Source organism: Leopardus geoffroyi, chromosome A1 (genome assembly GCF_018350155.1).
Source record: "Leopardus geoffroyi isolate Oge1 chromosome A1, O.geoffroyi_Oge1_pat1.0, whole genome shotgun sequence".
NCBI lineage: Eukaryota > Metazoa > Chordata > Mammalia > Carnivora > Felidae > Leopardus > Leopardus geoffroyi.
This window is the reverse complement of record NC_059326.1, coordinates 137,746,405-137,890,583: the sequence shown is the minus strand read 5'-3', so window position 1 is coordinate 137,890,583 and position 144,179 is coordinate 137,746,405. Positions and strand designations below refer to the sequence as shown.

The 144,179-nt window shown below is 45.8% G+C and overlaps 4 long non-coding RNA genes across 6 annotated transcripts in view; 3 read left to right on the top strand and 1 right to left on the bottom strand.

Annotated features, from left to right (window-relative positions):
• LOC123606694 overlaps positions 1-1,618 on the top strand; it is a 12,845-nt gene extending 11,227 nt beyond the window's left edge. Inside the window, exon 2 of the long non-coding RNA XR_006716451.1 lies at positions 1,490-1,618. This is a non-coding gene — a long non-coding RNA (uncharacterized LOC123606694). The remainder of the gene's footprint in view (positions 1-1,489) is intronic.
• A 65,369-nt stretch (positions 1,619-66,987) lies between these two features.
• On the top strand, positions 66,988-70,289 carry LOC123606692. The gene is made up of 3 exons (XR_006716450.1): positions 66,988-67,092; positions 67,594-67,695; positions 69,612-70,289. It is a non-coding gene; the product is annotated as an uncharacterized LOC123606692 (long non-coding RNA).
• Positions 70,290-80,433: 10,144 nt separating this feature from the next.
• Positions 80,434-93,403, bottom strand: LOC123606678. 2 transcript variants are annotated; one of them, XR_006716430.1, is made up of 3 exons: positions 93,257-93,403; positions 86,442-86,625; positions 80,434-80,622 (listed from the first exon to the last, which is right to left on the bottom strand). It is a non-coding gene; the product is annotated as an uncharacterized LOC123606678 (long non-coding RNA). The 2 variants fall into 2 exon arrangements; XR_006716434.1 differs by having other exon boundaries at positions 86,506-86,625; positions 93,257-93,397.
• Positions 80,715-136,383, top strand: LOC123606683. Of its 2 annotated transcripts, XR_006716447.1 has the most exons (5): positions 80,715-82,123; positions 90,336-90,441; positions 126,462-126,582; positions 133,315-133,441; positions 135,209-136,383. It is a non-coding gene; the product is annotated as an uncharacterized LOC123606683 (long non-coding RNA). The 2 variants fall into 2 exon arrangements; XR_006716449.1 differs by lacking the exons at positions 80,715-82,123; positions 90,336-90,441 and adding an exon at positions 121,976-122,982.
• The last annotated feature ends 7,796 nt before the right edge of the window (positions 136,384-144,179 follow it).

The following is a 144,179-nucleotide window of genomic DNA, read 5'->3' as shown; positions in this document are numbered from 1 at the left end:
CTTTGTGAGAGGCACTATTCGTAATGAAAAGCTAAAACATAAGAAGAGTTGCTACAGTTAGGCACCCCTGCCTCCAGAAAATTTGGCTTCAAGGGGTGGGTACACTGAATAGAGGCCAGCAGTTGGGTTCCTCTCGTATTCTCCGGCTTCTTAATATGAGCAATGTGCATTTTAATACAAGTTTATAAAGTATTCTAAAAATTATTAAAGTCTGTGTCAGTAAAACAGGATTGAAATGGAAGTGACCCAGTTATTTGTTTCATGTGCAATATAGCTTCTTCTAAAAAATAGAGAAATGTGGAAAAAGTATTCCACAGTCTTAGACAACTCAATCTTTTAATTATGGCTCTCTAAACACAGCCTAGGATAGATTCTTTGTAAAATCAAACGTTAAAAGAGCGTCGATATTATGCCTATGACCTAATATATTCCTCTAGGATAGAATCATGGGGAAATTCTTTCACACTTCTATTAATACATGATTCTTACATTTCTCAAGCTTTAACCTAAGGACATAAAACTCCGAACATCTTAGCATGGTAAAGGGATCAATGAATGACAGAGGGGCACCAGTTAGCAGACTGTTGCAATAATTTGAGCAAAGGGGAAAGTGAGTCCTTAGACTGTCACCGATTTTTGAAAGAAAATAAGATTTGCTAGTAGATTTTAGTAAGCGTAAGAGAGAGGAGTCAAAGATGACTCCAAGGTTTTTACTCTGAGTAGATAGAAGAAGGCATTTGCCATTTACTGTCATAAAGAGGGCTGTAAGAAGAGGTGGTTTTCAAAGAGAGATCAAGAATTTGGTTTTGAACTCCGAAGCCTGAGATGCCTTTGAGACTTCCAAGGGAAGATGCCAAGGAGTCAGTTGAATAAGAGTCTGCATGTAGGCAAGAGGTCTGGGTTGGAGATAGAAAACCGCGAGTTATCAGTGTGTACGTGGTATTTAAAGACTTGAAAGTGAGGAAAGATGAAAAGGGCCTGTGAACAGAGACTCCTGGGCTGTGCCAACATTCAGAGGTCAGACAGATGCACAGCGGCCAGAGAGGGAGGGGGACGGCCAAGGGAGAGTGGGGTCCCAGTAGACAAGAAAAGAGTGTTGTTCAAGAAGAAAGGAGTAATCACCTCTGTGATTGCTCCTGAAAAGTTGAGAAGGATAAAAACTGAGAAATAGGGCAACCAACTGTCCTGATTTGCCCAGGCCTCTCCCTGTCTTAGCACTGAAAGTCCTGTGTTCTAAGGAAGTGTTTAATGCGAAGCAAATGCCAAGCATTTCTCCTACCAGGGAGAAATGGCCATTGGGCTTATTGGTAGTGAATGTTAAGGTAAGAAAAGTTTGTGTGGAATAGTGGGGACAAAAAAACCTGGGCAGGGTTGGTTTTAGGAGAGAACAGGCGGAATTATTGTTACACAATATATATTACAATGGTGTTACCTCATTGTTCTTACCTACTATTAAAGTTATGTAAGAAAATTTTTCATGTCTTTACAGATGCATTTCAAAATATTGAACAGTGAAATGTCATGTTATCTGTGATCGCTTTGAAAGACTTCAGCAAGGGAAAAAAAGAATGAAGCAAGTAAGTATCGCATTCATAATTATTAAATTTGGGTGATGTGATTATGGGGTTCATTATAATATTCTTTATTTTTATGTATGATTGAAAACCTCCATGGTAAATTGTTTCTAAGTTAGATAAAGCAAATGGGAAAAAAGGAATTAGAGACAGCAGGAATACACAAATTTTTTCAAGAGTTTTCCTGTAAAGGAGAGTAAAGAAATGGGCAGTGCCTGGATTGGTCTCTGGATTTCGTTTTTGCTTTGTTTTGAGATGGGAGAAGTTACAGAATGTTTGGATGCTAATACGGGAACACAGATGAGGCAAGCAGGGCGAAGCAAATACAGGGGTGCTGACCTTGGGTAGGGAGAAGGGATGGGGCTAACGGCACCCAGGTGGAGGGCTCAGTGTTGGAGATGATAATGCTGAGCTCATTCACGGTCAATAGGAGGATGGCAGAAGGAATAGGTACAGGGGCAGGTAGAGTGGGTGTGCTGGTGGGAGGGGATGCACTTGTGTTCTGATGGCTTTGGTTATTTCCAAGAAGGAAGAAGCAAGGTCAAAGGCTGGGGGAGCTTGGAAGTTTAAGGAGCGAGAAAGAAGTGAGAAAGAGTTTTCCGGGAGCGTGTGAGAGAGGGACGGAGTTCCCTGGAGGAATGCAACAAGATTGTCAGGTAGCATTAATGGCCCATCTCAGGCGGAAACTGGTCAGTAAGTGTAGACGTTGCTTGGGGTGGGGGGTGACCTGCAGGCACTCACCTTCCCACAATGACTGCATGCATTTCCAGTGTGCTGCCTCAGGGCTTTGTTCTGGCTGTGGGAGCACGCGCTGCCTACACACTGCGTAATCAGGGTGCGCTAAAGACTTAACTGTGCCTCTGAAGCAGTTCTCAACCAATGATGGACCGGGCTTTGGTGGATAAATACGCCAGCTCCCACAGCATTCAGCTGGGGTGGTTTTGAGGCATCTTCAACACATTGGGCAGCATTCCCCACTGGGATTCCCCAGTTGTCCACAGAGATAATTTGCTTATTAGTAATCCTTTATTGGTTTTCTTTCATCCCCTGTCTTACTTCCTGACTCTTCTGATGTTTCTTAGGATCATCTCCCAAAAAACTATTTGTGCTGCAATCCTTGTCTAAGATATTTCTCATTGGAAAATAAAATCTAAGAGAGTATGGCATGTTTTATGTGCTTGAGAGCAGATGATCAGTGGGTGGAGAATTGGATTTAACAGGGTTGGGTTTTTTCCTGTTGAGCCCTAAGCAAGGTGAGGGGGAAGGGAGTTAGGATGTGCGACAGATCATGGGCTCTGTGCTGGGTAAGGAGGGAGGTGATGCTATGTGGCAGAGGAAGGGTGGTAAGAAGGGATGTAAGTTGGGGATCCTGGTGGATTCCAGGATTTATTGGTGTTGGAAGATTAGAGGAGTGAGCTAGAAATATAGGAGTGGTGACTGGTAGTGGGGGAAGGTTGGAATCGAGAATATGGGAGGTATGCATAGGACAAGATGACTGGAAGAAAAGAAATCAAATAACTAAGGGGCCAGGACATTGAATCAGGGCAGGAGTGATGTTGCAGAGAGAGATCATGAACCTGGGGCAGAATCTTCAAGGAATGACCTGGAGGCCATAGTCTGATGTTTGAAGAAGAGACAGTCCTCTGGAAAGGAAGAAGACATCTGTCCCTGTGCCAGAACCCCTGAGGGAGCTGTAGGGAAGCAGTTCCCTCAGAGGGGATCAGGCTCCCACCTGAAACAGAAGGTGAAGGAACGTTTAGAGGAGAAGTAGAGGATTTGGGGGATTCTATTGATGATTGGCTGTGCATTCCAGAGAGCATTGGGTGAAGGTGTCTGGGATTGTGCAAGGTGGGGAGTTGGGGGGATGTACTTGGCTCAAGCGGGAATATACCTGGCTCTGTGGGGATGAGTCCTAGTGAGAGGGCTGTTGGGGACGCCTGGCTTCTTGGGGTGATGGGTAAGCACCCAGGCAGTAAATGTAGATGTAGGCATCATGGGTTTCGCCTGGCCATCTCTCAGATGTGGAGGTGAGACCAAGGGCTGTGGGGAAAGGAGGCAGGCCATCAGGAAACACAAGGGACTCTGCAGGAATGCCTCTAGCCCACTGAACCCCAACTCGCCCTGTGGTTCAGCCTGTGGAGTTTGGGACCCAGTGATGTTCTTGTCAGGAAAAGGAGGGAAATCAAAGAATCAAGGCAAAAGGCAAGCATCTCATATCAGGGAAAATTAGAAAGAGGCCTGTCAGAGGCACGGGGGTGGCTCAGTCGGTTGAGCTTCTGACTTGAGCTTAGGTCATGATCTCCTGCCTCGTGAGTTTGAACTGCACGTTGGGCTCGCTGCTGTCAGTGCAAGAGCTCACTGAGGATCTTCTGTCCCTCTCTCTCTCTCTGCCCCTTCCCTTCTTGTTCTCTCTCTATCACAAATAAATAAATCTTAAGGAAGGAAGGAAGGAAGGAAGGAAGGAAGGAAGGAAGGAAGGAAGGAAGGAGCGAGCCTGTCAGGTCTCAGACCTGATAAGGTGAAGGCAGGAACATTCTAAAAACCAACAAGGGGCAGGGAGGCTTGAGGCTGTAAAAATGCCAGTACGTTTACTGGTGGATCATGAGCCCATGAAGTTCAACATCAGTTTACTCTCTCCTTTGGTCATTCTGCAAATTTTCCAGGGGCAGAAAACTTGTCATGTGAAATAGAGTTTTGTTTTTTATGAGTTTATGGGATTGCTGATCAGTGTTTACCAAGACGTGGAACTTTTCTTTTGTTAGCAATCGGAATGAAAAATAGAATTACTAATTGCTTTCCAATCATTTCTCAAAAACTTGTGAGCATATTACCAGCCCTCAGAACTAGTCTTACTGGACCCATAAAGAGACCCAGGTACCTGACTGAGCCCTCTACGATGTTCCCCGGTGCTGCCTTCTTTAGGAGGAGGCTGGAGCCCTAACTCCACACCTGCTTCTATGCAAAGCCCACCCTGACCCTCTCATCCCACCAGCCCTTGGCCTTTGAAGGTCTCTGTTGGCTCTCACACCACCCAGTGTTGCTCTTGGGCACTCCCTGAAAGCAACCTTTAGTTCTTTTGCCTGAGCCTCACATCTCTACACGAGATGGTATCTCATCGTCCCTCAAGGGACCTGTCATTTTGAGTCGCGCGCATTGTCTAGCACACATTGCCTGGCGCGTAGGTATTCAGTGAAAATTTGTTGCATGGAAACCAAATGAATGAGTGAATTTATTTAGTTCTTGAGGACCTCCCAGGTTTCGAACATTGTCGTGGGTACTGAGGAAATGGTTATAAATAAAGGAAATGAAAATCTCTGCCTTGCGGGTCTTACCTTCCAGAGGGGGGAAGACAATGTGTATAACGGTGTGAAGCCTTGGTTCCTGGGTAGGCGGCAAAGCTGAACTTCAAGGTGAAGCGAAGCTTAATGACTGATCACTGGGAGCCTGCCATGTGCCAATTGTTATAAGCACGCTATCAAACCTTACCCGCCGATGTGGGGTAGGTAGTGTTGATCCTGGTCTTGGAGATGTGCAATCTGAGGCTCAAAGTGGTGAGTTTCCCAAGATAAATGGTGGTAAATGTACAGGGCAGGGATTTGAGCACAAGTCTCTCTGATTTCGGGGCACATGTTCCTAACCACTGCACTGCGCTGCCTTTCGTTTTCTATTGAATCCCAACAGGGGCATTTATATCGAGAGAGTAGGGGCACTGGTGAATTCGGCATTTTCATTTCTCTTTCTCTTACTTGGTTATGGAACAACACAATAGCAAACTCCTCACTTAAAATCAGCCTTTTACTCTGAAGCCACTTGATAGCCTTAAGCTATCTAGCTCTGATTAATTTCCATTTAGCTACCGATGCAAATCTGAAGGCAATCAAAAGGCAGGACCCTGAGTCCAGGAGCTGTTTGACACCCTTATAAGGTAGCAGTTTCCACCATATGAATAAGGAAAAGAATGAAGAAACGCAACAACAATCTATACATATCACTGAAGCAACAACAGTAACCTTATTTTTCTGGCTCTCAATTATGCCCCAAATCCTAGACAACACTTCTCTATTATGATTTAAGAAGTATATTTCCCTATTACTAGGCACATAGGGAAAGCATTTTTGTGGGGGAGAGGTGGGAAAGAGAGGCCCTGCACAGAGGAGACCCTGCCTTACATTTCAAGAAGCAGAAAAGGAAATTATCCAGCCAAGAAATGCTGTGAGACAGCTCTCCAGACCCAAACTGTGTCCGTGAGTGGGAATTACTTCCACGCCGATATGGGGGTACCTTCTGCCTTGTGCCACCGTGGAGGGTGGGGCTGCCCGCAGGTATTCAGGACACTGCCTGCTTACCACTCCCCATGAGGTGGGTCCACAAGAATGTCTCCCTCCCAGGTGGTGTCCCAGAAGTGTACCCAGGATGAGCCCCGCGAGTCTCTGCTGCTCTCCTGGGAGTCAACCTTCTCATCCCACCTCCCTTTCATCCTCAATAATGGATTTCCCATTGTGCTTGGGGAAGACCGGGGCCTCGTGGCTTAGGGCAAGACACGTCAGCTTTGGGGGCACCTACACGCTGTAGGATTGCCCTAGGGCCTCCAGCATGGTCCACATTGGGGTGGGGATGTGGGGAGTGAGCACCAATACACCGTCTGTCTTCAAGCAGCCCCAGGGTGGCTGGGCCGTGGTCACCACACACACAGGACTTTTGGGAAAAGGAGCATTTGAAAATGCGGAATTTCCTGCTGGAAGTTACAACAAGAAATGAAACAGCAGGAGTTTGCTCTACTCGGTCGCCTGAGAGCAGCTGCTGACCAGCGCCTCCAGCCCCCAGCGAGCGGAAAGCAGCGCTTGCCCTGGGTAGGCGATGCTCTCATCCAAACCAAACTTCCCCTCGATGACTTCATTGAAAGCTGGTTTACATCATGAAGAGAAACTCCATTTATTTATTTGTAATAACTACAGGATTTGATGGACCCACAAGAGGATGTAATTTAAGAAAACATTAGCAAGCGATTCCGAATACCAAGGTTTTGAAACCTGCTATGCCAAGTACTCATCAACGGAAATATTTCAATATCGAGACTCCAGAGATACAGCAAGGCTCCTTTTGAGCAGGGCTTGGGAGGTGGAGAGGTTCTGAAATGTATGTTTTTGGTCATAACATCCTGGGGTCCTGAGAAAAGACAACTGGATTTTCAGAAACTCATTATAAACAACATATGACCTAATAGAAGTAGGTCCATCTAATGCCTCCCTCGTGGGGCTTTAGCCCTATGAATAACCGAGAAAGTACATAGCTGATCCACTCCATTGCTTTGCTTTGAACCCACTATTGGAAGGAATTACATGATGTTTTTATTAGGGTTTTTAAGACAAAATAATTGAGAGGTTACCAGGAAAGCGGGTGAGCTAAGAATGGCCCCTCGCTGCGGAAATATGATATTTTTCAAGTTCCCATTCTACTAGCAATCATATGTTAGTGATGTTTTTATTTCCTTAAATAGCTAACATCATACATTTGTAGAAATCCTTTTGAACCATGTTCAACCCTTTCTTTCTGTTGGAAGTATGCGGGATTCAACGGCCAGAGACACAGATTCCCCAATCCATCAAAGTCCTCAACTTTTATTTCCAGGAGACGTATGTTGGAAAGGTTGGATGTGCACACATGATCACCTGCTCATCTCACTACGATTACATGTACCTGCTTTATAGTTATAAATTCAGATATCTGGTCTCCTACCCCTCCACCAATTGACTGACCTTCCTGAAGGACAGTTAAGTCTTGTTTATGTTTATAACCCAGGCCTACAACTGCTGCTCAACGGGTGAATAAGTTTATGGAGTATTTACTCTACTAAACACTGTTAAGCACTGAGGGCCAGTGGCAAGAAACAGAATCTACAAAACTGACTCAGCTACTCTTAAGCAGCTCAAATCTTACAGAAAGAGAATTAACATTTCAGAGAAAAATTCAAGACCTTCATGTTACAGCTAACAATGAAATAGCAATCTGTAGGTTTACAGACAGTATCTTCTCTGACAGAAAACACTTCAAGGGGGAATCATTTTCCCTATATTTCAAATGAGGAAACCAAGCGTCAAATGGGTTAAGGGGATTTTTTACAAGGTCATAGAGCAAATAAGGGGTGAAGTTGAGTCTTTCATCCCCAAGTTTGGTTCCTCTCCCCATGCTTTTCCTCAAGTTGGGATATTGACACATAGACACTTTTTTTCTTAATAATAGCTTTATTGAGATGTATTAGCATACTGTTCTCAAGGTTCACTCATGTAGTATGTATCAGAACTTTATTCCTTTTCATGGCAGAACAATATTTTCTTGCACGAGTATACCACATTTTGTTTATCCACTCATCTGTTGAGGAACACTTGGGTTGTTTCCACTTCTTGGCTATTATGAATAGTGCTGCTATGAACTTTTGTGTACAAGTTTTTGGGTGAAGATCTGGTTTCAGTTCTCTTAGGGATATAGCTAGGAGTGGGTATTACTGAGTTATAGAGTAACTGTGTTTAACTTTTTGAGGGGCTTCCATATTGTTTTCCAAAGTGACTGCACCATTTTACATTCCCATCAGCAATGCACGAAGGTTATAATTTCTCTATTTCTTTACCAACACTTGTTAGTTTCTATGTTTTTTTTTTTTAATTTTTTATAGCCATCCTGGCTAATATGATATGATACCTCCTTGTAGTTTCAGCTTGCATCTCTGATGGTTAACAATGTTGAGCATCTTTCCAAGTGCTCATTGGTCATTTGTATACCTTCTTTGAAGAAATGTCTATTCAAATTCCATGTTCATTTTTTAATTGAGCTATTTTTTTTTCTTATTGAGTTATTTGACTATCATGGAGCTATGTAGGAGATGAGATTAAAGCAAGTTAAAATACTGGGCTACCCCTAGTTTAGAACTGTTTACGGTTCTGAGTTCAAATTCTAGCCTGGCTATTTGGTCAGCTGGATAAATCACACATTCTTGCTGGCTCACCTTCCTTTGGTAAAGAATAGGATTGTTGTATGTTTAAAAGAAAGTATAAGTAACAACACTGAGTGCTGCCGAACATATATAGTAAATGGATCTCTGACCCATTTTTGATGGGAATGCAAAATGGGAACAGTTGCTTTGGGAAGCCCTGTGGCAGTTTTGAATTCAGTTCAAATTCAATTCAATTCAATTCAATTCAATTCAATTCAATTCAAAGCCCCTCAGTTAAAGTTCAATATACTTTTACCATATGATGTAGTAACCTCACTCTCACATATTTACCCAAGTGAAGTGAAAATCTGTGTGCATGCCAAAACCTGTATATGAATTTTTATAGTGGCTTTATTTGTGATCACCAGAACCTAGGGAAAAAAAATGTCCTTCAACTGGTGAAAAAATAAACATACAAATAATACAAATAATTCTATAATTAAAATTATTTTCAAAAATTAAAAATAACACATTACTGATACTGCCAATAATGTGGGTGAATTTCTTTTTTTTTTTTTTTAAGTTTATTTATTTATTTTTGAAAGAGAGAGAGCGAATGAGGGAGGGGTAGAGAAAATAGGAGACAGAGAATGGGAGACAGAAAATGGGAGTCAGTGTGGAGCCCAACTCGGGGCTTAAAAACATGAACCATGAGATCATGACCTGAACCAAAATCGAGAGTCGACACTCAGCCTACTGAGCCACCCAGGCGTCCCCCAATACTGTGGGTGAATTTCAATGCTTATGTTAAGCGAAAGGAGCCAGACTCAAAAGACGGCATAGTGTATGATTTTATTCATATGATGTACCAGAAAAGGCAGTGGTTGCCAGGGCCTGGAGGTGGGAAAAGAGGTTGACTACTGCTATGGTCTGAATGTCTATGACTCCCCACAATTCATATGTTGAAACCTAACTCCCAAGGTGATGGTATTTGGAGGTGGGCCTCTGGGAGGTGATTTCGTCATAAGGATGGAGCCCTGATGAATGGGACTGTGACCTTATAAAAGCAGCCTGAGGGGCACCTGGCTGGCTCAGTTGGTAGATCATGTGACTCTTGATCTTGGAGTCATAAGTTTGAGCGCCATGTTGGGGGTAGAGTTTATCTATATATATAAAAAAAAAAAAAAAAAACACAGCCTGAAAAAGCTACCTTGCCCCTTTCTACCATATGAGAACACAGTGAAAGCATGGCCATCTGTGAAACAGGAAGCCCTCACCCGATGCCACATCTGCCAGTGCCATGATCTCAGACTTCTCAGACTTCAGAACTGGGGGAAACTAGTATTTGTTGTTTATAAGCCACGCAGTCTCTGGTATTTTGTTATAGCAGCCCGAACAGACTAAGACCAACTACAAAATGGTATGGGAGAATTTTAGATATGTGTGGGCGGAATGATTGAGCTGATTAATATCTTGATTGTACAGGTTACGTAATTGGTGTGCTTGTCAAAACATTCAAAACTGTACAATTAAAAGGGTGAATTTTGTTATGCGTAATTTATGACCCTGCTTAATAAAAAAAAAAATAAAGCTAGATATATAGAGAAGAAAAAAAAGTTCTGCTCTCTGCAAACAGGAAATCTTGAGCCCTGAGATCTGGTCATCCCTTGGGTGTCTCCTTCCCTGGCGGAGGCTGCTTGAGTGTGACCCCTAGCCTTCCCTCCATTTAAACTGAAGATCCATACGCCCCCAGGTATTTAGTTGAAAGGCTTCTTAGAACTGGTCCAGTTTAACCCATGTCTTGGTTGGTGCTGAGACCACTTCCCCCTGAATACTTTATGACTAAAACTCCCGTCCTCCAGGGTGCGCTGAAGGCAAGATCCCCAGGGAAGGTTGCGGCAGTTTTAAGATACCGAATGGTGCTCTAGCATTATTTTGAACAAGCTTGGAAACACTGTCACCACATCATGATTCTGATTACATCCAAAGCTCAAGCTACTTTAAGCTGTCATTACTCCTGCGGTGGCCAGGCTCTGGTTAGCCTGTAGGCAGAGACCGCAATGCAGAGAACAGCCAGAGGCATCATTAAAGGTAGCTGCATGAAGATGATATGATAGAGCATGGAAACTATTGAGTCTTGGTCTCTTTTTCCCACAATATCTTTAAGAGCCCTTACTGGTATGGTGTTAAAGCTTGTTTGGCTACAGCTTTGAAATTTATATGAAAAGACAACCAGTTAAAGAGAGAAGGGAAAAAGAAGTGGAAAGTGGACCTATATTCAACATCCTAGAGGGAGAATGTTTTTACTCTGTTTTGATTATATACTATGTGCACAGGACAAGCTTTCTCTGGGCGTGGGTTTTGGTGCAGGCTGCCTTCTGGTATGAAGCTTGGGAAAGAGGCTGAAACCAGCCTGGCTTTCTCTAGCTGTGAAGGTAGGTGGAGTGATCCTAACACTCAGGCTTCTCCCCTATCTTACCATCTTGAACTTTCCTCCAGAGCCAGATTGGATTTCTGGTAACCCGCTGCTCATGGAGCAAGATTAGGAAAAGAAAACCGTGGGAGACAGTTGCAGGAAGATTCCTGAGCCTTCTAAAGCTACTTTTACCTCCTTGCCTGGTTTATTCTGACCATAGGGCAGACCACCAGGTCACGGGAGTTGGTCCCCGGATGTGAAGTACTTGGGTGGCCTGCTCATACCTCGTCTGTCTCGGGGAAGCTGCATGTTCAGTCAGGGTGTTGCACGGCATTCTGCAGTTTTCCAATTCTCTCTGGGCTATGGGTGGGTAAGTTGGAGACCTCTGTCCATAGTGAGAGCTGCAACAGAAGCAAATAGCCGAGAGTATTTTCAGATGAATTGCTGGGGCTTCACTGGGGGGCTCATTGGCAGTATGTGTGCGTTTGGGAGGGGGGGCTGTATAGTGGAAGTGTCAGAGGGGGAGACAAGGACATGAGTAGGTCACCTTTTAACATAGATCTTTCAGTATGATCATGCTGACTGCCAACAATGGCCACACGATGGGGAAGGTCACAACCCCATGATGCTGAGAGATTTGTTCTGAACTCTGGCCACAAGGAACTCTCCCTTTAATACTGGCCGTGGGACAGAGGTTTTCAAAAGTGACGTGAAATCCTTCAGTGTCCTAGCTCCTAGCTCTTGGATGATACAACCTCTCATTTCTGACAGTTCTCAGCATACCATTCAGGTCTCTCTGCCTTTCTTTGGCTCATCCTCCTCAGCCAGGTGGATGATCCTAAAGCAGGCTAGCGGTGGGAGAACAGCAGGCTGGCGTGGCTACTGCTGAGGGTCACAGGGATGCTGTGCAGCTGGCAGCCCAGCTCCTTGGAGGCCACTTAGCTATGAAGCCAGAGAGAGGAACTTTCGCGGTGTGGCTCATCTCCCCCTACCTCCCAGGTGGGGCTTCCGGGACCTTTACCTTCCTTGTTCAACCTCAGTCAAGTTCATAGGTTGCTAATGTTGCATTAGCAATATACTTGTTGCATTTGTAGTCTGTTTTCTTCCCCCCATTGTTGTGCAACCATCATCACCATCCATCGCCAGCACTTTTTTCCTTTTGCAAAACTGAAACTCTCTACATACCCATTAAACAATAATTCCCCATTCCTCTCTCCCCCAGCCCCTAGCAGCTACCATTCTACTTTCTATCCCTGTGGATTTGACTGTTCTCCGTACCTCATGTAAATGGAATCATATAGTGTGTATCTCTTTGTGACGGGCTTATTTCAGCATAATGTCCTCAAGGGTCATCCATGCTGTAGCAAATGTCAGAATTCCTTCCTTTTTAAGGCTGAATAATATTCCACTGTATGTAGATACCACATTTTGCTTGTCCATTACCCACTGATGGGCACTTGGGTTCCTTCCATGGCTTGGTCATTGTTCATAATGCTGCTACGAACATGAATTTACAAATATTGATTTGAGACCCTGCTTTAAATTCTTTTGGGTATATACCCAGACATGGGATTGCTGGATCCTGTGGTAGTTCCATTTTTAATTATTTGAGGAAACACCAGACTGTTTTCCACAGCGGCCTCACCACGTGCAAGCGTTCCAGTTTCTCCACATCCTTGTCAACACTTGTTATTTTCTGTTGTTTTGATAGTGGCTATCCCAGTGGGTATGAGGTAGTATCTTGTAGTTATGTTTAGCATTTCCCTAATGATTAATGGCGTTGAGCATCTTTTCATGTGCTTCTCGGCCGTCTGTATATATCTTCTTTGGAGAAAAGTCTATTCATGTCCTTGGCCTGTTTTTGAATTAGGTTGTTTATTTGTATTGTTGAATTTTAGGAGTTCTCTATATATCCTGGATACTACTCCCTTGTCAGATATGTGATTTGCAGATATTTTCTCCCTCTTATAATTTTTAATGATAAAATATTTAACCCCTGCCAGAACAAAAATACTATTGATAACTAACATTAAGCCTTTACCACGTGCCTGATCCTGCCAAGTGCTTTATACAAATTCTATTATTCAATCCTTCATACAAGGCTATACAATTATCCCCAGTTTACAGACTTGAAGACAGTAGTAAACTAAGTAAATGCTGGGGTTTCAAACTCAGGTCTGTTGCTTTAAATTCTGAACATAAGTTCTACACTAGGCTGCTTCAAAGGGTTGTGTGTGGCCCAGAGGCTTGATGTAGTAGTAAACATGTTCCAGACCCAGGTTCTGGTCTTGACTCTGCCATTGACCGAGGGGCTGTAGTGGGCTGAATGGCGGCCCCCTGCAAAAGGTATGTCATGTCCTAATCCTCATAACCTGCGAAAATTACCTTATATAGTAGAAGAATGGATATTACCTTATATAGGAAAAGATGTGATTAGTGATTTTGAGAGGAGGAACTTACCTTGGTGTATCCGGATGGGACCTACATGCCATCACGAATGTCCTTATAAGAAAGACACAAAAGGAGGAAAGACAGATGGCAGAGGAGAACACAGAGAGCCTCACAGGGGAGGAGACCATGGGAAGACAGGGCAGAGAGAGAGGCAGCCACCGTCAAGAAATGCTAACAGCCACCAGAAGCTGGAAGGCGCAGGGAAGGAGCCTTCCTGCAGCTTGCCGAGGGAGCATAGCCTTGCCATCACCTTGATTTTGAACTTCTTGCCAAAATCTGGGAGAATAAATTTGTGTTGTTTAAGTCACCAGCTCGCGGCGTTAGTTACAGCAGCCACAGGAAACTAATACAGGGACCGCAGACACACGAGTTACTCTTCCATGAAGTAAGCGTGTGGGTGAGACCACTGTGTGGCTTCGTTGTTGCCCTGGAATCTCCTCCATCAGACTCGCCAAACCTTAGAAACGTTTCGAGGTTTGAGCCTTACCCCAAAGTAACTCCAGTAGAACGGCTTGGGGGTGGGCTCGGAAAACCGCAACGGTGAAAGCTCTTCATTCCGGGGATCCAGCCCCCCTCGTGTCTGTGTCTGCACCCTTAGGGCTCTGAGTCTGTGATTCTCACAGAACAGATCTCTGCATCGTCTGCCCTCGTCTTCCTCCAAAGTCTCAAGAATCGGCGTGAACTTCCAAGCAGGAGAGAATCAGGACTTTCCAGAATAGAAATGCGCTTCAAGGGAGTCCTCCCTGCACGGCTGAGGGAGATGGAGAACTTAGGGAGAAAGAGAAGAGGCCAGCAGGGCAGCGGGTGGAAATGAAAACGCCTGGGAGGTCTGGGGAGCCTTCAATAACATTGCATTGGACAACGGAGGGGGCTGTGGGGCCAGGGGGAGGCACCTGTGAAAATAGCAAATACTTGAGCCAGAGACGGTACATCCTGCCCGGCCTCCTTCAGGTTCCCCACAGAGGCAGGGATCACAGGGCGAGGGTGATGTGTCTCCCACGATGTCAGCATCCCTGAGGGCCTGTCAGGAATTTGACAGGGGAACTAGTTCAGGGGCTGCAGTGACATCTGAGAAAGGCATAGGAGAGAGATAGAGGGAGCGATAGTCAGATCATCATCCCCAAAGATATGGCTTTAACCTCCGCCCCCTCCTGCCCGCCAGCTCTGGGAGATCCTGACAAGCCAAGAAACTTCTCTACGAGGGGTGGGGGTGGGTGTGGGTTGGGGGAGGGCCTCTGCCAGGCGCCATCATCTCCCCTCCACCACACAGCTGACAGACACTTGAGAACTTTCCTTCCCAAGCCTGTATCCTGCTGGTTCAGGGCAAAGTGTGCAGCTTTCCCACCAGGATCAGTGAGGAAATGGCCCGGTTTGGACTCAAACAGGCTGATTTGTTTTCCCAACATGGCCTCAGCCCAGTTCAGGGAGCCCCAGTAATGCCCATTTTTTTCCAGGGTGCCTCTCCCTCCCTGCCTTCCTCTCCCTGCTCTGAGAACACATCACCTAATGTCTGTAAGGCTTCTGCTTCTTGTTTGACATCCCTTATTTACAAAGCAAACAGAATATTCCTTTTAACACACATCATGCTAAGTTTATTAATGCAGAAAACAATCCCAGGGGGCCGACCCAGGGGACCCTTGAAACCTGCCAGCGCAAACTCTTCAAACGCTCAGTGCGTCAGATCCCCAGGACAATATTTCACACAATGGAGTAAAAATAATATTTTTCTTTGGGCCTTTCCAGCCGCTTTTGTGGCGAGCAGACAGAAATTATTTTCCTACTCTGCCCCCAGAGCAGAAATCTGGACGAAGCTACGTTTATTTGTTTAACACAATGATTTCATCCTAAATGTCTCGACAGCAAATAGTTGGTGGTTTAATAAAGGGCCTTTGAAAGGAGGCCAGAGCTGGGAGATGTGAGGCATGAGGCTGTCGAGGCCGAGTGGCCACAGGCCATGACGATGGAGGCAGAGGAGGACTGGGTGCCCCCCTCAGGCTGCTGGGGGGAGGGGCGGGGGGCTCTGGGGTCATGCCATGTTATTGCTCCTTGGTCAGAACAATTTGTGCTGCTTCTAGCCTGGAGCAGGAAGGAGACTGACCTTTTGGTCACAAGTGCCAGGCCTTCCCCAAGACCAGCTCTGCCAACTACAGACAGCAGACAGACACAGACCCAAAAGGAGACACTCAAACATGCTTGGAGGAAAGAGAGGCCTCTTGGAGGAGAGGCCTTGTTGTTTTGTTTTGTCTTTTAAATATAATTTATGGTCTAATTGGTTTCCATATAACACCCAGTGCTCATCCCAACAAGTGCCCTCTTCCCTGCCCATCACCCACTTTGCCCATTCCCCCAGCCCCCATCTACCCTTAGTTTGTTCTCAGTCCTTAAGTCTCTTATGATTTGCCTCCCTCCCTCTCTGTAACTTTTTTTCTTTCTCCCCCTTCCCCTCCCCCATGGTCTTCTGTTCAGTTTCTCAGGATCCACATATGAGTGAAAACATATGGTATCTGTCTCTCTCTTCTGACTTATTTCACTTAGCATAACACCCTCCAGTTCCATCCACGTTGCTGCAAATGGCCAGGCTTCATTCTTTCTCATTGCCAAGTAGTATTCCATTGTATATATAAACCACATCTTCTTTATCCATTCGTCAGTTGATGGACATTTGGGCTCGTTCCATAATTTGGCTGTTGTTGAAAGTGCCGCTATAAACATTGGGGTGCAAGTGCCCCTATGCATCAGCACTCCTGTATCCTTTGGGTAGATTCCTAGCAGTGCTATTGCTGGCTCATAGAAGAGAGGCCTTTTGTATTCATGCTTGCCTTTCCCTGACTAACAGTGTGTCCCACGTGAACCAAATGTGGGTTGCCATTCTGATGCCAGGGCTCTGACTGTGGGGCGAGAGTGGGAGCAGGGCCGGCTCCTGCTTATTGACCTGCCCAACAAGCAGAGCCCTCGGCTCTAGCCAACCAGGTCTTCCAACCTGCAATGGCAGGTGTCAAGAAACACTCAACAAGCCTCTTCTGCGCTTTGCTTCTTTTCCTGGGGAAGAACTGTTAGGGGGAGTGAAACGGAACACATATGCATAGAGGAAAAGCTAGGAAAAGGTGGTAAATGGTATGAAAACTGTCCAGGTGGTCCCAGATCACCAGATCCCCAGAGTCCAGCTTCTTCATTTGACGGAGGAGGAGGGGAGCCCAGAGATGGGCAGTGATGTACCTAAGGATGCACAGCTGTTTGGAGAGACCTGTGACTAGAACCCAGGCATCCGACTTCCAGGGGAAAGGGGAGCAAGTCCAATCTAGCCTGCAGCTGACAAAATCAAGAAGCTGAGTTATGGGTTTCATTTTTGCCAACTGGGACTTGGATGGAACGTCTGATTCAGTTCCTGATGATTTGGTTCCTGGAACAACTGATTTGGATCTAAATCAGTTCCTGAAATGGATGCAAGAACCAACAAAGAAGAGAATATCCATGTATACACGCACAGATGTATTTCCAATTATAAAAGTCATACGAGTTTATTGAAGGTTATGTGGAGCATATACAAGTATAAATAAGACAAGAAGATTCTTTATAATTATTATGACTATTTGTAATAATGTATTACTGTTAACTTATTGGTATACGTCCTTCCAGTGTTTTTTCCTTGCTTCCATATGCTTTTATCTATTCATTTGTTTTTGTTAAAATTAAGATTCTAATTGCCTTATTTTTTAAAAGATTTAATTTGTTCTTAATCATCTCCTTATGTCATTCACAGTCTCCCTGAAGCATGACCTTTGAAATGTGGTATTCCATCATGTTATATGACTGTCGTAATTCCTTTTCCCAATACCCCGAAACTGGTCATAGGATAGAGTATCTTTGAGCAGGTCTTCAGCCATAGCCACCGAAAGACAGTCAGGCTGTGTGGGAATCAGCCCTTATTCTTGAAGCAATTGAAACCTCCAGCTCAGAGCGGCTTCGGATCGCTTTCAAATCCAAGCGCCCCACCCCCAGCTCCCTTTCATCCTTCCCATTTCATCTCCCTTTTTGCTACTTCCTTCTCAGACCCGAAACAGGCAGATATTAATTCCTTACATCTGCATGGTATTTTACAACCTCAAAGAGTTTTTAGAGGAATGGCCTTATTTGATCTTCATAAAAACCCTACAACATGGCCAAGGCAAAATGATCCCAATTTACGTTCAGCAAATGTGGTTCAAGTGCCAGCTATTTGTACTTTGGTAGTCACTGAAGGAGGGACACAAATAAGTAAGTCCTTATCCCAAGGAGTTTGTAGTCTAGTGGGAGCGCTTTTGAGGCATTCGGTAGGTGATGGCTGCTGTTACTTTTGGCTTAAATGACTTACTTTCCATCACATGGCTACTTAATAGCTCAGGGAAGTGACCCAACACCTCCTCCACTTTCTGTACTCTATCCCCGCTGCCAGGCCACAGTTAGATTCAGAGTTGGGAGTGGTCAGGGCAGGTGGATGATGGGAAGCCTTTAGAGTTCCCTCCATCCCTTCATTTCAAGCCCTGGTGACAGGTCCTGACATTTGGGATGCCCAGTTTCCCCAAGAGAAGTCCATGGATTGAAGCTCTTTGTGTATTAGAGGTAGATATCTCTGTAATTTATCTTTTAATGAACAAGTGATTATTTGGGAATAAACTACTTCTACATCCCTTAAAGGATTAAGAAAGAGAAAGGAAATAAGAGTGCCTAAGCATTTCTGTATATTATTTCATTTAAATCAGAACACACAAGAAGTATTATTCATTTCTGTATTACACGGGATCTAGTGCAATCCTCGACACGCAATAAGCATTGAATAAATGCTACATGGATGCATGTATACCTATATTATAGATAAGAACATGGAGGTTCTGAAATTAGGCAACCAGCACTATTTCCCATAGCTAGGAAGTAATGAATTGGGATTCAAAAGCAGTCTGCCTGCCTCTAGAGCTGTGCTTTACCCACCACTCCACCTTCTCTCCCTTGGCAAGTGGTGAATGCTGTAGGCCATGGAGGGAATATTCAGTTATCATGTGTGTGAGGGCGTGGAGATCCGGTTCACTGTGCATAGATTGCCGTCTGGCTCATTTTTGCCTCCTTCTACACACTTACCGGCACCTTGCTATAAAAATGGCACACGCAGGGGGTGCCTGGGTGGCTCAGTCCGGTGAGCATCTGACTTCGGCTCAGGTCACCATCTTGCCGTTCCCGAGTTCCAGCCCCGTGTCGGGCTCTGTGCTGACAGCTTGGAGCCCGGAGCCTGCTTCAGATTCTGTGTCTCCTTTGCTCTCTCTGCCTCTCCCCGCTCGTGCTCTCTCTCTCTCTCAAAAATAAACAAACATTAAAAAAAAATTAAAATACAAAAACGGCCCATCGACTGTTCTCTTCCTCTAAGTCTTATTGGATGCTCCTTCCTTGTATCATCGCTCACATTGGGAGTCCGCTCTTTGAGAGTAGAAAGCGTGTTATTTTACATACTGTAGTGTTTTTATGCTCTCATCAGAAACTTGAAGAACACTGGCCTCCCTTTGAAGAAGGTATAGCAAAACATAAAGTCAAGTGTTGCACATATCCTCTGGATGTGGTCCTGTCCCGTTACCAGAGACCTGTTTGGCAAGGATAGAAAGACTGCTGAAGGGGCTGTCCTTTGAATCTCGGAATGTCAGTGTTTGCATTTGCTTGGACTGCTTGATCCTGGCCAGGGAGCTACTTGTTAGGAAAGGATCTTGCTACCAAGACTACCCACTTGGCCCACTTGGTGTGCATATCTTTAAACCCATTGTTTGTGCCATTGGGGAGGTGTATGGGAACTGACAATCCACACACCGATGTTTTCCTGCACTGCCAAGATGCAGCATTTCATAAGATTTGGAAACTAGTGCCTTATGAAATAAAATCGGAGCCAGCTGCTCGGAGGGTGAACAGCACTTCATTTTTTTCTGAGCAAGCGAGGTCTTTGCCGGTAATATGCGTATTGACATAAGAAAACAATGATCTCTAAAGGGTTATAAGCACTCTCTGGGAATATCTAGTTGATGCTAAAACGCTCTGTCAGGACTGTTTGGGGAGGAAAATCGATGTGTGTCAAGGAGAGTTGCTGTCAACTCTGGCGGAACGCACTTTGGGTTGCTTTTTCATTTTCCTTCCCCTTCCCCTGTCCCAGGACTCACACCCGTTGCTCAAGTACACAGGGCCCTTGGACCAGAACAGCACCAGCAAAATATTGACTGGAGCAGTGAGATTTCTTCGTCGTCATCATCCGAGTCTGAGTTTCACCCGGGCAGTCCTGGAGGGCTTTTTTTTTTTTTTTTTTTTAAAGGTGGGGAGGGGGCCTTTCCAACAGAGACGGTTTAATTTTTGCAACCTTCAGAAAGCAATTGGATCTTTTCTGAAATATTTGTGGGAATCCCAGAATGGAAACTGAACCTCCTGATCATCACTTTCTCTTTATGGAACTATCTTGAGGGTTCATTAAGCTATCTAGTCAGCTGTTTGTCTCTAACCCAAGCCAGATGGAAGCCGTTCCATGTCAGGGTGACCTAGGGAACTTTATCCCCCCACTCTTTGAGACTGGCAGTGTTTATTCCTGACACGCACACATGTCAATGACCTAATTGATTGGGGATATGAAGCAGACCACTCAGATGGAGTGTGCCTGGCCTAGAATAACCTACCTTCCGACTCGAAGCATCCAGGCAATAGAATCCTAAAACCTCAAAGTGCTCCAAAATATAATAAAACCTCCTTTACTTATATCATCAGATCGTCTAAAGCACAGTGACGACCCGGCCCTTTTAATATTTTTTTTTATGACATGTCATATCTATCACAGGTCAAAAGTGGTCCCCCAAACAAAACAATAACATTGCGTGAAAACTTACATAGAGTCTCTCTCTGTTAGAAAAGTTAGTTTTGGCCCCCAAACACCAGTTTTATGGGTTCTCATAAAGTCATGACTATTTCTTAGCAGTTGGATTTTCCAAGCCTTGAAATGAAATTCTTTTTTTTTTATTTAAAAATTTTTAATGTTTATTTATTTTTGAGAAAGAGAGAGAGAGCCAGAGCGCAAGCATGGGAGGGGCAGAGAGAAGACAGAGAGAGACACAGAATCCAAAGCAGGCTCCAGGCTCTGAGCTGTCAGCCTGGAGCCCGACCCAGGGTTCGAATTCATGAACCGCGAGATCATGACCTAAGCCAAAGTCAGACGCGTAGCCGACTAAGCCCTTGAAATGAAACTCTTAATTATACTAGTTACTTTAAAATGAAAACTGAATGACTTGGATATCAGGAAAGATAGAACAGATGCATTTTTTCCTGTTCCTGATACTAAATGCAACGAAAACCCTGGCATTCTATATGAAACGGGCACAAAGAGACTATGAAAGGTGGAGGAGAAAAGGCAGACCAGCTAAGAACACGAGGACCCAGGAGTGACACAGAAGTGAGTTAGCTCAGTTTTCTTATTCCCTTATACATCCTAGACTTGGGGCACCAAAGAAATGCCAATGGGTGCGGACATAAAAGACCCCAACAAACTCCTGCTCTGTCTAGCCAAAGGACCAGGAAAGGTGCAGCCTAGCAAAAGAGAAAACTTGGAGAGTAACCACCCGACTCTAGCCAAACAACACAGAAAAAACCGGGGCCCTACCCTACCCAAAGGCCTACACTCCCACTCTTACAAGGCTGTATTGAGGCGTCCCGCGAACCCTCTTGGATAGAGTCAGAGGAGGCAAAATAGGGAGCTAGGACTTTAATCTCCACCCCTGCGGTGTCAGTGGAGACCACATGGGGAGCTTAGACTTTTACCCCACCTGGCAGTAATGAGACATCCCCCCCTCCTTCCCACTGGGGTGGGGTCAGAGGAGGCCTAGTAGAGAGTAGAGAGTCAGGACTTTCACAATTGCTACAGGCAACGTGGTCACCCCCACTTCAGTGTTTGTAGAGACCACATGGGGACCCAGAATCCCCATTCCCACACAGCAGTGAAGAAGAGGCCCTTCCCCATGTCGCTAGAGTCCACATGAGGAACCTGGACTCCTACCTCCATCTGTAAGTAACAGGGCGATGTACCCTCACCTCCTTTACCTGCTAGAATAGTGTTTAAAAAGGCGGGGGTGGGGGGCAGGGGTAGATAGAGCAGAAGGTATAAATGAGACCCAGTCTCATAATATAATACAAAAACATTCAAGTTTCCATTGAAAATTATTTGGCATACAAGAGCCAGGAAGATCTCAGACTGAATGAAGAAAGACAAGCAAAAGACGCCAACACTGAGATGATAGAGATGTTAGAATTATCTGGCAACAGCTTCAACTCAGCCATGACAAAAATGCATCTGTGGTAGATATTTGAGATGCATTTGCCAAAATCTCACAGCTCTAGACACACCAAGTTTCCTTCTCAGGTCTAAATTCTTTCTACAATAGCATAGTGATAGTGATGCCCGAGACTCCTTAAATTTATGCTTCATAGAGCACTCTGCATTTTAGCCTGCAAGTCCTGCATATGCTTTGCTAGATTTGCATCTAAGTATCTTTTAATATCCAAGCACTCTTGTTACTGTTCATTATTTTCCTTCCTTTTTTATAGCAACTTGTTCTTGTTTTGTGCTTACAATGACTTCTCAAGTTTCTCTGAACATATGAATATGCAGTTGTAGACGTCCTGTTATTTCCTGCATTTTGTCTGTTCCCTCTGTGTAGATTATTCTATTTGCTCCTTTTGTTCCTCTTTTGTGCCATTGACTTTTTTTCTCCCAAAGATCGGTTGGTTCTTGATGGTCTGTTCATATTTAACGATGAAGGACTAGGTTAATAATATGGGAGAAGAGTGTGAATCTTTCCTGCTGATGAGTAGGCTTGCTCAGAGCTCTTTGTGACCATTTTTTCTTTGACATCTTTATTCATCGAATTGAAAAGTGGGATTTGCCTGTCTCCATGATTTTGGCAATTCATATACTCCATGGTGGTTCAAAGATTACCAACAACCCCGCATGCAAACTGCAAAATGAAGTCAGGAAGAGGTCAGAAATAAAGAAAACATTTTTAAAAGGATAACAAGCAAAAGGATATGCTTAGGAAGAGGTGATAGGAGTAAAGCCTTGCCTCAGATGTCTAAAGTCTTTATTTCTATTGATTATTACGGTAACACGGGCACGGTGGATGGTGCATAAATATTTTTGAACTTAATTATCTCTTCCTAATTATTCCCTTCCATTAAATACGAAACAATGAAGAATATTCACAAGTACTTTGAAATGTATTTAAGTGAAAGATTATTTGAACCTGTTTAGTGTGCATGTCATCTGGGAGAGTCATTACTCCATGCCAGGCATTGTCCTAAGAACTTTACATGTTTATTTTATTAAATCATGATAACAGCCCTATGAGGTAGGATAGCAGATGCTACTGGTGCCCTGACCATATCTGCTGTCATTCTCCCCTATCCTGCAGACTATTGCTGCAAGCACCTGAAATTCTTTGCTTAAATAGACTTTGTTTCCCCTGGTTTGGGGAGCACACTTAACTCACACGCAAGACTCTGGGGATGCTGAGAGTGAAGATATTCAGAAACAGCCTTCAACCAATGACCGATGGACATTTGGTGGATAAACACTCTAGCTTCCTTGCCTATTTATTTGTTTATTTATTTTTATCTTGAGAGAGGGAGAGAAAGAGTGCAAATGGGGGGAGGGCAGAGAGAGGGAGAGAGAGAATCCCAAGCAGGCTCCGTGCCGTCAGCGGGGAGCTCGAGCTCACGAATTGTGAGATCATGACCTGAGCTGAAATCAAGAGTCGGACGCTTAACTGACTGACCCACCCAGGCGCCCCAAGCTTCCTTGACTTTTGGTTGGGAATATCTGGGGTGACGTTCTACACTCTCCCATCTCCCCAGTGCTAAGAAGCTCCAGCTGACCACAGAGGTAACCCTTTGCTAGTTTCCTTTCCTTTTGTGTTTCCCTTCTCTATTTCCCTACCAGTGTTCCCTAGAAGCACCTCCCAAATAAACTCCTTGCTCTCCAATCATGGTCTCAGAGCTTCTGGAGACACCCAAACTAAGAGTATTAGGTAGTATTACTGTCCCTGTCTTGCGAAGAAAGAAACTGAGGCAGTGGGAGGGTGGTTACTTGACCATGGTTAGTAAGTCAGTGAGGGGAAGAGCCAGGCTACCAAGTCCAAGCTCTTAACCACCAAAATGCCTCTGAGTGCCGACTAGATGCCAGACACTGTGCTAGTGTTTCAAACTATTTATTTTACAGGGTATAACATAAGCTCAGATAGGTTACGTGACATATCCAAGGTCATAAGGTGGTAAGCGGCAGAGTGAGGATTTAAACTCAGGTCTATGATCTCAACCAGCCTGCCATGCTGCCTCATGCAGGCCTGAACTGTTGAGCTGCCTTTCACCTAGATGGCTCTCCGGTGGAGGTAAGCAGAGTCTGGGGCTCTCAGACGCAATTCCCAGTCCCCAAATGGGCTGCGTTCCTCGTCCCAAATCTTTGTGCCCTTTCTTCGGTGTGAGGTCCAGAGTCTCCAGGCAGTTATCTTTCCTCTACGAATGCTTTCCAGTGCTTACTTTCTTCTCAGGAGTGTTTCTGGATGCTGGTCTTATCCCTGAGGAATGGATGGGGCGGGGGGGGGGGGGCAGCAGGATGAGGTAGGGCAGCCAATGATGACTGGGCTTTGCATAAGTGACATCATTTAATCCTCTTAGAAATGCCTTAAAGGAATTGCTCTTTTCCCCATTTAAAAAACCAGGAAACAGGGTTAAGAGAGGCTAAGTAATTTGCTCAAGGAATTCATCCAAGGTTAAATAACTCAAAATCCAACTCTTTTGGTTTCTAAAGCAGTCCTTTCTCCACTGAGCCAGGTGAGAGTCTGGCAAGTCAGGGATAAGTAGAAAGCTGCCAGCAACTTCCACGGTACTTCTTGTCTAGCACCTGCTGAGAGATGCCAGATAATTTCTGATTATGATGCTTCTGGCCTAAAATCCCTGGTTAGATCACAGTTGGCTGGGATTAGTGCCCATTGTAGGGGCAGATCCGTCATTACCCAGAAAATAAGCCTGTGCACAAAGATCATTCAAATCTTAAACACATTTGTCTTTCCACATAGAAGCTTTCTCCAGGCATTGGGCTCTGGGCTGACTGTTACAAGATGGGGTGAGAGAGCAAAGGGAAAGCCCTGGTTTCCATTTAGGAGAAGCCTAATGCCTGGTTTGGGAAATGACCACATTTTGATGAGACCGCTAAATACACAGGTGACACTCATATATTAGCTACTTCTGTGATCGGACCAGGAAACAGTTGGGTTGGTCAGTGTGAATTCTAACCCCCTTTCTTCACACTCCTGACTAATCTATCATACCCTGTTTGGGATCCCACAGCTTGAACAAGATGGGAACAATTGGAAAGGAGCCAGAACAAATGTGAAATGCGTCATGGCACTCGAATGATAAGAAATGTCACATTTATTTCTCTAAATCAAAATAAACCTGCTATACACGTACCCACTTGACCGATGTGGAGAATCCCAGGACCAGTTGTCAGGGTTCTGTGTCTCCTCCCCCGCACCCCCTCCCCCTTCTTAGGTCAGAACCCTTGGGCTTGCGAGACAGGAGGATGTATCTTCATCTGTCAGTCAGCATTCAAAGGAGGGTGGCTCTTCTTGAAGATGCTTCCCTTTATGCCAGGCTTGGCCTCAGGGACTGTCGTGTAGGGTTCCAGAGTCACAGGAATCAGTGTCTATTTCCATAGGCACTGGGCATCCTGATTCTTCCACCTTGGGGTCTGAGTATGTGAGTGGGTTCAGCCTCTACCCACCCTGGATGCTGTTTGTACCGACCCCTTCCAGATCTTGGGAGACAGTCCTGGGCAGAGGGCCCTTTTCTCTTAACCTCAAGCTTACAGTCCCTATTACCTCCCTACTGTTAGGCCATCATGCCAAATTGCCTCTCTGGCCTCCATCTTTGAAACCAAAGGCCTGACTATGGGTGATCTCTCGGGCAAGTCTCTGAACCACTCTACACAGAACAAAACCAAACAAAACAAAACACAAAACAAGAAGTTGTTTATCACCTCTCTCCATTACACACACACACACACACACACACACACACACACACACAGCATGAGCAAACCAAATCCTTTGCAAATGAAAGACTATTCCTTGCCCATAAAGGGCTTTTACAAACCCACATATTGTAGAGGCTAAGAGCATGGCCTGCTTCATTTCATGTCCTAGCCCTGCCATTTTTTAGCTGACTAATCTTGGGCAGATTGCTTAACCTCTCTGTTTTCTGATGTGCAAAGTGGGGATAATAACCACAGCCCTGGATGTTGAGTTAAGGCATTTATTTAGCCCAGAGCTTAACAAGCACACACAGGGCAGAAGCGCTAGAACTCACTCCTCTGATGTGAGTGGGGCAGAGCCTTCTCCTGAGGTCTAGGCGAAGGTAGAGGGAATGCCTCTGAGCACCATCAGGGCATTTTAAGCCAAACCCCATCTGTCATAGGCTGAACTGTGCCTCACACCCAAGTTCATATGTTACCATCCTAACTTTCAGTACTTCAGAAAGTGACCATATTTGGAAATAAGGTCTTCAAAGAAATGATCGAAATGAAGCCATTAGAGCGACCCTAATCCAATCTGGTGTCCTTCTTGTAAGAAGAGGAGATTAGGACAAGCAGACAGAAACTGGGGATGTGCAAGAACAATGGGATAACTTGGTAAAGGGCAGCAAGAGGGCAGCCGTCTGCAAGCTGAGGAGGACACCTGGAGCAGGTCTTGCCCTCATGGCCCTTCGAGAAAGCCACTTGATCTCTGACCTGCAGCCTCCAGAACTGTGGACAAGTACATTTCTGTGCTGTAAGCTGCCCAGTCTGTGGTGGTTTGCTATAGCCAGCGAATACACCATCCCAGAGATAAAGTAGTGTCAATGTCTCCAAAATGCATCCTTGCCAGTCTCTGACCCTCCCTCAGGGAGGAGGGCGCCCCATGGCTGCAGTCACGGAGGACTTGGGATGCACCACCCAAACCATGGTTGTTTCCAGTTACTCCCCTCCCACAGCACCAAAAGGCTAAAAGAACTCCAAAACAGTAGACGGGCAGAAATTCCCAGAAGGCACTCATGGAAAGGATTTAGTGCCGTCAGCTCAGGAGGCAAAAATAATGCTTCTGGAAATTGACTCAAAAGTTCACGCATTGGTGAGGGCATGGAACCCTATGGAGGTACTCTCTCCACAACCCAAGAATTTTTAAAAAGTCACTTCAGGGGCACCCGGGTGTCTCAGTCGGTTAAGCGTCCAACTTTGGCTCAGGTCACGACCTCACGGTTTGTGGGTTCGAGCCCCATGTCGTGCTCTGGCTGATAGCTCAGAGCCTGGAGCCCGTTTTGGATTCTGTGTCTCACTCTCTCTACCCCTCCCCTGCTCTCTCTCTCTCTCAAAAATGATCAACGTTAAAAAAAAAAAAAGTCATTTAAGTACTCTATAAGCCCAGTGCCTAGGGCTTTTCAAGCAAAATGTTTCAGAATGAATGATTAAATTGATTTCAAAATAAGAAAATAAAATGGCCAAGTAAAAATTAAAAAAGGGCGCCTGGGTGGCTCAGTTGTTTAAGCTTCCCACTTCGGCTCAGGTCATGATCTCGCAGTCCGTGGGTTTGAGCCCTGCATCAGGCTCTGTGCTGACAGCTCAGAGCCCGGAGCCTGCTTCGGCTTCTGTGTCTCCTTCTCTCTCTGCCCCTCCCCCACTCTGTCTCTCTCTGCTTCTCAAAAATAAATAAACATTAAAATTAAAAAAATTTAAAAAATGATTTCAAAAGAAAACTTATAAAATTACCTTCAGAATGTTTTTAATGGCATTTATATTTAAGATGAGTTGTGGAAACATTTTAATGTAGTTGCTGTCATTGAAGTAGTACCTTTAGAAGTTACATGTCTTAGGACCTACAAAGGACTTAAAGGTTCTGTTCTCTCTCCACACCCCAGAGCCTCATACCAGGCTGGTCTGGGTTTAGAAGAAGGCAGTGACATGGAACTGTGGTCCGTGGTATAGGGTGGAGGTAGGGGAGAGGCTGAGGGTCCCCGAGAAAGGCTGTTATGCCATATAGGAAAGTGGTCAAGGATCCAGCTTAAACCTAGGTTCAAATCTTAACTCTGCCCCTGTGTGATCCTGGGCGACTTACTAAACTTCTCTGAGTCTCAGTTTCGTCACTGGCACAAAGGAGACAAGAATGCCTCCCTCATTGGGTTTTCATGAGAATCAGGTGAGAGGAAGAGTATCACGTGCTTAGCTCTGTGCCTGGGAAATAGTAAGTGCTCAATAAATGGAATTGTGACCCTCAGCAGTTTCTCACAGGCGAGGGAGAGGGGGGAGTGTTGATCACTAAGGCTTTTACTCAGCTTGAGCACCAGAGAAAATATGTAGTGAGTGGATGTTGACTGGCTGCATTTTTGTTCTCACAGTTGAGGAAAAACAGCAGTGCAGAGAGGTTATGTGACTGGCTGGCTCACAGGTCCCAGGCGAGGATTATGAGGGGGTAGTGCTGGCCAGGGTGCGGTGGGGCTCCAGGAGGAGCTTTGCATAAGAGCCTCTGTGCAAAGCCCGAGGGACTGACGCCATTCCCAGGGTGCTGTGGCCTCAGGCGCCTCTTCTGCAGCTCGAGGACAGGGGGAAGCAGAAATTGCCAGCTGGCATCCCAGGAATGTGGACTGTTTTGGAAAACTTGCTGGTGGTGGGGGACCAATTTTATCTACTCTGCCAGGAATAGACAGATACGGGACAAAATCCCTCAGGTCTCCAGTCCGGTCACACACCGCTGTCAGAGGCAAAGCCACGGCCAGGACAAAATGAACTCAGGGTTTTGATTCATAAACTTACAGCAAGGGAACCCTTCTGCAGGTCGCTTTTGTTTCAGCAGGGGTTGAAAGGTAGTAGGAAAGGACAGTTGCTTTACAGAGTAGAAAGAGGAGATACTGAGACAGTCTCTGATTGGCAAGTGTTCTGTTAAGGTGGGAATTTTGGAAGCAAGGGGACTTTCTTCATTTTTTTTAATCTTTATTTATTTTTGAGACAGAGAAAGAGACAGAGCGTGGGCAGGGGAGGGGCAGGGAGAGAGGGAGACACGGAATCCAAAGCAGGCTTCCGGCTCCGAGCTGTCAGCACAGAGCCCGATGTGGGGCTCAAACTCACAGACCGTGAGATCATGACCTGAGCCAAAGTCAGACACTTAAGCAACAGAGCCACCCAGGCGACCCTCAAGGAGACTTCCTAATTGGTCTTCAGGTATATGTGGTGGACCTTCATTGGCTCACTTGCTGCAGGGTAGCAAGTGAGCTGTGGGATATTTAAAAAAAAAAAAAAGATTGTTAAGTGTTAGAGGCAGAGGGTTTTTTGAGGCTGGCCATTTGCAGAAAGAGGTTGGTAGGGTGCATTTTTGCTATCAAATTGCCATCCTGACCCTTATGGGGGAGTGGAGGAGGCGGGCCTGCCATCAGGGCAGTTTTCTCTGCAGAGATTCGAACCAGAAGGGCACCGGCCAGGGAGCCAGGAAACCTGAGTTCTGAGGCCAGCTCATTACTGACTGAATGAGTTGTCTCCCCAGACCTGTTTATTATCTGTGCATCAAAGGGGTGTGACCACCCAAGAATATCAAGTTGCTGACCCTTGGGACAAACCCAACCTGCAACTGTGTTTATTTTGACCTGTAATTTGTTTATTAAGATTGTTTTGTATGCTATTAGAAAGGGTATGCATTCTCCAATCCATAGCCCCACCTCTGCTCCAGGCTGTATCAGACCTGCCAAGTTTCTGCTTTTAGGTGACCTACTCTGTCACTGTGGGCATCTGTATCTGTGGCTCCTGAACTAGGTGACTTCTGCTGCCTTCCTGGTCCTGGCCTTCAGTGGGTCTATCATTCTTAATGGGGCCTTCTCACTTTTGCTGCCTCCCACAGTCACCTCACGTTGCCCTCCACAAATATTTGACACTCCAGCTTCTTGAGTCAATTATTCCCTTCAGAAAACTGCCGACAGAAATGATATAATTAACTACCCGAGAGAAAATGAACAGAGCAACAAGCTGTAACTACGGAGACCCACAATGGAGGCTGAACCCCAGGGCTCCACTCGACCTTGTCCTGCTAAGATGTCTCCCTGGTTGGAAGGGACCAGTCTGGCCAAGCCTGGTTCATGCTTAGAGCCGCAGCCTTCCCACAGCAGGGCAAGAAGCTGTCTCAGCTGCCTCTAGGCTCCAGGACCAGCAGACAAGGAAGCAATACCTTCCACCCCTCTCCTACAGCTAGCAGGATCAGGATCAGCACCCCGAAAGGGAAAATCCTTTTCTCACACACTATGCCCAGGAAATGGTTGCTCTGTCCCTAATTTGAGGCCCGGACACTGTTGTGTTGTTGGAGCCTTCCACCCATCCTCAAACCACGGACCAGATAAATCGAGTTGAACCGACTTCAAAGCAAACACTGAGCAGAGCCATCTGCGATTCATTCCTGTGCAGGCCCTTTTCTAGTTATGTAACTAGAGAGATCCAGACAGAAAGACATAGATTGCAAGAACTCTTTCTTTTTTTAAAAAAAACCCCAAACCTTTACAGTATTGGGATAATTATGGCTTTCCTAGCGTTGATTGCTTTAAGCTGTCAGTAATTTGAGTCGTTTTCAGAGTCGGTGACCAACTTTTTATAATTACATTATATCTTCCTACTTCCATCCTTACATAAAGAGAACAGAATCCTGAGTTAACAGGGCTTCCTTCAGAGCACCTCACCCTGGGTACTTTGTCGTTGGAATGCCACAAGGACTCTTCTGGTCTCATGACTCACTTGTTTCCCATTCCACTGTCTCACTGGAGAATGTCCCTTAGTCCCCTACCTGAAAGAAGAGGAAATGTGAACATGCATGGGCCAGGAGTTTTCAATGAGTCGTTCATACATCACCCAAAGTATTGTAGCTTATGGATAAAAGACAATGAAAAATGCTAGAGGCTTTAAGATTATATTTCCTTCCTTCCTTCCTCCCTCCCTCCCTTCCTTCCTTCCTCCCTCCCTCCCTCCCTCCCTCCCTCCCTCCCTTCCTTCCTTCCTTCCTTCTTTTCTTTCTTTCTTTCTTTCTTTCTTTTGCAATTTTTACTACATTTGCAATTTTTAAACATTTTGTTTTCTTGGCATAAAAACTAATACCTATTAAAGTGAGAATTCTAAAAGTATAAAGATGAAAATAATTATCCCAAATCCTTGCCTGGATGGAGTATTCAAACAGTAGGTGATGATAATATTTTAGCACATTTCTTTCCAGTCTTTTATCTATATTTATATTTATTTATATTTATACTTATTTATATTTTTGAGAGAGAGAGAGAGCACATGAGCATGCATGAGTGGTGGAGGGGCAGAGAGAGAGAGATTGGGAGAGAGAGAATCTTAAGCAGTCTCCATGCCCAGCTCGGAACCTGATGCCAGGGCGCGATCTTATGACTGTGAGATCATGACCTGAAATCAAGACTCAGACACTTAACCAATGGAGCGACCCAGACGCCCCTATGTTTACATTTTTAGACTTGAAAGTATATTGCATTTGTAATTTTGTATCCTGCCTTTCTACTTAAACATTGGCCCACATACTAAAAAACTATATAAGCTTACTTTTTTTTTTTTAATGTTTTATTCATTTTTGAGACAGAGCGAGACAGAGCATGAACGGGGGAGGGGCAGAGAGAGAGGGAGACACAGAATCGGAAACAGGCTGCAGGCTCTGAGCCATCAGCCCAGAGCCCGACGCGGGGCTCGAACTCACGGACTGCGAGATCGTGACCTGGCTGAAGTCGGACGCTTAACCGATTGCGCCACCCAGGCGCCCCTATAAGCTTACTTTTTAATAGTAACACAATTTCAAATGAAGTGGACATACCATAGTTAAAAAAAAAAAAAAAAAAAAAGCGCAGAACGGAGTCTCCGGAGCCAAGCGCAGACGAGAGGCCCACGGAAGAGGGTAGGAAGGGCGGCGAGGCGGTGCGTGCTCCACGGACTGGCGGGAGGGAGCCGGGGCGGAGGGGCGGCTCGCCGGCCAAGCAGAGCCCCGGAGTCTGGCCTGCAAAAGCGGAGGGGCCTGACGGACTGTGTTCCCACAGCAAGCGCGACTTAGCGTCTGGGAGGTCATAAGTTAACAGCTCTGCTCAGAAAGCGGGAAGGCTGGAGGACAAAGGGAGGGAGAGCTGCTGAGCCCCCGGACGACAGAGCTCAGTTTGGTGGGGAACAAAGGCGCTCGCCAGCGCCATCTCCCCCGCCCATCCCCCAGCCAAAATCCCAAAGAGAACCAGTTCCTGCCAGGGAACTTCCTCGCTCGGCGCAAACACCCAACTCTGTGCTTCTGCGGAGCCAAACCGCCGGCAGCGGATCTGACTCCCTCCCGCTGCCACAGGGCCCCTCCTGAAGTGGATCACCTAAGGAGAAGCGAGCTAAGCCTGCCCCTCCTGCCCCTGTGCACCTTGCCTACCCACCCCAGCTAATACGCCAGATCCCCAGCATCACAAGCCTGGCAGTGTGCAAGTAGCCCAAACGGGCCACGCCACCCCACAGTGAATCCCGCCCCTAGGAGAGGGGAAGAGAAGGCACACACCAGTCGGACTGTGGCCCCAGCGGTGGGCCGGGGGCAGACATCAGGTCGGAGTGCGGCCCCGCCCACCAACTCCAGTTATACACCACAGCACAGGGGAAGTGCCCTGCAGGTCCTCACCACGCCAGGGACTATCCAAAATGACCAAGCGGAAGAATTCACCTCAGAAGAATCTCCAGGAAATAACAACAGCCAATGAACTGATCAAAAAGGATTTAAATAATATAACAGAAAGTGAATTTAGAATAATAGTCATAAAATTAATCGCCGGGCTTGAAAACAGTATACAGGACAGCAGAGAATCCCTTGCTACAGAGATCAAGGGACTAAGGAACAGTCATGAGGAGCTGAAAAACGCTTTAAATGAAATGCAAAACAAAATGGAGACCACCACAGCTCGGATTGAAGAGGCAGAGGAGAGAATAGGTGAACTAGAAGATAAAGTTATGGAAAAAGAGGAAGCTGAGAAAAAGAGAGATAAAAAAATCCAGGAGTATGAGGGGAAAATTAGAGAACTAAGTGATGCACTAAAAAGAAATAATATACGCATAATTGGTATCCCAGAGGAGGAAGAGAGAGAGAAAGGTGCTGAAGGGGTACTTGAAGAAATAATAGCTGAGAACTTCCCTGAACTGGGGAAGGAAAAAGGCATTGAAATCCAAGAGGCACAGAGAACTCCCTTCAGACGGAACCTGAATCGATCTTCTGCACGACATATCATAGTGAAACTGGCAAAATACAAGGATAAAGAGAAAATTCTGAAAGCAGCAAGGGGTAAACGTGCCCTCACATATAAAGGGAGACCTATAAGACTCGTGACTGATCTCTCTTTTGAAACTTGGCAGGCCAGAAAGAATTGGCACGAGATTTTCAGTGTGCTAGACAGAAAAAATATGCAGCCGAGAATCCTTTATCCAGCAAGTCTGTCATTTAGAATAGAAGGAGAGATAAAGGTCTTCCCAAACAAACAAAAACTGAAGGAATTTGTCACCACTAAACCAGCCCTACAAGAGATCCTAAGGGGGACCCTGTGAGACAAAATACCAGAGACATCACTACAAGCATAAAACATACAGACATCACAATGACTCTAAACCCATATCTTTCTATAATAACACTGAATGTAAATGGATTAAATGCGCCAACCAAAAGACATAGGGTATCAGAATGGATACAAAAACAAGACCCATCTATTTGCTGTCTACAAGAGACTCATTTTAGACCTGAGGACACCTTTAGATTGAGAGTGAGGGGATGGAGAACTATTTATCATGCTACTGGAAGCCAAAAGAAAGCTGGAGTAGCCATACTTATATCAGACAAACTAGACTTTAAATTAAAGGCTGTAACAAGAGATGAAGAAGGACATTATATAATAGTTACAGGGTCTATCCATCAGGAAGAGCTAACAATTATAAATGTCTATGCGCCGAATACCGGAGCCCCCAAATATATAAAACAACTACTCATAAACATAAGCAACCTTATTGATAAGAATGTGGTAATTGCAGGGGACTTTAACACCCCACTTACAGAAATGGATAGATCATCTAGACACACGGTCAATAAAGAAACAAGGGCCCTGAATGAGACATTGGATCAGATGGACTTGACAGATATATTTAGAACTCTGCATCCCAAAGCAACAGAATATACTTTCTTCTCGAGTGCACATGGAACATTCTCCAAGATAGATCATATACTGGGTCACAAAACAGCCCTCCATAAGTTTACCAGAATTGAAATTATACCATGCATACTTTCAGACCACAATGCTATGAAGCTTGAAATCAACCACAGAAAAAAGTCTGGAAAACCTCCAAAAGCATGGAGGTTAAAGAGCACCCTACTAACGAATGAGTGGGTCAACCAGGCAATTAGAGAAGAAATAAAAAAATATATGGAAACAAACGAAAATGAAAATACAACAATCCAAACGCTTTGGGACGCGGCGAAGGCAGTCCTGAGAGGAAAATACATTGCAATCCAGGCCTATCTCAAGAAACAAGAAAAATCCCAAATACAAAATCTAACAGCACACCTAAAGGAAATGGAAGCAGAACAGCAAAGGCAGCCTAAACCCAGCAGAAGAAGAGAAATAATAAAGATCAGAGCAGAAATAAACAATATAGAGTCTAAAAAAACTGTAGAGCAGATCAACGAAACCAAGAGTTGGTTTTTTGAAAAAATAAACAAAATTGACAAACCTCTAGCCAGGCTTCTCAAAAAGAAAAGGGAGATGACCCAAATAGATAAAATCATGAATGAAAATGGAATTATTACAACCAATCCCTCAGAGATACAAACAATTATCAGGGAATACTATGAAAAATTATATGCCAACAAATTGGACAACCTGGAAGAAATGGACAAATTCCTGAACACCCAGACTCTTCCAAAACTCAACCAGGAGGAAATAGAAAGCTTGAACAGACCCATAACCAGCGAAGAAATTGAATCGGTTATTAAAAATCTCCCAACAAATAAGAGTCCAGGACCAGATGGCTTCCCAGGAGAGTTCTACCAGACGTTTAAAGCAGAGATAATACCTATCCTTCTCAAGCTATTCCAAGAAATAGAAAGGGAAGGAAAACTTCCAGACTCATTCTATGAAGCCAGTATTACTTTGATTCCTAAACCAGATAGAGACCCAGTAAAAAAAGAGAACTACCGGCCAATATCCCTGATGAATACGGATGCAAAAATTCTCAATAAGATACTAGCAAATCGAATTCAACGGCATATAAAAAGAATTATTCACCATGATCAAGTGGGATTCATTCCTGGGATGCAGGGCTGGTTCAACATTCGCAAATCAATCAACGTGATACATCACATTAACAAAAAAAAAGAGAAGAACCATATGATCCTGTCAATCGATGCAGAAAAGGCCTTTGACAAAATCCAGCACCCTTTCTTAATAAAAACCCTTGAGAAAGTCGGGATAGAAGGAACATACTTAAAGATCATAAAAGCCATTTATGAAAAGCCCACAGCTAACATCATCCTCAACGGGGAAAAACTGAGAGCTTTTTCCCTGAGATCAGGAACACGACAGGGATGCCCACTCTCACCACTGTTGTTTAACATAGTGCTGGAAGTTTTAGCATCAGCAATCAGACAACAAAAGGAAATCAAAGGCATCAAAATTGGCAAAGATGAAGTCAAGCTTTCGCTCTTTGCAGATGACATGATATTATACATGGAAAATCCGATAGACTCCACCAAAAGTCTGCTAGAATTGATACATGAATTCAGCAAAGTTGCAGGATACAAAATCAATGTACAGAAATCAGTTGCATTCTTATACACTAACAATGAAGCAACAGAAAGACAAATAAAGAAACTGATCCCATTCACAATTGCACCAAGAAGCATAAAATACCTAGGAATAAATCTAACCAAAGATGTAAAGGATCTGTATGCTGAAAACTATAGAAAGCTTACGAAGGAAATTGAAGAAGATTTAAAGAAATGGAAAGACATTCCCTGCTCATGGATTGGAAAAATAAATATTGTCAAAATGTCAATACTACCCAAAGCTATCTACACATTCAATGCAATCCCAATCAAAATTGCACCAGCATTCTTCTCGAAACTAGAACAAGCAATCCTAAAATTCATATGGAACCACAAAAGGCCCCGAATAGCCAAAGGAATTTTGAAGAAGAAGACCAAAGCAGGAGGCATCACAATCCCAGACTTTAGCCTCTACTACAAAGCTGTCATCATCAAGACAGCATGGTATTGGCACAAAAACAGACACATAGACCAATGGAATAGAATAGAAACCCCAGAACTAGACCCACAAACGTATGGTCAACTCATCTTTGACAAAGCAGGAAAGAACATCCAATGGAAAAAAGACAGCCTCTTTAACAAATGGTGCTGGGAGAACTGGACAGCAACATGCAGAAGGTTGAAACTAGACCACTTTCTCACACCATTCACAAAAATAAACTCAAAATGGATAAAGGACCTGAATGTGAGACAGGAAACCATCAAAACCTTAGAGGAGAAAGCAGGAAAAGACCTCTCTGACCTCAGCCGTAGCAATCTCTTACTCGACACATCCCCAAAGGCAAGGGAATTAAAAGCAAAAGTGAATTACTGGGACCTTATGAAGATAAAAAGCTTCTGCACAGCAAAGGAAACAACCAACAAAACTAAAAGGCAACCAACGGAATGGGAAAAGATATTTGCAAATGACATATCGGACAAAGGGCTAGTATCCAGAATCTATAAAGAGCTCACCAAACTCCACACCCGAAAAACAAATAACCCAGTGAAGAAATGGGCAGAAAACATGAATAGACACTTCTCTAAAGAAGACATCCGGATGGCCAACAGGCACATGAAAAGATGTTCAGCGTCACTCCTTATCAGGGAAATACAAATTAAAACCACACTCAGGTATCACCTCACGCCAGTCAGAGTGGCCAAAATGAACAAATCAGGAGACTATAGATGCTGGCGAGGATGTGGAGAAACGGGAACCCTCTTGCACTGTTGGTGGGAATGCAAATTGGTGCAGCCGCTCTGGAAAACAGTGTGGAGGTTCCTCAGAAAATTAAAAATAGACCTACCCTATGACCCAGCAATAGCACTGCTGGGAATTTATCCAAGGGATACAGGAGTACTGATGCATAGGGGCACTTGTACCCCAATGTTCATAGCAGCACTCTCAACAATAGCCAAATTATGGAAAGAGCCTAAATGTCCATCAACTGATGAATGGATAAAGAAATTGTGGTTTATATACACAATGGAATACTACGTGGCAATGAGGAAAAATGAAATATGGCCTTTTGTAGCAACGTGGATGGAACTGGAGAGTGTAATGCTAAGTGAAATAAGCCATACAGAGAAAGACAGATACCATATGGTTTCACTCTTATGTGGACCCTGAGAAACGTAACAGGAACCCATGGGGGAGGGGGAGGAAAAAAGGAAAAAAAAAAAAAAAAAAAAAAAGAGGTTAGAGTGGGAGAGAGCCAAAGCATAAGAGACTGTTAAAAACTGAGAACAAACTGAGGGTTGATGGGGGGTGGGAGGGAGGAGAGGGTGGGTGATGGGTATTGAGGAGGGCACCTTTTGGGATGAGCACTGGGTGTTTTATGGAAACCAGTTTGGACAATAAATTTCATATATTATAAAAAATAAAAAAAAAAATAAAAAAAATAAAATAAAATAAAATAAAATAATAAAAAAAAAAAAAAAAAAAAAAAAAGCAAATCCTCTAATACAGGACAAAGGTTGTGTCTACTGTTCTGCTACTATAAATGCTTCAGGAAACATCTGTAGCTATACGTTTCAGATTGCTTTCATAAGATCTAGTTCTAGAAGTATAACCAACTCTGCATCAAAGAGCATGAAAAGTTTTGAATATCCTTAGTACATTTCAGAAAAGTTGAACCACCTTTTCACCATGAAGTATGAATATTTTTTTAAGCCTTACTTTCCTGATAAGTAAAAAAGTAGAGTCTCGTGTTAGCATGAATCTACTTTGGTTTCCAGTTAAAAGAGCTGTTTTTGTTTTTGTTTTTTTTCAAATCTTTTAAGCAATTTGCATTTGATTCCGTCTGAAACATTCAAGCCCAGGGACTGAGGCTCAAAAATTTTGAGCTTTTTGGTGCAAAGATGCTCCCATCTCAGTATAGACCATTCTATGGCAAGAGCAGCGAGGCAGAGAGGAGAGTTAGTTAACTAGGACCTCCAGAGGAGGAGTAAGTCAGGAGTTGTCTCCATTCCTGGTTACATTAATTATCTATTGCTGCTCAACAAATTGCCCTCAGAACTTGATGGCTTGGGGTGTCTGGTTGGCTCAGTCGGTTGAGTATCTGACTCTTGGTTTCGGCTCAGGTCATGGTCTCCCAGTCATGGGACTCAGCCCCGATCTGCGCTCTGAGCTGGGCATGGGGCCCCACTGGGAATTTCTCTCTCTCTCTCTCTGTCCCACTCCCCAACTCTCAAAATAAATAAGCTTGTAAAAAACTTAATGGCTTAACAACGAACGGTTATTATCTCACAGTTTCTGTAGGTCAGAAATGCAATAGCAGTTTAGCTGGTGTTTCTGGCTTGCAGTCAGGTCATTGACTGGGGCTGGAGGAGCGGCTTGCAAGGTGGCTCACTCCCATGGCTATTCGCTGGTGGCCTCAGTTCCTCGTCACATGGGTTTCTCTATGGAGCATCCTCACAACATGGCAATGGCTTTCCCCAGAGTGAATGATTCAAGAGAGAGATTAAAATGGAAGCCTCTGTACCTTTTATAACCTCGTAGTGAAAATGATATGTCACCTCCTCTGCCATGTTCCGTTGGTCATACAGACTCACACTGTTACAGTGTGGAAGGAAACAATAGACGAGTGTGAAGAGCAGGAGGTAAGGATCATTGGAGGCCATCTTGAAAGCTGGCTACCAGACTGGCTATGGGCTTTTGCCAGCTCCCTTTGTGAGGAGAGGAATCAGTGGCAGGACCCTTCTCTATGATTTTTCGCAGTGTGTTCACGTTCACTGCACATAGTTTCGTTTTCATCATGAGGCTAGTATTCGCCAATTCATTTTGTCTCAATGAAATCTGTGATTAAAAAACTCTTTGCTTATAGTTACAGATAGAAATCTGGACTGAGTGACCCGTGCAGTTCATAGCCTGGTGTCTGGTTGGGGTTGGGGTGGTGGTAGTTGTAAATCCAAGCAAATGCTGCCATGCAGAAGCTGTCTGAGTCTGGCAATCTGGTGTTTGGTCACTCAAAGCCCAGTGGTGTGACTGGTGGCAGAGGCAGAGGGTGCAAGAAGAGAAGGGAACAGGTGGACAACTGCTCAAGTCAGTCACAAGGTGGGATGAGAATCACAGGCAAGATTAAAAAAAATTTTTTTTAATGTTTATTTACTTTTGAGAGAGACAGAGACAGAGCTTGAGTGAGGGAGGGGCAGAGAGAGGGAGACACAGAATCTGAAGAGGCTCCAGGCTCTGAGCTGTCAACACAGAGCCCAACGCGGGGCTTGAACCCACGAACCGTGAGATCATGACCTGAGCTGAAGTCAGACGCTCAACCGACTGAGCCACCCAGGCACCCCACAGGCAAGATTGTTAAAGTGGGAGTGGGTAAGCGAAACACAGGGAACCTCTGTCCTGGCAGACGGATGGGAGCTAGAAGGAGATGGGAAATAAGGTGTCATGGCTAAGGAATATGACCTGAACCTGAAAACATGTGTCAGTGGCTCTGATCATTAAAGTGTATGAATATTACCCCAAAATGTTCTTGACCATCAATCTAGAATTAAGATGCTGAAGAATTAACCAAATCAGGTCTCTTCTCTCCCTACAGCCTTTCCTCTGGCAGCTTCATCAATCTTATACCTTCGTCTACTTCTGTTCCATGGTTGGCTCCTATACATATTTCTAACCTTGCCATGTTTCTCTGCCACATTTCCAACTTCCCATTTGACATTTCAACCTGGTTGACTTAACAGCACTTCAAACTCAGTAAGTGCAAAACACAACCTAGTTTCCTTCAAAACCCGCTCCTTCTTCCCTGTTGTCTATTCTGATCAAGGCACCACCAGGCACCGCATGTTGAGACCTAAGGCTGGGGAAGCAGAGAGGTCACATAGATAAGGGGTTTTCTGTGGTGAGTCATTTTAAAACTTTATGTATGAGTAGACATCGACAATTGGCAACGAGCAAGTTGAACAAATGCGTTAATTCAACAATTATTTATTACACACTTACGTGTTCCAGAAGATACAGTTCGAGGCATGGGGGCTGATTGGTAAACAAATCAAGCAAGGTTCTCTGCCCTCGTGGATCTTCATTTGATATGTACCAGGCCTCTGAGTTTGGCTCAGCCGACGCTTTTACCAGATCATTGACTAAAGCCCGGCAGGAAAGATTCCCCTGCTTAGTCTTGAGTGTGTGCTGCCTGTCAGCACTGGGTTCTGGAGTATTAGGCAGGAAGTAAGATTCTAGAGAATGGCAAGAAGTAGCAAGATCCCACGGGAGACGACAAGGCAATTGTAATGGGCTGAATAATGGCCCTCAAAAGATGTCCTTGTCATAATCCTCGGAATTTGTGAATATGTTCCCTTACATGGCAAAAGGAACTTTGCAGATGTGATTAAGGATCTTGAGATGGCAATATTATCCTGTATTATCTGGGTGGGCTCGATATAATCACAAGGGTGCCTATGAAATGGAGGCAAGATCAAGGAGGCAGAAAAAGGGATGTTAGAAGCAGAAGTCAGAGTAATGTACTTTGAAGATGGAGGAAGGGGCCCTGAGCCGAGGAAGACAGGTAGCTTCTGGAAACTGGAAGGAGCAAGAGAACAGATTCTCTCCTGGAGACTTCAGAAAGAAGGTAGGCTTGCTGACATCTTGATTTTAGCCCCGTAGGACTCATTTCAGATTTCTGATCTCCAGCGCTGTAAGGTAATAAATTTGTGTTACCACTGTATTTGTGGTAATTTGTTACAGCAGCAACAGAAGACTAATACAGCAAGCAAGTAGGTTGGCTTGCTACAACTCCATAGGTACTGCAAGTAGATAGGGAGACTCAAGTCAATTTATCACTGACAGCACACAAACAGCAAGATCTGCAGGGAGCGACTCTCATGGAGCAGATTCCCTATCCCTAGGTCCCCTGGGGAGATGTGATGGTCCCAGAAGGTAGCTACGCATATAGCCACAGTGAAGGAACCCAGGGCCAGGAGCTCAGCACATTTTACATCAAGCAGTAAGCAAGCGACTCCCCGCTCCACCAGGGAGCAAGTGGACAATACACTAGCCACCCTACGGTCACCTTGACCTACATAATTGTCTACATGACTAGCTACAGCTACAGAAGTGGCACAAGGTCGGACGACTGTTAGCCTAGCAGTTTGGCACGTTCGGCAAGGACATGCAGGGAAGCACCAGGCCCATGCTGGACTGCCTCTCTCCAATACAGAGCACCCTCCCTCTCCCCACAGACTGCTCGCCCAAACCTCAGCCCAGCCTTACCAGGGCTGAGAAAATTGCCGTGATTTACCGAGGAAACGTTCATTTTCAGTCTCCAGAAAATGCCCCTTTGTCCTCCAGTCAGTCCATTTCGGCTGCCAGGACTCAAAAAGTTCTTGCTCAAGACTGAGAGTTGGGCAGAGGTGTTCCCACTTGGGACTGCACGAATGCCCGCACGGTTCACAGTGGGCCAAACAAGGCCAGCGGGCAGTTAGAAATGCTGCCCTCACAAGGCCAGCAACCTGACCAGAGCTGAGCTTCAATAGGACCTCTGTGCAGGGGAGCCAGTTGACTCTGGGCCCCCATGAGGGACCTGGGAGACGGATTAACAGAGCCGGCAGCCTCCGGGGAGGGACTGAGTCTCGGCCTCGTCTCACAGCCAATCACGTGTAGGAGGGACAAGTAGCGTTAAGAGATGCCCTCTAAAATATTTTCCTTACTACAGGGTTTGCATTTCCTCCTTAGAGAACGCTACTGGGGCCTGGACAGTGATTAGCTCATGCTGACTCAAGGATTCCAAGAGTTTACACTGTAGCCTATCGCGGGTTTAAGCGTGTGCCCAGGCATGTGCATGCGTGCACACAGTTTTTTCCCTTTGTCATGGAAACATGTGCAACAAGGAAATCCGGAAGGCATTTGTTCTTTTTCTCTAAAACATCATACTCGAACATTCCCATTTCAGCATGTTATCTAAGCCAGCACCGCGGGGCTCTTCGGTGGATGAGAACAGACTTGCTTCCTGCTGTGGATTGTTTTTTCTTGTGGTTGGTGATATGATTTAGGCATAACTTGGCGGTAGGAGGGGATCCCAACCCCCCTTACAGAACTGCAGCTACACCGTACTGCATGTCAACATCCAATCCCCAAACAAAATATATTCATTAAAAAAAAATTTTTTTTAACGCTTACTTATTTTTGAGGGAGAGAGAAAGAGAGTGCGCAAATGGGGGAGGGGCAGAGAGAGAGGGAGACACAGAATCCGAAGCAGGCTCCAGACTCCAAGCCGTCAGCACAGAGCCTGTTGCGGGGCTCAAACTCATGAACCGTGAGATCATGACCCTAGCCAAAGTCGGATGCTTAACTGACTGAGCCACCCAGGAGCCCCAAATAACAAAATATATTCTAAACTCCAAGATAAAGATACTGCTTGATTTCAGTGAAATTCTAAAAAATGTATGTGATAAAATCCTATTAGCTAATATAAGTGGTTTAATTAAATTTTAGAACTTAACCTACAGTACCCCCAAAGAAGGTTTGTAATCACATGCTTCAGCTAGTAACTAAAATGTGTGTTCCCAAAGGTTCAAGAAGTAGTTAACAACTATTCACATTGAGACACCTGAGTACTGACCCAGGGAGGGCAGCCACAGGGCAGGGACCCTTGCTGTGTGCCTCAAGCCCAGAATAGTACCAGGCACACAGTGAAGCCTCAGTTAGTGTTTGTTGAATTGATTAATGAATGAAAGAGATTTTTTTTTCTTTGAAGGCTGGCCTGGACTCTGTTTTATCACATGAATTTAGAAAAAATCTCACTAAGATAAAAGCAACCTGAAAAATAATATGTGTGGCCTGATCCATTTTTTTTAACTTCTAATTAAAGAAAAACACTGCATTTAGAAGAGCATAGAAGAGGGGCGCATGGGTGGCTTTGTTGGTTGGGTGACCAACTTCAGCTCAGGTCATGATCTCATGGTCTGTGGGTTCGAGCCCTGCTTCGGGCTCTGTGCTAACATCTCAGAGTCTGGAGCCTGCTTCAGATTCTGTGTCTCCCTCTCTCTCTTCTTCTCCTCCCACCCGCCCCCCCCCCCCCCGCCCTCCGCCCTTGTGCTCTATCAAAAATAAATAAACATTAAAAAAAAAAAAGAGCAGACAGAGAAGAGCCAGCCTGGCTGGCTCAGTCAGTGGAGCACGTGACTCTTGATCATAAGTTCGTGATTTCATACCCCACCTTGGATGTAGAGCTCACTTAGAACTAAAATCTTGTGGGGGCTTGGGTGGCTCAGTTGGTTAAGTGTCTGACTTCAGCTCAGGTCATGATCTCACAGTTCATGAGTTCAAGCCCTTCATCAGGCTCGCTGCTGTCAGCTCAGAGCCCACTTAGGATCCTCTGTACCCTTTTCTGCCTTTCCCCTGGTTGTGCTATCTCTCTCTCTCTCTCTCTCTCTCTCTCTCAAAAATGAATAAACATTTAAAAACTAAATAAATACAATCTTTTAAAAAAGGATCTTCTTAGAAAGAAACTACTGAGAGATTAAACTTTGCACTGCTTGCGATGGCTACCTCTGAGGACCAAGGCTACCAGATTTTGCATAATTTTGGTATTTCCGTACTCTTCTGCCTAGTGAGGATTGCTGTGCTACATTTTTGGGTTAGAAAATAAGAATTTGTAAAAGACCTCTTTTAAAAAACCGTAAAATGTTTAAAACACGTGACCCAATAGAAAAATGTTAACTTGAGAAACCAAAATTTGAGAAGGGTCATCACCTCCAAAGGTCATGATAATTTCCTAGCTTCTCATCAAATGATCTCTAACCCCCAGGAGAGTGGTAAGTTTTGTTTTGTTTCGTTTGGTTTTGTTTAAAGAATGCTATAGGGGCGCCTGGGTGGCGCAGTCGGTTAAGTGTCCGACTTCAGCCAGGTCACGATCTCGCGGTCCGTGAGTTCGAGCCCCGCGTCGGGCTCTGGGCTGATGGCTCAGAGCCTGGAGCCTGCTTCCGATTCTGTGTCTCCCTCTCTCTCTGCCCCTCCCCCATTCATGCTCTGTCTCTCTCTGTCCCAAAAATAAACGTTGAAAAAAAAAATAAAAAAAAAATAAAGAATGCTATAAAAAAAGTTAGTAGAATGTTATGAACTACATCAGGTTCAACATTTATTTATTCAACAAGTTTTTGTTGAGTGCTGTGCTTACTCTATGAGCCAGTAAGTACAACGGGAACTGTGGTACAAAGAATAATCTGGTGGAAAGAAGTCAGGGTTCTAGATGGATTTTTTTTTTTTAAATCACCTAAAGTCCCTGCAGAATCAGGACCTGAGACTGTGGCGTTTCCTCTGTCGAGGTTGGCTATTGCCTATTCTCCATCTTAATACTTTATTCCTACTTATCATCATGTGTAGAATGCCTGGTTAACACAATGTGGTCATATGTTGTTTGTCCTGTAAATTTATCATAATTGCAATAGAAGATACATAACAATCTATACATTCGAAGAAAATAAACCTTCTAATGAGGACTCAAGTTAACCACTTTAGGGAATTGCTCTTTGTGATTGTACTTTAAGGCCATTAAAATATTTATTTAGTGATTTATTCATCCTGTAGACAGATGTAGAGATCGGTCTATTTTTCACACTACAGTGGCGTTTTCTTTTTCAATATTCTCTTTAGCCTTGTGGTCAAATGTGCATATGATACTTCCTCATAGTGACACATGCAAAAGCATCATTCATCAAATGGTATTCTCAGGCATACTTTTCATTATTCTTGCAAATATTTAAACATAAGGAAGCCCTATACTCTTTGTGCAATATAGAAAAAAATCAAAGATGTGATACAATCCGTCACCAGTGTGGACTTGGGTTTTAAGGACAGGGTCACCGTATTTCACATAAAGTTCCCTCTTGTTCTTTTTCCTTCTCCTCCCTCCCCCATACCAAATCCATAACTGTACATGGTCTGATGCTAAATCAAGGTAAATGAGACGTGACCTATTAAAAAGGAAATGAATAATTCAAAAGAGAGGAAAATTGCATTCCTGGCTAGAAGCATGGACGTCATTGCTTGAATGTATGGGTTTATTCTCCCACTTCACTAGATGATTTTGCCTTTTGGGTGGCATGTCTTCCATCATCCAAATTACCTCATGAAGTCAGCAAAGTAAGTCAAACCATGCTTTGCTGCTATCTACTTTGTACTTTTTTCAAGGTTCTTTTTAATGAGTTCTCTTTAATTAATGGATGTATATATAGCAGACCTGGCCCTGACGGGTCTCTGAAAATAGTTCTTATTAAATTCCCTAAAACTTGAACTAAATCAGGAATTAAATAATCTGTGTAAGCAGGCACACAGGTCAGTGTTCCATGGGCAAAATTATTAGTAGAATCTTCCATGTTTTCTCCCTCCTCCTCCTCCTCCTCCTCCTCCTCTTCTTCTTCTTCTTCATTTACTTTAATATAATTTATTATCAAATTGGCTTCTATACAACACCCAGTGCTCATCCCATGTTGTTTTTTTTTTTTTTTAATTTTTTTTTTTAACGTTTATTTATTTTTGGGACAGAGAGAGACAGAGCATGAACGGGGGAGGGGCAGAGAGAGAGGGAGACACAGAATCGGAAACAGGCTCCAGGCTCTGAGCCATCAGCCCAGAGCCCGACGCAGGGCTCGAACTCAAGGACCGCGAGATCGTGACCTGGCTGAAGTCGGACGCTTAACCGACTGTGCCACCCAGGCGCCCCTCATCCCATGTTTTTTAAGTACCAGTGGAGCCAGCCTTGTGTCCCATGGTGGACTGCAGGTGAAGAGGTGGGGTGGACTCAGGAAGTGGTCCCGGGCAGTTCCTTCACGTCATTCGGGTTAGCCTGAGTGGGACAGGACTCATCCAAGAAGGCTGGGTCTGTACCAGTAGAGCAGAGTCAGAGGGCAGACATGCTTTGGCTGCAGGGCCAACAAAATATTGTCTATGATGCTCTCTATTACGTGTCAGTGACCAACCATAAAACAGACTCCTAACTAGAGGGAACAAACTTGAGGGTTGCTGGAGGGGAGGTGGGGGGGGATGGGCTGGATGGGTGATGGGTATTAAGGAAGGCACTTGGTTTGAGCACTGGGTGCTGTATGTAAGTGATGAACCACTAAATTCTACGCCTGAAATTAATATTACACCATATGTTAAGTAACTGGAATGTAAGTGAAAACTTGAATGAATGAATGAATGAATGAATGAATAAATGTCAGTGACCAATGTGATTTTGATCAGATAACTCGCATAGGAACCAAAGAGAATTTGATAACTTACTGAGGTGGCCAGTTCCTTTAGGCTCTGTGTCCCTTGTCACTGTCTTGCAAATTGCTGCATCTGGTTGTTGCATAGCTTTTCGCTTGCTTGCTTTCTTTCTTTCTTTCTTTCTTTCTTTCTTCTTTCTTTCTTTCTTTCTCTTTTTACTTACAACAAGGGGGAGCAGTGGAGAAAAAGTGTTTTCACACGTTATAATCATCGATATTTTCTCCTTATGAGATGAACAGCTTCTGGTATTTCTAGCCAATCAAGATCGGTGTTGAGAGTAAGAATAAGTAAATCTTACTATGATTGAAGCAATTATTAGAAAACAGACTTGGATTGTGGAATTTTTTTGTATTCATTTCTTTAAAGTGGTGGGGGGTGCAGGCTGGGGGGATGCTGTAGCGGGCATCAGAACACAGCTTGGAAAGCTGCTATTCAGTAAGTGCTCTTCTTGATAAGGAATCCGTAGGGCTCTTCCTTCTAAATTACGTAAAGAATGAAATCAAGACAGGAGATGTGTTTGCAGATGTCTTACAAAACCTGCGGTGGAAACACGGGCAGTGAGCTGCCTGGGATGGCCAAAGGCGCGGTTCAGGTGAACTTTTGAGTTTGTGGTTTCGCAACTGCAGACCGTAGTGTAAAGTTTCGGGCAAAGCCAGCTCTCTTCGCAAAAGGACTCAATGCTACCGAAGGACTCAGTTGTCCTCGATTTACTGAGTGTGAACTGATCGCAGTGAAGTTGGTTCTAAAATAAGAGCTGAAAACATCGACAGCAACAGCTTGGTCCTAGAGTATTTATTTGGATCCTTGGAAGTGTCTGTGATCTGGAAGGATAAACACCAAACTGTTAGTCACAGCTACTCCTGGGGGTATGATGTGGGGAAGCCGAATGAGAGGAAGGCATTTTGTTTTGTTTTGTTTTGTTTACTTTGCGCCCTTCTTGTCAGTAGGTATTGCACCAAGAAGAAGAAGCAAGAAAAGAAAGGAAAAGATTACAGTGCACTGAGAAGCCTCTGCTTGTTCTTACTAAGCTTCCCCTTACCGTATGGGTGCAGCTCTGGGTGGGGCTGTCGTGTGGCTGAATTAACATCAGACTGCAGCCTTGCAAGGGGGCAAGCTTCTGTAAGACTGCCCAGTGTGGAGGCTGCAGGCTCATTCTCAGGGTCTCGAGGTGTGCTTATTGGGGGCACAGTTCCCCCCGGGGCAGAAAATAATAGGGGGCCAGCCACATAGCTGCAGGAACAGCTGGGGGGGAGGGGGTGCCAGCCCCACAGGGACAGGTGTGTAAAAATGGTAGGTTCGAGGCCTTGGTGCTTCCGAAAGAGTCTCACCGCTTTTACAGAGATTCTGTGTTCCCACCCTTCACACCTACCTCCTGGCTTTTAGAATTTCTTTTAATAATGATGGCCTGTCTCAGCTGGGTTCAGAGGAACAAAACAACTATTTTTGGTGTTTCATTTGTTTTTTCACTGAGTTTCAGAGAAAAGGAGATCCGACTTTCCTTGAGAGCCAGACTTTGAGGTGGCCGAAGGCATAAAAAGGAGGAGCAAAAAGCCAATGCTGCTTTAAACAGAAACCCCTCCATCCCCCAGAAGGTCGTCTTCGAGGATTTTCTATGAAAATCCTGGGAAGTGGGGTGGGGAGAGGGTGCTTGCTTATAATAACATATATAATCATTTAAAGATTAGCTTGCACTGTAATGCGCCTTTCCATGTGACAACAAACAAGGTTGGCGGGGCCTCCGTTTGCCAGGCTGATTTCGAGAAGCCTTTGAACACCGACCCTTGTGGTCCGGTAGAGGCCTCTGACTCACTGACCTGTCTGTGTACGGTCCACTTGGGAAACAGAAACTTCCCCGGTGGCATGGGAAAGAAAACACCAACCTAATCCTGAAAAGGGAACTTTAAACCAAAGCCCAACCAAGAAAGAGAGTGGGAGAGAGACTGCCAGCTGAGCCAGGCCAGGAAGAAAAGTCCCATTGTCCTAGCACAGACTGGCCAGGAGGCACACGCTCCCGCCTCGCTTGGCTGGCTCTACACGCCGACACTTCCAGGACCCCAGAGCACGCATTCCAGAGGCAGGCAGCCTTCATCCAGAACTCCGCAGCTGGAGGGAAATCACGCCGGAGGCCTGCGGGTGTCAGGAATGGGGAGGTTATGACATGAAGAGTCATTAAACACTGATGGGGCTAACCTCAAACCTACCAGAAAACAGGAATGCTGTGTCTGGGAGTATTGGGTCCATGGGAGGAGAGGAGGGGGTGCGTCAAGAATAGGGCAGGTGGGAAAGGGGAACAGTCCCAGCTCGGCTAGAGGTGAGCCTGGAGAGCCCGCTGCAGGAGTCAGTCCAGGTTCTACAAGATTTTAGCTGTCTTCAGGGCCCTAGCAGCTGCTGCTGAGAAGGAGATCCACTTGCCAGAGCAAGGCAGGCACTCGCCCTGGAGGACAGGGGCTGGTGGGGATCTGCTTAAAAACGACAAGCTGGAAGGATAAAAAGCCCCAAGATAAAGATTTTAAAGTAAGCGTGGAGAGATCATTGACAGAACGACAAAGTGGGATGAGGCTGGGGTAAAAGTCAGGAGGCATGGATTTCAGCCTGTGACCCTGGTTAAGTCACCTGCCAGCTCTGGGCCCGAGGTCAGTTAGAGTGAAAGCGTTGGGCCCCGGCATCAGCCATCCCTTCTCTGCCTGGCGCCCTGAGATCCTCTGAGCATGTACCTCCCGAGTTCAAAGAAAGAGGCTTCCTTACCTGCCTCCTCCTTCTCTCTTGTCATCCCGTCCTTGGGACTGCTCTCAGGAGATCTCCAAGGCCTCCCCCAGTGGGAAGTCTCCCCACTCTGTGACTAAAACGATTCACACCAGAAGTCTCAGCCCCTCAAACCAGACCAAGATGGAGGAGTGCGGCTTGGAGAACTTAAGGGGTCTGAAACCTGGGGAGGGAAGATGCTGTCACCACTGGTGACAAGGGCCTGAGAAGGGGAGCCTGGGCACGCAGAAGACAGCCTACAGGACTCTGAGCTTCCTCCCCTGGTCCTCTTTCCTCCTCTTCACCTGGAAGAGGAAAAATGGAAACTATTCCCAGAATTTAAGAACATTTTAAAATATGTCCTTTGTTATAAATGGGTTGCGTTTCCAGATTCTTGTTGATCTAGGTGTGACTGTGAGAAGTGCCTGGGCTTAGATGCAAGCCTGGGGTTGGCCTCAGCTCCGACTCTATTTCTGTAGCCTTGGTGAAATCAGAGTACCTCTCCAGGCCTCAGCTTCCTCACATGGAAAGCAAGGGACTGTCCACAGCCCAGGGTGAGCCCTGAGGACACCCAGAAGGACTACAACCCTTAGTTAAGGTGAATGACAAATCCATGGGTGGCTCCTTTCACCTGTAGTCAAATGTGGTCTGAGCGAAGGAGTGCCTTGATGAGGAACTCAGAATCCAGGCCCAGGAGGACAGAGGGAAGGGGCAGATACCCAAAATGTGAGCATTTATCTCTTCCAACCTCACCCCACCCGGCCACCTTTAGTTATTAAACAACAACAACAAAAGTGAAGGGCTGGCTAAGTGACATGATCCCTGATGTCCTTGCAGACGTTTGCTCGTGTTGTGAGCACGAACCATCTTTGGCACGCTCTCCTCTGCCATCGTCTCCGGCTTTTCCCTCCTTGTCCACTTGTAGTGGCAGGACCGGCAGGACCCTGAGCGCACACGAGTGACAGTGGTGCAGCGTCCCTGGGGGAGCTGCCTAAAAGCACAGCAGTCTCTGCCCAAACGTATGCCCTTCCCCAACAGCACAGACAGGCGAAGTGGAGGCCAGGTCTGGTTTTATGGAAGGGCCCCATGCTTGGCTTAATCCTCTGGTGTCAGCATCTTGAAAATTTTAATGATTTTTTTTTTTTTTTTTAACATGGGGCCTTGCATTTCTGTTTTGCGTGGATGCCACAAATTGTGGAGCCAGTCCTAACAGGACACCTTGCCACTGGGCAGCTTCTGGAACAGAAGCTAGTGGGGACAGAACTGGTAGAACATCCTGGCCGCAGACTAACGGGCAAGAGTTGACGGGGTATGTGGATGGACATGGCTAAATATACAGGTGTGCAAGCACAGAACAGTGAAAATACACTTGTAACTCTCAGCTAGAAGGATTTTTTTTTTTTTCACCAAAAGCACAAACAAATGCATGTGTCCAATGTGGGTAGATATACACATGGGTGTGTATATATATATATGTACATACACACCTAACAAGTGTATATACAGAAATCCTTAAAATGGCCAGGGAGACCTTGAGCAATTTAAGGTCGAGAGCAAATCAAATGTCAACTTGCATGTGGTTTTGCAACAAGCAAATTTTTCTAAATCAGCTCGTTCAAAAACGCTTGTAAAACATCTAGAGTTGGAGACTTTACGGGAGTGACTTTTAAACACAATATGGTGGAGGAGTCAGGGCATAAATCTGGTTCCGGACGGTCACTTGGCCAGAAGTTTATGTCTTGTTCACGCTCAGATCAGAGGGCATTTACGTGGTCACTAATAAGGAGGGAGATGCCACGTACACTGTTTGGCTACGCACAGACCCTTGAGAATGAGACCTTCATTGGATTCATCTTTGTGTCATTCACAGAGCCTAGCAGTGTGGCCGCACAGAATCTGTTAAATCCACACTCGCCTCTCGAACGAACCCTCACCTCCACGTGGATGGGATTGTTTTCTTACTACCCACCACACATTTGATGAGGGTGGAGGAATGTGTATTTAGCTGGGTAAAAATATCACGGATCAGTAGAACATTTAACAACACAAGACCCGTGACTCTTATCTAGTCCGACTCTCCCACTTTAGAGATTGGAAACCGAGGCTCAACCAGTCTCAATAAGTTATCTGAGGTCATACAGCTAATCTGTACCGGAACCTAGCTCTTCTGACATCTAACCTAGTGAATTTTCCCACTAACTCACTCCGCCTTAAGAATCAGGAAGCATAAATAGTCTTAGGTGTTTACTCACCACTTATATATAGTCTTTGTAACCCTTCATTATGGAGGATAAAGGGCTCAACTGTTTTCATTGCTGCCTGCAAAAAAACTTCACAGCCCGCTGCCGTTGCTTTTTGGCCAGCCCCTGTGGAAGATAATTTGAGATCTAAGGCAAAATGAGAAGGAAGGAAGGTCTAATAAAAGCTTTTTATTTGTAGATTGGAATTAAGTACTCTGTGCCCAGACTGTTGGCTTCCTCTTGACTTCATGGTTGCCGCTTTAACGCTTCAACGAGCAGAAAATTGAAGAGTAAGAGCGTCAATCACTCGGTCCTGCCAAGCGACACCCCCTCAAACCTAAGCGAAATGTGATATTTTGCTTGCTCAGAACAACTCCAAAACCACCTCAGCTCCATTCATACCACGGGTTTGGAGGAAGCTGCAATATTTTATGTCACCAGGGAGCATCCACCCCTTGATGGGAGTCCTTAAAGCTGAATTTCTAAAAAGGATCATCCCAGTCCCGAGGGCCCAATCAGATGCTGCCCTGAAGCCCCAGAGAGCAAAGTGTGGGGGCAGGACAGACATCAGGTCGCTGCTTTTGGGGAGGGTGGAGCAGTGACCAGACAGCATTAAGCTTTAGCCAGGAAATTAGCGAGGTGCAAATTGCATGGTGGTGGCTGCAGGGCAAGAGGAAAATTGTAGGCCATCGCCTGGAGGGAGAGAGAAATAGCAGGGTGGTATTTTGGGGCCTGGCAACAGTGGGCCACTGGGCATGCTCCTCGCTGCCTTCAAACACACACCTACAACAACAACAACGTTTCACTGAAGTGCAATATGCAAACAGAAAAGTGCACAAATCATGAAACGCGGTGAACTTTTGAAACCCTAACAGGTAACCTACGCTGGGGTCAAGAAAGAGAACAGCCCCTTCTATCCCTTTCCCGTCGCCACCCCCCTCCCAAAGGGGAGCTGCTGTTCCAATTGGGCCTCGTCTTTTAAATGTAAGCCAAGTGGCAACTGAGGAGGAGACAGTGTGGTGGAGTTGGTCCAGACTCTTCCCACAACTCCACTGCTGCAGGCCCGGCCCGGCAGCCTGCTGGGTCCTAGCTAGCTCAAAAGCCTCTCTGGATCTTGACAGGGTCAGACTGGGAGAGGAAGAGCGGGCAGGGCCTTGAGAGGAGGAGGCCTGAAGACACAAGTTGCAGCAAAGGAGGGGACCAGAAGGCAGGCTGCCCACACCCCTTGCCGCCTGGCTTCAGACCTGGGCTCTGCCCTGCCTGAGACCGATAAGGGTAATTCTCCAGTCTCCTCGTGGCGTCCAGGTTCTTGGTCTTACTTGACAGCGTTGGGCCATTCATACAAGGCTTCTCTGTCTTTTTTGGTGTTTTGGGGGGTTTTCTCTCATTGTAGGCTCTCTGGGTTGCCTTATCGGGGTCAGCCATGCTGGGGAGGATATCGGCTGTTTTGCTCTCCTGGCTTCCTGTCAGGCAGCAGAGTCAGGCCTCCATGGTGGGCAGCTTCCACACTGATTCTTGCGGCCCGGAGCCGTGGCTGGTTTTGCTTGTTTTGCCCCCTGGCTGCAGCGGACTATGGTTAGACACTGGCTCTGAAGAGAACCAAGCATGTTTTAAACAGGTTCTATGTTCTGGCTCTGAGTTTTGGCTCAGCCTTCGTCTGGCGTGTGGTAAGTACTCTTGGTGCTTGAGGAGGAGTTTATACCTGTGGGAGAGAAACCCATTTCAATTCGGGCTTCAACAATAACAGCTAGATTCTTCTTATATTTTCAGTGGAGTGGTGAAGATACCCTTACACTCTCAAGGAGGAGATCTGTGGCAATCCTCACTGAATCCTTGGCTTGGGGAAAGGAGTTTCCTTGTCTCTTGGCGCATCTCCAGATACTTCTCAGTGAACCGCAGTTCAGCTTGCCTGGCCTCACTTCATTTCTCTTCTTGCTCAGGCCACCTGGGACTTCTCAGGGGTCAAGTCCAATGAAGCCTTTCCAGTCCTAATCTTAAATTAGCCTGGTGTACTGTTGACCTCCCTGTCCACCACGACATTCTCTTCTCCCTTCATGCCTCCAGGTGTTTCTCCTGCATCGCACGTTCCTCCAAGCAATCTCTTGGATAATATCCTCTTCCACTGTTGGTGCTGAGCTTTCCTAAGGTGTTGTCTTCAGCTCTTTCAGACTCTGCACTCTTTTCCTGAGCAATCGCATACACCCACCTGGCTTCAGCCTTAGATGTAGATCTCCAAACAGACTTGTTTCCTTAAAGTTCTGTGGTGACCATTGGCCTCTTCATGGATGTTCCATAAACATCTATCACAATTGCTTTCAACTCTGGCTGCATATTAGAGTCATAGTTGCTTTAAAGAAAAAAAAAAAAAAAACATGTGTGAACTTGACCACCTTAGCTATTGATTTAGTTGATCTGATTGAGACCTGGACATGATTATTTTTAAATCCTCCCAGGTGAGTCTGATGAGCCATCAGAAATTAGGAGACTAAGGGACACCTGAGTAGCTCAGTTGGTTGAGCATCTGACTCTTGATTTCTGTTCGGGTCATGATCCCAGGGTCGTGGGATCAAGCCCAGCATTGGGCTTCATGCTGAGTGTGGAGCCTGCTTGGGATTCTCTCTCTTTCTCTCTCTGTCTCTCTCACATACTCTCTCTCTAAAATGAAATAAAATAAAATAAAATAAAAATAAAGACTTTAGGACCCTGAGATACAAGGCACATATGTAGAGAGCTGGAGTGCTATGGACTTTTGCCTCTCCACACTAGGCCTTCCTCAAGGAAAATAAGTCACATCTCTGGCTCTTAGACTTTTCAAACATTTTCACAGCTGTTAACGGATGAATCTGTGGCTCCAGTGAGAGTTACAAGTGATCCTTGGGCCATAGATGAAAAAAATTGAGGCTGAGAGAAAGGACTGGTTCAGAAGACCAGTTTCTCCACCCCTCCACCCCTTTCCCAACATAAAACCTTCTGTGACCCTGCTTGAATTCTGGGGCAGTGTTGGTGTTTTGAAGGCCTCAAGCTCAATTTGCCATTCTGCCAATGCCCCAAGGTCATTCTGTAATGACCAAGTAGACATGAGCAGAGGGGCCAACAGGAGATGTGTTTCTAGGCATAGTATCAGAAACCACTAGAGAAAGCAGTATAACCCTGAGCCTCATTCAGTTTCCCCGACAAAATGGGGGTAGCAGTTTTTGCTGTCAGAGAAGGTGTGAGAAAGCAAATGAGAGACCGGTGAAGATGCTAAAATCCTGTCATTTGTATTCTAATGAAATCCAGAATTGAGTTTATTCATGGGGGAGGGGGTCTTAAATAACCATAAAGTGTATGTGCAGTAAGCAACTTTAGAGATAATTCTGTCCAACCACTGTGTTTTACAGGAGAGGAAACAGATCCAGTGGTTAAGGGATTCCGCCCGAGGTAACACTGCCAGCCAGGTGTCAGGTTTCCTAGTTGAGCGCTCACTTCCCTCAGACTTCCCCAGGAGTCTATACTGCGCCCTTGTGGTTGGGTTTGAACCTTCACCCATCATCTTTCTGAACAGAGCACTGTCTGTGGCGCATTTGGTGACCTACCTTTTCCAAAGAACACCAATGCCATTTTTACCCCGTTCTGCCCATTGGGCTTCCCTCTCTACTCAAGATTCTGAATATAGGCGGTCTGAGGTTCTCTGCCTAAGGCTTTGCAATATCCATGGCCTTCCAGCCTCTGCCTGCTGTGACTTGAGGATATCTCCCCAGTGAGGTAAAATTTGGGGGCCAGGGAGGTGTTAAAGTTAGAAGGGACTCTAAGAGGCTGGATACCTGCTGTCTGGCAGCAGAGAAATCTATGTTTGACTCTGGGCTGACCTTGGACCATATATAGATTCTCTTTAAGCCTCAGCTTTCTCACCAATGAAATGGGCATCATCATGGTATCTACCTTGTGGGGGTTGTTGTGAGAATCGAAGGGGAGAATTTCCCTAAAGCAGCAGTACTCAGTTATGACTGCGCTTCGGAACTACCTGGGGAGCTTAAAACACACATATGCGCTGATGGCCGGCTCCCACCCCTAGTAATTGTGAATTAATTGCTCCAGGCATCTGGATTTTTAAAATTCCCCCAAGCGATTCCAACTGTGCAGCCAAGATGGAAAACATGGCTGGCTGTAAAGGGCTCAGCGTAGCACTGAGCAAGTGATTAGCGCTCAAGTAATTCGCTTCTCATATGAGTACAACACTGATGATCATTCAAATCTCCCTTCCCTACTAGACCCTCATAGCCCTCTGGAAGGAAGACATTCTTCCTTTTGGATTTTCTGGAAAGGCTCTTTCTCCCCCCCACCCCCACCCCCACCCCCACCCCTCCGTCCACAGTTTTGCCCAGAAATCCCATCCTGAGTTTTCCTGAAACACTGCCGCTGGGGAAGTGAAAGGCGTTCTGATGTCAGGTGACCGTTCACAGATACATTCCCATCCCTGGCGCCTCCTGGCTGTATCTACCGGGAAAGATTGTTTAACCTCTCAGTGCCTTCCTCCTATAAAATAGCGGGAAACTGTCATGTATTAAGTCCCCAGAGGGGCTGGGCACTCTGCTAAGCAGTTAGGACAGTATCTTGTCTAACTTCTGTGTTGAAAATTATTAGCTGTGAGGAGGAAATGAGACAAAGCCCATACACAAAAAGCCTCCAGACACACCTGACCCTCAGGCTGCGCCGGTAGAATGGGACTAGTGGTCTCAGAAGGTAATCTCCGTGGCGCAGAGTCTGTAGTCACTGCCTGGAGCACCTGGCAGAGATGGGGAAGGCTTCGGAAGGCGGAGGCGACTCTCCCCCGCCCTCTGGCTTTACCAAGGCACAAACACCATCTCCAATCCGCCCCCTCCTGGCCCATTTCCGGCACCTCTTTCCACCCCAGCCTTTGTGGGCCGCGCTCGGACTTGAGTTCGAGTCCCCGGCGCTGGAAGCGAAGGCCGCTGCGAAGTTCCCCGGCGCTGACCCTGTGGGACGTGGTGCGCCTCCCCGGGGTGCGCGCCGCGCGTCAGGGAGGGGCGCACGCCGCAGCCCCCGGGCCACGTCGTGTGGCTGGAGCGCGGTCGGGTCCCCCAGGGAAGTGCCTGCTGAGCCCCTCGCGCGCGCAAAGGCAGCTGCGCGCCCACCCCTGGGCGGCGGGCAGGGCGCCCCCGGCCAGCTGTGGGCAGGCCCCTCCGCTCTTCTCTCAATCTAGCAGGCCAGAGCCCCGTGCCCCCCGCACCTCGCGCTCGGGGGCGGTCGCGCCGGGGTCCAGGCGGACGGCCCTTCCTTGAGGTTCCCCAGCTGTGTCTCTGAGAAAACAAACTGCTGCCCAGGCCGCGGAGGATCGGGCGGCGCAGGAAATAGCTCAGTGCCCGGCGGGCCACATCACCCTTGGCCCTGGCTCCCGGGCGGAGCACTCGGGCCACGGGCAGGCGCTGTGGGTTCAAGTGCGATTCACTCTCCTCGGCTCACTGCTTGGGGTTCCGTGCCCCCTTTGGCGGTGGGGGACGAACCGAAATCCCTGTTCGCCGTGACTTGGCTTCCCATCTCGGCTCCTCAGGAGTCTTCGCTGGAACTTCAGATAAAACCTCAGTTTCTCCCCGCCCGGTCCCTCTTTACGTGGTGTCGATTTCAAAGTCTGGGTTCCATCCTTACCTTGCCATTTATGGCCCTGTGAGCTGGGACGGTGTACATGATCTCTGTTTGCCCCAATTCCTCAACTGTAAAATGGCGATAACATTCCTATCCAAATGGGGTTGTTGGGAGGAATAAATGAATGAATGTAAAACACCACAGTGCTAGGCACTATAACCACTGTATAAGTATTAGATAGTATTAATAAAGTAGGAATTATAACCAACGTTGCTATATTATATATAATATGGAGTGTTGCTTTATTAAATGAGATAATGTGCGTAACTTGCCAGTATTAAGCAAGAGGCGGATAAATAATGCATATTAGTGTTACTGTTACTCCCTGGGAATCAGATTTCTCCTCCTCCTCCTTCTTCTTCTCCTTCTTCCTCTTCCTCCTCCTCCTCCTCTTCTTCTTCTTTTTCCTCTTCTTCTTCCTTTTCAAATAGAAATATCTTGGCGTCGTCACGTGTTCATCTGGGGTTAAGAACTGCACGCATTGGCGCTACAGGCTCTATATAAAATGGACCCTGAATTCGTGCCCAGTTTTAATTTCCTTGGGTGTTTTGAAAAGGGCTCATCAACCTTGCCAGGCCAGTGCCGCGCTTTTGTTTGCAAGAGGGCACTGAGTAAATTATATCCTGGGCTGAGTAAAGCACGAAATAAACACATTCACAGTAGGACTCTTCGGATGAACTATTTTATTTCTCTTTTGTGTTTGTTCTTGGTCGTTGATGGTCTGCTGCAGACTAATGCGAGGCTGGTGTGTCTTAATATTAATGGTTTGGAGCTGAAGACAGCCATTCTCCTCACGCCTTCGCGGCCCCGGCAGGGCTGGGAGCCACCAGGAGGCCCAACCTCGGGCAAGGCAATGTTCTTTTTGCCACTTTCTCCCTCTTGCCCAACACGTCATGTCTAAGTTCCTGGGGAAGCCTCTTCTGGGTTGCGAGTGAATTTAAACATTTCTGATTCTGTGATCATCATTTTCTGCCTGACCGAAAAGCGGGCGTGCCCTCGCGTGCTGGGGTGCCTCTCTCCGCCTCTGTTGGGAGTATTTAACCCTTTTTTATCCGGGAAGGTTGCCTGGGCCAGCACCCGCATTCCAAACCACCATTCCATTTCCCCACTCAGGGCACCTGCTGTGAAGTATGAAAGGCGAGCACCGGCAGTCCTTGGCTGGAACGTTGGTGAAGGCAGTCTCCTAAAATCCAGCCAGGGCGGGTGATGAGGTCCACATCAGGGGCTGCCCTCTTCCTTACTCCCTGGGGCACTGCTGGCCTGACAAAACACCGACGGTAAAAGTAGGTGCCACTGAAAAAAAAAGATAGTCACCAGCCTCTACCTGTGCAATTCAGTCAGAGATTTCTGTCCCTAGCATGGTTCCAAATTCATTAGGGACTTCGTGTCCAGGCCCAAACCTTCCTCCACGGGTCTTCAGTGAAGGGCACCCCATCAGGATCTGAACAGGAGAAGGACTAGCATCCAGGGCCGGGTTCCAGCATCTTGGGCTGTGTCGAAGTTCTGGGGACTGAGGGAAGCTGAGGAGAGAGAGAGAGAGAGGGAGAGAGAGAGAGAGAGAGAGAGATGCCCAGGGTGAGCTCTAGGTGGAACCAAGTTGCTGCCTTCTAAAGGAAGACCTGCCTCCACCTCGGCCTCACCGGAAAGACAAACCCCAAATTAAGCTTCATCCGGGCAGCTTTCGGGAAGGGGGGGCCTCGGACGAAAAAGCGGATGCTAGGCAGAGTGTGCGTCCCGGGAACCAGGCGCACCCGGAGCTGTTCGCGGGCGCGCTGGGTTGCCCGCGCCACCGACGCGCAGTTGTTTATAAACTCGTTGCGCCCGCGAGGACGCGGTCGGTGCTGGATGCCTTTCCTCGTGGAATGGAAGGGGGGAAAAAACCAACAACAACAACAAAAACAAAACAAAAAACCAATCTTTCGCAACGCTCAACCTCCCCCTGGCATTCCGATACCTGACGGTTTTCAACGTACACGAATTTCTTAAATGCCACAGCAACGACTCTGTTTATTTGTTTTGGTGTAGGAAGGTTAGCAAAAGCACCAGAGCCGTCTTTCCGGCTTCTCTTTGATTCTGTCTCAGATTTACGGGTTTCTCCTCGGCGACACGGTCCGGGCCACCCGCCTGCCCACCCACCCTCCCTCAGACAGGGCAGCGCGAGCACCAGGCCCCGGTCACAACCGAAGCCCAGAGGAAGGCGATTGCAAGATTTATCAACCCCCTCCCCAGGACCTCAGATTTCATCTCTTTCTTTTCCCCCTGCATGTTCAGTTTGTTTTCTCAAGACCTAAGCAATTTTTAATGTACTCTATACTTCCCGCTTAATCCTCATCGTTTATTGTATAATTATAGTTTCAAAGTGATTATGTAATTAAAATCATGTTTCGTTGCAGCAGGACTTCAAAAGGGCGGCAGACCCCCGCTCTGGCATTATTTTCTGGTGATGTAATAATTTCCCTGTGATATTTAAAATAAACACATTAGTTCAAGAATTCTAAACATGTCTCAAAGTATATAGTAGGCTTGATTGGCACGAGGCTGGGTTGTAAAGAAATGGTAAAACCTATCACTAGTTTAATATATTTCTATGCTCCCATGCAGGGTAAATTATAGGATAATGGGGCGCAGGCGATGGTAAGCTCTGTTTATATAATCCATTTCTTCACACGAGTTCCCATTGCTTTCCCTTCCCTTTGCTGTATGTGGTGGTTCTCTGATCCCCTGACCTCAGCCATGTGTTTTCACTTTTTCTTCTGATCTCAATTCCATGACCAGCGGGGAATAAAATACAAATTGAATAGTAACCATTCACAGGCCGCTCTTTTCAAACTGTTGTTAAAACCTCTTTGTCTTGTCTAGCGGTTGATAGATAAATGTGTTTTATTTCGCCTTTTTCCCCCCCTTCTTCCTCTTTTTTCCCCCTTGGTCAGCGAAAAAAATAACCCTCCTCAGCCCAATTATGCTCTTTAAAAATTAAAACCCACACCTCCTTTCAGGCCCTCTCCTGCGCGCCCTGCTCTCCCCGGGTCGGCCCATTGGTTCCTCGGCGGCAGGAGACGCGCGGGATTCACCACGTGGAATAAAGAAGCCGCGGGAGCTGAGCGCGGCTGGGGGAAGGCGCGGTGCCCCCGTGTGAGGTCCGGGCCATTGTGCCGCCGCCTGAAGGTTCATTTAGCATCGAACCTGTATTGCCTCTGATCTCTGAGCGGCGCTCCCAGAATCGGCTCCAGGGACTGGGGGACGCCCCTCCTAGAAACCGGAGGGGGGCTGGGGTGAAGGAGCCCCGGAGAGGGAAGTTACAGTGGTCTGAAAAATAAACCTCCTCCTTCGCCCGCCTTTTTCTTTTCACGGTCGAACCTGCTTTGAGGGCGAGGTGGACAAGTGACCGAGCTGTTAGACAGTTTTTCTCCCAAACGAGAAACAGTGGCTCCTGATTTCTGGGCCCGGCTTTTTCTACTTCTCTGTCCCTCCTACCTCCTCGGCCTCTTTTCGGGAACGTAAAGGCAACATTTAAAAAAAAAAAAAAAAAGTAGACACGTCTATCCTACGCCTACCCTCCTCTTGCATCAGAGATTCTTCGGCGTCAGCGGCGCGGCAGCGTCTTTGTTACTCCCCTGCTACCCGCCGGGGGCGAGAGGGGAGGCAGAGAGACCGTCTGTGCGCGCGGAACCCACTGTTTTATGTCTGCATCTCCAAACTGCAAAGTGCTCCTCACTCAGGGTTATTTTAAAGCGAGCTAACGCCGCCCTTCCCGGGAGGGAAGAGCGCCACCGCAGGGTGGCTCGGCGCGCACCGCGCCCTAGGCGCACGGCTCTGCTGCCGGGCTTTGCTGGCCGAGCGCCCTGGGCCCGGCTGGGCGCCTAGTGGCCGAGTGGGAAGCTCGCAGCCGCCCGCGCCGCCAGGCTGCTCGCGGCGCCCGGGTAGGGTTTCCCGGGAGGCGCAAAGCAACCCGAAATCCACGAGGCCGCTTGACAGCGCTCCTCGGCGTCGGCCCGCGTACCTGTAAGCTGAGCCCCGCTCACATGCTTCATATTAAACCTTCGTGCCCGGTGCCTTTTCTCTTTTTTTTCTCCGAGAGGGTTCTTATAAACTTCCCTTCGTTTATTTAGCCTGGTTTTCATTGCTCCAGTTTTGCATGGGTTGCCTTTGTTTAGTTTATTAACCCACGGGGTTACTTTAACTAAACATTTGGACTGAATACTTCGGGGTTGAATTTCAACGTTTTCTAACGAAATTACCGAGTTTTTTGAAGCCGCACAGAGAACGCTGTGTTGAGTTTATTAGTCAATTTAACAGACTATAAGGGAGGGGAAAAAAATGAATTTAGGACAGCCCGGGTTCGTACCCACTGGGCGGAAGCAGCTCGCGAACCCTCGGGGTTGGGGCTTCAATAGCGCGAACGGTGCGCGGGGACGGTCAGGGCGCGCTTCCCGCTACAGCACAGCTTGCGTCCTGGGCCCCGGGATCTTCTCCGCCCGCGGGCCAGGCTCCAGAGAAGAGGGTCCCAGCTGGCCGCACAGCTTCCTATTCTGTCTGGCTCCGGGCCGCGCCAGAACCACTCGCACAAGAGGAACTGGGGACAAGGGAGGGGGCGGGGCCCTGATACTGGGCTGCGCGTCCCCAGAGGGGCCTCTCGGGCGCTTTCTTCAGGTTCTTGCCCGCCAGATGAGTTTTATTTGTTGGCAGCGGAGGGTGAGCTCTGTGGCCCCCCTGGTGAAGGTCAAGGGGGAAAAGGCTGTAGTGGAATCTGCCAGAAATACTAGAGGTGAGTGGGCGACCGTGCAGAGCGGGCGCGGAGCAGAATGGCAGCTCCATCCTCGGGTCGGGTGCACCCCACAGGCCACTTGGAGACTTTGAGGGTTTGGTTCCAAGCTCAGGAAAGCCTGGGGGAGCCACGGGAGCTGGACACACGGGGAGGTGCGACCTATTCTCTGCAAGGCGGCAGTCTGGGTACAGAACCTTTCTCCATCCACCTCCCGCTTGGCCTAAGTGAGCAGGCATGCTGAAGAGGGAGGTACTGACGCTGCTTTCCGGGTCGCCCAAACTGGGGCAAGGGCAGGGACCTCTCCCCCGCCAGATTTTTTCCTAACCACCCACCTCCCCCACTTCTCACACACTCATCTTCTGCCAGATTTTGGTACAGTGATGATCTAGCTAAAGCGCCCTTGACCCCCTAGGCTTCTGAGACGAAACTGAGATCTTTTCATATCTTCGGTGAAGATAATGAAGTGGAAGCCCAAACACAGGAAGAAGGGAAAAAACAAAAAAAACAAAAAACCTTCCACTAGCTTAGGGGAGATAGGATGAAGGGTAGGGAGGGATGAAACACTGAGATTCCCTAATTGGTACACCGGGCTGGTGGAAAACAAACAAAACAAAACAAAACAAAACAAAACACGATGAAAGGCAGGGTTTCTTTACTGTAGCAAACAGCCGCCAGGCCCTGGATCCCCACATTTTAAACTGAATTATGATGGGTAGGACGTACCAGAAGTTCAAAATTCGAAAGATACCAAAGGGTGTAACAGGCAAAGGCTCCCATCTCGCTGGGCCTCCCAGTTCGCCTCCTGAGAGGCAACCACTTGTTAGTAGATGCTTGTGAACTGTCCTGGAGAAACTCCCAAGCTTTTGAAAAGCCCCACTCACTTCTTTCCTTGCTCTGCTTCCCCGCCCTGGCACTCCCTGTGCACCTCTGATGCTCAAAGGCTTTGAGAAGGCCAGCCCGCCTCAGCAGGTGTTACCTGTCACCCGCCCTTTCCCTGGCATGGCTCAACTCATCTGCCTCGAGTTCTACTAGTCTGTCATACTTGGAATTTACTTCTGTCTCCTGCACACAAAGGAGAAGCCCAGTCATCTCTCTCGCTCCTCTCCAAGTCCTGGCTTTTCTGCTTCTGCAGCATGATTTTGGCCTTTTCTTTCCATTTCTTCTGTTCTGTTCCAGAACAGGCCCTTATTTCTCCTAGTTTGGACCATTGGGACTGCCTGCCAGCCAGCTTCCTGTTCTTTCACACCTTCCCTCCAACCCATTGTACACTCATCACCACATCAGTCGTCTATGTCCCTTATCTGATGAAAAGTCTCCATGGCTTTCCACTGCCAGGCTGCAGACTGCTGCTAGAACAGGAACCCATCAGATCCATTCCAGAGAGTCACATCCTTGGCTTGTCTGACTCAGACCCCTGCTCTCCCCACTGCTCTCCCGCCACCCCTCCCCTGACAGCTTTTGCCCCACCCTTTCCCAGCAGCCAGATCCCTCCAGCTCTCCTGTCCCTGGACCTTTTCTCAAACCTTCTAATACTTGGCAGACCCTTGTCCCATCTCCACTGATCAAAATCCTTCAGTCTTGCTCAAAACCTGCTCACTCTCCAGCCATTCACAAGCATTCCTTCCCCTGACGCTCAAGGTAATTTGTTTTGGTACCGCTTATAGAGATGTGCTTAATAGTCACTTGGATGGGGCACCCGAGTGGCTCAGTCTTAAGCCTCCAGCTTCAGCTCAGGTCATGATCTCACAGTATGTGAGTATGAGCCCAGCGTCAGGCGCTGGCTGGTGGTGCAGAGCCTACTTAGGATTCTCTCTCTCTCTGCCCCTCCCCTGTGCACATTCTCTCTCTCTCCCTCTCAAAAGTAAATAAACTTAAAAAAAATTCTTTTAAAAAGTCATCTGGGGGGCGCCTGGGTGGATCAGTCGGTTAAGTGGCCGACTTCGGCTCAGGTCATGATCTCACAGTTCATGAGTTTGAGCCCCGCGTCAGGCTCTGTGCCGACAGCTCAGAGCCTGGAGCCTGCTTCGGATTCTGTGTCTCCCTCTCTCTTTGCCCCTCCTCTACTTGCAGTCTGTCTGTCTCTCTCGCTCTCAAAAATAAATAAACAATGAACAAATTTTTTAAAAAGCCACTTGGATGTTTGTCCTAGTTCCTCGTCTAGATTATACACTGTTAATTCCTAGTACATACAAAGCAATGATTTTCTTTAAGTTAATAACAGCTCCTTCACTATTCCTCCTTTCTCTCCCCTGCTAAAAAAGAAGAAAGGACACTGCAAGTAAACATTCAAATACCTTTCTCTTTCTTACATACCCGTTATTGTTAGCTGTTAGATTATCTTGTTGAAGTAAATCTCACTGAGGTATGACTAATTTACAAAATTAACCCTTCTAGAATACGTATGCATTTTAAGAGAACCGGTTATTCCCGTGGATCTCCACATTAGTCAGGGAGGCCGAGTGGCCACGTTGGGCCACTGTTTGTCACAGAAGAACAGTGAATGATAACTTAGGGGTCCACTTCTGGAGGGCCACAGAATACTTGGTGAAGGTGCTCTCACGGAAGAATGTGTAAACATTATAACTTCTGCATCAAGGTGTCTAGCTAGATTAAATTTCACAGATGTTTCTCCTCATGCTCTCTGCTCTTCAGGGGTAGGAAAGCTGACTCCTGGAAGCGGGAGGGAAATCTTTCCCAAGTTCCCCGCGTCTTTTTGGTCACTTGACCTCAGACTCCCATCAGCACAACCCTAGTTTGTTTCTGAGCCAGTAGGGTGCCAGGCAGACGGAGAAGAAGGGAAGTTCGAGCCTCCCCTCCTCCCTTCCCCATAGACTCCATCAGGAACCCTGAAAGAGAATGTGATAGAAATACAACTGTGTTGGCTATGCCTTCCATCCTTAAGCCCCAGCACCTTGCCCTTCAGCTAGATTGCTGTCCTTAAGCTCCTTTGAGAGCTGAGCTGCCTCTTGTGCGACTAGTTTTAATGCTTGACGGCTCTGCTTTGCACAGAGAGTCTATGAAGTGTGCCCTTCCTCTACCCCCACCCCCACCACAGTAGGAGGCATGGCAAAGGGGAATTCATTACTCAGGACGTATTTGCTGCCCACCCGCTATTATGCCTGCCAAGCAGGTGCTGGGGCTACCTTGGCGAGCAAGATAGACACAGGCCCTGCTCTTTGTCTTACCTTTCTATTGGAGAGACTACAGCAAAGGGATTTGGGGCTTAACCCCATGGAACCCAGCCTTAGTTGATGGAAAGAACACAGAGCTGGGAGTCAGCCTTGGGTTCCATCAGTGCTGTTTATGTCCCGAGAATGATTAGCTCATGGATCAGTTTCTCACTTCTAGACTTGGAAGGCTTTGTTAAATTGACCAAATCAATAGACATTCAAATCCTCTAGACACAAAGTATTCATATGATCGGATCTGGAAGTTTAATTGTGATTATAAAAGGAAATCTGATCGGTTCTGTGTAATAGCAAAAACAGACATACACTCCTCTCCCACTCCCCACCCCTAAGGAAAAAAAAAAAAAAAAAAAAACAAACACCCTGGAAAGAGTCTGAAGTTAAAATAAAAAGCAGCTGGCAATAGGCCCATCGTGTGTGATGATAATTAGACAAACGTTTTCCAAGTATGGGATGATCTCGTGAAGACAATGGCTGTGGGGGTGGGAGGGCAGAAAACTTAGGAAAGGGAATTTAGTAAAGAAGTGATTTCTGCCTGCCTACAAAGAGTTTAAGTGGCCCAGGATGTCACACACTCTCCAATTTGGTACCTTTTATTTTGTTTTCATGCATCCTGGAAAACATGTCTTCAGCTAAGAGAGTGAAGAAAAACTTGAGGCTTTGATTTACAAAAATTAAAGCCATGACTAGGCTTTGGATCAAGGTTGTGTCCTGGGCCTGGAAAGCCTCATCCTTCATTGTCTCAAACCTTTCCTGCCCTGAGGAAAAAGAGCTGAGTCTTAAGCTGAAGCAGCTCTTTTGCCATCTGGGGCTCTGACTTGGTTGACCCTCTCCCAAATTATTGTAATCCTGGGTCTGGAATGGATATAGATCTGGTCTGGGTGACGGCAGCTGCCTTCTGCTTCTGGGTGGCTTGGGATCTTCTGCGTAGGCCCGGGAGGAGGCTGGGGCTGCAGGGGAGGGAACACAGGTACCGTCAGCAACTTGGCCAGCTCGGTGCAAGATCTGGGCCTCTTTTTCCCGATCCCCATCTCCCAACGAAATCTGTCTCTTCAGAAATTACATTAGACACTTACACCTTCTTGTGAATATTGAGGTAACGTGTTAAGTCACCGAGGGTTATTCCCATTGGAAGCTTGGGCTTTCATCGTAGTAAAAGGTCATTTCTGCCCATTAACAGAATTTCACGTATGTGAATGTGTGGAGGAGGCTCTTGGTGGGAAAGGAAGTTGAGGAAGAAATAAGAAACTCTACTAAGCTAGCTTGTCCAGCATTGGGGGAGAGCGTAGTGGAAACCCCTCGCCCCGAGTAAAAGAGCGATAGCACTGTGGGAGGCATGCTAGATTAGGGGCAGAAGAAAGACAAATGGTAGAAAGATTGCTTTCCTTTAATAAACGGACTCGCCTGCTCTCTGCTTCAAAGGGAAGAGGAACAGATCGCCTAAAATTTCTACAGCATTTACCCAGAACTCTCAGAGACTCTGACCTCCCCCCCTTTGTCCACTCTGATTTTACCGTGGGCTTGTGTTGTGTGTTGCATGAAGGATGGTGGCTCCTGTGTTCAGAACCAGCCCTGGAAAAGCTCACAAACTGAGGCAATTGCAAAGTGTATTAGAGGCACGTGGCGTACGTTATGTCCCTGGTTGATAGCCTTTGGCACCTGGTTGTTTGCTTCTAGGGAAAATTAAAAGCAGGTTATAATTTTACTTTTAATGAAGGAGGGGTTTTTAAAAAATGAAAATCATTTTCTTATATCAAATCCTACAGATGCTGTGTAAAAATCCAAATAAATTCAGAAAAGTATAAAGAAGTGGAAAAAAATAAAAGCAACCTTAAAATCTGACCTAAAGGTAAGCGTTGTTAACATTTATGAGGAAGTAACTCTCTATGCATATAGGTCCTTATAGCTTGATATCCACACAAGTCAAATATACCACATGAGCTTTTCCTCCCTATAACAGGGTCTGCACATCTTTCCACATTCCATGTTAGTACATGTAGGTCAGTCTCACTCTTCTTTTTCCTTCTTTTTTCTTCTTGGTGTTTAACGTGAGCACAGAAAAGTGCACAAATCCTACGTCTGCAGTGCCACAAATTCTCACAAAGTGAACATACCTATGTAGCCAATAGCCAAAGCAAGAAACAGAACATCTCCGGCATTCCAGAAGCCTCTCTTGCCCCTCTCCTAGTCACCACTCCTTCCCAAGATAACCACTGTCCCGACTGCCCGGGATTAGCTATGCCTCCTTTGAACATCACGTAAATAGTATCATACAGTGTGATTCTTCCTTTCAGCTTTCACTCCACATTATGTTTGTGAGATGCATCCATATCATTGTGTTTATTGTTCACCCACCCTCCTGGCTATATGGCATTCTACTGAATGCCTATAACCACATTTTACTTACCCAGCCTCCTTCTGACAGACATTTGGGTAGGTTCCCGTCTGGGACCGTTATGAATAGCGCTGCTGTGAACATTCTTCTGCACGTTTGTGGTGAATATATATACACGTTCCTGTTGGGTATGTACACAGAAGTGGGATTGCTGGGTTGTAGGGTAAATGTATGTTCAACTTTCGTAGATATTGCCAGATGTATTATCATTTTTAATGGGGAGGCCACATGGGATTCCATTGTATTCATGCATCACATTTACTTATTTATGTAACCAGACTCCTACTGGTGGGCATTTACTCCGTTTACAAGTTTTTCTTTTTCTTTTTTTTAAATTTTTTTTCAATATATGAAATTTATTGTCAAATTGGTTTCCATACAACACCCAGTACTCATCCCAAAAGGTGCCCTCCTCAATACCCGTCACCCACCCTCCCCTCCCTCCCACTACAAGTTTTTCTATCACAAACAATAAAGGGACCAAAGCAGCAGAAGGCTGAGAAATAAACTGCTCTCTCCCTGCTTAACCGAGGGCTCAGACCTACCCAAGTTTGTGTAGCTTAGATGATTTTTCACCTGTCATGACATTGTTCATGCGAGAAAGAATAATTAACCTTTGTCATTCTCAGTGCAGTCATTTTAATGATTATGAAGAACAAAACCAAGTCAGGAGTCTGCCTCCAGAATTGGAAACATCACCTCGGTTCCCAGTTCTGTTCATCTGTAAATACGTGAGTATAATGTCCTCTCCCATTTGTACTCTTTACTCTAAGATGCCTCCCCCAACTTGAATCTTTACTATCACCTGTGCCAAACTTTGGTGAGGTGATCATTGAGCTTCATGACCCAAATGACCATCAATGAAATGCAACTCAAGTGATTTTATTTTTTCTAAGAGTTAGTTCATTCACATAGTTCAAGAATTAAAACAGTATGGAAAAGTATGCCATGAGAAGGCTTGCTCCCATCCTGTGCCTAGCTATCCTGTTCCCCACCTCACCCACCTCAATATGTAGCCACATTTATTACCTTGGTCTGTATCTCTCCAGCGTTCACGCAAATCTAAGTAAATTTTTCTTTATTTCATCCTTTTTATGCAAAAGGTAGCATATGATTTACATTGCTCTGCACCTGCCTTTAAAAAATTTTTCTTAAGGTTTATTTATTTTTGAGACAGAGAGGGAGAGAGAGCAGGGGAGGGGCAGAGAGCAAGGGAGACATAGCATCCGCAGCAGGCTTCAGGCTTTGAGCCATCAGCACAGAGCCTGATGCAGGGCTCAAAATCACGAGCTGTCAGATGATGGCCTAAGCCCAAGTTGGGCATTTAACCAACCAAGCCACCCAGGTGCCCCTGCACCTGCCTTTCTGATTTAACTCTATATTCTGGAGCCCCGTCCATAGTAGTACACAAGTTGCAATAGGGATTGACTGTTGTGTTAGTGAACACACAGGACAGCTGCCACATGGCAGAGAACTTGAAGATACTGGAGCACATGCTCACTACTTTTTAGTTCTTCCCTTCATTAATGTTTTCCAGTTTTACACCTGTACACAATCTTACTGGAAGCAACAGAAGCTGTGCCAACCTTCCTCAAAGAAAGGACAAAGGATCACTTTAGCTGTTTCTTCTTACTTTGATCTAGAAAAATGCTTTTTGGGGAGCATTTTCTTACACTGGCTTGAGCTAATTACCCCAAATTGGACTTAAAGAGTTTGTGCCTGCTTTTGGCTCTTTGGATTACAGTCTGGACTCACATCTTCAAACTGCCCCACTTCCCTGAGCTCAAGACCCACATTTTCCACTGTGAGCTGAATGTTGCCACCCGATGTTTCCACCTGAACGCCTTGTCTGTGCCTGACACTCATCCAGGCTCTGCGAATGCAGTGTGGTTGAGTCGAGGAAGATGTTTCTGCTCTCCTGGAATTCACACTAGAGTTGAGGAGACATAGACCACAAACAAATACGCAAACAAGAAAACTTCAGCTAGTGCTGAGAGCCTTGATGAAAAGAAGACACAGAGAAGGGACAAGACTAGATGGCCACTTCAGGTGTGAGGTCAGTTCAAGAGGGCCTTCCTGAAGAGGTGATGTCGAAACTAAGCAAGCCACGGTGGCATTTGGGAGAAGAACATTCCAGAAATAATATTCTTTCATTCATTCAAATAGATGAAGGTGATGTGGTTTGAAAAAAAACTGAAAGTGGTTAGTAAGGCCGGAGCATAACGAGCTTGTAGGAGAGTAAAATTCGCCATCTTTCCTTCCAGCTGAACTTGACCCCTCCATTTCTCTGACCTTTCAGTGATGCTATGGGTGTCCTGGAAGTCCTGTCAGGAACCCTTATAGGCCCTCATCCAGCAAATCACAAAGCCTCGACACCAGTCCTTTCTCATTTCCCCTGTCACCACCATATGCCAGCTGTTACTCCCTCATACTCCTGTAAGGCTATGCTGAATTTTAAAAAGAAATAAACCATCAAAGTGACTGGAGAGAATGACTTTTTGACAGTAATTAGGCCTAAAAGTCTTGGTTTTGTTTTCATTGCTTTTACATGGTTATGACATAGGGCAAAAAAAAAAAAAAAAAAAAAAAAAATCCAAATAATTTCAAATAATCATTTTGGGACTTTGTGTGTTTTGTTTGGTGGCAGACTGTTTTCACGGAGGAAGGATTGAAGGAAAGGAACAGACGGAGTGGGAAGCCCCCCGGCCCTCCCAAGCTGAAAAGGACAAATTTGGCATCACGCTGGGAACCTAGGTTTGCGACACATTTCTCTTTCTAGTATTCTGCAGCAAGTGGATTTAAGTCAAGCAAATTAGAGTGGGTTTTTTTTTTTTTTACATTGTTTTTCTCATGCTGTTAGCAATTCTTTACACTTGATGGGCACTTGGTGGAGGTTTGCAGGTGAGATTTCACTTGTTCGTTCAGTAAATATTTTATTGAGCACCCTACTGTGGGTGAGCCAGGCACTGCTCCAACAGTTGCTGATACACCAGTCAACAGAACTGGCAAAAGTCCCTGTTCCCAGGAGCTCCCTTTATAGTGGAGCCTACATGTTTTAGAATCGTTGGGTGTGGTTCCAGCTCACCGCCTTCATAAGGGGATGATCCCAGGAAAGTATTTTCTTGACCTCAGTTTTCTTATATCTGTCAAAGTCTGGATTAAGGCCTTTGGAGACCACTGATCTGACCCCAGACTCAGCCCTTATCAGCCACATGTCCTTGCTACTCTGTTTGTGTGTTGGTTTTCTCACCTGAAAAATCGACATGAAATTACTATGCCTCATTAGAGGTATTACGAGTATTAAATAAATTGCATACATATAGTACTGTCTGGTATACACTGAGTGCTTTATAAATGGCCACTATTATTATTACGTGCTCTCTGGACCTAATAGATATATACAAAGTATGGTTTCTGCCCCACTGGGGTTCAATATCTACTCAGGAGGCCAGAGTAAAATGCAAGATGTAATCACTACCAGTACCCAAGAGGATATAATTAAGTGATTCAGTAAATTGTAGGGTGTTAACTATAAATGCCATAGGAATTCAGAGGAGGAAAAGATAGATTTGGGCTGGTGGAGGCTTGGATTGGTGCCTGGTTTTGCAAGAGAGGCATAAGGGAGGATTCACAGGGTCCCAAGCCCCCAGGCCCAAGGATGAGGCAAGAGAGACTGAGGAGTTGGCTGGATGGAAAGGTAGAGTCCAGTCATAATGGGTGTGGAAAGGCAGGCAATGGAATTTAGACTTGGTATGTCAAGAAAGAATGAGGAACAGCCTTAGAAATCCCACTCAGGTCAATCTAGCTAGGTCAAGGGAGGAGAGGAGAATGACTACTCCTCTCCATCTGAGTTCTCCCCCTGAGGCGGGAAGGTTGGTGGGGGTGGGGGGGGGGCGCGTGGTGATGGGAGGTAAGACCCTCTTGACAACTCCCCACCACACCAGTCAGGGATTAAGTTGTGAAAAGCACTTCAAAATAAGTAGTTTGGTTTTTAATGTTAATTTCAGGGTATAATGTAACCTACAAGTTTTAGCCTAGGAGGATGGTGTGCACTATTTGGTTTGCCAGTTAGAGGCAGGGTGTTATAACAGTATTTGGCAGGAACATCCAGAGAACAAACACAGCCTTTTGTGCATCTGTCCCGCCTCTCTGCCACCTTTCTCAGGGAGCTGATGATGCTGCTGAGGCTCAGGGTACTGACACTGCTTCTGCGCTTGAGGGCCGACTTCACGGTTCGGCCAGAGGATTCTTTGCTCTCTGCTTTCGTCCCTCCTTTGTGTAGGAGTAACCATCACAGTGTTCACAAGATATACAATCAGGCATGCCCACTAGTCAAAAGGATCCTTTATCCTTAGCCTTATTTAAATCAAGGGCTCAAAGCATTTTAGACACGCTAACTTGGTAGCCTTCTTCTAAGCCTGGGGAGAGGGGAGGTCGTAAAATGAGGTTAGACAATCCGAGAGGATTGGTTTTATCATAATGGTTGGGAACCTGAGTGGAAAAGCACCGATATATAATAATCCAATTAAGGTATCAGGGTTGGGAAATCGAGTTCCTGCTTTTCAGATTAAAAAAACGAAAGCAGAGAGCAATCAGATAATCTGGATTTGCAATCAGGTATTTGGGAAATCTGGGCAAGGGAGAGGCCGGGCAGAGAAGCAGACACCTGAAATCCTCCAACACATTACACTAGCAGCTGCATTCAGAGCCAGCAGAGGTGGGGTGACGAAATCAATCTAATCCAGTAGTGGTAGGATATAGACAACATAAAATTTACCATCTTAACCACATTTAGTTGCACAGTTGTATAAGATTGTATAAGCAATCTCCAAAATTCTCTTGATCTGGCAGAATGAAAACTCTGTACCCATTAGACCACAGCTCCCGATTGCCCCCTCCCTGCAGCCCCTGGCAACCAGCATTCTACTTTTTGTTCCTGGGAATTTGATTACTCTTGGTATCTCGGGTAAGTGTCCTCATGCAGTATTAATCTTTTTGTGGCCGGCTGATTGCAGTTTGCGTAATGTCCTCAAGTCTCATCCATAGTGTAGCATGTGCCAGATGTCCTTATTTTTTAGGGCTGAATAATATTCCTTTGTATGTATGTGCCACATTTCGTTTATCCATGCATCCATCAAGGGACAACCAGCGTTCGTTACCTTTTTAAGGCAACTGTTTTTTATTTAATGTTTTGTGTAGGTTACACATTCACATGGTTCAAAATTCTAACTGTACAAAAAAGTAAATAGAAAGAGTTTCCCTTCTGCTTTTGTCTCCCAGCCACCTAACTCCTCTCCTCAAAAGGCACCAATGCAAATCCTTTCTTCAAGGTCTTCAGCATTGTTTATACATGGTAGCATGCTAAACCCGCTGTTCGGCAACTTACTTTTTTGACTTGACAACATTTGTTGAAGATACTGACATACATATAAAGAATGCACACACACACACACACACACACACACACACGTGCATACAACAGCAGACTCACCTGGTATTGTCATAAACACAGACAGCTGAATGAGAGAGGGCGGTTGGGACCTTGACTCTCCCTTCTGGCCGTGCACATAGGAAGGGCTTATGATTAGATATTCCTCAGGTGTCTCACTCAGTCCTCATAACCACTCTGCGGCATATTCTTCTGCCTGTTCTGTTATCAGAATTCAAGAGAGGCAAAGCAACTTGTTCCAGATGATAGAGCTGATTGATAGGAGGGGTCTGGTTTAAAAGTTGGTGCCATGCCTTCTTGTTGTGGCCTTTGCTAATGCTGTGTCTCCTGCCTGGAGGGTCCCCATCCCCCACCCCACCTGCTGCGCAGCCCATCCGGTGGTGTCTTCTTCAGGCCCAGGTGCATCTTCGTCCTTGGGAGCCTCTGAGGCAGCTGAAGGAAGAGACGGACACAAGGACAGTCCCACATAGTGTTCACAGAGAGTGTTGGGGGTCCAGACTACACTTCGAGGACTTCCTTCTGTCTGGAACGCCATCCCTCCTCCACCCCCCACTGCACCCCCCCTGGCCCTGGCTCCTCCTCGTCAGCTGTGAAGAGTTCTGACCTCTCTCTGCCCCTGGACCAAGCCCTCCTCCTGTGTTCTCATGGCAGTCACTCTCCACATGTTGACTTGGGGAGCTGTTCCCTTGCCTGTCAACAGACCGGGAGCGTCTCGAGGGTAATATTTGATATTGTTTGACGCTCACCTTTGTCGCCCCAGCTCGTCACTCAGAACAGACCTGAACTGAAATCTCTCACATGATCCAATAGCATGTAGACAGACGCAGGAATCAAAGATGAAGCCACAAAGACCAGGTTGGGAGGTGAGGTGCAGGATGGGCGGGACGGTAATACATGTGTCATAGAGGGCTTGGGAAGAGAGGCCTGAGGTCTTCCTGATGGGTGGTGGCCCCGTATTCATGGGTGATCAGAGTAGGTTAGAGGAAAAGGGACAGTGTAGACCATGCCTCAAGGTCATGAGTCAGGCCCCACCTTTCCCTAGAAGTTCATCCTGCCTACCTCAACCCCATAGACCCTTGGTTTTTCTCCAACCAACATATTCTCCCCGAATGTCCTCACAAATGACCTTGCCCTTATGGGAGATGACTTTTGACTTGGGTCTTGTCTTGCAAGTAATAATAGCCCACCCTCATAGAGCACAGCCTATGTGTCCAACCCTGTTCTAAGCCTGGGTATATATTCAATGATTTAATCCTCACAGCAACCCTATATGGAAGGTGCTATTTCTCTACCCTTTCTACCAAGAGGAATTGAGACACAAAATGATTAAACAAGTTGCCCAAAGTTCACACTGTGGTAGGGCCCAGATTCAAACCCAGGCACTTTGGTGTCAGAATCTATGCTTGTAACCATCCTAAGTGGACTGGAAGCCCCTTAGAGGCCCCATTTCCGTCTTCCGCCCGCACCCCCCCCCCCCCAACTAACCCATGGAAAATCTCAGAATCTTAGTGTCATCCCTACAGAACAGTGGGCGGTAGGACTGCTGACCAGAACTGCCCTGTCCCTGGCTATGTTACAGTTCAGGTTAGGGGCACTTGGGCTTCATAAAGGTGTTATGTCCCCTTACAGGTTTCATGGCCAAGGCCACTTTTGTGGTCCTTCTGTGCATGGCCTTTCTGTGCAACTTATCCTCCTGCGGTGAGGGAAGAAAAGCAGCTCTTTCCGCCAAGGTGTGTTGGTGTATCTTCTCGCTCTCCAGGAAAGATGTGGCCGGAGCTGTGCAAGCCCATGTCACCTGCAGTCTAGACGTGGACCCCAAACAGAGGGTGGCAGGGCAGGCAGGTTTTCCCAGGGCCGGGGTGTCCCGGGGGTGCTGGGGAACTGGGAGATGCTGTTCCCAACTCCTTAGGGGGGAGCAGGAAGGCAAGAATTTAGCTTCGCAAACAGATGGAGATTTACACGGTAAATTACTGCCCTTTCACTCACTGCTGGTTTCTTAGGAAAGAGAGGAAGGGAGAGGGGGAAAAACAAGAGCTCGACCTCCTGGGGCAGCATGAATTAAGCGTGGGGTGACAAGAAGTTCTGCCCAGCTCAGTCTCCCGAAGTGCACTACCCGGAGCCTTTCCTCACACACCCGGCATTTGGGGTTTGATTTGTGTTAAGCACAGACTTAGTGCTGGGAGTGTTTTGACTCTCATCTGGAAGTGAGTCGTGGCATTCTACTGTCACGAGGGCAAAAACCAGCCCTAAACTCTACACGGAGAGCAGCAAGGTTATCACTTAGCTGCTTGATGCTGGGGCCAGCCCAGTCACTCCTGCACATTCTAACCCCCTCAAAATCGAGTCAGGGTGATTTACGCCAGGTTAGAAGTAAAAAGGCTGCTTTTAGTTATTTCACGCCATGTGTCTCCTACAGGGTGGCCAGCTGGGGAAACACCTGTGTGGGCTGCTCAGGTTTTTGTACTGATTTGCAAAGGCTCCCACTGATCCAAATGTCATAGCCGGTCTGGTATTCAAAGTTGAAATTCCTTGATGCGGGTCAACTATCTTGTGCAAACGGAACCTGATGACAGTCTCCGCAGAGGAGCAAGTATGAAGTCTGATTCTAAAGTGACATGACAGATCTCCAAACAAAGAAATTAGAACTTGCATGTTTGCAGTGGTTACCTGTGAGGTTGACGCTGACATTTTTCTTGCTCACAACAGCTTTGGAATCTTTCTCTGCAAATCCAGAGCTTACAGTACCTTCTTTTTTTTTTTTTTTTTTTTTTTGCATGCCTGCGAAGCAGCAAAGGCTTGTTTTTCTGAAGGTGGGTTTAAATTTTGGAAAACGTCAAAAATAGTTCAAAGCCACGTCTGGCGAATCAGGCCAATAATCAGGGTGAGTGATCTCATTTGCTACTTGAAGCCAAAAAGCGTAACTATGAAGTCATGTATCTGATGTCCCTCCTGGACTAGCCCTGAAGACCTCCAAAAAGAACAGGGCTGTTTTTAGGCAGTCATAGCATTCTGCATTATTGATGTCAACTCTGAAGGGCCAGTATTTACTTGGCTAAATAGGTTGCGAATTACTTTTTTATTTAAAAAAAAAATCAGCCTTATTACTTAAAATCATACATATTTATGTAAAAACTCTTCCTCTCAAATAACCATGTGATTCTTGTTGGTGTATAAGCGTATTACCTAGCACTGTTTTTCCTGTATTTATCATAGGCCATTAATTTATTTCAATAGTCCCTACCATTGCTCCTGAGTTTTCCTTGGCAGAAGTCCAGTTCCTGAATGTACTGCCGAGCAAGGAGCAAGTAGTTTATCATAACAAGGGGCTGGGATTATTGTTGAGAAAAGCAGAGGGAGGTCACGTCTACACTGCACACTGCCCCCGCCCCCCCCCCCCCCCCCCCCAGCCCAGGCCAGCTGAGCTGCAGACGAGAGGCTGGAATTTGCTTTGGGCTTCTCTTCTGTCCAGTGCAGTCTTTCAGGGAGGTCATCCCATGCTGTTCAGTTCTTTTGTGGTTTACCGAGTCCTCACCTGTGCCTGGTATCCGGCTGGGCACCTCTGAGAAGGGGAACGTGGTTGTCCCCCTCGAGTCAAGGTGTGGGAAAGGCAAGTACCGTGAAGGAGGTACAGAGGATGCCGTAAGGTTATGTGAAGGGAGAGATCCGACCCTGGAGGCAGAAGGAGGGGCCCAGAAGGGGGGTGACATCTGAGACACAGCCCTCAGAGGGTGGCGATGGCAGGTTGGCTGGAGCGGGCTTGCTGCAGGACCCGAGGCCACCAGCCCTTCCTCGGAGAGCGGAGTCCCCAGCCAAGCCCTGACAGCTGGGCCGGCTCTGCGTCTGGGATTACAGCATTCGGTGAGAAGTTAATCACAAACATGAATCAGCCTTGTTTTTTCCTTCTCAGCTCGGCTCCCGAGCTCTGCAGGGGAGTGGGCAGGGCCCCTCGCGGATGTACAGGAAGTCATACTGGGGGGAAACATGAAGCCAGCCATTTCTCACAGGAGCCAAGCCGTTACCTGTGTCTGGGGATTGCCCGGGGGACTGACTACGCTACCTAGGGGCAGAATCCCCTCAGCATGGCTGGCAGGAAGGAGAACTGTTTCACGGGCCAACTGACTTGTTCGTTTCCACCCAGGCTGGTGCCCACTGGGCAGTTTGACGAGTCAGGGAGCCCCACCCCAGCTCTGCAGATCCCCCTGGGCTGAACTGCACCTAGGTCAGAAACCCTCCCTGGCTAAGGTTTCTGTTCTCTCTTCTCCCAGCCCCAGGGGTCAGTTTACATACAAAACCCACTTCTCTTCCAAACCAGCAGGACTGGGTTGAGACCCTCGGTTCTGCCAAAAACCCCTCCCTCCCCAACCCTCTGTAGGAATGTCCCACGATCTCCCTACCCTCATGTTCCCTCACATTCGCACTGCTTCAGCGCTGCAGTCATCCCATGGGCTGATATTTGCAGGGTGGTTGTCACTTACAAACACCGGTGACGGGGTCAGCGTCCTCTGTGCTGGCACCCCCTTGCCCTCTGTTTACAGATTTGGTAAATGCCGCCCGTGGTTGTGTCCATGCTGACCCTACAGGGCAGCCATTTAGCGAATGCTGTGCTTGGCTCAGAGTGATGCCATCACGAAATATTTTCCTTCCTTCTGAATTCCGTTTGCGAAACCCTCAGCTGCCTGCAGTTCTTGACAAAGCAAAGGCCTCAATGTCATCAGAGGGAAGTAATCCTCCCCAGAATCTTAGTAAATCTCAGTAGGTTGCCGGGACTGCAAAGTATTTCATTTCTTTGTTTCTTTTCGTTTTTTGTTTTTTTTTTTTTTTTTAAGGCATTAAAGTTACTGCATACAAGTAGTTAATCAGAAAGCTTTAGTGACTTTGGACTTCAGAGGTGATTACACGAGCCCACAAATGTTCAAGAAATTCTCTGAGTTTGAGTGTCGCATCTATTTATGTAGCAAAAGGAATCCGATTCTTTTTTCCCTCTGCCCCAGGAAAGTTCCATCTGGGAAATAGGCACTAGGGAGTGCTAGAACCAACAGGGTTTCTTACTGTCAAAACCTAAAGCAAGTCAGTCCCACCACTGGCATCAAAAAAAAAGTGGATTTGAGTGGCTTGATCCAGAAAGGAGAACTTGCAAAGGGGGTGGCATGGTCTAGAATCCAGTGACACGGGTAGATGGAGATCAAGATGTACGGGGAGAGGCCTGAGTAGGCGTGGGAGGAGCACACAGGAAAAGGCATGAAAAACATTCAAGGAGCCGTTCTCCCTTCCAAGCGCACTGAGTGGCTGCAGGAAAGGGTCAAGATAATGTGTGCGAACAGACATCAGTGTGTCCTTTCAGCCTAGACAAACATACACCAGAGGTTGTGCACACACTGTGACCTCAACGTCAAAGTCACTCGTTATCAACAAAGCCCGCACTCACATCTGGACAAAGGCCGAAAGATCGCCCACAGATGCGCTCGCCCACCCCCACCTGAGACATGAATAAACAAGCATGCTGTCCAAAGCTGTCCCCTCTATCTGTAACAGACTGCAGGGATCTTCTCTCGGGCTTCTCCCGGTGTCTTTCAAAGTGAATTGTTTGCTCAGACCTCCGTTTTGACTTTCAACACAATCGAACACATTAGCAGACCCGCTTAGGTGGGGTTTGCCAGGCTGTGGGTTGGCATCCTTTGGTGGGAGAAGGGGCGTGGTGGAGCACTCGGTGATGATGTTGGATGGGGAGGTCCTACAGGCAGTTTCCCGTTTCAGATGAGACTTGAGACCACGCCCCTGGGAAATGGAGGTCGTCTAGGTTCTTCAAAAACCCTGTAGCTTGGCCAACTTCTAACCCAAATTTTTATTCCTGTCTGCCTGAAAGCCCCCAGAAGCTTTCACCTGAATGAAGCCCACCTCAGGCGCTGTCGTTTTGCATGTTCCACAGCTAAGGAGTCCCAGCAAGATGCAGCTGGCTTTCCAGGTAAAGGAACAAGGTTGGTTTTTGTTTTTTTGTTTTAATGTATCAGATTTCCTTCATATGGATTCAAGTGAAGAAATTAGTCTTTTAATTCTGAAGGATGATTTCAAAAAATACTAACGGACATCTCTATAAGGAAAATAGAAGTAACTTTTATGAATTTTTCAGCCACTTTTCCTAACACTGCCCTTTTATTCATCTGGTCTTTAGACATAAAGCACACACTTAAGTGCCCTCGTTTACAGTGGACTAGATACACAGACATCCCCTCAGCCCCTGCTGAGGGATTGTTGGTGTATGGAACCAACATGTCTTGAAGACTCGTGTTCAAGGAAATGTCAGAGCGGAGGAATTGGTGTGTGGTACACAGCCTTCCAGCAGCTTCTATCACCATCCATTCTGCCCATCACGCTCAGTAATGGGAGAGGAGCGACATTCCACACATGGGGAATCAGAGGCCTTTCCAGAGAAGCTAGAGTGCTTATCCACCGAGGGAGTGATCTGGTGCCAGTAACTGAAAAAATGTTGCAGAATGTTCAGTACAAAAGTGATCTGCTAATGGGCCTACAACCCCCAGAAGACCCAGCACTTTTTCAGATGTACAAGAAGCAACTGAACAGCTCAGAGGTCCATCCTCATCCAAAATTTATAACACAATCAATCCATTCCATATGTTCCTGCAACTGGAAGAGATTTTGAGTGTGTTTAAATGCTGATGAAAAAGAGCTAGTCACAAAGAAGAGAGGTCGAAGATACAGGAAAGAGGAAGACCAATGGGAGGAAGACCCAGGAAGAGGCAGGGCGTAGAATCAAGACCAGGCACCAGGACTGGTCATAAAGAGGAGGAAGGCAGCCTCTTTTACTGTCCCAGGAGGGAAGCTACCGGTGAGTTTGTAGCTTTGCAAGGAGTAAAGGATTCTGAGACTGGACACCATCACACCCATTTCTGTGTATAGGGAAGAGTTCTCCCAGATCACCCCAGTATTTTTGCAAGTGCAACACTGTACTGTGCCTGTCCAAGGGGGAGAGAACAAGGGTGAGAGGTCCAGGCTCTGAAAGGAGCAAGGTTATATGAGCAATTCCTTACATTTGTAGGTTGGGTTGGTTTTGGTTTTGGTTTTGTTTTCCCTAAACATTTCACTTTGGAGTGCTTGGGTTTAATCAGAGAAGCCGGGAAACGTTCTGGGGATGTCATCTCACAGACTGCCCAGAGAAGACAGATTCAGCAGATTCGGGAGCAGAACCCCCAGAACCCCCTCTAGGGGCTGTGAGGAGCTATCAGTCTGGGCCTGGGTGTAATGCCCTCCCTCTCAGGAGGAAGGATGCCAGGGGGAGCTGCTGCCTAACACATATTGTGTTCGACCCGGAAATAATCCTTTCAGTGTGAGTATGCAAATGATGGCCTTCCTCTATCAGTTTGAAAATGAAAATCAGGTTTACCCAGTTTGTTTCAGATGAGAACTCCTTACCCTTAGGGTTTGTTTTTACACTACTTTTCACAGACCTGGCACACAGCAGTCACATAATAAAAACTCACTGACCTACTATCTAAAGGACAGTTAAGTACCCATAGACTAAACATGGGAAAATAATTTGGAAATGACTGAAACTCCATTGATTCAACCCTTAGGGATTAAAGGGTTAGTTTTACATTCGACCCAAGGATTTTAAACCCTTAGCTCCACCACCTGTGCCCTGTTAAAATCTTATATAGCCTTTCAGATACCCTAGAAAGTGGGCCAACAAAGCATGGAGACATAGTATCACAGAAGTAAAGATGGAGAAAATTTCAAGGGAGAGGAAGTAGCCAGAGGCTCAAACACTGCTGAGAGGTTTCAGAAGCTAAGGGCTGAGGGGCAGAATTTGATTCGGTAAAAGGGAAGTTGCTCACTTTATGATTTCCCACCTGCCTCAATTCCCTCATGTTGTGAAATGAGGAAAGAGAATCTTGTTCTACGAGCCGGACAGGAGCATTCCTTGTGATGGTGCAAAGATTGTGCTTTGAAAGAGTATTGGTTAAAAGTGCGTTTCGCTGCATGTAAGAGAAATCAAAACACAAAGTCTTAACCAAGTGGATTTTATTTTGCTTAGTTAAGGAGAAGTTTTGAGACAAGCCATGAAGAGCTGTTATAAATGTTGAAGGTAGGCATCAAGGACCTCCGGACCTTTGGCTGTTTATTCCACCATTCATCGTGTGTGGGTTTCATCCTCATGGTTGCAGAGTGGCTGCCCAGCCTCCAGCCATCATTCCTACCAAGAAGAAGAGAAAAAGACATGCAAAATTCCCATATTATCCGAGTCTATTTTCATCAGAAGCCCCCATCCTGTAGACTTTGCTTACAGGTCATTAGGCCAAATTGGGTGACACGGCTGCTCCAATGTGTGGAGGAGTCTGGGGATGTGAGTATTTTCACCTGAGCACATTGCCAGTCATTTCTTCTGGCAAGGGAGCAGAGAACCTATACTGGGGAAGCAACCAGCAGTATCTTCTGTGGGGTGATTATGTGAGAAAGGTTAGGCTTGAACATAGAATGCAGCCTTCTTAGACTTATTACTTTTCTTTGTGAGAGACAAAAATATTAAAGCAATCCATTTGATTCTAATTCTAACAGGAAGTAAAGAATAAATCACCATCAGCCCCGGGCTAGTTTTCCTCATAAGATGGGGGGCACTTAGAGGGATCCACGTCCTCTAAACCTCTGTGTTCCAGCCCTTTTGGTCTTACCGACAGGGCCTCCTATTTTTTAAAATTAAATTCCACCTTGCAAAAGTAGTTGGAAAAATCCAAGCACCGCAAGTTGCTAGGAGACCCGAGGGGCTTTATTGGGTGAGCGGTCTGGGGCCTGCGTGGCTGAATTTCTCTCTCCTGATGACAGACATGCCTGAAACGTGTTTAATCTCCAAAGCTGTGTGGAGGTGGGCAGAGTTTCAGCTCTGAGCAGAGGGCGATCCCCCCATCACAGGCTGTGGCAAGTTCTCCTGAAGAGAAGCCACAGGCTGCCAAAGTACAGAAAAGGGTTTGGGACCTTCCTTCCATCAGGCGGCGACCCTGCTAGAGCAGTCCCATCTTAAAGAACCCTCTGCCTTCACCCTGTTAAGGCTTGCTCCCCCGGGTTGCTGTTCTCAGACCAGCGAACTCCTGGGGGAAAGGGTCTGTGCGATGCAGCCTGTGGTCTCCGAGACGAGCCGTGGATGCCAGGATGGATCTGCTTTTCCTCCCAGCCCCCGCCCCCCCCCCCCCCCCCGCCATCTTTCTGCCCTGTCTCCCTGCCCTTCCCCCCTCATTGCTGGAATGATATCTTTGTTAGCTAAATTGAGCACGTGCCAGATGCCCTTCATCTAAATGAGCAAGTGCTTTCTGGGACGCGGCCTGATGAAAGCATAGCCGAGCAGAGCTCCGTGAGCGCGCCAAACCCGGGCTGCCGGAAAGGAAAACCGTGTTATTTTAAGAGGACTGCGTGTGCCGGCTCATGGTCAGACACCAGGAAGAGGCAGAGTCGCGTAGCAGGATCTTCATTCCTGTGCAGCCCTCCCGGCCCGGCACCCTCCGGCTGCAGATGAGAGATGGCTCTGGGGAAATTCCATTCTGTAATTCATTTAAGCAGGATAAACAGAGCTCCCGCTCTGGAAGATTCGGCCCAGAGCACAAGGCGCTTGGCGTCTGCATGGGGTCTCGGATGTCCACGGGCACACAGGAGTCAGGCGACCTGAGATGCAGCCGGCCCTGACACCAAAAAGCCATCGGACCTGAGTAAGTGACTTCATCTTGGTCTGTCATCTGTGAAGTGATTCGAGCTGTGTAGAGCCCTGAGGGCTGCAAAGGCTTTTAGAGTTTCCAGACATTTGATTTAAATTTCATTAAAGTGTTTTTCCAACTGTATATAAAAAAACAGACAATCAAATATGACATGTGCCAAATTTTAACCCGCTAAAGACTGCCGACGTGTTCATTATGAGGCCATATAAACACCTCTTTGCGGGGAAACCTTGTAATAAAGCTGTCTTGCCATCTGTCTAATCGAACAGTACCCCGAGGTTGCAAAGAAAGTTATCTTTAAAAAAAAAAAAAAACCACACCCAATTGTTACCATGTGCAACTACTTATCTGAGTGCACATTTTTTCTTCTCAATATTGTGCAATCAACTAGTCCAGAGAGAGACTAGGTGCAGAGGCAGACCTGACTGATCCTATCCACCTAAGTTCAGTTTGGGGGGGGGGGTTTAAAATAGCCTTATTATACTCACGGGATAGCCTATAATTTAAGTTCTTTTTAACTTCAAAATGCATTCACAGGAATAAAACACTGCTCTTATTTTCTGTGGAGGTGTCCTAAACAGTTTGAAAATTGTTAGAGCAGAGACTCCGGAAGGCGCCTATTGCTTTCTGAGTTTTGGTGGCTGTGTGCGCAGCTGCGGGTCAGGCAGTCACCAAGACAGGATTCCTCAGGCCATGGGCAGCAGTGGGCAGAAGAGGTTGGGGGGCTGGTGGTTAATGAAACTTTGCACGTATCCAGTGTTCACTGGCAGAGCCCAGCCTTGGAAGAGGGTGCTGGTCATTTCTAGATTGCTGGAGATTCAGGAACCTACAAATGGGTACAGGCAAAGGTGAAGCTGTGGCCTAGACAGGCAGTGAGTGCATCAGACTGGTTGCTGCAAAGTGGTTATGGGGCTGGAGGTGCCGTGGGGGGAAAGAACAGAAACTTGGGGACTTTTAAGAGAAAGCTCCCAGTGGGTAAAGCTTGGTCCTTAGTCCTCGCTGCTGATTTTGAGTAATTATCTGTGTAGGACTTCAGGCAGACTTGCTGTCTCTTTGGCCAGGAGAACCTTGTTACCTGGGTGTTTGATTCCCTCTCCGTCGGGAACTACAAAGAGCACAAATAATCCCCCGCCACTGCCCCTTCTTTCATTCAGCTAGCAGTTGAGACAGTGGTTCTCACAGTGTAGGAATCCCCTGGAGAGTTGGTCAACCTCCAGATTTCTGGCCCCTCCCCCACTCAGGGATTCTGATTTAGTAGGTTTAGTAAGAGACCTGAGAATGTTCATTTCTTGCAAGCTCTCAAGTAAGCCTAATGCAGCTGATCCCTGAACCGCACCAAGTAGCACTGATTTCAATAGTGATGGGACACTCACTACATTCAGCATGATGCAGGGGGCCACAGAAGACAAAACAGGAAATCCTCAGTTGAATAAAGGGAACTGGAAGCCCTCTTTCATCATCGTGATCAATCGGAGATTTAAAGAGAAATCTTCAGTTGGGATCCACAGAGGATAGAGGGGAGAAATCGCAGGGACCTGGAGAAATAAGACAGGGTCCTGGCCTTTGACCTATAGTCCATATAGTTGTCTACCCCAGGGAACAAAATGAAGATGAAAAGCAAATTCAGGTCAAGAGCACACTCTTGCAAAATGAACACGAAAAGTGAGGGAGAAAGCAAAAGTGCTTCGAGAGCATTCTCCAAGTTGGGGCTAACAGGCCATGGTTATCTGAGCAGCGTGATGAGGCACTTTCTTGAAAGCTCTGTTGGGAGGAGGGGCGTTCATGTGATGCCAAGAACAAATCTTACCCCATGGCTGCAAAGAGAGCCAGAATCTGTCTATTCGCAGACCACTGACTCCCTCCATTTTCTTTACACTTCTCGTATTATTCCCACAAGGAATACCTTTCTTTGGCCAAAGAGTTGCCATGATATCTGCCTGTCCCCCTCATTGGTTTAAATGGTATGCTTAACAGGATCTCACATGCAGCTGCTGTTCTTTGATATAGCAGCTGAGAAAGAAAGGGCTCAGGACAGATCTTTTGCCAACATGGTGGTGAGTGTGGCTCTGTTATTTTCAAATTTGCTGCTAAAATGCCATACCCAACCTTTTGAAAGAGACAAACAGATGGCCTGTAGTTCAGGATGCTGTGTGTTGTGGCTACAGTTGGGGAAATCATATGACTCATTTGTATAAACTTAATAAACTATTTTTTTCAATCATAATGTAGCCATAAGCATTAATTACAGCGTAGAAGTATATGTATTTGGACCTATAAAATCCTCCTAACCAGCCAAAGCAAAAGGAAAAACTATGGAGCATTTGGAACTTTAAAAATGAATTTTTGAAATGACCCTATTGGAATTGAACATTTTTGCTTCAGCAGAGTTGGACTCCAAAAAGGAAAACAAAGACTAAGACATAAACCAAATTGCTTTTAAGAATTATCCTGTGGCAAGGTTATTTATTTTACTTGGAAAAACCAACATAGAATGTGTTTGCGCTGAGTGATCCATATTTACATGTGGTGGAGATAGTACTCAACTTAGTACAAAAGCTCATTTGAAGCCAGCGTTAGGAACTAAGAATACATTTTCTCATAGAAAAAAAAAAATTGTTATACATGGTGGAAAAAATGTGGGATGGGCACACATAAGGCTATACAGCCCATGATTAAGCTAACGAGCAGGTCAAAGGATGCTCACCTGGGTAATGGAGCCCCAACCTTCTGAACAGGAATTATGGGGACAGGAGACTAGGCAGAGAAAAGTGACACTTCCACCTTTGCTGGGTGCCTGAGTGTTGGAAATGGATGTTTCGTTTCCTCAAGAAAATGTGTTTTTAAAAAATGTTTATTTATTTATTTTTGAGAGAGTACAAGCAGGGAAGGGGCAGAGAGAGAGAGAGGGAGATAGAGAGACACAGAATCTGAAGCAGACTCCAGGTTCTGAGCTGTCAGTGCAGAGCCCGACGCAGGGCTCAAACCCACGAAGTGTGAGATCATGACCTGAGCTAAAGTTTGACGCTTAACTGACTAAGCCACCCAGGCACCCCTCAAATAAATGCATTTTTTATTGAGTATCCTATGTGCCAGACATCATGCTGGGGTGAAGGGTTGTCATGGGCAAGACTGAAAGATCCCTGCCCTTGGGGAGCAAATATTTTAATGGGGAAGATGGATGATTTAATAAAGAATTATAAGTGGGAGCTTCTGAAACCATAGGAGCCCCTGACTCAGACTTGAGGTATGAAGGAAGGCTTCCCAGAAGAGGTGACATCTAACGTGAGACCTAAAGGGTGAATAATGGTTAGCTAAGTGAGGGGGATCAGAAGGTCAAGGGGGAAAGAAGCCCTCTCCAATCAGAGGCATCTGTGTAGACAGAGTCCACAGTATGTGAGACAGCAGGCTGATGGGGGTAGGGGGAGAATGTGATGGCTTCCATTTTGGAAATGTTGACTGACAGATCTGTGAGATGTAGGTTGTTGTGTAGAGAGTTGGGTAGGGATATGCAGCTCAGGAGGGCGGTCTGGGCTTAGAGTACAGACATAGGAGGCATCTGCATGAGGCTAGTGAGAAGGGAGCCAGTCACCCAAGGAGAGTAGGACCAAAGAAGCCAAGAAAAAAGATCCAAGAAAGCAGAAAGAGCCTCACTAGGGTCAAGGGCTTTAGAAAGGTCAAATAAGCCAATAACCAATGTTTCCATTGCATTTTGTCACAATGTCACTCGAGCTAGACTGAGGTTGCTCGGAAGGCAGTGGAGGTGGGATCCAGCAGGCAGAAGACTTGGCACCAGATGGAAGGGCAGTGGGAGACGAGGGTAGACTGGGTGGGCAGGGTTCAGGCGGCTGCAGGGGCAGGGGCAGCGTGTAGTGCGGGAATAGTAGTGAACAGCTGAAAGAAAGCTAAGTGGAAGGAGGAAGGTGGTCTCGAGGTTTGAGGCGAGGGGGGAGTTGCTCCTTAGTTCCCTAAGCCTGCCTCTTTCTTCACCCCCAGAATGCCCACCTGCTTCCTTAATCTTCAAGCTGCGTCCTTCTAGCCCTCCCTGCCACTTTGCTCCCTTTACAGATCATCACAATTCTCACTCCTCAATCTAGCTGTTTAGGTATTAGACACCTGATTGAACAAATTTGTGCTCAGGTCAGAATGGCAGATGGCTCGTAACCCTATTTGAGGCATTTGCATTTCTGTGGAAAGGATCTTGGTCACCTAACTAAACCTCTGCTTCAAGGGTCTTCAAATAGAGGAACAAATGCAGCACACAGTTTTAGGCAGCGGGCCAGGATAACTATCTGGAGGCTGCCTCCAAGGGTACCTTTTACCCATAAAGCGATCCAAAGGACACATGCCAAGGAAACAGAAACGTCTGCAGAGAAGACCTTGTGCAGCCAGCTTCCTGATGTGGATGGAACAAGATGCCTGGAGCAAATTTCTGGATGCTCTCCCAGCTCTCCCTCTTCCAGGCGTGAGAATGTCCCAGAATCTGGAGATCACGGCTCCTGAAACAACCGATACAATGAAAGCCAGCAACCTAGCACATCAGCTTCCACTGAGTTAGGCTCACATTGGGTAGCACACAAAAGGTATAAAGCAATGTACCGTGACAGTTGGAATTGACCTTGTAGACAGTGTCCACTGATGACAAAGTAATAATTTGCCATAAGTCAGCACTAAAGAGCCCTTTATTTTGTCATCCGTTACTGCAGCCTGGGGCATTGGAACTGTGCAAATATGTTTAGGACGGAGAAGTCTTTATTCCTCCCTGTGAGCTGTATACAAAATGTGTGGGAGTGTGTGTGTGCTCCCTGATCCTTTGGGCCCCAGGGATATACTAGCACAAAGAGAAACTCCACTTTTAATAACCCTGAAGTCTGTCAGCTTATGTCTTCAGATATGGAGTTCAAGATCTTTGTATCTTGAATCAGAAGCAATTTTTTAAACATATTTTATTTATTATTATTATTATTTTTTTTTTTACATTAAAGAGAAACATGCTCGTTGGAAGGAGCTTGGAAATCACAAAAGGCCCCCAAACAAAATGAAAGTTATCTCTGATTCCAGTTCCCAGGGCTAGTCACTGGAGTGTATTTTGATCCATTTCATTTAAGTCTTTTGCATTTCTCTTTCTGGGTCTCTGGCTCTCTCTGGTGTGCCCTCTCTCTCTCTCTCTCTCTCTCTCTCTTTCTCTCCCTTTCATTAGGGATAGTATCTCTATATAATTGTGTATCCTGCCATTTTAACTTAACTAAATCAGGAAATGTAAAAGCAGTAACAGACCTTTATATTTCCACATTTTCTCCTTTATTTCTGTCTATATCTTTCCCTCTCCCTTTGCCAGTATGTCTTTATTTTGGAGTATTTCCATTTTTTTCAAAGTTCAATTCAAAATGTAAAACAGTTTATGCTTTCTGAGTTTTATTTCCTCCTTACACTTGTTAAAATAGACCAGTAAAAAGAAAAGTTTTCCAGATTATGATAGATCCCCCTCCAACTATATAACTGGTTCAATTTAGAGTCTTAGGATAATGATCTGCCACCATATGTGGGTTATAACTTGAGGTTTGCATAAAAATATGTCTTGGATTAAGTGACTATGCCACAGTGCCGGGGAACTGGCTTGTTTCTAGGAAGTTCAATATGCCTGACTTTTGCTTGATGCAGTCGCTAGAGCTTTCTGATGAAGGCAAATAAAACAATCAATTAGGGCTGTGACTTCAGGTGTGGTCTCTTCCCAATCGAGGTGTGCTCTGTGTTCAAAAAGCTTTTCTACAAAGGAGGCATAATGCCTCGGAAAGCAATTATCTTATTAAAGCCTACACTTGTCTGGGGAGCTGAGGTCAGCCACAAAGCCATTGGAAAAAAGAAGTTGTCTGCCATAGAAAGCAGTTTCTTTGCGGGGGGGGGGGGGGGGGGGGGGGAGGGAGGGTCGGTATGAACAACTGTGCTTTTGAATTGAGTGACCATCCGAGACCACGAGCCCATGTAGATTAAACACAGAGCAAACCTTGGACGTGACCGCCCCCTTTCCCTTCAAATCACTCCCATTTCAAAACAAAAACAAAAACAGAAATACTTTAAACTTAGCTTTCCTGAGCCAGTGCCCTCCCCCCAAACTGTCTGTTACTGCTTCTGCTTGGATTATTTTCATTTGGGTTGTGTTTTTCTGACCGAAGGCCAGGCCCTTGTCTTTGTGTATTTGTAAAGTGCCATGTCTACTTACTAGTCTTTAGAAATTACAGACAAAACCAAAACCAGGAATGCAAGAGACACTGGCAGCTTTTCTGAACTGATACTCTGCCCGAGAACCAGAATGGAGTACTTTCATAAGGCAATATTGAAACATTCTCATTTCAAGAAACTAAATTAAATCTACATTTGCTGAAAATGAAACCATTGGCAAAGTGTCTGCCCCCGCCCCACCACCACACACACATGGTTCATTGTGATGCCATGTTAACGAGCTGTTGTTTTTCGATCAGTATAAAAGGGAGCACATCCTTTCTGGCGAGTGAGGCTCATGACAATTTCATGACAATGTTGGTTGAGTTTAGACTTCACGCCACCCTCTGTCCTTTTTGGTGCCAACTTCCTGGAGATCCAGAAGTTTGTTGGGCATGATGGTTTTCATCTTATGAGATGTATCTGGCTGTGTTCAAGTTGCAGAATTTAGGAGCCATAGGAAAGAGAACCCATCATTGGAGAGACACAGAAATGTGAATATTTGGGTTCAGTTGATAGGTGCCGTGAGGCCAGGTCAGCAGAGCGGAAACAACATGGAGGCAAAGTGGACAAAGCAGGATTCCTTCCTTCGTTCCTTCGTTCCTTCGTTCCTTCCTTCCCCCCTTCCTCCTTCCTTCCTTCCTTCCTTCCCTCCTTCCTTCCTTTTATCCTTCCTTCCTTCCTTTTCCCCCTTCCTTTGTTCTTTTCTTTCTTCTTCTTTCCGTCCCTCCCTTCCCCTTCCCTTGATGGAATTGGGTATAAAACATGGGGTCTATAAAATCTTTCTTTCTTAGAAATTTACTTCCTAGTTCTGTAGAAACAGTTGCATTAGATATTGTCTATGATTTAATAATATGCTTGTGAACTCAAAGATCTAAGCGCTGTATAAAATCAGCCAATTATGCTAAACTAGTATGTCTGCTGCCTGTATTGTGCTTGTCATTAGCCTGCAAAGAAAGGCCTTTAAAATTGATACTTTAGAAAGCATTTGAGTGCATTTGTTTGGTATTGTTTTCTTTTTCAATAAAGTTTAATTAGTACAAAAAATATCTTTCCTTCCCTTCCTTCTTTTTCTCTCTCTCTCACTTCTTTCAACTGAATTTTGTAACAAATCGACTTCCTCACTTTGACAATAGACGTGGCTTCAAAAAGGCAGAAATAACTTGAAAATAACGTTTGAGATCTCCATGTCATGAACTTTCTTGCTCGACCAAGTTTGTAAAGCAATTCATATATCCGACGTGGGTTGAACGACGGAATAGACCTTGAAGGGATTTGTGCCCAAACGTCCCCTCTTCCAGAGCACAGTGATGACCCCAAAGTCCACAGGGAAGCAGACCAGCCTAGCAAAACTCCTTGCAAGCTGGACTGTCCTAAAATGAGCTGGCAGCTTTGGGGCAGCCTATGTTACTAGAGTGCTCGACCAGGCCCAGTTAAGGCACAAGGAGGCCAGGAAACTTAGTTGGAAGAAGTGTATTGAATTTAATGACCCAGGCAGGAACAGAGGTCACTGCAACAGAACTCTGAAACAAAATCATCCCACATGGAACACTGCTGTCTCTTTCTCTTTGAAAAAGCCCAGGAAAGTCACAGGCAGAGCCAGAATATAAACTTGGAAATTTTACTTTTCATCTTAGGGATCGATAACTGAAATATTTAACAACATGCCCACCTCACAAAAATCAGGTTGGAAACTTAACGGTTAAGCTTTCATCACAGATTATGTTCCAAATGTGCACTGTTGAGGAAAAGCAGTTAAAATATACGTTTTCAAACAATTGTGACTACTACAAGAGGGTTTTTTATGAGAACATTGTTTAATATAGTCACATTTCATTTCTAAAAATAGACAAATAACAAAATGACTCACAGATGTTGATTTATGAGAAAAATAGTGAACTGTATAAACTGTAATGTATATGAAGGAAGGGTAGGGGCCCTCATTAAAAGCCCCTCCATAAAAAGTGCCTCCTGCTCTCTGACTTCCCAGGAAATTCCTAGTCCTGGCTGGACCCCCGCACGTGACGGACACCGGGACAGCAATTGATGATGACACCCGCGTCCAGCCTAATGCTCTCTGACAGGAGGGAGCACAGGTAAGGGCAGATTTTCTGAGCTGGCAATTCTCACTAGGTGGTCTACATCAGAATCACCTGGAATGCGGCTTAAATGCAGATTCCCAGGCCTCGCCCCTAGAAACTCAGATTCCCTTTGGAGCCCAAAAGTCTGCCTGTTGAACTTGCACTCCAAGGCCTTCTGCTGCAGGAGGAACATGAACCACACTTTGAGAAACGCTCCCAGGGAAGCCATTTGCCCACTATCAGAATTGTGCCCGCAGTTTGGGGTTCATCCGGCCTTTCCAGTGGTTTCTTCTGTTAACAGCTGAGGGAGTCTTTAATACACACGCTTTGGGGAGCCTCAGAGTCATTAGAGATGACCAAGCCCACATTATGCGTTGAGTCTGTAAACTGTTTACAATTAACTTAGGCGTTATTATCTAGATCAGACTGCCATTAATAGAGTGTGTGGTTCTGGAAACACACCTAATCCCTGCTGAGCTATATTGTAATTACTGTCAACATCTTCAAGTCCCCTCCTGACTCAGCCCCACCCTAGTGTTTGTCCCTGGGAGATTGAACTTCCTGCCCCATTGCAGGAGGCTTTGCCCCTGTGTGGGTGGAAGTGGTGGGTGCTATTGTGAGCAGAAGCTTTACAAGCCACCGTGTGGTTCTGCCCTCTCTCTTCCCTCCGCCAGTCCCACCCAGGAAGTGCTCCTTTAGTCTGCACCCTCGGGGAAAGACAGACGGCGGAACCTGCAGGTTCCAGGAGTGAGAAATAAACCCAACCTGCTTTACCTCCTGGAGCTCGAGGAGGTGTTTCGTACCACAGTGTAACTGGGTGAAACCGGCCACTAATATGTCATATGGCTGCTCATTAGCGCTGGTGAAATACTAAGCCGGGTGTGGCTAAGGGAAAGGTCTTGGTCCTCAGTGGGTCTGGGATTTTCTTTTGTCATCCGAATTCTTTGTGTTCCGCACCAGCATGTGTGTTTCCTTTTAATGGCACATTTCGTATTAACTGCGGAAAATTAGGAGTCATCTTGTAACGCTCAAAGTTCAGGGTTGAAATACCAGAACTTCATCAGCTATATCTCTGTAAGTTAATCCCTAATTGCCAAGAACCTAGGAAGTTTCCTCTACTTCCGATATACTTTGTGGAGGGGCCTGGCACCAAATACCAATGAGCAGGGCCACTTGCTATATGTGGGGTTTTGCAGCTTCTTGTCTCACCTTCCGCGCCGAACGTGCTGTGTCTGTCTTAGTGTCTCCATGGAGCTGTGGCCATGAGAAATGGTGTTTACTTGCCTCCGCTTTGTGGTGAGAGGGAAAAAATAATTCCACTTGAGACTATGCTTTGAGAGCTTCAGTATGGGCTTCACAGTATGTTCTGTATAACGTTATCAAATATCTCTGTGAAAACTGGTGTTTTATTGCTTAACCATTTCACGTCTCACCGTGTTAAGCCAGTGTCCTTGTGTTATTGTCAGAACACGCCTATGAGTTCCGAAGGGTGGGAGAGAAAGGAGTGCGCTGTGCTAGCTCACTGAGAAATTTCCAGAGGCCACAACCCATCTTAACTCTAGGGCTTCTGGTACTGAGGGACCAACTTTTTCCGCTAATCACACCTATATTTTGCCAGGTCCGCTTCCAGATTTCCTACATTGTGTTGGGCTCACGCCCTGGGGCTAGTTTAAGCATAGACAAAGGAATTTATTCAAAGCTAGTGGCTTGTATCTTGGCCTTAGAATGGCCTCGTAGCAGGAATTAGGGAATTGTTGGGAGCCAGCCCAAAGCCTCACCCTCCAGACGTCTCTCCAAGTGTCCGTCATCTCCACCTTCCCCTGCCCTTCAGCCCCTACGATGCCTACAGCTCCAGAATCCACAGGTTACATACAGTTCCAGCCTCAAGCACAGGAGGGACCGTTCCATTTAGTCTCAATTCTCATGCTCATCAATTAGGCAAATATTTATTGAACACTAACTATGTTCTAGTCACTGTTGTAGGTGCTTGGGATATGTGAGGGAATGAAGAGGATCCCTGTCGGGTGGGAGATGGAAGCCAGAATCATGTTCCATAAATATGGTTGTCAAAGGCCCAACTCCATAGATCTCAGTAAGAAGAGGTCATTGTCAGCTGGGCAGACACCCCAGAAGGTGACACTGGCACAACCAAAAAGACAACGCCAAATGGGAAGGTTGTACCTTTTTAGTTCACCCACGAGGACGTGATCTCATACAACGTTTTTCGTTCGCGCTCTAGCAGTGCGTTATAAGCCTTATGCTATCACTCCTTGTTGGTTCTCTTTACTCAAAGCCGGGTTGGTGATTCATGCTATTAACTTCATTTCGGAGAAAAGCAAAAAACAAACAAAACGAACGGGGTCAATACAAGAAAGGAGTTAGATGAAGTCCGTGTTGGTTGGGCACCACTCCTAAGAATTCTCTGGAAGCCGATGGATTCCTGAAACATGGTCCAGTGACCACCAGAGTTCACTTCTGGAATGAATGAATAGTTTTCTTGCAGTGTCTCTCAAAGCTGTCCCAAAGCTACGCTATTTTTCTAACACATTCTATGCAGCTTTGTTTGCATTTTTGTGAACTAGATGGTGCCGTGGGCCACGGTTCTCACCCTTACTTCTTCTGCTCCTTGTGGCCGTGCAGCAGACCTCCAGTTGGAGGTGTACAAAGCTATGGCATGAAGAGTTATTTTGTAACTGAAAATGTGTATTTGGTTTTGAGGGAAAACAACCAGACCCAGAACCTGAAGGGAGCTGTTTCAGCCGGACTGTGGGGACAGTGCAGCCAAGAGGCCAAGGAGAAGCAGGAGTGAGACTAGAAATGAGGGATTTACCTGACACTGCCACCGAAGTTGCCGAGAAAATCCTGGAGACTCGTTTCACTGGAACATGCGGTGACTTCATCCCCTAACGGGTAGTTCCATTTAGAGAAAGAAGAAAACGGTTGCGAGCGGCAAATTAGTCCAGTAAAAAGTGAGGATTTGCTGACCCCTGTCCCCATAGACAAACATTAACCCAGCAACACCCAAAGTGCATGTGAGTCTCAGAGGTTCCTTCACAGAACGTCACATGAATGATTTCTGGGGAAGGGAGGAGGAAATTCCGGCAACGAAGATGACCCAGGCAAAGACCTAGAGGCGAGAAGTCACACACACAAACACAGTTGGAGGGGCTGTGCGTTATTTCCGGCTCATGTTGTAAGGTAGGGAATCCGAGGAACGAGGCTGGTAGAGGTGGACAGTGTTGTTTTTGTAGAGATTTGATTGTATTCTGTAGCTATAGGAAACCCTCGAATGGCCTGATTTGGATTTTGGCCGTTGTTGGGAGACAGTGTGAGTTTCTCACTTTTGTTGCGTGTATTGCAAATGAAGTACTAACTGCCCTTTTGTTCTTTCAAGGATGTTTGTTCCAAGAATCCTAGCTTCCAAAGCAAACTTGGAAGATAGACATAGTGACTCTCTGGAGCAAAGAGCAGGCAGCTTTGCTTACAGCAGGCTATAAAAGATTCACCTTCCCTTGGGGAGACTATGTGGCTCAGTCTTTTAAGCGTCCAACCCTTAATTTTGGCTCAGGTCAGGATCTCACAGTCATGAAATCAAGCCCCATGTTAGGCTGTGCGCTGGGTGTAGAGCCTACTTAGGATTCTCTCTCTTCCTCTCCCTCTGCCCCTCCCCTGCTCGCATGCTCTCTCTCTCTCACTCTCTCAAAAAAATAAAAAATCATTCAGCTTCCCTAAGCTTAGGGTTTCTCAACTGGGACAGAATCCCCCTGCATATGTAGCATCTGCCTGGGTCACTCCATGTTGCCCCTCTGGTTCTTGGTGAGGCAAGGGGAACTGAGATGAATGTGGAGTTCAAGCTGCTTGCTATGCTGGGAGTTATTAAGTCCTGTGCATCTGACCCAGGAATCTTGTGTATTCTGTCAGCATCCACGAAACTGCTAAAATCCAAGCTAACTTGTTAGCTCACAAGTAGGGTAAATCCTAGAACCTTCATGGCTCTCAACAGCTGTATGTTGGTCCAATAGTGTGGAGGCTGTTGCAGTGACCCAGGTGAGAGATAAATTCCTTAGCTAGGACTATGAAAGTAAGTATGGAGAGGAGGCAATAGACCCCAGAAATACTCAGAAAGTAAAATTGATGGGACTTGTGATGGTTTGGGATTGGAAGAGTTGGCGAAGGAGAGAGGTCATAGATGATTCCAACTTCTAGCTGGAATGTTTGAGTCACTGCTGGAGCTTCTGACTATGAGAGTGTTAGAGAAGGAATCTGGCTTTGGGAATGGAATGAAGAGTTCAGTTTTATACAGGTTGCCAACCTTTGAGGTGCTTGTGGGACCTTTGGGTGCTTTGAGGTGCTGATGGCCAGAAGACACCTTACCGGTGCATGTCCGAAACTCAAGGAGAGATGCCAGAACTGTCCGAGACTTGGGAGGCCCCAGCATAAGACTGGGGTGGTAGCCAGCCTCCAAGATGGCTCCTAATGATCTCTGCCTCCTAGTATTTGTTCTCTTGTGTCATTTGTCCTTCATTGTATCAGAACTGCTCTGTATAAGCAGTAGAACACAGCAGAAGTGATGGGGTGTGACTGCCAAGCTTAGGTCGTAAACGACACTATGGTTTATGCTCTGGTCTCTTTCCCGATCACTTGCCAGAGGGGAAACAGGCTGCCACATAGAGAGGTCCCTGTGAATGAGCGACTATGGAAGCAGATCCTCCAGCCCCAGTTGAAACTTCAGAAAACCACAGCCCTGGCTGACACCTTGACTGCAACCTCCATGAGAGATCTTGAGCCAGAACCACCCAGTTGGGCCAGTCCCAGATTCCTGACTCTGACAAAGCAATTATGTGAGACAATGAACGTTTGCTGTTTGAATTGCTAAATGTGGGGGTAATTTGTCACGCAGCAATAGAGAACTGATACAAGTGGTAACTAAGTTGTGATCTCCTTCATCCCCTTTCACTCTCAGCAGATGATCCCCATCCCTGGATTCATAGAACCAATGATGCCAACAGGCTGTAACTTTCTCCGCACCCCCTCTTCATTACTCTCACCTCTAAACATATCAGCTCTGCCCTACATTTCCCTTCCCTCTAGTCTTGAAGAAGACTCACCTGTCTGCCCTTGCAGCAAAATGAAGGCTTTTCCACTCTACTCTGTATATTAACTTCCCGGGGCTGCCATCACAAAGTACCACAAACTGGGGTGGCTTGCAACAATAGAAACTTATCCTCTATAGTTCTGGAGGCCAGAAGTCTGGAATCAAGATGTTAGTAGGGTCATCCTCTCTCTGAAGCATCCAGGGAAGGATGCGTCCCTGGCCTTCTTCTTGGCTGGAGAGTTGGCCAGAAATCCTTGGCCTGCAGCTCTGCTATCTGCACATGACTGCCTTCTCTCTACACCTGCCTCCTCTCTTCTTCCAGGGACACCAGTCATACTGGACGAAGGGCTCACCTTACCCCAGTATGACTTCATCTTAATTTGTGCCTTATTTATATCTGCAACAGCCGTGCTTCCAAAGAAGGTCACATTCTGAGTGTCCAGGAGGTAAGACTCCGACATCTCTTCTTGGGAGCACAGTTCAACCTATAACACTGTACAAAGGGGACCACAGACCATTCCTAGCTCTCGTCTAACTGGCTCCCCTGTAGCCGCATCTGACACCGCCGACCACACTCCACTCAGAAGCTTCCCCCTCCCCCCCGCCCCGGTCCTTGGCTTTCAGGGCACCGCGCTCTCCATCCCACTGACATGGCCACTCCTCAGTCATCTCTTCTGGTTCCTCCTCTTCCACCTGTCTCTGCCATTGAGTTCTCTGGAGTTCAGTATTTGGCCTTCTTGTCTTCTAAAGCTGTACTCTATGGCTGGATGAACTTATAGCCTCAAAAATGCAGCAGAACCTCTCTATTTAGTCCGGGCAATGATTCTGAGTCCCAGACCCATGTGTCCAAATGCCAGTGAGTTAGAGGAACCTCAGAAGCCACCTGTCCCAAACTGACCACGCTCTTGATTTCCCCCTCTATACTTTTTCCCCTCTTGTAATTCCCTTTCTCTGTGAATTGTTCCCCTGCCACTGGGCCCCCAAGTGAAATGTCTGGGGCTTTTTATTGTTTTCCTGTCCTGTGCCCGAGTCACATGACTCTTACCTCCTATAGAACTCCTGGATCTGGTCCACCTGGGTCTCCTTCGGCCTGGATTGGGCCCCCATCACCTGTCATCAGACCAAGGCCATGCTCTCCTTACTTGTCTCCCACGCCCCGCCCTGCCCTCACTCAGTCTTCCACACTGCTGCCAGAATCTCCTCATAACTGATCTCATCTGACCTTCTTCTCAAACTCCTCAGTAGGGCTTCTTTGCCTTCAGGAAAGGATCCAGAAATTTCCCCATGGCCACAGGGCCTGTCACTAGATTCTGACCCTGTCTGTCCTCTGAGGCCCACCTCACACTAATCTAATCTCTTGTCCCTCCTACCACTTAGCCCAGTCTCTAGCCACACCGGATGACTTCATTCAGACATGCTGAGTTCCTTCATGCCACGGTGGAGGCGGGGGGGGGGGGGGGGGGGGGGGGGGAGGCTCTGCCTTCTCTCTTTGCTTCAAATCTTGGAGAGGCGACCTTGCAAATGCACCTCTCAGACCTCCCACTACAAAATAAAATTGTCTTTGTTTGCAGATGACATAACTGTCTATGTAGGAAATCTCAAAGAATCAATAAAAACAAAAACGAAAACCAAACAAACAAAACCCCTTGAAACTAATAAGCAGCCATAGCTGAGGGGCAGAGCATAATGTGACTGTATAAAAGGTTTATCCCTGGGGCGCCTCGGTGGCTCAGTCAGTTGAGCATCCAACTTCGACTCAGGCCGTGATCTCACGGTTCGTGAGTTCAAGCCCCGCGTCAGGCTCTGTGCTGACAGCATGGAGCCTGGAGCCCACCTCAGATTCTGTGTCTCCCTCTGTCTGTCCCTCTGCTGCTCATGTTCTGTCTCTCGCATTGTCTCAAAAATAAATAAACGTTAAAAAAAATTTTTTTTTTTAAAGTTTATGTCTGAGGCTTCCTTGTTCACTATCAGGCAGTCCTAGTAACTCCTCCTCTGGCCCTTTAACATGCTTGTACAGACCTGTGTTCCAGCACTTTCCACACTGTGAGGTCATGCCTTGCTGACTTGTTAGCACCCTGCCTGGTCTGCCAGGTCCTTGTCTGAAGAGATGTGGCTCAGACCCTTCTTTGTTCCGATCCTCCACGCCTTTCCCAGTGCCTACAAACCCTGAATTGTTGGTTGAGTGTTGGGCTCCTGAAGAAAGAGAGGGCTCCCAAAAGCCACTTGGTAAAAATCTCATTTCACCTACTATTTTCTTTTTCTTCTTCTTCTTCTTCTTTTTTAATGTGTATTTTCTTTTTGAGAGAGACAGTGAAAGACGGAGGCACGAACAGGGGAGCAGCAGAGAGAGAAGAAGACACAGAATCCAAAGCAGGCTCCAGGCTCCGAGCTGTCAGCACAGAGCCCCATGCAAGGCTCGAACCCATGTACTGTGAGATCATGACCTGAGCTGAAGTCAGACACCCAACCGACTGACCCACCCAGGTGCCCCTCACCTACCATTTTCCAACAAAAGCTCTTTTTGCTAAAGGAAAGGGGCAGTGCATATGATAGTCTCAGTGGGGTCCCTTCTCTCTTGAGAAACGTTCTTTTACTTCATTCTTCCGAAACCTCAAAATCTGTGCTAGAACCAACTGTGCTAGGCCAGTACGTTTCCATTTGCTATGTCGAATCATCTTAGAGACGGCCGGCAAACGATTAGAATTCAGCCCCCAATGTCTATATGACAAATAGATGACATCACATCACATCTGGATTCAAACAGCCTCAGTCCTAAGGTCAACAAAGTGGCTTTTGATATGATTTCATGCTGTATGGAAAATTGTTGCCAAGTGCCATAACAGACGAACCGCCAAATGGCCTCAAGAAGAGGAATGTGCCAGCAATAATGAGTCTGTGTTGATGTGGAAGGAGCGTCATGAGGGGAGCTGGAGAGGGGCAGCCATAGGGCCCGTGGGAGCAGGTGGTACGAGGAGAGTGAAAGTGGAAGTGTGCTGTGTGCAAATTCATTCACTGGCCCTGTCCTGCCTGGGGCTCTGAGTCGGCAAGCAGCAAGCATATCTGCTATACTCACCACCAGGGGATTTACCTTTTGCAATTCAAGGTGGTAGAGGGGGAAGAGAAGGCCTGTGTGGGGATCACCCTTGTGAGGGGGAAGCTACTTTTTGGCTATCTCCCAATTTCCTCTCCGTGGTATTTCAGGCCAAAAGTAAGACAAGTCTGTCTCCTCCTTCCTCCTAAATCACTCACTTTTGTCCTTTTTACTTAGAATCGCTTTTTTTTTCCCTTAAACTACCTCTTTGCAGTACTTATTAAGCATAGAGGAAAATGAGCTTCTCACCAAATGAATGGATACTTTTTTAGAGCAATAACCTGAAACACAGTATTGTATGACAAACACATTGCCCCACATCGTGTCTACCTGAGGTGAACTCTGAGTGCTGGGTAGTGTGTGCCGGGGCAGGGGAGGGAGGGTGGTCTTATTCTCTCTGGGAACCGCATCACCAATGGCACATAAGCAAGTGTTTCATGAATTTTTGGATGAATAAATTGTATTCCCTTTACTTTACCTGCAACAAACTTAAAAATTAAGACTCGTTTTTAGAGTGCCTGGCTGGCTCAGTCAGTGGAGCATGTGACTCTTGATCAGGGTCGTGATCAAGGGTCGTGAATTTGAGCCCCATGTTGGACCTAGAGCTTATTTAAAAAAAATAAAGACTCACTTTTCATTGGCCGACTGGATTATATCGGAGACACTTTCCCACCCCAGAAGTTTATGAACACCCAGCAATGAAAATTAAGTTTATTTCAAAACACAAAGACTGCAAACCTGCTGAGCAAAATAAGACTCTTCTCCCCACCCAAATGTAAATTTTCATCTTACTCAATCCTTATTGTCTGACAGGGATGGTTTTTCCATTCCCGTTGGTTGTCTGTAGCACACTGCTTGCCCCTTGGTGTATCTTTGTGTATCTTTGAGAGTTAACTAAACCCTTTATTGGTAGGTTTAGACACATATCTTGTTCTAGACCTTGCGAGAAGATTTGGCCCAACTTAAAAACTGATTGTCATGAAATAAATGAGTTTTTGGACAGCTTCTTCTCTCTTAAAATCCTAATCCACCACTTTAAAATGTGAAAGGACCTCACATCAAGAAGTCATGGGAGCTCCTTAGAGCCCAATTTAAACTTTCTGTTAGCGTCAATTAGGAGGGGTTGTTAATGCGTCTCTACAACACTGATTTATTTAGAGAATATCATATGTTTGAGAGCTGCCTTGGCAAGGAACTCTGCTAAACACAGAGATACACGCTCCATGCCCACTGGGCTCACATAAAAGGGAAAAAATACGCAATAGGGGTTTACCTCAGTGGGGTGAGGCTTGATGTTTTCCAGATGGTGACACCACAAGTGAGTTCAATAGAAATATCTTTAGAAAAAGATGCTCGAATATTAAATAAGCAATGAATATACATCAAGCCCTGATCTGCTGCGTCTCTTGACATCTGGGCTGGGAGTGCCTCTTGTCCCCAGCTGCAGATGGGGTGGTCTCCTCTGGCAGTGGGAGGCCCCATTAGATTTCCCATTAGGAAGATTATTCTGGCAGGGTAAATTCTAGAACTGGAACACTGTCCACAAATAGATTCAGGACTTTTCTTGGGGTGAGGAAGGGGGAAAGAGAAGAAAGCTGCAAAGGAGAGACGTTTCTTGGTTGCACGAGTGAAACCGTATGCCTCGTGTGTGAAAGATCAGGCACTTCCTTCTAAATTTAGAGTAAGGTCAGTAAATCCAACAGTCAGGAAACATTAAATGGAGTTGGTCAAAATGGTGCTTATGAAATAGCTCGGAAACACGCTGACCAAGACTCTAGAGAGTCCTTGATAGGATAGGAGGTAACTGATGAGGAACACAAGTGACCTCTTTGGAGGCAGGGACAGGCAAGACGTCTGCCTTACCTTAGGCAGTTTATAAGTCTACGTCCAGGGAAATCGAGGCGATGACCAGAGCCTCACCGTATTACCTGCTCTGCCACTCCGTGTGTGTGTGTGTGTGTGTGTGTGTGTGCGCGCGCGCGTGCGCGTGTACTGTGCCCTGGCAGATGGCGGTCAGGAGGCCCCGGAAGAGGAGGTGGAGGTGGGGAGGTCCTTGGCCTCCAGCACTGCTGCCCTGGGGCCTGCATGATCCCCTTCCACCCTTACTAAGAAGGCATGAGGCCTCTTCCAGTTTGGGCCAAAGTGTATAGAACGTTCCAGATAAATGAGTACTGCCAAAATATTGGGTTTTGGTATCAGGCACTATCAGTGGACGGTTTTAGAGATGTGTGCTAGTGAGTGCAACCAACTACTCCAGCCCTGTTCCCCTCAGAAGCAGTGCCAATAAAGTTTTAAGCCTCATCCACGTGAGACAGAGCCAGAAATCTTTCAGTCTTCATACCGTCACTGATGAAGTGACATTTTAAATTTGTTTTTAATTCTTTTTCTATTTTTAAGTTTGTTTGTTTATTTATTTATTTAGAGAGAGCTGGTGGGGGTAGAGAGAGAGGGAGAGAGAGAGAGAATCCCAGAGCCTAAGGTGGGTCTCGAACTCACCAACCGCGAGTTCATGACCTGAGCCAAAATCAAGAGGTAGAGGCTTAACTGACTGAGCCACCCAGGCACTCGGATATTTTTTTTTTTTTTCTTGAGAGACAGAGAGAGCATGCGAGTGAGCAGGGGGAGGGGCAGAAAGAGAGAGAGAGAATCCCAAGCAGTCTCCCTGCTGACAGTGTGGAGAGCCCCATGTGGGACTCGATCTCACAAACCATGAGGTCCTGACCTGAGCCGAGATCAAGAGTCTGACCTTAACCGACAGGAAGTACTCACTCTGATGAATTGACATTTAAAGACCTATTGAAATGTCTTTGATATCCTGATGTCTGCCAGTATTTCCCAAACTTGCCTTAAAACGAAAATTACCTGGGGGCACGTGGGTGGCTCAGTTGGTTGAGCATCTGACTCTTGATTTTGGCCCAGGTCCTGACTTCAGGGTGGTGGAATGGAGCCCTTCATCTAGCTGCATGCTGAGCATGGAGACTCTCTCCCTCTCTCTCTTTCTCTCTCTCTCTCTCTCCCACTGCCTCTCCCCCCCTGCTCGCTCGCTCTCTCTTTCTTAAAAAGAAAAAGATGAAATTTACCTGGACTGCTCCTTAAACCACAAATTGCTGGGCTCCAACCCTAATGTAGTGAGATGGAATTTTCTGGAAAAGAGACATGATCATCTACATATTTTACAAATGCTCCAGGTGACACTTAGCATCAGGGTTCTCATCCCTGAGGGGTTTTGAATAATGCCTGTGCCCAAATTCTGTGCTTCAGTGGTCCAGCGGTCCACATGTGGGACAGGGCCCAGCAATCGGTGTGTTTTCCTTGGGTGATTCTGATAAGCAGTCAAGGATTACTCTGAGGCACAGTGTTTGACTTAGCTCCAATTTACAAGCCGTGGAGTCAGATTACCTGTGTTTGACTCTGGTCCATGTGGTAGCTTGCTCCCGTGCAGCTCCAGACGATTCATGCAACTTCCCCAGGCTTCGGTCTCCTCAACTCTAACGTAGGAGCCACAATATGACTTATTTCCTGTGGTTTATTTTGAAGATTAAAGAGATAATTGTGTACAATACCGGGCACATTGCAAGCACTCAGTAGATTTTAGCTTGATGAGTTTTACACGTGCCTCTGTGTTAAGAACTGGCGACCCAGGGATGGATAAGAGGTGACCCCTCTGCCCTCAGGGAGTTTGCCATCTCTGGGAAGAGGCAGGCATATGCCATAGGAGCAATATGAACAAAGTATGTTGAGCTCAGAGGGGCTGGTCAGTTTCACTGGCTGAAGAAAGCAGCATCAGGAACATGCACGGGAGGTGACATTTGAAGAATGAGGACTATCTAGCTTGACTGAGAAGGTGACAGGCAGGCAATCCCAGTGAGAGAGCAAAATATGAGAGCAGAGAGGGTGCATGGTGTCTCTGGAGATGGGGCTTCAGAGTGGCTGGGCTTAGTGTTCAGGAGATGAGCCTAAGAGGCAGATTAGAATCCAGTTACGATGTCCCATAAAGGCTGTGTGGAGAGCTTTGTTCTTTGTCAACAGGACCAATCACCAGAGGATTTTGGTTTCATCAGTGATATAACTGATCTCTCTTTTAGAACCATAATCCTCACAGAAGCATGCAAGATGGGAATGCAGAATAGGGGATATGGGAGGCAGGTGAAGTCTGAAGTGGAAATGTCATTAATTCATTCAACAATTCATTGGAGTGCCTGCTTCTGCCAGATACTAGATGCTGATCTACAGCAGTGAATAGGCCAGGGTCACTGCCCTCACCATTAGCGCGTGGTTACAATAGTCCAGATGTGTCATGGGGAGGTCTGCTGGGGACAATATTTTTTCCTTGGGGGAAAAGTAATCCAGATGAGACTAACACATCAGAAGAAGAGGGAGACTGTTTAGCATCACATGGCACCAAGGGGACATGCATGGGAGACCACAGATCAGTGGTTCCCATTCTAAGGCTCCCAATGATAAGGAAGGTCTGTGAACTATTTTCAGTTGTTTGAAAAGCTGAATATAAATACTCACTAGGTTGATTCGTATTAAGAATGCAGATGCTAACTATGCTGGCTACATGTGGCTGTGTAACAGACTAGCCCCAAACTTGAGCAATAACTGCCGACCTAAACAAACAACCATGTTATTGTATCTCACATCATGTGGAATTTAAGCTGGGCTTGGCAGGGCAATTCTTCTACCGCAGGTGGCATTAACTGAGGTCATGAGGCGGTGTTGAGCTGGGCGTCAGTCTAGTCTAGAGGCTCCAAGATGGCTTCATTCACATACCTGGCACCTTGATAAGGACAGTAGAGGGTGGGCCCTGCTGGGCCCCTAATTAGACTTCTTCCGTGGCAGCTGATAGTTCCAAAAGGCCTCCAGGAGAAAACGGCTGGTTTTCTTCAAGGTTCAGCTGAGAACTTGCATTGCATCACTGTGCTACATTCTGTTGGTCCACGTGTCATAGAACGGTCCAGATACAAAAGGAGGGGAAATGAGAAGATTATCAAAGAACGTGCAGCCATTTTTAATCCAACCCATCGGTTAAAACTGGTTGTCTCTTTGCCTTTAAAAGCTGGGATTGGGGCGCCTGGGTGGTTCAGTCTGTTAAGCGTCTGTCTGACTTCGGCTCAGGTCATGATCTCGTGGTTCGTGGGTTCGAGCTCCGCATCAGGCTCTGTGCTGACAGCGTGGAGCCTGAGCCTGCTTGGGATTCTGTGTCTGCCTCTCTCTCTCTGCCCCTCCCCTGCTCATGCTCTCTCTCTCTCTCTCTCTCTCAAAAGTAAACTTAAAAAAGTCATAAAAGCTGGGAATATACTGTCCTAAATTTTAATTGAAGCTAGATACCCTAAGTTATATAAGCATAAGACAGTATCAGCAGTAATGTCTGATTGATTCAGATGGACAAAAATTTATCAAAACGTGAGGTCCTTGGAAATATAATTCCCCACCATGGCATACCAGCCCCTGCCTATCTCCCCACGACTTGTGCTACTTGTCTCTCACTGTGGCCCAACAAACATACCTTCTTTTAGTTCCTTGATCTCTCCAAGCTTTGTCCCACATTGGGGCCTTTGTGCATGCCTTCTTTTCTTGACCAGCCCATCTAGGTAGTCTCCTCATACAATCCTATGATCTCAGGTCATTCTCTAAGACTGCCCTGTGTATGCGCCTCTTAGTGTTTATCACACCTGCTCCTTCCCACCCGCTCCCCCGCCCAGGAAATAATTCCACACAGGTAAGAGATTTGCCATTCAGCTCCTGGCTGTATCCCCAGAACCTGGCACAGGGCCTCGCCAGAGCAGGCAGTCAATAAATATTTCTTGAATAAATGATCCTCTGTCTCAAGCATCCCTATAAGGTTCTGCCATCACCTGTCAGGAGCAGAGGAGGAGACTGCCGTGTTGGAATCATGTCACTCATGGTTTAGCAGTGACCATGCTGAGGGTGCTGAGCCCTGATCATTGGCCCCCAGAGGTTGGAAGTGAAAAAGACTAATGGGAAACGCTATCGGAAATGTCAGACTGGAAGTTGGGCACTTATAAGCCATAACACATGGCAAAGCTCCTCATATATCCATTTCCTATGTCCTGCCTACCTCCCGTCATGATCCCTGTGTTGTCCCCTGGACTTTTGAAGCCTGGGTGATTTGGTGTGATGCTGAAGGGGTGGGAACTGTTTTGTAGCCTGGACTTGACGTTTGGAATATGGAGTTACCTTCACCTGAATCAGTTGGGCTGTGAGAGGAACCTACCTAAAGAGCTTAAAAAAATGAACAAGCAATCTCACAGGCATTCAGAACTAGCAAAACCAATGTCATCTGGCATTGGGGTCTGAACCAGGAAATAAAATACTGGGGCTCCTCCTTCCTCTCATCCCTTGTCTGCTGTCCCACTTCTCTGCACAGGGCAACTTCTGTTTCCTGTGGTTGACCACCTCATGACTTCAACTGGCATATGGACTGACTCCAACTCTGACTCCATATGACCTTTGGTCCATCACCATCCATCAACAGGCTGACTCAGTCTCTGCCTCCCAATGCAAATGCTCTTGGGAGGAGATTGGCTCAGCTGGTTTATAAATTGACTCCCCATTGGGTCAGGTGTCTGTCCTGGGTCCAATCATCTGAGGCCAGACCTCTGAGAAAAAGAGGCAGCTGGGGCTAGGAGTGCAGGCAAGGGGTGCGGGGGTGGGGAGAGGCAATGGACCAAATAAAACAAAGTTTTCTTGAATGTAACTCTTGTACTGCCTCACCTCCAGTTGTACAGTTAAAAACAGCCTCAATGATGTGAGAAGAAAGTAAAAATAGCATTACCATCATTTGAGAACAGTTCCCAAATATCACCCAGATTTAATAAATCCAATGAGGTCTTAGCTTAAAATAGTAACTGAAATTTATGATTCAACTGCCTCTAATGCAAGCAAGTCCCATTTGAACCTTCTAAAACGTCTTTAAGACTATTTATCCTAAAATATCTTTAAACTCCCTGAATCACTCAAATGGAAACAGGCCAAGTAACATTTCATTTGCCTTAAATATTACATTAACTCTAAGTGATTTTTATGTTTGAATTTTAAAATGAAATATATTGCATTTTTACATGTATTTGTTCAGTATGCGTAGATAGATCATGCGGTTTTGTAGAGTTAACTAAAACCCTAACGATTGAGTCTGGCGATGAGTTTGTATGAATCTGTTTCTTTTTTTTTTTTTTTTTTTAATTTTTTTTCAACGTTTATTTATTTTTGGGACAGAGAGAGACAGAGCATGAACGGGGGAGGGGCAGAGAGAGAGGGAGACACAGAATCAGAAACAGGCTCCAGGCTCTGAGCCGTCAGCCCAGAGCCCGACGCGGGGCTCGAACTCACGGACCGCGAGATCGTGACCTGGCCGAAGTCGGACGCTTAACCGACTGCACCACCCAGGCGCCCCTGAATCTGTTTCTTAAAAACCACCTTCAAAAAGAATGAAGTTATACATTGAGTTAAACCAGAAAGATGCCACAGTCACAGAATCCAGCGGAGATACAAAGCTGAAGGGTGTCCTAGTTTCTGCCTCCTTAATGATACATCCACAGGAAAAATAAAGAAAGTTATTAAGAAGGAGGACTTTGGTCTGGAAGACGACATAGGAAAATGTCAGCGTACTTTACCTGACTCGAAATGAAACCTCCAGAGTCTATAGTGGGGTGCCTGTCTCAGCTCTCGCACACTTCCTGGGGCATGAACTGTGACAGAATGCCCTGAACGGCAAATGGCAGCACACTCTCACCACTAATCTACTCCTGGGAAACTCACCATCAATCACCATTCCACAGCCTTGACATGGGTCTGATGAGTAAACCAATACTCAGGAGAGGAGGCAGTAACCAAAACAGGATAGCGTGGCTGGTGGAAACACACTTTGGAGTTACACAGGAAGTGTAAATCTCAGTTTTGCCGCTTGCTGGTTGTATTTCTGGAAAACACCTTGTACATAGGAGGTACTCACCAAGTGGTAGTCATTACTACTATGAAAAGGCAAACACAGAGGTAGTTCCAGCAGGGTCCCAGTGTTGTTTATATTAAAACCCTTCGGATAATGGTTTCTGTCAGGTTGTCAGGTGGCTGAATGCCTGTGCCAAACTTCTTTCATCCCAACCCATGTCTTACAAGCACAGAACCACCACCCCCGCCCCCGCCGCCTCTGAGTCGTCTTCACTGCCACCCTTGATCCCCTTTATCCAAATACTTTCCCACCCGCCCATCCACCATCTTGTGAAACTCAGCCCAAGCCACATAACCAATGGTCTGCTGGTACCTAGCTCTCCAAAAAGAACCCCAATTAAAGAGTTCTGCTGATTTCCATGGTGTACTCTCATCTGGGCTGATTTCAAGCTACTGAAGATTTAACAACTGGCTAATACAATTCTTGAATATTCTCTTTAACTGTGAACTGTGCATAATGACTTCCTTTCAAAGAGGAAAGGATGGAAAGAGAGGAGAAAGAGTAACTCTACAGTGGGGAAATCTGACAAACGCTGTCTCAGCGAGGTGGTCAAGGTGAACACCAACAATGGTAACCCATTTTGATTGTATATACCTTTGATGTGATGTGGTGAAAATGGCACTTTAACTCCGTGGCCTTCTTCCAAAAAATGTAAAACCCCACATTAATCATGAGAAGAATATCATATGAATCTCAGCTGAGGGACATTCTACACAATAGCTGATCAGAACTCTTCAAAATTGTCAAGGTCATCAAAACCAAGTAAACTGTCACAATCGAGAGATGCCTAAAGAGAAATGACAAAAGGTAATGTGGTATCACCTGGAATAGAAAAAGGACGTTAAGTAAAGACTAAGGAAATCTGAATATAGACTTTAGTTGTTAATAATGTATCAATATTGGTTCATTCATTTTAACAAACGTATCCTGTTATGTGAGGCCTCGGGGCGGGGACAACTGGGTGCAAAGTAGATGGGAACTCTGCGTTATCTTTGCCTTTTTTTTTTTTTTTTTCCAACGTTTATTTATTTTTGGGACAGAGAGAGACAAAGCATGAACGGGGGAGGGGCAGAGAGAGAGGGAGACACAGAATCGGAAACAGGCTCCAGGCTCTGAGCCATCAGCCCAGAGCCTGACGCGGGGCTCGAACTCACGGACCGCGAGATCGTGACCTGGCTGAAGTCAGACGCTTAACCGACTGCGCCACCCAGGCGCCCCTATCTTTGCCTTTTTTTAAAAATCTAAAAGTTTTCTAAAATAAAAAGTTGATTTTAAAAATATTCCTAAATATCTTAACAGTTGGGTCTCAGAGCTTAGAACTCCACTAGATCCCCTGACTTCAACTGAGCCTTGCATCTAGCCAGGGCGTGAGACCCTGGAGAGCAGAGCACAAACTTTACTCAGCTGTGTGGCCCTAGGGCTCCTTACAGTCGAGGGCACAGAGTAAGTGCCCTAACTGTTGAGTCCCTTCTCTAAACTGAAAGGCACCTGGGAGTATCTAACCAAGAACGTTCAACTTCACTCTCCTTTTTCCTCTTCCATCTGGTTTCTTCTGACCAAGTATTTGGTGTGTAGTAACATAGGAGCTAATAACATGGTTTCTAACTACCATGTCCTGTGAAAGCCCAGCTCTCTGGCTTCCTAGCTGTGTGGTCTTGAGCCAGTTATGTAATCTGTGAGCCTCAGTCTCTTTGTGCCTACAACCGGAGCGGTAATATCTTCATCGTAGGTTTTTACGATGACTGACCGAATGAATCCATGTAAAGTGCTTAGAATAGTATTGGCTGCTCTTATTCCATTGCCGCCCTCCACTCCCTTACCTGAGCTGAAAAGGTTTTGCCCAAGTGAATAACCTGCTTTGGGCTCTTGCCTCAGCTTCGTTCGACTTTGCTCAAGCTAACTCTTGTGTTGCTAACACTGGTATCCTGACTTGTCCCCCCGTTCAATCAATATATAGGCTCTGGGCATTCTCTTTTAGACATCTTTGAACCTGCAGACTGCCAACTTCCCTTCTATTTTAATATTTTTAATTTTTTTAAACATTTATTTATTTTTGAGAGACAGAGAGAGGCAGAGCATGAGCGGGGAGGGGGAGGGAGAGAGAGATACAGAATCCAAACAAGCTTCAGGCTCTGAGCTGTTTGTTAGCACAGAGCCCGACACGGGGCTCGAACTCACAAACTGCAAGACCATGACCTGAGCTGAAGTTGGAAGCTCAATCGACTGAGCCACCCAGGCACCCCAACTTCCCTTCTGTTTTAGTTTGAAATCACTATGAGGGATTAATTGATGAGAACTGTCACACAAACCTGTCTCTGTTTACTCACGAACTCTAGTATTTAGATTCTAAAGGAAGTGTGACTTTTTCTTGCTGTCTCTCTTTTTAACCACCTTGGAGGACTGGCGGAATGAAGAACCTCACAGAAGACAGTAATCCCAAAGAAACAACTTTAAGAACTGCGATGAACCAGAAATTCAATATATTTAGGGCTCCCTTGTGAAAACACAAAAACAAAAATAAAAATGCCTCCCACTGCTTCAACATCTCTATTCCTCTGATGCCCCCCACCATTCTCTTTAAAAACAAATGGAAAAAGCCAAGTGTTGATGACAGTCGCTGGGGGGTTCGAATATGTCCCAGTAAAGGAGAGGAATGCTCTTTCACAAAAGATGAGCTCCGTCTTGACTGACAAGTCCTTGAAAACAAAAACCACAAGTCAACTCTGGTGTGTGTGTGTGTGTGTATGTGTGTGTACACACAGATAGGTGGGAGGAGGGCTCCCCAAGAGTCTGGATTTGATTTGCAGGACTATAAATTATCTTAAATGTTTTAAGAAAAATTTGAGGATTTGGTGGATATTTGAGAATTAAAAGTTTTATTTGAGAGACATTTAAGTATTAAGAGTTGTTTTTTTGTGAAACATTTAGGGCAGACTCTGTCCCTACCTACTTTCATGAGTCTTCTTTGCTTCTAGGAAAGTTTGAAGTTCTTTAAAGGAGAAATTTGCTCCTGAGATTCAGGAGTGGTGACGAGTATGGTCTTAACTGTAAAGAAAAGAAAAAGACAAATGAAAAATCTCAAATGCTGCTTGAAATTCTTGCTCTAGATGACCACTGTCTTCCACTCTGAAGTTTGAAGATTCTGTATGTTGTATACATATTTTAAAACATCATACTAACTCTTGGACTATGTGGGACAGTGTTTCTTTTCAAAATTGTTTTAATTTAATAAATGTGATTGGTATCTCATTTTAGTCTTAACTTCTTTGCTTACAAAGGGGCTATACATCTTTGTGTGTGTGTGTTTCCTGTCCTACAAATTGTTTGTTCCCGTTGTTTTTCATATATGTATTTTGGAGTTTTATGGAGTTTTTTCTTAGCAACTCATAATTCCCCCTTTTTTATTATGGAATATTTCAGACATAAGAAAAAATTACATATATTTAGAGCTCCTTTATAAACTTCCCAGATCCTACTTCCCACCCCCTCTGCCAGAGATAACCACTTACACTTGCTGTATATCTTTCCTTTCCACACTTTAATATTTTTAGTCTTTGGTTATCACACACACAGAGACACACACACACACACAGACACACACACACACACAAAGTGTTGATATTGTAAGTTTTTATATTTTATCTGAGTGATAATATACTAAACTTAGCATTCTGAAAATGGCTCCTTTTAAGCTCGATGTTGTATTGCTAGGTTTATCCATTTTGATTAACTATGAGATCCAGTTCGTTCATTTAAATGGCCAAATTTAATTTCAAATTTTGGTATGAATGTAGCAAACTGTGTTTTCCATCTGAGGAACTCTTTATATGATTATATATATTAACCCTATTGCTGGTTGGGGTGGGTAGGTGTGTGTGCCCCCCACAAATGTGTTTCTCCGTGTTTGCTTATTTAAATATTTTTATTTACACAGAGGTATAAAGTGTTTATGGAGTTAAATCTGCTGATTTGTTTTGTCTCTAATTTCTTCTGTTGCTTCAAAGCATACAATGTGTTCACTCTTTCAAAGACCTAAGAAGTATTCGTATTTTCTTGTACTTTTTCTGTGATTTTTTTTCTTTTTTCAGTTAATTTTTTGGTTACACTTCAAACTAGGGGGAGAGGTTTGGTACATAAAATACATGTACATAAATTCCCCTCTAATATAGTCATCTATTGTCCCCACAAGGCTTATTAAATGTTACAGATCTTTGGTTATAACTTTTTTATATCACATATTACATTTTTATGTATGATAAGATATATTTGGAGGCATTCTATTCGGCTTAACTGATACCTGTGTTTAGTGTTACTTCAGTATCTGGGTCTTATTTTATTATCGTTTTAAAATATATTTTCAGAGCTGACAGCCCCATTGCTTCTGTTCCTCAAAATATTTTTGATATTCCTACCCAGTTATATTTCTTATCAATTTTATTAAAATTTCATAGAGTTTCCAGGAAAATTGTGTTGGATTTTTTTCCTCTCCATAATTGGGTTAAAACTAACCATTAATTTGGGGGGATTGACATTTCCTCTGTTTTACTCTTCACTCCAAGGCAGTTTCCAGTTAATTCCTTTGTCTTTTCTTTTTAGACGGTCTACCAAAACTGACACTTTGACTGATGAAATATTTATTCGTCCTATTTTTAATCATCTTGTATTATCCAAAATTTCCAAAATGATATTAATGTTATTGAGGACAACTTTGTTCTGAATTTTCGTGTAAACATGTCAGATGCATTTTTGCATAAGTTGGAATACTGGCCTAAGAATGTATCCTTCTCTTCTGTTGTCCTCCAATACTTTTATGTGAACCTGTCTTAAAAATCATCATGTTTTCTCTTAGTGACTCTTATTAACATACATTTATATAACTATATCCAATATATTTCTCTAACTTGTAACGTCCTTGAATTTTTGAATAAACACATTTTATGCATTATTTTTGTATTCAACATATAATGCTCAATTCTTTTCCCCAGATTTTTGCATTTTCAAAATATCTATAGTTTTTGGTTTGTGTATATGTATTGGGTTTGGTATCAGAATTGTGTTTGCTTCATCAAATAATCTGGGTAGCGTTGCATGCATGTGGTGGGACATCAGTCAGTGTGATGGTGTGGCTTCTGCCAGAGTGACCTATCTTATTGGTGAGTTTGGGGTAGAGCAGGACCCTGCCTCCTGCCCTCCTCTTGGGAGCCAGCCTGCCCACAGAGAACATGCTTTCTGATCTATAAGTCTTGAATACACATTTTATGGGGCAAGTTCCATGTGGGGAGCACTTGGTAATCCAGTGCTGCCTGTGGCAAAGGATGTGGATCATTCTAACTCCAAGGTTTAGTTCTGAAAGATCTAAGCCATCTCCTTCAATACAGCATTTATTAGCAATAGTGCTGTCATTTTTATTTCCATGTGTTTAGTTTCCTTGCCTATCTCTCAGTTTTGACTTTTGGTGTGAAAGGAGTATTATAGATTGGGCCTGTTCAAACCCCAATAGCCCATCATACATTTAAAAGAAATTCTTCTCTTTTTTTATTTAGACAGAGAGAGAGAGAGAGTGCACAAGTGTGCATGCAGGCAGGGGAGGGGCAAAGAGAGAGAGGGAATCTCAGGCAGGCCCTATACCAGTGTAGAACTCGAAGAAAGGATTGATCTCATGACCATGAGATCATGACCTGAGCCAAAGTTAAGAGTTGGAAACTTACCCAACTGAGCCACCCAGGCACCCCTAAAAGAAATTCTAAAATGAGAATAAAATGGTTGGAGGAAAAATAATATCAAAAGATAATGGATAGTGATGGTTGCACACTTCTGTGAATATACTAAAACCATTGAAATATATATTTTAAATGTGTGAATTTTACAGTATGCAAATTATATCTCAATGAAGATGGTTTTAAAAATGGTTTTTAAAAATATAATGGCTGAAAATATTTCACAAGTAATAGAAGTCACTAATTATTTCAGAAATTACAGTATAAATCAACATGAAGGCATCCCCAGGCAAATCATAATGAAAGAGAGAAACCGTTAAGACATAGAAAAGATCTTAAAAGCTACCAGAAAAAGAACAATGGATAATCTAAAAAAAAAAAAAAAAAAAGTATGGCAATTAATGTACTTCTCAACACAAGCCAGAAGACAGTAGAATAATACTGGCAAAGTGCCGACAACTAGAATTCTATACCCAGCTAAACTGTTGGGTCAAAAATCAAGGTGAAAAAACAACTTCTTATCCCCTCTTATCTTTCTCATTCACTGCAGCACTCTGAATTCAGTAAACCCTTTGACCTAGCAGGACCTCCGTTGTATTCATTCTGGCACCTTTTCCCCTACCTCTCATACTCTCATATTCTCCTCTCTTTCCACCTTACCCACCTGAAATTCCTCCATGTCATCATCTCTTTCTCCTTAGTCCTACTCAGGTGGCAAAACCATGATCCTAGTTAAATCCAACTTTCCACCTACTCTGAGCCTACAGAAGGGAGACACAACCAATCTGACTGGCCCGTTTTAAATTTAGGACCACCAACCCCAAATGAACCCTTGATGCTCCCTTGAAGATACTATATTTCTCAACTCATGTATCTCATATTATCATATTTGACTATTGTATATCTTTTCCTTTGTTCTCAAATTCCCAACACCTCTTCCCACACCCTCACTCACTGAAAACTTTGCTTTCCACTTCGCTGAGAAAATTGAAGCAATCAGAGGAGAATTTCCAAACTCCCAACCCTACTTTTGCCCTTCTCACAACCTATGAGTCCATGTATTCTTTCTTATCTGTTACTATTCATGACCCAGCCCTGCTTCCATCCATAGTCAATATCTCAACTTCAGAACTAGGTATTATTTCTTCTTGCTTACCTAAGGCTAGTAAAAGACATCTCTCCAGCAACTCTCTCTCTCTCTCCCTCTCTCTCACTACTGGATCATTTCCATTATCACATAAACATGTGGTTATTTCTTCCATCTTGAAAGAAACTTTCTTTTGACCTCACTTCCCCCACCAGCTCCCGTTAGTTACTCTGCTTGTCTTTATGGCAAAATTCTTTGAAAGCATTGTCTACATTCACTTCAGTTCCTTTCCATCCATTCTCTTCGTTTCCCACCCCCCATGATTATTTCCATTCAACTCTCTCTCTCTCTTTCTCTCTTTTTAAATATAATTTATTGTCAAATTGGCTAACATACAGTGTGTAAAATGTGCTCTTGGTTTTTTGGGGTAGATTCCCATGGTTCATCGCAACACCCGGTGCTCATCCCAACAAATGCCCTCCTCAATGCCCATCACCCATTTTCTCCTCTCCCCTACCTCCCCCCAGCCACCCTCAGTCTGTTCTCTGTATTTAAGAGTCGCTTATGGTTTGTAACTATTTTTTTCCCTTTCTTTTTATAACTATTTTTTTCCCTTTCCCTTCCCCCATGGCCTTCTGTTAAGTTTCTCAAGATCCACATATGAGTGAAAACATGTGATATCTGTCTTTCTCTGACTGACTTATTTCACTCAGCATAATACCTTCCAGGTCCATCCACATTGCTGCAAATGGCATGATTTCATTCTTTCTCACTGCCAGGTAGTATTGCATTGTATATATAAACCACATCTTCTTTATCCATTCATCAGTTGATGGACATTTAGGCTCTTTCCATAATTTGGCTATTGTTGAAAGTGTTGCTATGAACATTAGGGTACACATGCCTCTATGAGTCAGCACTCCTGTATCCCTTGGATAAATTCCTAGTAGTGCTATTGCTGGTTTGTAGGGTAGTTCTATTTTTAATTTTTTGAGGAACCTCCACACTGTTTTCCAGAGTGGCTGCACCAGTTTGCATTCCCACCAACAGTGCAAGAGGATTCCCTTTTCTCCACATCCTCGCCAGCATCCGTAGTCTCCTGATTTGTTCACTTTAGCACTCTGACCAGTGTGAGGTGGTATCTCAGTGTGGTTTTAATTTCGATTTCTCTGATGATGAGTGACATTGAGCATCTTTTCATGTGTCTGTTTGCCATCTGGATGCCTTCTTTGGAAATGTGTCTATTCATGTCTTCTGCTCATTTCTTCATTGGATTATTTGTTTTATGGGTGTTGAGTTTGGTAAGTTCTCTATCGATTTTGTATACTAACCCTTTATCTGGTATGTCATTTGCAAATATCTTTTCCCACTCCATCGGTTGCCTTTTAGTTTTGTTGATTGTTTCCTTTGCAGTGCAGAAGCTTTTTATTTTGATGAGGTCTCAATAGTTCATTTTTGCTTTTAACTCCCTTGCCTTTGGAGATGTGTCGAGCAAGAAATTGCTGCAGCTGAGGTCAAAGAGATTGTTGCCTGCTTTCTCCTATAGGGCTTTGATGGTTTTCTGTCTCACATTTAGGTCTTTCATCCATTTTGAGTTTATTTCTGTGTAAGGTGTAAGAACATGGTCTAGTTTAATTCTTCTGCATGTTGCTGTCCAGTTCTCCCAACACCATTTGCTAAAGAGACTGTCTTTTTTCCATTGGATACTCTTTCCTCTGTCCATTCTCTCTGAAATGCAGATTTTCATCAGGTTTTCATCCACACCACTCCACTGAAACTGTCCTCTTCAAATCCTCTCAATTACTAATTTCAGCATACTTGTCCTCGATCTCTCCACAGTATTTTTTTTTTAATTTTTTTTTCAACGTTTATTTTTGGGACAGAGAGAGAGACAGAGCATGAACGGGGGAGGGGCAGAGAGAGAGGGAGACACAGAATCGGAAACAGGCTCCAGGCTCTGAGCCATCAGCCCAGAGCCTGACGCGGGGCTCGAACTCACGGACCGCGAGATCGTGACCTGGCTGAAGTCAGACGCTTAACCGACTGCGCCACCCAGGCGCCCCACTCCACAGTATTTAAACACAGCTGGTCACTCCCTCCTGTTTGATACCCTTTCTTTATTTGGCTTCCGGGATGCCTCACTCTCTTGGTTACCTCCTACATCACTATTCATTCCTCAGTCTCCTTAGCTGGTTCTTCCTATTTTCCCTAACTTCTCCATATTGGAGCGCCGCCATTGCTCAGCTTTGCATCCCCTTCTCTTTCTCTATCTATACGTATTCCTTCATTGTTCTCACTTAGTCACATGGCTTTACATGCTGTCAATATTCAACAATTGACAAACTTCTATTATCAGACTATACGTATCCCGTGTGTCCCAGACTCCCAAATCGAACTGCCTAATAGACCTCTCCACTTGGCTATTCAATAGAATCCTCAAATTTAACATGACCCAAACTGAAATTCTCACCTTCTCCCACTGACCTATTCCGTCCTGGTCTTCTTCATCTCAATTGTAGGCAATATCATCTTTTGGTAGCTCAACCCTAAAATTTTACAGTCTGAAACTCTTTTCTCCCATGTTCCACATCTGACCCATCAGGAAGTTCCTGTGACTGTATCTCAAAATATATCTAAAATCTGACCACTTATCACTACCTGCGCTGCCACTACCCTGCTCTGAGTTTCTGTCTCCCACTTGGATGCCTATAATAGCCTCCTGCCTGTTCTCCCTGCATTATCCTTATCCTTTTGCAGCCCAGACATTCTTTAAAAAGTAAGTCAGGCCATGTATTTCCACCACTGAAACCTCCCCAGGCCCACAAGCAGAAGGCTTACACCATTCACACACTCTCCCCCACACCTCGCCTCCCCTTCGTCTCTGACCTCATCTTTGAGCCCCTTCCTCCTCCATCACTCTACTCCAGCCATGGCGGCCCACCTACTGGTCTTCAAATAGCCAGCCTCCCACCTTGGAGCTTTTGCTGTCTCTGTTTCCTCTACCTATAATGCTCTTCTCCAGATATATGCATGGGTAATGCCCTCATTTCACAGTTGTGCCCAAATGTCACTTCTTAAACATGTCTTCTCTATTAAAAATTGCGAGCAACCCCCCCCCACTACTATACCCCAAATCTGCTTTTTAAATGAGCCTTTTGAGCTAAAATTCACATGCCATACGATTCACCCATTTAAAGTACATCATTCAGTGGTTTTCCTCAGACTTGTACAACCATCATCAGAATCAGTTTTAGAACATTTTCATCACCCCAGAAGAAACACTGTACTCATTACCTGCATAGCCTGTATCCCCCAATTTCCCTCCTCCTCCAGCCCTTGGCTATTTTTTGTGTCTAGGGATTTGCCTATTCTGGACATTTCATAGAAACGGAGTCATATAATATGTGGTCCTTTGTGACTGGCTTTTTTTTCACTTAACATTAAATTTTCAAGATTCATCCATGCTGTAGCATGTATTAATACTGCATTTCTTTTTATGGCTGAATAATATACCATTGTGTGGATACACTCCATTTCGTTTACCCACTCTTAAGCTGATGGAAGTTTGGGTTGTTTCTGATTTGGGGCTATTATGAATAATGTTGCTATGAACATTTGTGTATAAGTTTTTGTGTGAACATGTTTTCATTTGGAGGGGTATATACCTAAGAGTTGAGTTGCTGGGTCATACGGTAGGTCCATGTTTCACCTTTTGAGTAACTGCCAGACTATTTTCCAAAGTGGCTATACCACTTTATGTTCCTCCCTACAATGTAGGAAAGCTCCAATTCTTCCGTATCTCCTCCAACACTTGTTTTTGTCTTTTTGGTACTGGCTTTATTTTGACAACAACAGCACTTACACTTTCCAACATACTATCTCATTTATTTCTTTCTTACATTTTTTAAATTGTCTCTCCATTACAATGTGACCGCCATGAAGGCAGGGATTTTTGCCATTTCTCATCCGTTTTGTTTACCGTTGAGAGTGTCTGAGTGCCTATGTAGGAAGCACTCAATAAATCTATAAGATTTTATTTTTTGAAAAATTTTTTTTTCAGCGTTTATTTATTTTGGGGACAGAGAGAGACAGAGCATGAACGGGGGAGGGGCAGAGAGAGAGGGAGACACAGAATCGGAAACAGGCTCCAGGCTCTGAGCCATCAGCCCAGAGCCCGACGCGGGGCTCGAACTCACGGACCGCGAGATCGTGACCTGGCTGAAGTCGGACGCTTAACCGACTGCGCCACCCAGGCGCCCCAAGATTTTATTTTTTGTAAGTAACCTCTACACTCAACATGGGACTCAAAGTCATAACCCCAAGATCAAGAGTCACATGCTCTACCAATTGAGCCAGCCAGGCACTCCTACTCAATAAATATTTGTGGATTGGAATGGAATGCATTTAGTATAACAGAGTGAAAGGGGGAAGTATAAGTGAGTCTCGGCAGAATCAAAAATTTAAATAAAATTTTAACAATGAAGTAGATTGATATTATAAAAACCATGCATGGGGCGCCTGGGTGGCTCAGTCGGTTGAGCGTCCGACTTCGGCTCAGGTCATGATCTCGCGGTCTGTGAGTTCGAGCCCGGCGTCGGGCTCTGTACTGACAGCTCAGAGCCTGGAGCCTGTTTCAGATTCTGTGTCTCCTTCTCTCTCTGCCCCTCCCCCACTCATGCGCGCGCTCTCTCTCTCTCTCTCTCTCTCTCTCTCTCTGTCAAAAATAAGTAAACATAAAAAAAACTTAAAAGAAAAACCATGCATACCTTAGACAATATAAGCTAAAAAAAAAAAAAAAAAAAAAGAAGAAGACAAAGCTAGCTACAGATTAAGCAGCCACTGGACACACAGGGCCAAAGGTTTCATGGCAGTGTAATCAAAAAGTCCTAACTGAATTTTGCATCCTACAGGGCCCATAGCTCATTAACTATGAAAGAAGCAGAAAAACAAATCAGGGGTCATTTTATCCTTCAGGAAGCCAGCAGACCAAATAGGTGCCAACTTGGCACCAAGTTTTGTTATAACTTGGGCAGACTCGTGTGCAGGCTTCTGCACAGGCGCAGTGGGTCTTAGCAAAGCTAGAGTGGGAAGGAAAAGTAAACAGGAAGGAGAGGCAAGGGTGGGGAACTATTTGCCTGGAGGCTCAGTGCAATGCCGAATTCTTGTGAACTTTAGGTAGCAGCTTACGTATGCCGTGGGGTCCAATCCATTGTGGAGCGTGGATATTGAGTCAGGCAGTCAGCTCTCCCAGTAACCAGTTCATTCCAGGGCCCCAGCCACTGGATAGGGTACAAAGAACATGATCCTGTTCCTAGGGTTCCTGGCAGGAACCAGCAAGGGGTCCAGAGCAACCAAATGGATGGAAGGCAGGGTTCCAGTCCAGGGGTTGGGGGAGGGGGGTGTAGATGAGGGGGGGGGGAGGGGGCGGGTAAAGGTCAGGATGGCCAAGAAGTATAGCTGTGGAAATTGACCAATATAGTGTGGTATATGGAATATATTGGAGGTGGGAAGGAGATGACAGGGACCACAGCTTTACATATCTGGCACTTGTTTTGTTTTTTAGTATCTTAGTCCCCCCCCTCCCCCCCCCCCCCCCCCCCGCGCCGCTTAAGGGGAAAAGTCTATCTAGTTCCGATAGGACTTTTACAGTCCCCATCTAAGTTTTGCATTCCCCACTGCTTCCTAGCAGGGCCCCTCAGAATACCCAATAAGCCTTTGTAATTTATAATTGAGTCCTGAATAAAGAGACTTTCCACAGTGCAGAATTTACATCCACACAGCCCTCCCAACACTCGCTTTCTTCCTTTGGGCAGCCCCAGATCGCCCCCAGGGCAGGATCGTGAGATTCACGGGACATCTGAACTCTGCCCACAACACTGTTTAACCCCACGGCTACCCCTCTGACTGCGCTGACCTTTGGGATGGGGGGAGGCTAGAAAACCACCCTTCCTTTACTCCTCGTTATCCCACCCTGTCACCTCCGTTTTCTACAAAACACATGTACGTTTAGGAGGGGGGAAAAAAAGTCTTTCATCTGGGATGTGTTTTCTTTACCAGAACAAGTGTATGGGGGAGGGGAGAAGGGGGTACCAATGTGCCCAGCAGCCGGAGCACCTACAAAAACAATCCTCACATGGTGAGGCACGGAGGGAAAATCTTACTAAGGAAAGTGCCTTGCAAACTCCGGGATGGCTGGGCCGCTCACCGTGGGCAGTCCCGGGCGGCGAAGGAGGGCGGAGGGATGAAGGGAAAAGAGATGGAGAGGGGGAAGGGCAGGGGGAGGGGGCGGGGGCGGTCCCGAGCAATTCAATGGCGCTTTGATTTAACAACTCCAAGCCCTTTGAAAACATTTTGCCAAGAAAAGCTTGCCATCAACACGTATAATCTCTTATCAGAGGCCCCTGAAAGCCCGGGCCCCGGGGTTAATTCCCCCATCGCAATGAGTTTGAATCAGCTCTAAACCCGCAGTGACATGAAAGCGCCCGAGCTTCGGGCCGCACAGAACCCACTGCGATCCGCCGACCGGGGAGGATTACGGGGCCCGTTCCGCGGCGAGCTCGCCGGCGGGACGGGCAGGCTCAAAAGAAAAAGAATAATTAGGGATAATTGCTTGTGTCCAAACACAAGCATTAAGGCCCCCTGTTCCCCTTTGGGACTTTGTGAGCCAGAATGAAAGAGACACCCCCTGTTTTGACAGCTGGACCGGCGGCCTGGATCCGCGACCGAGCGAGGAAGCGCTCCCGGCTGCTGGGAACGCGGCCGAGCCGGGCCGCGGGTGGGCAGGCGGCCGGCCGGGCGGAGTCCACGCGCGGGGCCCCGCTATCGCGCTCAGGCCTCCCGGTTCTGGGGGGGAGGGGGAAGTGGGTTGTCCCCCCTCCCCCCTCCCTTCTCTCCCCCACCCCCCGCCTCCAGCCTCCGAGCCCCCGCGGCCTCGGAAGCCTGCTGCACCCCGGGGGCCTGCGGCGGGGTTGGGGTAGCCGAGGCCCGCGCCCAGCGCCCCGCGGCGGGCTGGACACGAACTTGGCGCCCCAGCCGCCTGAGGCATCGATGCAGCAGCACCCCGATCGTTTCTCTACTAAAGTTTGCACACCGAGCCCCACGTGGTCTCTTGGGAGCCACCACCGCTCACGAACGGGAATATCTGATCCCTCCCCGCTCGGCGTGTGGCGCCAGGAGCAACAACATTTGGAGACCCACGAGTCCCAGGGTGGTCCCTGCTCCAACCGGCTGCGCCCTTAAAGCTGATGCCCGCTTAGGAGGCCTCCCTTTGTGGCTTGGAAGTAACAGAACGAAACGCAACGAGGGAAAAGGGATGAAGGGACACCGGCTGCATCATCAGGGCCCACAGTCCTCAGACTGCCCTGGTGTTAGGGTTTAGGGCCAAGGCTTTCCGGAGAGGAGACTGCAGAGGCCTCGGCCAACATCATCCAGGGGCTGAACTTTCTGGAAGCTTGGCCGGTTTGCCCTGCGAAGTCCAGTAAACCACAGTATTCGGGAAGGCCACGTCAGGCCTGGAGGGACCATCCTTGAGGGAGTGGGGTGGGAATGGGGGGCAAAAGGTGGCTCTTGCCAGCAGGATGCCAGCTCCTAAAGCGGCGAGGGGAGGGGAGGGGAGGGAAGGAGGTGGAGAAGGGAGAGAACCTGACGGAAACATGGTCTTCTAGACCACCCGGAACACCTGGACCACCCAGGCCGAGGCTTGGAACTGCGTGGCCAACTGGCTAGAAAGTCCGGGAGGAGGGAGTGGATCTTCCAGAAGGCCTATCTTAGAAAGTACCACGAACTGGGGTCTCTTAGGACAGCCGGCAGCCCTGTGGCCGGCGGAGTCCACACCCACGCCGCCCCCACTTGCTCGGCCTGTGCTCTCGCTTCCAAAAAACGGATCATACGCGGGGCTGGAGGAAGAGTGGGGAAGCTGCGCGGCGGACACGCGGGCATGAGTGATTAATTAAAGGGAAACCACATCCGACAAGAAAAGAGTTTTCTGAAAGAAGCCGAGTCTGAGAGGAGCTCCCGATCCTGCAGCTGTGGGCCAGACGGATCCACCAGCTGCCAGGCTCTCCCCACGCAGCAGAGGACACGCGCTGGGGCCCGCTGGTCTAGAGGAGAGGACCTGGCTTGTGAAAAGTGTGTGCTTAAAAAAAAAAAAAAAGCTCAAGGTTAAATGTTTTCCGGGTTAGGCCTGGGACTGGGGGAAGTGGCTGGGGTGATCTCTAGGCTTTCCCCTGGCTGCGGTCCTCCACGGGGGCGTTAGGTATAGCACCTGCCCAGCAGGGATCAGCTAAGCTCACTTGTGGTTCTCAGTTTATACAGCAGAAACCCAGGTTAGTAAGCCAAGCACAGCCAGCTTTGAGTCTAGACATGATTGTGATAGAGACAAAGATTTAAGATCAGGAAGTTTCAGATCCAAGCAAAACGCACACTTGCCCACATTTTTCTCTTTCCTTCCACCCCTATGGTTTTGGAAAAATCCTATGAGAGCAACATTGCCAACAAATAAAGAGAGAATGCTACTTGCTTGATATCATTTTTTATTAAAATACCCTCAGCCTGTTTAGGATTAAGTACAAAATGCAGTTTGTAATTGTAGGTAGTTTTTAAAATTCTTGTAATTGTAGGCTTCTGATAATTTCCTTGGCCAGAATATAGTTGGGAAGATTCTAACCAGGAATGATTTGTGTTTCTTTGCCGTATAAGAACAACCTATCCCACCTCCCCTCACAGTGAGTCAGGAAATTTAAAAGCCTAGATTTCAAAGTACCGAGCTGTTTTCCTTGCATAGAAATGGGCAAAGCCATCTGAATTTGCAGACTGCTGCGACATTTTTTTGTTCAGGCTAGGCCTCAGGTTTAGAGGCAATCAATGCTTTATTTATTTATTCTAGAAGTGGGTGTGTATATTCTGATGACAAGCAAGGGAGACCTTCCTGCTCCTTTCTGGTGATTCCGAAATCCTCCCTCTTCTCTCTCCAGCTGCTTATTGAGGCAGCCCTAAAGAGGAGGCTTTGGTTTAGGGTACTGTTTTGTTTTTGAGATTTAATACTGCCTATATTTCATCTCACCACACTGGTTTCAATAACATATAAAAGATATGATATTTAATAATCAAATTCATTCCCTTGACCTAAAGATGAGATTATTATACGAAGAAAATAAAAATGATGCTTAGGAGAATGAGAAGTTCCATCGAATCTACACATCCCTCGGAATCGTAACACTTTGGCTTAAGTTGCTGTGTGGGCCTGTCCCGAGGTGGGCTCAAGAGACGCGAGACAATCCGAGAAAGGAGGTGTGAAAATGACGTCGTAAGTCTGAATTTCTGCCCCGCGTGAGTCAGCTTGGCGTTTCGGAGTTACTCCTTGGCTACGCCTTCACGGCGCTCCCCTGTAACCCGGGAGCGCGGTGCCCGGGGCGGGCGGTTCCGGCCCCGCGGGCGGCGGCGAGGCGGGTGGGCCGCGCAGGGAGTGCGGCCTGGGCTTGGAAGGCGGGGGAGGGGAACTTTAACCGGCACAGTTCGGAATCCGGCATTGCTAGCGCCCCTCTCTGGGCTTTAGGAGGGTCGGGCCGTGAAGGACCCCGGAGCTTAACCTTCGTGAGTTTTACGATAAATTCACTTTGCGGTTTTCGGCGTTGTCTGTTTTGCTGCACAGGTCCCTGCTAGGGCGGCCACCAAACCGCTCCGGCCTGCGTGGAAGCCAGCTAGCTCTACGAGGCGCGGCCTCCGCGTGGACGCGCCCCTTGGGCAGGGACGACACTCCGCGTAATCACGAATATCCTGGAGTTTAGGACTTTGTTTTTAGGAAGATTTCCTCGAAGGTCTGCGTGGCGAGACCCGGGCGTGAGCGCTTCCCACCCGGAGCCAGGGGCTTCGACCGGCTCCCCCCCCCCCCCCACCACCACCCCGCTTCTCGCCCCGCGGCCCGGGAGCGCTGCTCGGACCAGGGCCCGGAGGGCTGTGAGGACTGCGCGGCAGGCCGCACCTCGCAGTCCCAGCCTCCCGGCGCAGGTCGGGACCCGCTGCAGTTGCTCTTGTGCCCTACAAGTCTTGGCAACAAGGGCGCAATGTCAAGATCGCACTTACAGCCCAGCCCTCGAGCCGGGGCCTGCTCCCGCCTCCCGCTGGGGAGGCGCCGGGCGCTGTGGACTCAGGGCCCCCGCCGAGGGCGCGCTTCTCCGGATTCGCGCCGCACGGTTAGCCTGGGGGTTGGGAGAGAGGGTAGTAAACAAGATCTTTCCCCGGACGGGAAGCCCCCCCTGCGCGCCGAACCAGGCCGGGTAAACAGGGCACGCAAACGCTCTAGGGAACAGGCAGCCCAGGGACTTTGCTGGCAGCCGCCTACGCCGGCCAAATGGAGTGAGTTCCCGGTTTAAACCAGATCTCAAGCTTGGCTGTTTAGCTGATGGACTCAGCTTCCACTTTTAAGAAGCAAATCAAAATTCGGGTGGAAAAGGCTAAAGGAGTCTCCCTCTTTCTCCAAAGAGGGGGCTGTACACCCCCCAGACTTCACACTGCCTGCACTATCAATGAAACGTTTATTTTGTGGAATATGTTAGAATAAATCACAACAAAAGCTGTAATTGAAAAAAAAATCGAGATATTTTTGTCACTGTCCATATACACATTATGTGCTTGCGGGCTGTATCAGTCTGTGAACAGATATATAGATAGATATAGATATAGATATATAGATATAGATATAGATATAGATATAGATATAGATATATTTGCTGGAGTGTATACTGTGGACTTAAGTTTGCATTCTAAAACTCAGCGAAAATAGTCATAGATCCCATCATATATGCCCTGTTTGAGCATGCTGGCCTTCCCAAAGGCCCATTAAAATGCTATTTTCTTTTATTTAGAACCTCCAAAACAGGAGTAAAGTGTGCTTTTAGAATGAATCTACTCTACATGTAAAAAAAAAAAAAAAAAAATGACGTGTGTAAATTGTATTTACAATGGAGTGTTGACAATTCACTTCTTTCTCTAATGTGACCTGACTTTGGGGCATGGAGGTCTCTCTTTGTGCAGGGGCCTTTAGGCAGAGTCATTCTTGGCTCTTAGAGTAGTACCTGATACTGTAAAATGCTAAATCTGGACAGATTTACACAAAACAGAAGCTGTAATCTCACCCTTAAAATTCCAGCTGAACAGCTTTAGGGATTTTTCTATGTTCCAGACCCCATGAATATTTTTCCAGGTTGAGTGGTTGAGCCTTAGACTATGACGGTTCAACCAAAAATCGTGACGTTAGACACAGAAACGAGATGTGTCATCAGGTTGTTGGTGTTTTGTTTTGGTTTGGGTTTTATAGTATCCACATTGTGGAACAAAGGTATTTTATTTTGAAAGATACAGCTACTATCACTTTGATGAAACAGTGCATAGATACATGATGGAAACTCAGAAATGAATTTTACATGTAAGAAAGGTGTGTTGTTTTATGTCTGGTCCTTGACTTGAAATTGTCTTTATGGGGTTTTCTTTTCCCTAAACAATATTTTTATGAAGACAAGAAATAAAGAAGGTATTCAAGACCATTTTTCCAGACACCATCTGAATGAGACTTATTTCTTCCTGTTGAGATAGGCATGGATTTTCCTCTAACTTGAAAATACATGACTACTATTTACTTTGGTAGAAAAACCACTCAGAAAACTGCTTTCCTCTACTGCTAGTGAAGAGTATGTTGCATTCCCCGCTGCCCCCCCCCCCCCATCTCCAATGAAACCCAGAATTCTTTAACTGTATTGCCAGGTATATCACCATTAATACATAGCCTGTAAGTGCCTTTTGGGGATATGGGAAACTCCTCGGGTAGGTCCTGGCTGCACAGAGTTATTCTTTAAGCAGCACAAATATGCTTCAGGACACAAAGTGTGAGAAAAGACTCAAGTCAAATACGTATGTACATTATCAGAGTTAGGGCAGAGAATAGACTAAAAATAATGCTCCCTGTTGCTAAATCCATTCATAGCCGGTAAGATAATTAAGGACCTTCCGTTCTATGTAAACAGAGTCACATTTATGTATAAAACTTGGTGCAACAATGACACGTCCCTCCAAAGCACCCAAGAAGCCTGAAATAGTTACGGTATGCCCTATATCTCCCTTCCCCTACAGGTCTTGCTTATGGAGAATAGTGGAAAGTACAATGTACTGAGTTAAACAAATATTTAATTTGCTCCACATCCAAAGCAAATCAGGTTTCAGGCCAACATATGGGCTCCAGCTTAGAGCTGGAGACATAGCCTCAAGTTGGGTCTGGGGGTGAGTGACGTCTATGGTCATTGTCGGAGGTTCTGGCTGGTCTGAAAAGACTCTGGGTCACCACCTTCCCGAGGAGTGTGGAGAGGCTGCGTTCTGCTTCATTCTAGAACCCATCACAGGTTAGAGCTCTCTGAGGTAGGCCCAAAATGGTTGATCTAGATTTAGAATTTAACTTATTTGCCTGGCTGAGTTCCTTTAGGGCAGGCATGGTAATTTACTGATTTGGGGTTCCCCACATTTAGCACCGTGCCTGGAACATGGTAATCCCTTGATACAGATCTGATCAATCACTTACATTGTAAATGAAGAAGATCCCCTAAGTTAGGGTCTTTGGGTCTTTAGGTGACTGCAGAGCATCTAGAGATGTGCCGTGCTAAAGTAGCCACTAGCCATATGTGCCCAGTGGTGTTTGGAATGTGGCTAGACCAATTGGTTGGAACTGTAAGTATGAAATAAATACCGGATCCTGAAGACTTAGTGTAAGAAAAGAATGTAAGATATCTCATTAATAATTTTTATGTTCATTATATAATAATGCCATAAATAATACCCCAATGTATTGGGATAATTAAAACAGACTTGCGGTAGGCTACTTTTAAGATGACCCCCAATAACCCATAAGTGTAATTCCTTCCCCTAGAATGTAGGCTGGACTTAATGGGTCAATTCTAACAGAAAAAAAGGCAAGAGTGATAGAATGTAACTTCCAGGATTAGGTTACAAATCTACAAAATGCAGCTTTTATCTTGGGTGCTCCTTCCTCCCTACGTTAGCTTGTGCCCTCTCTACTTCTGTCTCAGAGCACAGTCACCAGTAAAGAACAGACTCTCATGCAGAAGATGCCAAATGAAGACAAGAGTCCCTGGAGGATGAGAAGTCACGTGGAGGAGAGGTGAGGCACATCACCCAACAACCAGCCATGTGAGTGATACTTCTTGGAAGCAGACCCTCCTGCCCCAATGTAGCCCAGCTGATAGCCTGACTACAAACTGAGGAGGAACCCTGAGCCAGAACTCTCCAGCTAAACCACTCATGCAGAGCAACTGTAAAATAATAAATGTTTGTTTCAAGCTAGGTTTGGGGGGTAATTTGTTACACAGCAATAAATAACCAATGCACAATTATGAAAATTAATTTCCCTTTTTAATTTTTACAATGTGGCTACTAGAGAATTTTAAATGGCACGTGTGGCTCACATTGCATTTCTGTTGGACAACACTGGTCTCTATGACTCACATGGGACACAGGTGCTCCAGATTTAATTTAGGATTCTAGGGAGCTGGACTCTAATGTATGATATAGAAAACCATGAAATAATTAGGTGTAAATCCTTTTTTTGTTTTGTTTTTTGAGAGAGAGAGTTGGTGGTGGGGGTTGGGACGGGGCAAAGGGAGAGAGAGAGAGAGAGGGAGAGAGAATCTTAAGTAGGCTCCTCCCTGAGCGTGGAGCTTGGTCTCACGACCCTGAGATCATGACCTGAGCCAAAATCAAGAGTCAGACACTTAACCGATTTAGGTATAAATCTTACAAAATATGTTAAAATCTATAATCCGTTGGCTATACCAGTTTGTGATCTTTCCTTATTAAACAACTATGGATTGAGAGTTAAGAGTTAATCTATGCTTGATTTAGCCCCTACATAGTTAGAAACTGTACCCAGAGAGACTGCTTTAATGTCCCTTCCAGCTCTAACATTCTAGGATTCAACAACTGCTCATTTCAGCGTTCTCTTGCTACAAGGAGCAATGGTGATGCTGGTGATAGGAGGCTCAGTGTTTCTTATGGTATTGAACCAACATTAACAGCTCCACTTTTCCAAAATAGGAAAGAATGTGGCCAGTGGATCAAGGTGAGCAGTAGACAGTCTGAGACAAAGGAGCACTCGCCAGCACCCCTCTGGTTGCTCCCACAGGCCTCTGCACCCCTCCACAGCCTTTCCTGGAATACTTGAAGCTCTGTTCTTCACCACTCCTGACTTCTATAACACCAGAAAAATTGTGTTTTCATTTAGGAGTTTTGTAGCTAAACTGAGAGTTGGAAAAAAATGAACTTAGCTTTCTATTTATTTGTATTTGCAGAACCACAGAGAACCAAGGTGATAATTAGAAAAACATTTTAGAAAACCCTATTTTCTACTGGATTTTATTTTCCCAGTACAGTGACAAGTTCTCCTAAGTTTTCAATGGCTAAACATATCAGTTTCCATCTTTTGACCAGAAGGCCACTCATCTGAGTCTCTTTTTGCTCTGGCTGTTTATAGATAATCACGGAATAAGAGCATGTTACAAAATGAACATCATCGTCTGTGGTTCTCTTCTACATTCAACTAAGAAAGGCTTTTCATAGGTCGTCTTTGCATTTTATTTTGACACCGTGATTGCAGATGTAATCAATACATAGCACTTCAAAGGGAGATGATTTTCTATAGCAACATTTTGACCAAAAGTAGATGGTTTTTTAAAAGGCTATCATTGAGGGGCGCCTGGGTGGCGCAGTCGGTTAAGCGTCCGACTTCAGCCAGGTCACGATCTCGCGGTCCATGAGTTCGAGCCCCGCGTCGGGCTCTGGGCTGATGGCTCAGAGCCTGGAGCCTGTTTCCGATTCTGTGTCTCCCTCTCTCTCTGCCCCTCCCCCGTTCATGCTCTGTCTCTCTCTGTCCCCAAAATAAATAAACGTTGAAAAAAAAAATAAAAAATTAAAATAAATAAATAAATAAAAAATAAATAAAAGGCTATCATTGATAGTTTACATCACTTAAAAGTGACCTTTGATGGGGGCACCTCGGTGGCATAGCTGGTTAAACGACCAACTCTTGATCTTGACCCAGGGCATGATCTCATAGTTTGTGAGTTTGAGCCCCACATCAGGCTGGTTCTGGTGGCGTGGGGCCTGCTTGGGATTCTGTCTCTCTACTGTTTGTGTTCTCTCTCTCAAAATGAATAAGCTTAAAAAAAAAAAAAAAAAAGCGACCCTTGATGAATGTTGCTGAAAATATTCCAGGTTTGGATTTATTGGGTGATTAAGTGACGGGCAGGGACTACTACACAGGCCATCATTCCATAAATATCCGTGATAATGGCTGCTCTGAAGTTTTGTACAATAAAGTCAAACAGGCTGCTAGTATATAAATTAGCAATACTTTGGCAGATGGCATTTATTGTTTTGTTATATTTATTTCTAGCAGGTCTTTAATTTCCAAATTTTTGTAACTATTGTAGTGGATTTTAGATTTTCCTTTAGAGGTGAGTTTTGATCCTATGAGGGACAAATTGTATTCAGACAATTACAAATCAGAGCTCTATCTTAAGTGACAATTTCAATTCTAGATTATGATTTTCAATTTTCTAAATCTACATAACTTTTTCCTAAAATTATTATTAGTGTTTGTCTAAGTATACAAAATAAGAAAATCAGCCATTTCAGATGACACCAAAGCTTTACCAAGTTTTCAAAATAATGGGATTAAAATCGTGTGTGTGCTATTCTGTTTTCCATAGACGCTAACTCAGACATTGTTTCACAGAACTAAGCAAGTTGGCTTTCCAAACATACTGAACAGATGCTTTTGATAACTTTCTGAAATCAGTAATGAACATCACAGCGTGTTAGACTATGCTTATTTAAGTGAAGGTCTTAGAAGTGATGGTTCTTAGTTTTGTGTTTTTATTCTCATTTATTCTCATTTTAAAACCAATCTTCTGTGCTTTGGCATTTCATATTAAGCAACATTCACCCAAATCTTGGAGAGCTTTTTTCCCCCCCACATTTGCAGGCACGGTGTAAAAAAAAAAAATTTTTTTAACATCAGATTTACCATTGTTTTATTTATTTATTTTATTTTATTATTTTTTAATTGTATTTTTTAATTTTTTTAACTTTACATCCAAATTAGTTAGCATATAGTGCAACAATGATTTCAGGAGTAGATTCCTTAGTGCCCCTTACCCATTTAGCCCATCTCCCCTCCCACAACCCCTCCCGTAACCCCCAGTTTGTTCTCCATATTTATGGGTCTCTTCTGTTTTGTCCGCTTCCCTGTTTTTTTATTATTTTTGTGTTCCTTCCCTTATGTTCATCTGTTTTGTCTCTTAAAGTCCTCATATGAGTGAAGTCATATGATTTTTGTCTCTCTGACTAATTTCACTTAGCATCATACCCTCCAGTTCCATCCATGTAGTTGCAAATGGCAAGATTTCATTCTTTTTGATGGCTGAGTAATACTCCATTGTATATAGATACCACCTCTTCTTTATCCATGCATCCATCGATGGACATTTGGGCTCTTCCATACTTTGGCTATTGTTGCTAGTGCTGCTATAAACATGGGGGTGCATGTGTCCCTTCGAAACAGCACACCTGTATCCCTTGGATAGATGCTTAGTAGTGCAATTGCTGGGTCGTAGGGTAGTTCTGTTTTTAGTGTTTTGAGGAACCTCCATACTGCTTTCCAGAGTGGCTGCACCAGCTTGCATTCCCCCCTGCAAAAAAAATTTTTTTTTTTTTTTTTTTTTTTTTTTTTTTTAAGTAAAGAAGGCCATTACTTTACCAGTGAGATTCTATTACTTTCTTCAGGGAACGATGATTTATATTATAAAGGTTTAGAACCTGGAATTTTATATCTTTGGCTCTTGGAAACCAATCAAACCATTTCAGACCTTTGCCTCCTCTTTAATCCTCCTCCTTCTCCCCCCCACCTTCCTTCTCATCCACCTCCTAGACCATCTCCCATCCTTCCCCAGCCACACACGATCTCATTATTCTTCATGCTCTGTAGCTCTCCCTCCAGGGCAGACCCTCTACCTTTGGTGCTTCTGCAACATCAGCAGACCTGTTCCAGTTGCTGAGCTTTAGACTAATCCAGCCTCTGGTGAATAATCCTGTGCCTTTCTCCTTGCCCCCTCCTCCCTCTCCCGCCCATGCCATGCTCAGCTGCTTGATAGGATGCTCTCTCTTCCTCTCTACTTTGCTGATGCCAAAGAGGACTCACAAGGGGCTTGCCAGAGAGACCCAGCTTCGGCCAAGGAAAGCGCTTACAGCGCAAGGAGAGGAAGAGGAAGCTCTTCTTAGGACTTATATTAGTGTTAGAAAGAAGGAAAAGAGTCGACACGCAGTTTTCAATGTGTGCAGGATGCTTCCAGTTGTCTTTCCTAAGCCCTGCCTGCTACTGCCCCAATGTCCCCAAGGCACTCCCACGTAATTTGCTGTTACCAGCCATGCAAATATTTTTCTAATTCCCAATTCAAACTCAGCTTCACAAACAGGTGCCTTTTAGTCCAATCAGGATGAAATACACATGTGGCTATTATTCTCTTGCTTTGAAAAGGTGACAAAGGGCATAAGGGGCTATCAGGCCAGGCTGTCACGGGGTAATTTGCCACGAGCCTCTGTGTGGATCCAGACCCTCCCTTTGTTTGGGATCTAGCACGTGATTCCTGCAGATGACTGACAAGGGCAGACTTGTAACAACGTTATTTCAGGAGGATAATAACCAGCCCTCATAAATTCCTTTTTTAATAGTTAATTGCAGGTTGTAGGCTATTAACAATGACTTTATTTTACATCACAAAAGAAAATAGTTTCTTGTTACTGCTAGTCTCTAAAACCACTTTGAGACATTATAGTACCCTCGGAGAAAACCTAGCCTTTCATGAAATGAATCATAAATAGTTGAGTTAAGAAAACCACTGTGAAATAGGAAAAGAGAAGAAGGGAGGAGAAAAAGAAATATCTGTCTGAGATACAGAAGAGATGTTCTGGGAGGAGCTGCTTCCATGCAAATAAAATTTTAACCCAACTTTCTTTCTTTTTTTTTTTTAATTATTTTTTTTATTTTCTGTTAACCCAACTTTCATGGCCACCCTTCTAAGTCTTACTTCCCTGGGTGATAAGTGGAATTAAGCACAGAAATATCTAACAGCTTTAAGCCTTAACTATGTAGAGAAAATGAAAACGAGTCAGGAAGGAGCTCATTCTGAGCTTTGTATAAGGAGCCCTGGGTTTCGTTTCATTTCTTGTTCTGTTGGGGGTACATCACTTCGTTACTGATTCCTGGCAGTGAAAGAGAGACATTACAATTTTCATTAAAACTCTCATACTCTCTTAGGATTTTTACATCTTGACTTCAAGTTATGCTGCGAGAGATCTTCACCATTGTGAGCTCTTTTAAGTTTCAGACCATGCAGCAATACCTATGCTGTAAATGGCCATCAAGAAATAGAAAATAATCTTATAGACATTTAATTAGAGGAGATAGTTTATAGGAGCATGTATGTCTATTTCTGTTTTCCTTTAAAAATACGTTGGCTTTAATAGGAAAAATGCATAAGCCCAGAAATATCTTTTTGAAAACAATTCTTGTAAAACACACATAGAGTTAAAACCATGCAAGTCAGGTACATATGTGACTAATCATATTTTTGATATATCTCTCTGCCTAATCATTAACTTTAAATGCCATATAAGAATTTGTAATCCACAGTAAATTATTTCATAGAAATAATTTAAGAGGGCTGCTAATGTGAAACATTCTAGTTTCCACCAGCAGTTTGCTGCCAAACGTTGTAGAAAAAAAAAAAAAAGAATCCCAGATATAAGTTGATATAAATTATAGTGAATATAAATCTCTGATGATCAAGTGGTGGTTAGAGATTATTGCATTTAGAAGATAGGGAAAAAACATATTAAACACCATGAAGTCTTTCCAGGGTCCATTTTGCTTATTAGGAAACTGGATCTTTAAAAATCCCCTCAAAGCCTTTTAACTTTTTTGTTTAATGCCCTAGACTCCATGTTGTACATTTCAAAATATATTGTAACAGTTGAGTTTATTGAGCATAGAAAATAGAGGGGAAATTATATTTTAATTACCAGGGAGACTGCGTAAGCTCTATTTTTAAAATGTGAGTTAGAAAATTTAGCTTTCAAAGTAAAACCTTCAACTTTTTTCAGATGTTTTTCTCATAGTATCCGTTTTGCAGAAAAAAAAAAAATCAGAATAACTGAAAGTGATAATTATCCAAATAGTAGTTATGAGAGGTTTCCTCCCGCCTTTCAGATTCCTAGGTTTTTTGCAAAGCTGGAAACATTTGAGTGGAAATAATGTTCAGATTATAAAAAGCAGCAGCACATGAGTGAAATCAGGCAGAATTGGCCTGACAGGGGGTCAGAAACCAGAAAGAGTGACATGTAGCCGCTCAAATGGCAACATTAGTCAGGTAGAAATCCATAATTAGCTGAAGTTTTTTTGAGTTTAAAGGATTACTATAAAGTACAGAAGGAAAAGAGTAAGTCTGGTTTTGAGAAAATTAATTCCCTTTCCAAATCTTCATCCTTTCCTTCAAGATGTGACTCCAAAGAAAGACAATTACGTCAAAGAAGGTTAGAGGCCTAATTCTGAACACTGCCTTTTAAGCACATTCTAGAAACCTATTAGACATCATGTAAACTGTAGACCGCGGCGTTTCTACGACCCCAATACTAAACATCTGTACACCAGCTTCTTGGGAGCAGAAATGGAGACATATGCATTTAACATATTCCAACAATATAGTCACAAGGGAAAATCTACCTTTCACCATATATGGCCATTGTGCAACTCTATCCAAGAACTCAATGCAGATATTTATGTAATATCTCTACTCCTTCTCCCCGCAGGTTGGCAGAGATTTAAGGAAATTCTTTGGGGAGGCCCCTGCAAAGTCCGTCTTCTAAAATATGAATGGTGTTGATGGAAAAAGCTGAAAAGCTTTTTTTGAGCATGCATCGGACTACCATCATGTGGGTATGTCAGAGAGGTTTTTATCCATCTTTCTAAAAATACCTATGGATATAAAATGTGTAGTTATTACGCATACATAAAAACCTTTGGTTTGTGCTGGAGTTGTTTGTTTTCGGTAACCTGTGATCTTGACCCATTCCTTTGGGGAGTAGCTCAGTATGCACTCAGATTCTAGTAATGGAAAAGAAAAGCCATGGGATAAAGTGAATAGTGAGTCATATTTTATAAGTCAGTTTAAGTGATTTTGGGAAATTGTCCAACGTGGCTAGATTAACACCTTGCTGATTATTAAGGGGGAGAAATACAACAAACGGACAGAACTACAACAAAAGTAATAGTATTCCAAAGGAGACAGGACTATTCCAAATGGTCTCTTTTTTAATAGAGACTATTAAAAAAAGACTATTAAAAAAGAGACCATTTTTTCATGAGTATAATTTGCACAATTAAATCCATATAAAATTATCATGCTTGAGTGCAATGTAGTTAATGAACATATAGCAGGCATGATAATGCAGTCACATAAGAAACTGTGATGTTTTGGGGCGCCTGGGTGGCGCAGTCGGTTAAGCGTCCGACTTCAGCCAGGTCACGGTCTCGCGGTCCGTGGGTTCGAGCCCCGCATCGGGCTCTGGGCTGATGGCTCAGAGCCTGGAGCCTGTTTCCGATTCTGTGTCTCCCTCTCTCTCTGCCCCTCCCCCGTTCATGCTCTGTCTCTCTCTGTCCCAAAAATAAATAAAAACGTTGAGAAAAAAAAATTAAAAAAAAAAAAAGGAACTGTGATGTTTTATTATAGAACTTTAATGGTATAGAACCTTAATGGAAGGGTGTGTCAGAAGGCTGGATTCTAATTCTACTCTGCTCTTCCTACCTTTCTGACCATGGCTAAATTCCTCGTCAGAAAGAAACGGAGGTGATAATATCCATCCTACCTCGCAGTTATTATGAAGATCAAATAAGAGAACAAATACAAAATTGCTTTGAAAACTGTCAAACGCTACGGAAGCATGAGACACTATGATTACCATGTTCTCAGCCATCTGCAATAATAGGATGCCATTTTCATGTCAGTGCTAATGTAGGACTCCCACTGGGAAAAGAAAAATCAAAAGAATGCTATTGCCTACGCTCACAGTCTCTGGAAGGAGCCCTCTGAGCTTGGAGGAAGGGCCATGCTCCCTCTGTAAGCATCACCCACTGCTCTGGACAGACACTGTGTGTCCAAGGTGTTCTCCAGGAGGAGGGGTGGCACGCTCATGCTTACAGAGAGGGCATGGCTCTACAAATCATCCTCCACCTGCCGGTCTCTCATGTATATTAATAATCAAAATCTTCTCAACTTCTCAAACTGCCCGGATCGGAATGTACTTTCGGATGATAGAGAAGTTTCAAATCGCCAATGCTGCCTGGCCTATTCTCTCTGAATACAACGGTAGTAGTGTGTATTTACTGCGTTTCTACTCTGCTCACCCTCCCTGCAAAATATATTATATTTAAAATGTTTTCAGTGACTTGTTATCCAGTAGTGACGTTAACCACAGGGTGCAGGGAGCAGGAGCAGGGAAAGGCCTTAAAAATGTTAATTATCTGGAGCATAGAGCTTAACATTCTGGACTCCAAGATGGTATTTAAGCCTATTTAGATTTTCTCCAAATTCTTTAAGGCTAATGCAACTTCTCAATGTATCTAGTAATCTCTAATTACTTGTGGAAATGGTAGATGTGAGAAGGCCAGATTAAATCCATGGATAATCCCAAAATCTCATTTTAGCCAACAGCGTGGCTCTTTTCCCACCAAACCCAGTACCAGAAGGACCATTAAGAAGAGCTGAGTGGACTTCCAAGCTCCCTGCCCATCCCTCTGATGGAGATGTTAATGAATCAACCAAACTGCCAGAAAAGAAGACTGCAGGAAGGAAAGTGAAAACTCAGGAGCCTGGGCCACTGGCAAGCTAGTGAAAACTCAGGAGCCTGGGCCACGCAGACGCTGAGGAAATGGAAGGTACTGGAGGACTAACGAAAAGGAGCAACCCACAGACCCATGCCTTGGGAGCACTGCGCTACAGTTTCCAGAAGGTGGAGGGCCGTCCTATTTGGCAGTGCTGCCCCACCCAGATCACGTTCTGTCCCCAGTGTGACCAGCTGGGTGTTCACCTGAGCTGAGCAAGAGTGAGCTGGAACCACGAGCCTGGCTTTCTGGCTCACAGTACCAAGGAGCAGGCAATGGACTTGTCCAAGCACTCTCTCCTTACTTGAGCACGATTTGCTAACAGGATGAGGAAAGGGAGAGGAAGACAAAGACTTTGTTTTTTAGGACAACTTTGTAAATCCCACTGGCCTACATTTTACTGGTTTCCTCCTCATGCTGCTTTCTATTTGATCATTATCTATTTTGTTGGTTTATTAACATCATAACAGCAAGGTCTCACAATCCTTTTGAACCCCGGTGTAGTTTTAATGAACATAAAAACTGTCCATGGTCTCTAAGGGTTATTTGAAATTCCAAAATAAACAGCATCGGTGAAACAAATGCGCAAGTCGTTTTAGAATAAAGTTTCTGAACAGATGAAATATTTTACACAGCAATTTAATGTCCATCAGGTTAAAAAGAAGAAAACACCACAAAAATGCAGTTTGGTTTTTTGATAGCCCCGTTCCCTGACCCCACCGCCGCCTTTTTTCCTGGGCCATTTCTGTGTATGTTGGGCTCTCTAGTCTAGAACTTTTGGGGAGTTTTGGTCTAGATGGGTCAGGAGTTAAATGTGGAAGCAGAAAGTAGAGAAATGGGGCCGATGTGATGAGGGGAAGAGAACCTGTTTACTGTAACGCCTTGGAGTGGAATGATCGAAGTATACGGAAGTCTGTACTAGGAGATAAAATAGTTGGAATGGCCTCGGTTGGAGAAAACAGAAAAAAGAACGGTGTCCAGCCAGTTAGATGTAAAAAGGTGGCTCCCGGATTTAAAGTATCTGAACCACAGAGATCAGGATTAGCGTAACTGATTTATGCCTGTGTCCCTGAGGCTCACAACACGTCCAGGCCTCGGTATCTGCAAAACGAGAGTAATGCTCAGTCGCCAGAGGCTGCAGGGCGGGTTTGGATCTTGGGAAAGACGGGACGCAGGGAGCAGCTCGCGTCTTTTCTTCCCAGCGCGGCTTTCCTCCCGGAGGCTGCAGTGATTGTCCCTGGCTCTTAGGGACAGCGGGGCCCCTCGGACCCCCCCCCCCCGCTCCCTCGCGTCCCTCGGCGGGAGGGTGCGGCGCTTCCAGGGCTCCCGTCCCCGAGTCGCTGCGGACGTCAGAGCCGGGTGTCGAGGCGGCTGGCGGCGGGTGTCTCGGGCCGAGCTCCTTCATTCGGGGCGGCTCCTACGCCCTCCGCCCGTCGGTGTCCCAGCCACCTGCGCCGCCCGGGCTCCGCGCCTCGCGCCCCGCTCTCCGTGCTCCCCCAACCCCTGCCCCCCAACCCCGCACCCTCCGCGCGGCCGGCTCCTCCGCTGGCCTCTATCCTTAGTCCTTCTTTCCTGCCCCCCTGCGGCCATCAGGGGGAAAGCAGAGCGACCTCTGGGCCCTGGCTGCCAGGGCCGCCGGCGCTGCCACCTCCACGGTGGGCACCTGGGTCGCGCGCGGGTGCGCTGCGCTTGGGCGAGCGGAAAAGGCTGCGCCCCGAGGGGGGGGGCAGGGGTGATTCCTGCGGACCGAGACCCCCTGGGATCTTCGAGAGGGTTCAGGCCGTCCCTGCCCGCCCATCTAAGCGCAGTGAGGACCCGCGGGGGGACACCCTTTCCCAGAGCCAGGACTGGCCGCCTCATTGACAAAAACTTGATGATCTGTTGGCGGGCAGTGGATGTGCAGTGTGGAGGAAGGAGATGGGGGTGTGAGGGGATCGCAGCCGGGGGTTCAAGGCAACAAGAGTAACTTCCGTGGCACCACCTGTGCCGATGGGGGCTTAGGTGTTTACTTCTCTGGAAGTTTCCCTTTCACTGTCAGCTAGCCCAGAGGGAGTTCTCAATGTTGTCCACATCCTCGTAGTACGTGGGTGCGTGGCCTTTCTCTTAGCCAACCCAGCCAGCGAGCTTTTGGCTGCCAGAAAATGTGTTTCCTATCCAACACCTCTCGCACAAGGACAAAAAATAATGCGTCTAAAAATGGTGAATTTCCTGTCTAGGCTTCCCTTACCCAACCTGGTTCCCCACTTACGAATAAGACTGGAGTAACAAAGATGAGTTGGAAACACTTTATCCTTTGTACATCCCTGATTTCTGCTGGTTCAGTGTCCTGTGTCAGGTGAAATTATTCATGAGGCTCTGAGCAGAGCTGGTAAGTCTCACTCCTTCCTCCTAGAAATTCCAAGTGGATTTAAATCACTCCCTGGTTGCTGCAGAGAGTCTATGTTTTATTGGAGTTCTCTAGTGAGCTTTGAAGTATGTGCTTACCAAATCTGTTTCTCAGCTCCCAGCTCCTGAATTAATTCTCCCCTCCTCCCTTCTCTTTGCTGCCACTCTGGCCACCCCCCTCAAGTGTGAACAGTGGAAGTTTTCTCTGGACAACAGCTTGGAATCAGACCTCAGGGGTTTATCAGTCAGCCTCCAGTCCTGGACACCCATTTGCTCCATGCTTGACTGAGAGATTTCAAATGTCTAATGGAACACGCAGGGAATGGGGGCCCTCGGACCTTATTCTGTGCACGGATTTATCCCTTTCTTGCAGGACCACTTAACTAGTGTCACCATTTAGTATCTTGAGCCTGGTTGCCTTGTCAGGAAAGTGGCCATTAGTATACCCATACTTTACTCATACTTTCGAGAACACAGGAAAATCCTCGCGCTGAAAACATCTTGGAGCTTTGTGAGGACTGCCACTTGCCGGAGGTTAGTGTTAATTGATGTCAGGCAGGTCTGTTGCAAAGACTGTAGACTTCTATTTATTTTTTTGTTTGTTTAAGGGCTAGAGAGGGTAAAGAGAAAACGGGCAGCTAAGGCCCTTTGGGGAGTCAGGAGGCATTTTGCATTATCTGCCAAGCTACTTAAAGAAGCACTGTCATCCAGCCTTCTGGGTGATCTGGATGGGACGTGGCTAAGTTGTCCGTTTCAATGCCTGCTCTTATTGTCCCCATGCCTAACATGCCACTAAAATCACCATTTCGCTCACTCACACAATGTGTTCAAGAGGTAATTAAAGACTTCCCAGGAGATTCACAAGCAGCCACTTCTGGAGTTGAGATTGGTCACATTCCTATGAGTCACCTCACCAGGGGCCTCAGCTGCACAAGGACTCCTTGATTCTCCAGCTGGGCCTTTCCAGGAAAGGACAAGGACTCTGCTACCCTCTTCTTATTTCGAGTTTTACTAAAACAACATCATCGACAACAACCAAAAGTAAAACAAACAAGAAATCAAAATATACAAAAGCATGGACATCTGGCGTGTTTACAAAGCACAGATTTCTTACCCTTAAATAATTAAAGCCTGTCAGACTTGGCTGATGGTGCCTCTGGCTGGACTCATGGCTTCAGATTCCCTGTCGCCCACATCACTGCTGATTCATCAGAGGAAGGAGCTCCTGCCACTCTGCTCCCCGGTCTTCTCCATCAGGGGGCCTTCAGTTTGGCTGGACTCCCACTGTTGAGCGTGTCTCGGTCCAGAGGCGACGCGCCTCCCCACGCCTGTTGGCAGTCCCAGGATTTTCCTGAGTGGCAAGCAGGGAAGCTCAGAGCCCTCACCTGTCACTCTCTACTCCTAGGCAGCCAGCCCAGGCTGCAGGCCCAGCCCCACCCATCCAGAAGGCTGCCTACTTGGTATTCACCCCTCCCCTCCCCACCACTCCCCAGCCGGGCCTGCACTGCCTAAAACCACCTGTTTTGTGTTTTGAAAGCCTGGAAGCACCCCCCCCCCACCCCGCCGTCCTCCACCCTCACAGACCTCCCACTGAGTTCCAGTTTCCTGTCCAAACTCCAGACTTAAGTTCTCGACTCATTTGAAGAACATAAGAGCTTGTTGCACACTCAGGCCTTTCCTTCCTGGAGCAGGAATAAAAAACCCATGGAAGGAGTTGCCAATGGTCCCCCTCCCAGGGGAAGGGCGGTCTTGTAAAGTTTTAAACCTGGCAGCCCCTACGGGCAGTCCTTAGACTTGTCAGGAGTCAGAGGTCCTCAGACTTGTCAAGGTCATCTCTGCAGGGCACTGTCTCACCGATCAGTCCCCTCAAATGTGCTAGTAACAACTTTACAAGTGAAGACTAGGCCTCTACTGTGGCATGTACTAGGAAATCACAACCATCGAGAAGATTCACATGCAGGCACAAAGGAAAACGGTTGAATTTCCTGACTGGCAATTTCTGAATGTTCTGGACATGCTAATGGGTTCAAACAAGTTTTTAGCCTTCCGCAGCAGTTGCTAGCAGGTGAGTGGGAGCAGGTGTCAAAGACTGGAGGAAGACTTTTAGAAGATAAAAAGCTTAAAAGTGACAAAGCTGTCCCCATGGAGTAGGCAGAACAGTGGCCATCCAAAAATGTCCACTTCCTCATCCACACACCCTGTGAATGTGTTGCCTTGCATAGCAGAAGAGACTTGGCAGATGTGATCCTTGATGGGGAGATTATCCTGGATTATCTGGCTGGGCCCAGTGAGATCACATGTGTCTTTATAAGTGAAAGGGGGAGGCAGGAGAGTCAGAGTCAGAGAAAGATGCTGAATTGCTGGGTTTTTGTTTTTGGTTTTTAGAGAGAGAGAGGGGGAGAGAGAGAGAGAGAGAGAGAGAGCAGGGGAGAGGGGCAGAGGGAGAGGAAGAGGGAGGATCTCAAGCAGAGCTCAATGTGGGACTCAACGCCAGGCTTGATCCCACACCCTGGGATCATGACCTGAGCCAAAATCAAGAATCAGACACGCAACTGACTGAGCCACCCAGGAGCCCCAAGAACTGCTCGCTTTGAAGAAGGAGAAAGAGGCCAAGAGCCAGAGAATGCTGGAAGCCCCCAGAAGATGGAAAAGGAAAGGGAATAGATCCTCCTCCAGAGCCTCCAGAAGAAATGCAACCTGCCCACGTGTTGATGTTAGTCCAGTGAACCCCATTTCAGACTTCTGACTTCCAGAACTAGAAGATAATAAATTTGCGTCATTCTAAGTCACTAAGTTTGTGGTAATTTGTTACAATGACAAGAGGAACTCAGTACTCTCCATCCAGTAACTTAACTGTTTATGTGACTTGTGGATAGAATACTTTTTGGGGGGATTTGATGGGAACACTGGTACAACACAAAGAATAAAACAGCATTCGCGTTCCTTTTTTTTTCAATAGCTGTCATTTGTCATTAACTTACCACCAACGCTAAACCAGGTCCAGTGCTTGGTCACTGATGTACTCGCAAGAACATTTTGTGCCGGGTATTGTTACGCACTTTGTAAAACTGAGGCTCAGCATAGTCAAAAAATAACTTCCCCAAGGCCAGACGTCAGTGCTGACAGGAGGAGAGAAAGAATACATGCTCTACGTCAGCTAATTCCAAAACCCTTGCTATTTCCTCCAACCCCTTTTCTGCCGCTTCTCAAGGAGGAATTTACAAGCCAGGGTGTTCTTCATCCCCATCCTGTTCCATCTATGGGAATACTCACTCTCATACAGTAGGGCAACTGCCTTTTTCTGCCATTGTAGATGGCACTGCTGTTTGGAAAGCTCCTTTCATTTGCAAATAAGGTTCAGGTTGAGCCTCCAGCTAGGGGCATAGTCACTCCTTGTGTGCAAACTCAATTTGGGTCTATCGGTTTACAAGATAATAACGTGTCCATTTCAAAGTCCAAGAGTGGGGAGATTCAGTGCTCCTCTCTCTTGACGTGACCTCTGCCATGTTGCCAGCTATGTAAGCCCCACACACACTTGCAAAGGGTCAGGAAGGCACCAGGGAATGACCTGGCTGATGTACACTTTGCCTGGATTCAGTGACTCTCAATCCTGGCTGCAGTCAAATCCCCTCAGAAGCTAGAGAAATCTGTCAGGGCCAGGCCCCATCCCAGGGAGTTAAACCACATGGTGTCTGGTGGGACCTGGGCATCAAGGTACAGTTCAAAGTCTCCCAGATAATTCTAATGCACAGTAGAACCACTGTAGGATCCCTATCCCATCAGATTATATACTTTTTTTAAAATTTAACTTGTTTTATTTTTTTATTTTTTTTTAATTTACATCCAAATTAGTTAGCATAGAGTGCAACAATGATTTCAGGAGTAGACTCCTTAATGCCCCTGACCCATTTAGCCCATCCCCCCTTCCACAACCCCTCCTGTAACCCTCAGTTTGTTCTCCATATTTATGAATCTCTTCTGTTTTGTCCCCCTCCCTGTTTTTACATTATTTTTGTTTCCCTTCCCTTATGTTCACCTGTTTTGCCTCTTAAAGTCCTCGTATGAGTGAAGTCATAAGGTTTTTGTCTTTCTCTGACTAATTCCACTTAGCATCATACCCTCCAGTTCCATCCATGTAGTTGCAAATGGCAAGATTTCCTTCTTTTTGATGGCTGAGTAATACTCCATTGTATATAGATACCACCTCTTCTTTATCCATGCATCCATCGATGGACATTTGGGCTCTTTCCATACTTTGGCTATTGTGGATAGTGCTGCTATGAACATGGGGGTGCATGTGTTCCTTTGAAACAGCACACCTGTATCCCTTGGATAGATGCTTAGTAGTGCAATTGCTGGGTCGTTGGGTAGTTCTATTTTTAGTGTTTTGAGGAAACTCCATACTGTTTTCCAGAGTGGCTGCACAAGCTTGCATTCCCAAGATTATATACTTTTTTTTTAAGTTGTATTTATTTTGAGAGAGAGAGCATGCATGTGTGTAAGCAGGGGAGAGGCAGAGAGAGGGAGAGCGAAAGAGAGAGAGAGAGAGAGAGAGAGAATCCCAAGCAGGCTCCTCGCTGTCAGTGCAGAGTAGGACACAGGGCTCAATCCCATGAACCGTGAGATTATGACCTGCGCTGAAATCAAGAGTCTATGCTTAACCAGCTGAGCTACCCAGGTTTCCCCAAAATTATATCCTTTACCTGATCTATGGAGACACCTGCTGTCGCTTGTGAGGACTTGTCTAGATGAGTCCGTTCTGCCAAGTCAATAACTGTGGGGCTGTCAGAGCAAGTGTTCCTGTCAGGAGAGCGGGCAGAACCTTATTCACAGGACACTGCATGGCTGGGAAAGCGTATTGGGTCTCTTCCCGGGCAGATGCTTTCTAAGGTGACTAGCCATCTCAGTTTGCCCAGGACCTTGGGGGACAGGGTGTTCCCAGACATGAGACTTTAATGGCTAAAAACAGGAACGTTTCGACCATTTTGAATTTTTTTTTTTTAATGTTTTTATTTATTTTTGAGACAGAGGCAGAGCATGAGGAGGGGAGGGGCAGAGAGAGAGGGAGACACAGAATCCGAAGCAGGCTCCAGGCTCCGAGCTGTCAGCACAGAGCCCGACGCGGGGCTTGAACTCACAGACCGTGAGATCATGACCTGAGCCGAAGTCGGACGCTTAACCGACTGAGCCACCCAGGCGCCCCTGTTTCGGCCATTTTGACAGGGAACTCGAGGTCTGAAGCCCACAGGATCAGACTCTCATGGTTGGGTGGTACATTCTGGCATCAGAAGAGGGGTGTGTGTGTCTCTGCGTGTGACAGAGCGTGTGCATGAGCGTGAGTGTGTGTGAAAGCTTGTGTGAATGTCACTTGAGTGTGCGTAAGAACATTGCACGTTTGTGTACAGGAACGCGTGCAAGTGTACAAGAGGATGTGTGTGTGTGGATAGGAGTGTGTGACTGAGTGTGTGTGTGGGGGGGGCAGGGTTCAAGTGACAGTGTTAGGCATTCTGGGGACGGGAGGCCTCACCAATCCGGAATCACCCACGGCAGTCGCTTCTGAAACATCTGAGCCTGGGCCAAGCCAGCTGGCCCTGGGTCCTGCCAGAGAGCAGCCCAGAAAAAAAAAGTTTACGCTGAGTGGTTCAGTGAGCTCAGGGGTAGAAATTGTACATTTATTTTGCTCTATGACAGTATAATTAGCTTTTCCTCTTGTGAGGAATGAAAGGGCAGTGCTTTCTGACAGCTGTGGGAGCTGCCTTCCTGCCTGGATAAGTCTAGTATCCCCCAATATTGTTACACCTGTTTAAACAAGGAACAAAATAGGTATTTATTTGAAGTTCAAGAGGCCATATGAGCCATGGCCTAAATATAGGCCTGGATATAATTATAAAGATACTTAATTCTTTGTTCTGAGAGATTTTTTGCAGCCCGCTGTTCCCTCAGAGGCTCTGGCCATTTCCTTAAACACATGTACTTCTCAGAATGAGTAAAGGCAGGGGTGACAAAGCCTCGTGGAGTGTAGGGTACAAGCCTGGGGGGCAAGGGAGAGCAATGACTCCCAGACCTTGTTGATCATCAGAACCACTAGGGAGGAAACTTGATAAAGATGTAGATCTCTGGAGATTCCTCTCTTTGGGTTTGGAACAGAGGGCAGGAACATGTATTTTTAAAGCTCCCCAGGTGACTCTGATGATTACCCAAGTTTGGGAACCTCTGACCTAAGTCATTGGGGTGGGGGACTCCTTCCTATGAGTACTTTCTGGGAGTAGGTCAGAAATGCTAATAATTGCCGTTTCCTGACCACCCCTCACATGCAGGCACCCATCATTATTCCCATTTTGCAGATGAGGTGACTGAGTCCTTTCCTTCCTTTCTGTGCTGTATGCCAGAGCACCTCCGGGCAGGAGTT